Below are 107,357 nucleotides of genomic sequence, written 5' to 3' on the forward strand. Positions count from 1 at the left end.
GCCGCCAGAAATGTTTCTGCGGGCCACCATTGGCCCCGGGGCCGCACTTTGAGAACCAATGATCTATGCTCACCAATATATGGTGTTTGTAGCATTGGAGACATCAGAGAGGTTTGAGGAAGAATTTCAGTGGTACTGTTGATGAGGACACTACAGTACAATACAGAAAAGTACCGTTTATAGTGTGGTACAGTACAGTGTACTAGTATAGTATAGTATAATATAATTAGGGCTGTCAAAAGATTAAAATTTTTAATCAGATTAATCACAGGGTAGCTGTGGATTAATCACGATAAATTACCATTCGTAAATATGCCCAAAAAATATATAATTTTCTCTTTATATTGTTGTAGGAACGGAGAGATAAATAAAGTATGTGAAAATATAAATGTAAAGAACAATAAAATACTGAAAATAACTTGTAAAAACCTATACAAACTTAGTAAAAAATAAACATTACATTGTAAAAAACCCACATTATAAGACAATATGAATAAATAGAAAAAATAAAATGCTGTAAATAACTTTAAAAAAAACTATACATTGCACTGTAAATAACTCACATTATTAACAAAATATAAAGTATAGAAGTTAAATAGTTTTCTTACTAAACCCACAGCAGGAAATTCCTCATCAGCACCTTTGAAGCACTGCTTCTACTAGTTAGCGTTAGCATTAGCGTTAGCTAGCATTCTGACGCTAATGTTAGCTGCTGTCTGTGTCCCCGTTAGTTACACAATGACTGTTAATGTTATGATTATATCATTATCTGCGCCAGCAGCGCCACTTACAACTGTGTGTCTTTCTTTCTTTTTTCTTCCTCCTCTCTTTTTTCTTCCTCTTCTAACTTCCTGATTGATAACTCCTCTTCATTTTCCTTCAGCTTCACACAGGTTAACGTGAGGTGACGTGGGGCCCCAAGCGGTTGCCCGCCGCCTTGCCTGTTCATAAACCGCATGTCGACTCATAGGGCGATGAAAGTGAGAAAGTGCGTTAATGCATAAAAAAATAAAATTTACACGTTAATTCCACAAATTAATCATCCTGCCTTAACGCATTAATTTTGACAGCCCTAATAATAAAATAATAAGGGCTGTCAAAATTAACTAACGCGTTAACGCAGAATGCTAGCTAACGCTAACTAGTAGAAGCAGTGCTTCAAAGTGCTGATGAGGAATTTCCTGCTGTGGGTTTAGTAAGAAAACTATTTAACTTCTATACTTTATATTTTGTTTATAATGTGAGTTATTTACAGTGCAATGTATAGGTTTTTTTTAAAGTTATTTACAGCATTTTATTTTTTCTATTTATTTATATTGTCTTATGTGGGTTTTTTACAATGTAATGTTTATTTTTTACTAAGTTTGTATAGGTTTTTACAAGTATATTATAGTATTATAGTATATTATTTACAGTATTTTATTGTTCTTTACATTTATATTTTCACATACTTTATTTATCTCTCCGTTCCTACAACAATATAAAGAGAAAATTATCATTTTTTTGGCATATTTACGAATGGTAATTAATTGTGATTAATCCACAGCTACCCTGTGATTAATCTGATTAAAAATTGTAATCTTTTGACAGCCCTAAATATAATATAATATAATATAATATAATATAGTAGTACTCAAACTTTTAGACTTTCTCAGGTATTGAGCCAGTTATCTAGTTCACATCTCTGTGCTTCCCAAACGGTTTCTCTGCAGATAAATAAACCTTGCTCACTGGTTTCTCTTCTTATTACCTACGAATATTATGTGCAAAAAGCATCCATTTTGGCAGTTCAAACCCAGCAACACCTGCATCACATGCAAACTCCTCCACCTCCCATCACAGCTGTCTCTATGATGAAGTCACCTCTTCTGCTTGGCTGCAGCCCAGGCATAAAAAGAGAGTGTTATCAGCATCACAATGAGCAAGAAAGAGTGTACCCGCCTGAGAGGCAGCTGCTGTGTCCTTGTACTTTCAGTCTCTTATGCCACTCACCGCCTCCCTCTGTGACACACGCCTTACCACAGCTCAATGCTCACTCAATGCTGGCCAACAGTGTCACTTCCTGGTTTCCAATAAGTCAGCCCAAGAATTTTCAGTAAGTCGTCAGTAAAAGATGCAGATGTTACCAAGAGTATTCAGCGAGGAATTCTACCATTTAGTGCTAGTGAGGTGCACAGAGAGCTGCTGTCTAACAATTATTTTCGTAACCGATTCATCCGTCATCTGATTATTTTCTCGATTAATCGATGAATCGGTTGGTCCAGAAAATGCCCGAAAAATTAATGTAAAAAAAAAAAAAGTTGATCGGTGTTTGTCAAACCTGGAAATGACGACGTTCTCGAACGTCTTTGTTTTGTCCACAAAAAACAAAAATGATTCAGTTTGAATGATTACTTTGTTTATGTGGAGCAAAGAAACCAAGAAAATATTCAGATTTAAAGGTGAAGTAAGTAGTTTATGGTGCCATCTAGAGGAGAGGCTGCAATTTACAACAAAGAACTGCTCCTCTGCTCACCCCCTCCCTTCCCTGAGCGCTACGGTGTCCTCAGCCGGTCAAATGTCGTCCTCGTCGTCTTTCTCCGTGTCAGCAGATGAGGTTCGTGAGGTGAGGGAGAGGGCGGAGCTACCGCGGCCGTAGCAGACGAAGCGGAGAGAGTGGAGGCGGGACTTCCGCTACAAGTAAAGAGACGCTTGATTTGTTCGCGTTTGTCAGATTTCAAACAAAATTCACCTTTACTTGTCACAAAGGCTGGTTCGGTACACAATGATCAGTCAGTCCAGGCAAACAAATCCAAAAGGGTAAGACAAAGGTGGCAAACTGGCAATAATAATAATTAAAAAACGGAAAAGGAAAAGAGATCATGAGGAATAACTAGACAGCTGAGGTACAAAGACAAACACAGAGGTGGAGGGAGACACAGGTGGATCTAATGAGGGCGGGGCAGACCATCAAGATTGGAAGGAAAACACTCAGGGACAGGAAGTGAAGCGGTCTGAAACGAGAGGAGAGTTGAGTTTCACAATAAAACATGACACATAAACACAAAAGAAACAAAAAAAACACGTCATTAAGAGGAATGCTGAGATGTATCAGTGACAGTCACTGAAACACAAACATAATGTATTATATTAATTCATAACTCCACCTTAAAAATTATAATCCACCCCAAAATGTATTTGTTAATACTCACGCAGAGAATAACTTTCAAAGCGACATCATGTCAGATTTTTAACCTTCAAATAAACATTCTTTTTGATGATGCACCAACTTTACAACAGGTTAACTGGCACTGCTGTCAAAGCCTGAACAGATCAGACAAAGAAGCATGACGTATGATGGCAAGAGCAATCTCTTAGGGTAAACCAGCTGTTTAAATCAAATTAAACTGAGCGTTTGGAACAGGCAGGTTTGACAACATTGTTAACATCAGCAAAAAAAACACGTTACACAGTTCTTTGCATCCCAGTATGTACAGTATATCTCTACTAGTGGATGGTGGAACAATAGAGTGGATGCAATAATTGATTCAATGCATTAAGGGTATACAACATATGATGCCATATCATGATCATTTTATTACTTATATAATAATATGCTGAAAAGCATAATATAATATCATTCTATAATTCTTTTTTTTTCATATTTTTTCATATTTCCACCTTCTTACTCTGCCCTTCCTGACGTAACCCTCCCGTTTTTCCAGGATTGGGACCAGGATTACACTGGTCTAGACAAGATCGGGGACCTGATCTATTACAGTTGTGTCATTTTGAGAGTCACCTCTGAACAATAACATCCTCATTCCGTCAGCTGGAGAAGGGAATTTTTAATGAATGATATTGTTCTCCTTGGCCATGAACATGAATCTAGGAGTCCACTCACCTGCCGTCAGGGTATTTATGGACAATCTGACAATCACCACAGCCTCAGTGGCAGGCTGCAGATGGATCACTAAAAGGCCTTGAACATCCCATTTACCATTTGTGAGGAAAAGGAGACAAATGCAGGTTCTTACCCGGGAGGAGTTCAAATCCAATCAATGACCAAGAAGCCAATTAAAAGCCTGTAACAGGTCTTCAAATCCACACTGGGGAAACAGTCACAAACATTCAGAAAAATGTAAGATGTGGATTTTACAGCATGGAATATTAGTACGACTCCTCTAGGCGCTTGATAGAATTATATTTAAAACAAAACTAACCGTGCATCGCATACATTTTTGAGGGACTACTTTCTCTGCTGCTGCTGAGACATAAATCCTTCAAATTGCAAGGTTGGTTTTATTTCAAACATTCTATCAACACAGATATGTACATCGATAGTCTGCCGTTACAATGGATTTGCCTCGGGTGCACTGTGGAGTCGGTATGAGTGTTTCTAATGCCATGCTAGCAGGTACCATTGACTTGCGCTAGCCATAGCACCAGCGAACTCGGCAACTAGAAGAACTGAATGAAATTTCTTGAAAACGTCTCCAGACGTCTCCATCACACCGGCTGAGTTGGAAAATAGGTCTTATGTTAAAAATTCCTTACTATCCCTTTAAAAATATGAAGTCAGTCGCACTCTAGAGCCCCATTATTTATGTGTACTTCCTCATTTCCAAAGGGGGCGTATCATGCCCAGGTCTGCTGTAAGGTGAATTCAAATCAGTACTCTAAAAGCTTGTCAAAAGACACCTTAACACAGTCTTACTTAGTCAAGTACAATTTATGAAGCAAAAATAGAAGAAGCAGTTCATCAAAAAAACCAAAACGATTTATTATCCTAATTGTTATCAGAGGACAGCTATCAATGTTCACTTTTTTACAATATATTACTGTCATTTAACTGTTTTATACTTTGTTTTATACATAATTAACTTCCAAATGAATTTGTACATGCTTTTTTGAGGACTGACGATGCCCGGTCAGAAAAGAGAAAAAAGGCACACGATTGCTCCTGTCCACAGTAAGCAATTCAGTCCAAAGAAACAAAGTTGATGTGTGTGGCGATGCATGTGATTGTGGGTGAAATATCTTCTGACCGATGACAGGCAGCTCCTTTGAAGCCTGTTCCATGACTTGCTGAAGGCAGCGCCACATGTCCAAAAGCAATTTTCCAAATCACAGCCCAAAGTAATCAGTTTGATGTGGCATTTGACAGCAATTACATCTTTTGATTTGCTTAGATGCACTCAGAAAAAAAGAAATAAAAAAAACAACAACAAAGAAACTAAATTCACACTCCCTCTCTCTTTTTATCCACATCTCTAGTTTTACAGTATAAACAGAAGAACCTCCTTTACAGGCTACACTCAGGTGTTTCCTTACCTTATTCTATACAAGTGCCAGAAACACGTGCCGTCTCAAACAGTGCAGCTCAACGTAAGGTGTCTGTGAACACGCGAACATATCATTCGTCCTCTTCTTTAGCACTGTTTGCAGATCTGTGGCCTGAGAACGCATCGTGTGCGGTGAAGTCTGTGGTGTGAAATAACCACACACCAGCAACAGTTCCTTGCTCCGCTCTGAACATTCCCACAGTTTGAGCTCCAAACTTCAAACCCTACCCCAATCTTGTTTCTGTGGCGCTGTCCTCTGGTGTTCTTCAGTGTCTGGGATGCTTAATCCAATTTCGTATCATCCATTTTTGGCCCGAGCATCTCTGGACCACCAGGCGAAGGCCAAAGTTGGCATCTTTGGACATTTCTACCTCCAAGCATCGACCAGTGTCCCTGCTGATGATTGGACCGTTCTGCCGAAGCAACACACGTGAATATTAGGTCATTGGCAAAATAACCTTGGAAAGAAACACATGGTTACAACACAATTAATGTCTTTTGCTTTGACATCAGTAATAAGCCTTTCACAGTGGTCAAAACAAGAATTTTATGGCGATTGGTTTTATTGACATTCACTCTCAGGTGAATTGACCTTTTCCCGATGTGGGTTTCTTTTGGTTTCAGCTTTGATCAGCAATGGTGGAAAGGCAAGGTGAATTCATTTCTTCTTCTTTGTCAGCTTATTTTTCTGCAATTTCTGGTGCAACGCTACGATGCACAGTGACAAAACGACAAAACATGATTTGCAAACAAACATGATTTGCAGTCTGCAAAATATATTTTTTTAATGCAAATATTTTGTCTGTACTGTTGTTGTTGGTGAGTTCAGTTTGTTATATGAACATTATTCCTGAGTCTCTGTGACATGTTAGGAGGATTTTATGGCCAGTTGCTTTAGATTTATTACATAATGCACCTTTAAAGTTGATAGTATGATTTTTTATCAACAATCTCTGCTGCTGCTTGTAGAAACGACATTGTAGTTCTATAAACATGTCATCACTGATTCAGAACTGTCCTGTCTAAACATAAACCTTTCTGTTGTATATCTGCTCCTGGTCTCTTTCTTCTGTCTCTACTTCACCTCCTTCTTGTCCTTTCTCTCCCCCCTTTCTGTTCCCCACCTGTCCAAAATGTTTCCTTTCACCCCAACCTGTCCAGGCAGATGCTGCACATCTTTGAGTCTGGTTCTGTCAGAGATTTCTTCTTCTGTTAAAAGGGAGTTTTTTCTCTCCACTGTAGAGATGCAGAGTGTTTGCTCATTGTGGGAATTGTTGGGTTTCCCTGCTCTCGAAGATATTGTCTACCGGTATGTACGGTGCATTATATAAAAAGTGCAGATTTTTTTTTTACCTGTGTAAAGTCCCATAGCCTTTGGGATCCCCTTGAAACTGCATCGCATTTTTTCAGAGTGGGAGTGCGTCCTCTGCCGTCATCGATGAGGCATTTTGTGTCAGGTAAGAAGGTGGTCGACCCCAGAGGGCCCAGCTGGAGAAGCCCCTCGGTGGAGTAGCGGGCGAGCTGCAACACAGAGATAACTAATGCACATCACTGCTGGACTCAAAGCACCGCAGCAGTAAAGCAAAGCCTTCGCAAACACTTTTTTTTTTTTTAGAAAGCACAACCTTTAAATGTGCTACAGTGTGACCCCTCAGTGTAAAATGCAGTGGTGATGTTTTGACTCACATTGATAAACAACAGGAGTTTAAGTACAGATTAAGAAAAGTGTTCCGTCTGGTCAGCTAACTGCACAACAGACAGAACTGAAACAAACTGAAATGCTTTTAAACTCTATTTCTACATAAATACTTACTAGAGCTGTCCAAGTTATTCCGAGATTAACGAGAGACTGAGAAATAGTAGTTTCATTTTTTACGAAGCTGAGCGACGGAACCGGCGATAAAACAAAAGTTACCTGGGTGTCACGGCACATTTGATTGACAATGACTGGAAGTTGCGATCTTTGGAATCAGAGGACATGTTTCTTGTTGCATTCAGGATGGCAGTCACTTATTTTAAAATGACCTGGTTGGCGCTCGATAGGTCAGGGTCTTTTTGAAACCACAAAATTCTATGTGTAGTTCTGTGTTTAAAATGAAAGATGCAATTAAACAATGGTGTCTAAAATGCACACTGTCTAATTACTCATTAATTTAGTCATTAGAATAAAAGCAAAATAACCCTAACCCATGTAGATTTACATTTTTTTATTATTATTTATTGACAGACATGGGAAATGTGTTGCGTCAGCTTCAAAGACCATTTTAATTACTTGCATTACAGACATCACTAACATTAGTATATTTAACAAAATTTAACAATTTAAAGATAGCTTAATCACAGCACCAACAGGTTTAGCAGAGTCATAAAATAGATTTTTGCATTATATTTAAAAGGAAAAACAATAAATGCATCCAGTTTAGTGTTAGCTAAAGGCTAATTTATTCTTACTGCATCTGTGAATCCACTGTGTGCGGTAGTGTCATCCACATTTCTGAGATGTGTTGACATCCTGTACGACTGTATGTGCTCCATTTACAACATATTGCAATGGAATGGAATTTATCTCTGTATGCATTTCTTCTATGATAAAGCACATGCCACAAAGTCAGAATATGAGAAAATATCTGAATTTAAGACAATGTTTCTCATCACATGTTGGTCTGTAGAGTATTTCAGGGTCCTGCTAATCAAAGTCACAGCATTTCTCCTAAACTAAAACTTGATCCCTCACCATTTAATCCTGCACATGAAAAGACTCTGTGATGATACATATCTGTTACGTAAAAGGGTGCAACATTTAATATTAATCAGACAGATTAGAGGCTATGAAGAACGAGATGTGAGACGGAGCGATCCATCTCCAGCTTTGAGGGGGAGCATCACAGAATCAGTAATCAATGTGACAGCCTGCCTTTGTACCCAGACTTGTTGTAAACAATGCATCTTCTGGAGCTTTATTTGATGTGAAAATGTGCCATATTGTTTTCTGTCTCCGTGTGATTGTTTCCTTCCGTCTTAGAACAGAACATGCAGAAAATGTCTTTTAACCCATTATAAAAGCAGGCCCTTTGTAATTGTCATGTATCCAAACTTGTTATGGTGTTATACTGATTTATTTATAATCAGTGTTCGAGTGGGCTGTGACTGATATTTATAACTTCGTGAGGAAGGAGGGTTTTCGAGGTGAAGAAACAAAAACAAAGAGAGAGAGTTTATAATTCAGGGTTGTTTTTTTGAAAACCACTTGGAACAAATAAGAAAATGATGTGCTACTTTGTGTGTCACTCAAGATTCACTGGAAGTGGTTGGGCTGCTCATGAGAATGCTAATCAGGGTTATTCTTTGCACTGAGCTATGGCAGACATTTAGTGTTTAAACATTTTTCTAATTCCCAACCACACATTTTTGGTGATCGTATGCTATTTGTCTCAAGGTGGAAGTCCAAAGGTCACCTCATTTTCAGTTTTGTATTGCTCCAAGATAATGTAAAATGTGTTCATCGTGGTAGCTAACTGGTAACATTCTCATTAATACCTAGTTACAGTTCAGTCAGGCAGCCCTCTAATGCCAATACATTAAAAAAAATGTCACTACAACAAATAATTAAGGCCACGAAAAATAATTCTGCCAAACCAATTAACCTGAGCCTCATGCAGAAACATTAGCCACTCCATTAGTTTCCTGCCATTGTAAAACTTTGTAAAATCCACTGGAGGTCGAGCTACTCACAAGTCTGTTAATTAGCTCATTCATGGTGCAATGTTGTGACAAGTCTTTGTTTTCTACTGCACTGGGTTCCTACCTTCGCAGTGTTACAGTATCTATGGGAGACTTTCAATCAAAACAATAACATCAGGTGCAGTTTGATGATGGATCAGTGCAGGACCTTATCAGTTGTTGTTGTTTCCGAGCACATTTTCAACCATCACAGTGAAAGTAAGATTATTACAATGATGATTTTTTTTTTCTTAAGCTCATCATTTATTCTGCCTTGGCATCTCAGAGTCTGCTATGCATTTGTCACCCATGGCTACATGGGTTGTATATAAAGCCCAAGTCTTTCTCTCTCTTTCTCTCTCGGACGCCATTGCTCACTGTAGCCAGAAGCACAACAACCTTGCACGGACCCCTACTGATCGGGCGGGAACTAACAACACTAACAACTGTTCAACTTGCTTTTCTGAAAACTCAAATGCGTCAGCCAGTTTAAATATAAAGTTAAAATGGAAAAGATATAATAAGTGGATTTTAAATCTTTGGTTTAACCCTTTAACACAGAGCGTATCACCGACGACACGTTTGCACAAGTGCACTTTGCATTGCAGTACTACAGCACATCGGTTTATTACGGTAATTTCACTCATGCTTTTGCAGGAACCCAAGAATCGGCATCTTTGTCAGCAGAGAGAAGAGAGTAGGAAAAAACGCCTGTGCATAGTTTGCATTGTTTTGGCTTGTGTTTACACATAGAGACAAAAACTCAAAAAAATGTATTATTAAATATGTTTTATGCTGTTCAAAATTCTAATTCAACATTCACAATTTGTTTTGTTTTTCTTCCTGTTAAATTGTTAATTCACAAGTTTAATGTGCAGTAAATTGTAAATAACTGCTAAGATATAAGATATTGGAAGTTATTCTGGAAAAATGGGCAAAAGCACTTACTCACAGGTCATTTTCGGCCCCTTTTATGGTTAAAATAAGCATTAAAAAAAGATGTCCAGACATTTTGAGGGTTAGGTGTTATTTCTGGCAAACAACCGAAATCCTGACATTACTTTGATTAAAATGGCGGATTGTGGAAGCTCAAACAACACAGTTAAAGTTTTTAGATATTCTAATGGGAAATAACTAACATCATATTAGTAATATATTAATAAGACATTTTAGAGACTGTTATCAGTCTGCACAACAACACCATGCACACCTGAGTGCACCACACTGGGAGCTGGGAGTAGAGCCAAAAAAGAAATAGTTCAAGTCTTTCTTTAAGCCTGAGTGCCCTATTTATAGTATATTCACCTTCAGCCACCCTTTTACAGTGCTGCACATTCATTAACCAACAAAGAAAATGCAACATTTACTTTAATGCACTTCTGCTTAGTATGTGTGCACATGTAATAGTTTCTAACTCCTACACTGTGCCACGCTTTCACTGCATTATACTGTTGGACAAAGGTGAGACATTAGCCATGACTGACTTCCACGCCCACTGCTGGCTGAGAGAACCTCATTCTTCAGAGGCACAATGAAGATTTATTCAGACCAATTATATTTTTCAATAAGTAAAAGGAGCAGCGGTAAAAAGGAATGCAAAATCACAGTGTGCCATTAAATTGAATTTGGCCTGCTCGCGGTTATATCGGTCATCACTGTAATCTAATAATACAAAGACACAAAATTCATCTCCATTTGTTTATTCTCCCTGGAGTGCAGGATTATAAGAGTCAGTGAAGCTTTAAATTATATCAAAGGCTTACACTAGACGAGAGGCCGTCGATCTTTCTGTGTCCTTGTAATAATACTGCTTCATGCAACAGATAATGAAGAGCAACACAAGCAGAAAGGGTGGCTTATTTCAGAACAATAATCATGCATTAATAGTATTTGCATGTTTTTTTTTTCCTTTCTCTTGAGCAAAAAACAGGACAACTCAGCTCTGACCTGAGAGGACATGCCGTGGCACGGGTAAAGGATGGCTTTATCATCGTCCTCAGAGCCCTGGTCCAGGCAGTATCCACTGGCTTTGCTGTTCCTCACCTGAAAGACGGCAAAGAGACACTGGTACGTCAAACGAGGGAGAGACGAGCTCGGCAATTTGGACATAAAGACAGATTACTGTACGTAAAGTGACCAGGCTGCATAAAACAATGAAAGTGAAGTGCTTAATGATTAAATATACAGTAAACAAACTGTCTGTTACATTCAAAGATCACAGTTAACACTGATTAAGCCTGTGCTGCACACAGGAAGTGATTCATTTTATGTCAATAGCAGAAGGAGGCAAAAAATAATAAAGCTCCAAGTTAATTCCACTGTTCAAAAACCCGATTGACAGGATAAATACTTGTGTCTGTATACAGTCAAACACTCCCTCAGTCAGGTCTGATAGTTTTGCTAGATAGTTTTTGAGGCAGAAGAACAAAACAGAATCACCAAAGGTTACACACTGCAGCTTTAATTACCATGGATCACCGAGGGAGCACTGAGCAATTTCATTGTAGTGGGCTGAGAATAGACCGGAGCAGGGAATAATAATCAGCGGAGCAGTCTGCGATGGTCTGTGTGTGTGTGTGTGAGGTAATAACACTGGGATATATAAAGGTACATCGCCATCAGCCAAAATACACTGAGGTATAATGTTTTAGGTCGTTTCACCGTGTCCAAGTTACTTACAGTAGTTTAACTCTAACTTGCTTATAAAAGCCTTATATCGTCTCAGGGTAATGGTTAGACTTTACATGATTATTAATATTATTATGCAGTGACCAGTCTCAGTTCTGTCTCTTCCTTCCCTCCAGGCCTCCAGATGGTGGTGTGCACTGAGCAAGAGCTTCAGCTCTGTGGGATTTCAACGCTTATGGCTTAATTTCCAGGTTGTGACACATCTGTCATGTGTTGTTGTCAGGGGAGGTTCCACATGGCTGGTCTGGTCAGCACTGATGTTCACTGACAGCTGAGACTCATTTGTAATAAGGTAACTTTTACCCAGTTTGGTCGCCAGATTGGAAATAATGCCAATTATCTGCAAAAAGCCATAACAGGGCGGCTTAACACCTGGTCTTTAATTTTGATGTATTCTGTGTTTTATGTTTTCAATTGTTAAAAAAAAAATAACAAAAAAGAAAAGAGCATTCAGTCTGTCGTAATCCTATTATCTTCTCCCACCGTGCAATGACCAACACAAATAAGATGGAAAAGAAAACGAACAAGTTGTTTTTAATTAAAACTCACTTTGAGGATCCTGTGTTGTGATGCTGCATTGTTAAACAATAATACTAAACTTTATCTTTAAGACAATCCTGATAATTCACAATTCATAAATTAATAGGATTTCCACTAATTCTTTTTACTCTTATCACCAACGGTATCACATTAACACATCTTCTCTCCATTGTAGCTCTGTAATTGAATTGAATTGTAGATGAGAACATAAACCAAATGAACATGCACAGGTATTTCAAGGGATCCTGTTAGCAAGTGTCCTTCTCACCTCGCCGTATGTAATAGTGTTGTTATAGATACGCATCTCGGGGTAGACGTGATCGAGGTACCAGCGGAAACTCCGACACTGCAGCTTCTTCCTCAAGGCCAAACGCTCCGAGACGTCCCCGAAATCAACTCCTGGGTTCTGTTAGCATGTGAGAGCAAACAAGACAAAAAACAACTTCATCAGTGGGAGCTTTACTACAACAGAGATGCACACAGCTGCTGGAGAACACTCAACACACTGCTAGGCACACACCGGGATGTCCATTTTACGAGTTGTGTATTATTCCCACGGCATTTTTTACCATGGGTGCACCTGCGGCACAGATCTGTAATACGTGAGCATTAAGGGTTAAAGGATGCAACAAGAATTAGACAGAAGATAGACATGATTGGTGCTGAGTAAATTCTAATCAACTGCTAAATTATGAGCCCTCACAGTCTGTATGCATTACTGCGGTGGCTTCCCAGATTGTTTGGAAGGAATGTTTAATAGCTGCAATAATGGCTGACCCTTATACACACACACACACATATACAAAGTGACAGAGAGAAAGAGATGCAAGTTCCCAAGGAAGGCTTTGTTATCAGTTTTTCCTTCCTCGTGTAATTTAAAGCCAGCTGTCGAACTTGCTGTAATTGTCTATTTAAAAGACATTTTGTTGGTCAGTGGTGGTGTTTGGGGCAGGGGAGACATCACTAACAAATGCATTTTAATTTCACCGAGATGTTGTTTAGAATTGGATGTGGGGCCGGTCGCTGCGGAGTGTCATGAAGTCTTCGCTCACCAATGTAATTGCTTGCGCTGCGGGAACTTCAATAACAAGAATCTGTGATTGTGTGTATGAGCAGATTGGGGATGGGGGGGTAGATGGAATAATCACTGCGTTAGATCTTTGCACTGTACACAAAATAACTCTCCACTGGCAGACAGCTGTGGCAATAATGGGGCCTTGCTGCTGTGTTTGTAATTACACCAGCGAAGGGATGTGGTCCGACTGGCTATTTTGTCAAACACACACACACACACAAGGTTTCAGCCTTTCCCCAGTTGGCATCTCCGACCTGCACTTACTGTAAAACATCCATTAAATGACGTGACACAACATGGGGACATCAGACCTGTTTATAATTGTGGTGAAAATATCAGTGTGATCTTTTGGATGTTTGCTGTCTCTCGTGACGTCCTTCTCCGACAGTCATCTAATTCTCCTTGGCTGAAGAGGCAATTAGGATTCAACATTAAACTCTTCATTAACAAAAGTGGCTCTTTATTATTTTGCAACTCATCTCAAAAGACTCTTGAAAGCAATTAAGCTCAACCGATGTGTACAGAATTACACTAATTAGACACAAGGCTCCTCTGCTTCACTTCATGTACCTCTCTTATCTATCGGGAGTGAGACTGCACCGCTTCCTTACTTTGCCTTTGCTCTGCTGCCAGTGTGAAGGTCAAGTGAGATGAAATCTGAATTCTCAATTTCTATTGACGAGCGTCTGCGCAGTGCCAGCATACATGTGTGCATGAGAATTGAGCAGGGTAGAGATGTTGTTCCAGAGAGCTCAGGGCATAACCTGAAAACTGAAGACTGAAAACAAAAACTTACATTCATGGGGATATTCCAGGCCATGTAGACGTGGGATTTGTATTCATCCATCCACACCTCAGCGGCCCGCAGGGCATTACGCTTAGCGTAGTAATCTATGTCGTTGTTGTAGGGCTTCTTTGTGCGCTCGATGTGGGCCACTCTGGCACAGGGAAGGACTTCCATACTTCCTCCACACTGCCATACCTAGAGAGCAGGACAATTCAATCAAATGTGAACTAGTTTACAGACGAATGAATGCTAGAAGAAGAGATTTTCACTGTCAGGACACAGTGGCAAACTCTGTGGAGTCTTCATTTAATTATGACAACATTAACATAATATCAACAACATAATATCGTCCTGTTAACACACAAAAGCTTTAGAATCCACAATGTATATTTAGCAGTTTAAATTCACTGAAGACAAAGCAATTGGTTGTTAATTTTAATTTTTTTGTCATGGAAGAAGGTCCCACATTTATTTTATTATTGATGCATATTCACAATTTCATCACATCATTAAAATTAAAAATGAGTTTTGATGGTGGTGAACCCAAAAATGACACAGATAGGAGATAGTTTGAATATTATTCATGAAAACGTACGTTTTAATAATTGCAAATTATTAGTGATAAGAGTGTGATAGTTTATCAGGTAAAGAGTGTTGATCTGGGAAAGGGGACTGAGGGAGAGTGGAGAGGGAAATGAAGTCCTGGAGATGAGTTTTCAAAGCTGTGCTGTGCTGGGTGCAGAGATGAGGCAGGTGGGAGTGACGCCAGGGGACAGTTTGGGAATGTGCAACCAGACTCTACGAGGCTGGCAGAGTGTTGAAGGAAGAACCAAATATTTGTAGGCAGAGCTTAATGAGGATGCATGGCAGCTGGTGACCGGACTCCTGAACACCTGACTCTACTTCTGCAATCACACACAGGAGGAAGTGGGAGAAAGAGAGAGAGGGAGAGAGAGAGAGAGGGAGGGAGGGAGAGAGGGCCTCTGCTCCTCCTGACTTGTCTTTCCATGTTTGCCCCTCTTGCTCCCCCTCTCTGCTGGGGTTCAGCTGCCTGAGGCATTCACTATTCCTTATATGATGCTCACTTGTGGAATGGGCTTTGAGTTGGCCTCTAGGAGTTATCTTCCATAGTCCCACCAAGTTGTTAATGAAGCGCCCTTAGCTTTCTCTTGATATCAGCCCATGCAGTGCACCCTTTGTTGTTCCTGGTCTCACAGTCATTTTTGACTTCCCTGCCAACCAGAAGTTAGTGCTTGGCTCCCCTGGTGTTACTGCCAATTTCCTTTCTGGACTATGCTCTTGTCTTTGAACCATTCACCACTCATCCTAGTGGCAAGGATGTGTTGTGCCAAGGCAGGATATAACAGTCTGGTAGTTGGATGGAACCGAGGGCCCTTCACGATGAGAACTGTCTGTCACTTAGACAAGTGAGAGGAGTCTGTGTTCCTCCAGGATTTAAACTTTATTACGTTCTTATCTCTTGGTTGAGCTGCCCTTGTGCATATGGGTATTGATACTGGGGTTACTGGGGTTTGGTACCAAATACCATGGGAATGATGATGAACTCTCCCCCTAGCTGAAGCATCTTTGTACCACTGGTGAGCTACATCGTACCTCACCGATCTCTAATTGCAATAGTAAGTTCCACTTGGGACATAAGAACTTTGAGTTCGTAGTCGTTTCTTCTTGATGAGTCAGAACCTTTGCATTAAATGTGTCTGCATGACTTTTCTTACTCTAACATCCATTTTCTTTGACCTGTGAGAAGAAGCTGGAGTACCCAAAGAGAGAACCCAACACACAAGAGGAGAACAAGGCCCTTGGTTGAACTGGGTTCTGAACAAGTGACTGTCTTACTGTGAGGCACTGCACCAGCCCTTCTTACTATGTAAATATAAATTGTATGGTTCTTAATACCAGCATACAAATATGATATATTTGCATGTATCCACAAATCTGCTACTACAGAGAGACCTTGGTCCTGATTTGGACCCAGACCAACCTTGGGGCTGGTTATTTAGAGGTCCAGGATATACATACCAGTTACACATGCTGTACATTACCATGTTACAACACTGCATTGTTCAATGTCTTACATCATTTAGGGTCAGGGTACATGAGTGAAAATGCCACACTGATTGGCCAAATGAAGATCAGCATTCAGAATCACCAGCTCTTTTACCCAAACTTCTCCTTTCAGCTAGTCTTTCCTTGACTCCGTGCTACAAAATACAAAAAAATACAAAATAGGTGTTACAGTTCATTGCTTTGTGCTGAGGAAAGTGAGTGTGATAAATTGCTCTGTAAGCCGATGAACCATAAATAAAAAAGACCTCAGACAATTGCAGATGACAGCCAGAAATCTGTGTGTATGGCCAACGACTGAGTCATCTTAAAAAGCACGGTGCATTGACTGATTGTCAGCTGAGGGACGATGTGACACCCAACAAACATACTCAAATAAAACAAAATGACAGGTAGTCGCTTGGTACCAAAACTGTTATTTCTCAGAGTGCAGCAAAACATTTGTATTTTAAAATTGTGGGAAGGGAAACAGCTCATCTGTTGTGGGAAAGTGGCCCAGCAGTTAGACACTTGTGCACTGCCATCAGAATGCCACACAGCATATGGTAATGCTCTTCCAGACGTACAAACTGCAGAGCCTCCACCACCCACAGTCTTGTAATGATGATCACCACAGTGCATAACAGATGTTCCGATCCATTACATTTTCACTGAACCAAAACTGGTAACCCCCCTGCATGGTGTTAAGAGACCAGGCTGCTTCAAATCTATTTTCTCTAGTGTGACAGAGGCGAGGTGAAAACTATTTTTAGTTGACCATGTTTTTGATTTAAGGCACATTCACAAGAGAGTGGTGTACACAAACTTTTAAAGTATCCTCCTGTTTTGTTCTCTTAACCTGATTGCATTAACAGATTCTAAACATATGGATCTCCTCCATTTGTGTAGTTATGTGCAGTCTGTCCAAATATATGTTTTGTATTAGTTTTGGCTTATGACGTAAACGGAACCATATTCCTGTACCAAACAGCAGCAACACATCTAGAATTAAAACAGTATAGTTAATGTGTATGGATGGCTGTGTTTTTTACATTGTGTACTCGGTCTGTTAAATTAGTCAGACTACTTCTACTATAGTAACAAAATGATTATGACATATTCTGTGTGCGTTATTCACCTGCGTGTTAAACAAGCAATGACAGAACCTTGACTGAAATAGCTTTGCGGGATGATAAATCAAAAAACAAACAAAAATCTGGTGATTTTTGTTAAATTACGGTCAAATAAAGCCAAAAAATAAGATGACAGTAAAGTATTATGTTTGTTTTGGCTGATATTGCTTTCTGACTCTCAACTATTCAATTTATTGTTATTTGTATGGTGCCAATTCATAACATATATTATTATATCAAGGTAATGTTAGATGCAAATCAAACAGTTCAGGTAATGCATGTTTAATTTCTATAGCATTTTTAAAAATAATCTCATTAAAATAAGTCAATCTGTTATTAAGTTAGGTTTTAAGTTGAGTAATTGCCTTAACAGATTGGGTGCTGCACTTTCTCAGATAGAATTTAATCGAGTGTTTTAGTTCATAACTTGTGAACCAGTGAGCACTTCCTGGTGCAGGGAGGCATAATGTGGGGATCGCCCTGTCTAAAATTAGACGACTTTGCCCATGATGATCGTAATGAAGGAATAGTGAAACACCTATGCTAACCCTGTGCTGAATCAGTTTGGGATTCCAATGAGCTCTACAGCACACACAAACCTAGGATACATGATACTCCATTATATAAACTAGGCATTTCTCCACATATCATTTTTACTGCATTCTTACTCAGATACATTTTTCATGACTTGAAACGTTATCTAACCCAATAACTAAGTCTTTACACAATAACAGTAGAAAAATAACTCGGTTTCGTCTCAGTGTTGTTATGTGCTGTGGTCAGGCTAAAGCCCAGCATTTGGTGAGAAAAGCCAAATCAAATCACTTGTGTACGCTGTATAAACCTGTGGTGCTGTGGGACAGACAAGATGGTTGAATCAGCACACCTTAGGCTATGTAGCCAAGTGTGGATTATTCATGGAGGGAGACACGATCCACTGTTTGCTCAAGTCCAATTTATCATAATTGCAGAAGTTGCATATTTCTCTAATGCTCACAGGTCTTTAATTGAATGATAATAAAGGCACTTGAGGGTTTCTGTTTCTGTGAAACACTGTGATGTCTCTTCTGTGTCAGTGGTGGAGTCGTTTACCAGTGGATCTAACCTAAACTAGTAACATATTATTCAAAATCAACATTTTAATCATTTAAACCCTTATATTTGAGACTCTGGAGGCCCTGTCAGTCGGCAAAGAAACAAGATGACTCACTCATGTTTCTGTGGTCCTCCTCAGTCTAAGTACAGGAGGTAAAACATGTGATGTTGACTTCCGCACTCACTGGGACGTCACAATGCGCTAAATTCCTGGAATTGTTGTCTGGCGTAACACACGAGAGTGTTGGCGAGGGCGACGGTATCCGAAAACCGGAAGTCCACGAAAAGTTCTATCCTTGGCTCCACAGTGCAGCACAGAGTTCTACACAAACTTCCAGCCTCAGAGGATTTATCCGTCCAGTGGATACATGTTATATATGACGGCAATGTGCCTGCTAGAGCCTGCAAATGATCACTTTTCCAAATGCTAACTGCTGTTAGCTCCCAGTAGCCTCTGTGGCTGAAGTTTCGTTTTACTTTTTTTTTAAGGTGGACCTAATGACATACTACTAAACCGAGCGTTCTGACCAGGGCTGTTTTAACAGGGTGATTGAACTGCTGTGGTGCTTCATCCTTATGGTATTTTTGACCAAAGCATGTCACAGACATGTTCATTAGGACACCAGGGAACTAGGTTTACTTAGGGTAGAGAAACAGAGTATAATATGTCCCCTTTTAGTGGAACAATTCGGTTAGGTACAGTACGGTACAAATATTATTTGTTTTTCTATCAGGAATAGTACCAAAATAACCAGCCACAACAGATCTATTTTTTTGGCACCCTTCCATTAGGATACTAGAGTGAATTGGTACGACAGTGGGCGACAGAAAAACGTCACTCCCTTTTGACCAGTGTTTCTTCATAACCTACAGTCTCTTCTGATACACAGCTTGATCGTAGAGACAAACAGAGCAAGAATAAAAGAGCAGCTGGATTTCGTGCAGTGTTATCTGCCGTGTTGTTGTCTGCTGTGTCACATTAAATGTCATCGTTCAGTCTCATCACACCAGTACGACGTCACACTACGTGTTTCCCTGACGCGGTTGTCGGGCACAGCCCACACCCCTGCCAACCAAATAAATGTACTGTTGAAAAGCATGTCTGACCCAGGGCTTTACTATTCCAAACTGGACAAAACCACTTGCATTTCCCATCAATACAAATAGAGAAAATGGTCTTTCATCACAGTTTTGATATCTAAATCTTTCGCATATGCCACAAACACAACATGAGTTACAGTAAGAGCACTCTACTGTTTCACTTCCCTGAATCCATTCATTTCTTTCAATGAGGCTTTTATCATTAAATATTTCAGGACCAACAGATGCACACATCGTCGCGGAGATCCTGGCAGTTGGTTGAGTATTTAAAAGTATATTACGGCATTATCCAAGACTAACCCTGCAGCAGACACACAACTGAGAGAGTGAGAGACACACACACACACACACGCACACACTCCAGGGAGAGAAGAGGAGGGAGAGGGAGATAAAGCAGGTAAAGTAGATTTTACCAGCTTTGCTGCTGAATGTGCTTTTCCTCAAGAGAAAACCATGGTTGAGGGATTCATTCTAACAGTAATTATTTCGTTGAGAGTTCAACACCTTTTGAAACAAGCTCTTTATAATGCAGCTATTATTTCTTTATTCAGGTACTTGTATTTGTTAACCGTTTAAGATGTTATCATTAAGTTAAGGGCTAAGATTTGAATTGTGGTTAGGTTAAGGTGAGGGTTAGGCATCAACTGCTTATGATTAAGGTCAGGGATGAGGCTTTGGTTGGTTTGTCCAAATTAATGGAGGTCAATACACATCCTTAATAACAGAGGGAACCTGTGTGTGTGTGTGTGTGTGTGTGTGTGTGCGCCTGCGTGTGCATTAGTGTGTTAAGTGCCTGTGGATATCCGCACACAGCACAGCTCATGGATAATTGAAAATGTGAACGTGTGTAATTGAAGTTAGCAGTTTGCCCGGCACTAAAAGCAAATTGAAGATCAATATTTTCTAAAACCACCATTTCCAGAAGGTCAGAAACATAGTGGCTGACTAAGCTTGTGTGAAACAGGCTGCAGTTTCTTTTACACAAGGCTTCATGGTGTGGCTAAACACATGTCTTTTATGGGTAATAACGACTATAACAAAATAGTTAAATCAAGTGTTAAATAGGGCTGAACAACGAAATTAAATTTTATTTCGTGTCAAATGACAATTTTAGATAAAACATTGTCCTGACCTGTACACATCACATTCTAGTGAGTGAAGGAAACATCTTCTGTCGGGCAGTTATCATTTAAAATATGTTATTCAAATGGATATCGCGTTATAGCAGTGATAATGGAACAACAGTAATTGGTGAGGAAGCTGCAATCATCTCAAATGACATGATTTTGTTTGATCATTTGTCACAAATACACGTGTGTTTAAATCATATGATGAGTTGTCCGGACGAAACTGTTGAGGGCTCTTTCCAACAATGACTGATTGCTTTAGTCTCTGCTGCAGGGGTTGACTGTGATGTAGATATTTGTCAGGGGCAGAAAAAAAGGCACATAGTTAGTACGGAGCCCAGGACATGACATGGTCAAAAAATTATTAAAATTTTTTTTTTTTTTGTTTGTTTTTTAACCTGTGGGAGCAGAGCACAACAATCTCTCGGTCTGAAAGCAAACTGCATGTGTTCACCTTAGGCAGTTTACCTTGTATGCCACTATCTGGCCAGCATAGCGTGACTGATTATGTTGCTTTTGTACAATGTGCAAGTGTGCATGCCAGAGACAAAACATCAGGGTAAAATGGACAGGAAGTCATACTTTATCTGCAAAGGAAGTCGAATTTTATCTGCCACAGGTTGACATTACTTGTATAGTTCACTCAGACATCACTTCCAAATATAGAATAATGATTTAGAATGACTGTACTGTCATTGAGAACAATAGAGTGACATCTAAAACAGCTGTTCCTAAAATTTAAAGACCAAATAAGATACAGTAAATACGTTATATTTTCTATCTCGCCACTCACTGGAACTCAGGGCTGCGTTTGACCCTTCATAAAATTGTGACCACATCATGAAGAGGAGACACTTAACACGGAGCACTCTGATGGAGCGGTGATGTAATTGCCGATTCATTTTAATTGTGTACATGCTAGTTAAATGCATGACTGACAAGCGCTTCGAAAAGGACAGATTTCAATCGGCTCGTTTACATCAACTAGGAGGATTTTGACCATAAAAACAACTTAATATATTTAAGTAGACCTCCATAACTCACATATATGTGCAACAGGACCACTCTATGTGACCTTTAATGTGTCACAGTTCAAAGTCCACTTGGCTCGTTTTTATGAACACAAATTATCGAAAAAGGGTCTATTTTGTGACTTCTGCACAATTATTGCTACTTTATATCACTGCTAAAATGACTATGGAGTTGTGTATTAATCCCACGCAAATTTACCAAGGGTGCACCTCCGGCACAGATCTCTGCCATGTGAGCACTAAGGGTTAAGATTTAAATTTTAGATTTACATCAAGCAAGCCTGGACACACTGTGTAGGCAATGGTTCAAATCAAATGACATGTTTTGTCCGCAAAGGGATAAGTTTTCCCAGGTTTCCCTGCTCCAAAACACCTGACAAAACCAAAGCCTGACCCATGTATTTGAATCAGGTGTGTTGGATCTATGAAACATCTAAAACATAGAAGGCAGTGGTGGTCTCCAGGACCAGGATTGAGAAACTCTTGCATGACACAAAATCATTTTTATTCTCGGGAAAGTCGGCTTGTTTCAAATGCAAACCTGTGCCACAGGACATCACGCACATTTGGAAGAAAGCCATCCCCAGACGTGCTGTATCCACTTGAGATAATGAGTTGTGTGAGCATGGTTCCATTAGGGACCTGCACATGGCCATGTTTTTAATTGAAATGCTCTCCTCTCTACTTTCTACACCCGAGGGACGTCTCTCTGCCGGATAATATCCCCAAAAGTCTAACACATTTCAAAGACATTACAGTAAATGCTCATTATGGGTACAGGGCAGGCTAACCATCACGCATGTTTATGTCCTCTCTTATCCCTTTTTAAAGTTTACGGCAAGAAAGACGAGTCATTTCAAATATAAAATAATGTGCTGGACACACTCTGCTGGCAAAACTGTCATTAAACAGACGACAAACGAGGGTGGAAGTGATGTTGCAATGGGGTTCACCACACTCCCTCTGTGATATCAGTGCCTTCCAAGCAAGGTTTGAGAAGCCATCTACTAATTATAAGACATTTTCCTGTGGTAAAGCAACACCGATACATGAAGAGTTAAAATGTGCATCAAGTGATTTATGACTTGTTATTGACCTCCATCAGCAAAAGAGGAAGTGCAACACTGACAGGTTTCTGTCATGAGCCTAACTTGACCTTTAATTAACATTAATAATAAATAGACATTTTACAAAAGGCAGAGACAAGCAAGCTAATTAGGATCAGCATCAATAAATGCTTATTTTATCCAGTGTGCATTGGAGGAGCATGGTGTATTCTAAGTCACATAGTCATGCGTTAATTGGCAGAGCTTAACCCCAAACTCTTAGCGAATGCGTTGGATATTGGACTGATGTGCTGCAGCTTGGATGCTCTTGCAATAGCCTTTGCTAACAGTTGCATGGAGTAAAGGCAGCATTTCTAATATTTGTCATCAGATAGTAGCTATACTTGTTTACTATTATATTACTATAATTATATACTATACTGTGTTGTGTTTATTGGCTTTAATTAAACTGAAGCTTTATTATTACTTCTTATGTGCATCGTTCCCTCAAAAAAACACCACACCTTCGCAGTCAGCACTTTTCCAAAACAACTAAAAAAAATGTTTTATACCATCAGACATTTAGCTGATCTAATTTTTATTATTGTGTTATTATTTTTCCACGAATTACATTCATTGACGCTTGTTTTCAATCCTTGTACTTGATTTTTTAATGCCTTTAATTTGTGTAATTGTTTTTAATGCAAAGCACTTTGTGCTATAGACTGTAATTTAAATAGTACTTTACTTCCAAGGACATCGTTACACAATGTACATAGTAAATCTAAAAATACTTCACACAGTGTCTGAAGGTTATTGCGCAGTAATTGTACTTGTAGCAGCAGTAGATAGTAGTTCAATTCTAAGATATGAGGTGTGTATAGAGTTCAAGGATGGTTGTAGAGAAAAGAACTGATGAAAGCGCTGAGTTTCATCTTTTAAACTGTTGTTGGATCTGCAGCGGCAGTGTATTTTTTTTAAATATCTTCCAGTGGGGCCAAAAGGAGTCTGATGATTTGCTGGAATATTTTCATTATGCTCTCACATACTTATAATATAAGATATTTTCAATTATTCAGTCATTACACTTAGCTAAACATGCTGCGTGTGCATTCATATATGTACAGTACAAAGACTATTTGAAGCCATAGAATCCATAGAAACAGTTGTCATTTACATTCACACCATTATCAAATGAATTCACACAATGCTGATGGAGCCTATTAGCGCCACATTAGCGCCACACAACTCTACTTATCAGTATGGCGGTGGAAGTTATTAAATTCATGTCAAGATAAATTAAAAGCATGTTAAATGAGGTGGCTGCACCCCTGCGCTGCTGCTTCATACAAATACATGCTCTCGCAGATCGCTTCAGATACCATCCACACACTACACGGCCAATATGGCGTGGTCAGAGATACAGATCACTCAATTTCAGGACTGAATGAAAGACCCATGTCAAGTTTTTTTTGGCAATATCCATCTTCCACCATGACCTCTTTTTACTTTTTTTTTTTTTTTTTTTTTTAACTCTAAGTACTATTTTTGGCCCATTTAATATTTTTAACAGATAAGCCACTCCACAGTGTCCTCACTGGAAATGGTACTTTGTATTTACTATGCTTGGGTGATGGTAAGAAGTATGCTTATGTCATGTAATATGTAGTAGTACGTATGTATGTAAAAAAAACGTGCTATATCAAACCAGTATTTTGAAGTATAATGTTATAATAAAATATTTATTTAGAGAACTTCTAATTCCAATTCTGGTCAAGCTAGCTAGCTCCCACCTCCTGCACCGAAAAATCTCTCCTCAGGACTGGGGACAGAGAAACGGCTTAACTTGTCCAATACATTTAGCATAAATACATAGATACTACATCCATCCATCCATCCATTATCTACGGGATTAGGTGAACTGGTCACTCTAAATTGACCGTAGGTGTGAGAGTGAGAGTGAATGGTTGTTTGTCTCTATATGTGGCCCTGTGATGGACTGGCGAACTGTCCAGGGTGAACCCCGCCTATCGCCCAATGTCATTATTTAACAAATAATGTAGCAATGCACAAATTAAGTTATTCAAAATTGTATTGAATCAGTCAGGTCTGATAGTATTGCTTGACAGAGGCTGTTTCAGATGATTGTTGCTCAATAGAGGTAATGTTACATGGTTTGTGTTCATGAAGACCACACACAGGCAGATTAAAAACAAGTACAAACAAAGTGAATGAATACACCAGTTTCCATCAACTCTTACTGCAAATGTTATCACTTAAAAAATAGTGGCTACATTTTATCCATTTGATTAAATTTGCCACGCTCCCCCCCCCCCCCCACCGCCTTTCCCTGACACTCAAGTCCTGCTTGATGATGGGTGATGATTCAAAGTGTTTGGTATCTGAAGACTCCCTCCTTTCATGGAGAGACTGAATATGTGCACTCTCCATGGCCCATCACTTAATTTGATGTTTTCCCCCTGCCTCATGCATCCTTAAAATGGAGGCTGCTGATGGAGAGATAGACAGAGATGCAGAGGGCCTTCTCAATGTGCTTGTCAAAAGTTAATTCCATCCACTTGCTGCCCTTCACCTTTGATATGTCTGCTGATTTGCTGGTGCGTGCTTGTACTATTCAAATACTCTGGCCTTGTCAGATCATTTCAAGTTTTCAACCATTATCCGAGACATTAGGCAGATGCAATTAATGACAAGATTAATATTGCTGAGATAATGAATATGATGGATGTGATTTGGATTGTGCTTGTTACTGTGTTTCCTGCCCACAAACAGAGCAAAATGAATTCGTCTTGAATGGCAGACATTCGCAGATTTCAGTATCTGAAAAGATCTTAATTACCTTGTCAAATACACTTAAATTAAGGCGGGAGTATCTGCAGTCACTCGAAAACCTTGAACAAGTTTATGATTCACAAGAATAATAGGCACGCTGACATGGTCTAATTACTGGACCGTCTGGCCCTGAACATTCATCTCTCTCAGATATATTGACACACAAGGACTCGTGTAATCTTTCCACACCCACCTCAGACAGCACGTTACATGTCATCATTAAACAGTCTGTATATATAAAAAGTGCACTTTCCAAGCACACATCTGTTGAGGAATACAATTCAGATATAGCCTTGATCAACAGTACCCGCGGAAACAACTCGTGTTGCATTATATATGAAGAGAACCCACTGAAAAAACGCAAACCGTGGCTGTGTTTTATAATGTGAGCTGATTGGATGCAAATTCCAGAACTCAATAATGAGTATGTGCATATGTTGGCAGTAAGTCCTAAATCTTGAATACCTGAGTCTCGTACACATAATACTCACAGCTGCTTCTCTGCTCTCTGAGACAGATGCAGGCAGGAATATCCAGTAATGGACTATGGAGTAAGTAAACCTGAGTCCATTAAGTCCTATCCGATTGATTCAGGCACTGAATAATGCAGGCATTTGAGAAGACAAACGCCCTATAGCCAGTGTGAATGTTACCTTTGCTTGGCTTTAGTGATGGAGAGAAGATGGCTCCACTAATGTTATAGCCTGACAGTGTTGTGAGAGGATGAATAAGTCATGTGCCAGGGATGGGTCGAGCACACGGAGCTAAGCTGTTACGGCTACCTACCCCAAATCTCACTTGAACAAAAGAAAAGAACAGTGAGAATGTTCAAAACACACTTGCAGGGACCTCTAAAGAATCAAATAATGATACTATATTGTGATCTTGTTTGGTTATGCACATGGTCCGTACACTGCTACAGCATTCCTCATTGTGGCATTTAGTCAATAATGCTCCCTCTCTATTTGTTTCCATTTACCAAAGTGTAATGTCAAAGCACCTGCAAGAGCTCATCTGAGTAGTGCTAAGATGCGTTCTCATCTTCAGAGTGAGTCAGGTTGTTGGAGAGGACTCGCATATGGTGAGCAACCCAATGTCCAATGCTGTTTGATGGACATGGGCATGCTGCTGATTTCAAAGCTGGCTCAATGGTTGGTGTCCACAGATGGCCGGGGCTGAATGCTGCCTCATAATGATGGTTCTGTCCTTCTTTTCAAGGTGAACTGCTGTCACCATGGAAGGAGGGAAGGAGGAGGTGTCTGAGGCTATCTACATCTATTGTATGTTTAACAATCCTTAAGGTCCCTTACTGTTCTTGAATGTTAAAAATGTTGGACAACCTCATACCAGTCCTCCGTTAATGATGGTAAAAAAAAAAAAAAAGAAGAAGACGACAATATCAAGGTCTGCATTACTGTCATGTTACTGCATTCTTTGACATAATTAACCACAAACCACCTGGTTCTTCAGTATAAACAGATACACTGACAATTAGAGGTATGGATGGTGTAACAAGCTTATTCTGGTATGTGTGTGGCTGTGCATTCCCTTGCCGTTTATCATTACCTAATCCTAACCCTGCTGAAATGACAACTGACTGTGACAAAAATAACAACTGCACTCCAACTTGATAAATAGACAAGCAATCGTATAGTAATATGAGGTCTATAGAGCATGATGAGACTGAAGAAAGCAGTGATAATAAAAAAAAACTGAACCGATAAACATCTGAATTTACTGCAGCCTTATTTTTTCCACATATATATGTATCATACACACAGAATCAACTCTCTTTAACAACATCCGACAATGAGAATGTCACACACGGCATGGCAGCCCACCACCATAATCCATAATCACTGAAATAAAATGGTGCTTGGTTTATTTTAGTTGTGTTGTCCTGCTGAACATGCTGTGACATAATGTAAATGAGCTGAGAGTTATTTAACTGACCGCTCGGGGCGTTTGACCAGCTCTTGCAGCATAGGGTCACAACTTTCCGGCAGCTCGTTAATTGAAAGAAAGTTCCCACCGTTTAATGGTCCCAATATTTCCCTGTGTCCCTGAACGGTTGCAAGTAGCCAGTGTTAGTGTCACATTCACTCAGAAATGTGTGCAGCTTCATGCACCTCCGTCTCCAGCTACTAATCAATGGTGTCATGGAGTTTCCACTGTTCATACCCTACCCTGGCTCCACCATGTAACTGAGAGGACTCATGGAGTTCAATTTTCATTGACTGGTGCCCCCAATCTCTCACTCACTTCACCCAGGCATTATTATTATAGAGGGGTGGCACACAAACTCTGTAGCACAGCATAAATTATAAATCCCAGACTCGTCTTTCCCAGTGGGCCTCCAGCCGCACAGACTCCGGTGCACCTGCTGCACTGGCTATAGTTAACAAACACCATCCCATTTGTGAGAGAAGGGCATCATCTGATGCAATCACCACCAACAGTGCAAGTCACTTTCCTGGACATTGCCCTTGGCTGGAAAATGCGAGTTGATTTTGATCAGAAACTCACACCAGGGATTCTTAGAACTAATCTCAGGCCGGATCTAATCCTGTGGTTACCATCAAAGCAGATCCTACACATTGCTGAATTAATGGTACCATGGAAGGCTGCGGGAGGTGAAAGTCATTAATTCAAATGTCTGAAACACATCCACAGCCACTGAGGTGGAACAATGTGGCTGGCATACTCAGGTGCTCCCTGTAGACGCTGGGTGCAGAGGATTTAAAAACACCTCAAGAACTAGGCTCGTCAAGAGAATGGGTGTTCGAGGACAGGCATTCTGACAAGCTGTCAGGTCACTGTCAGAGGCTGAGGAAGGCAGCAGCAACTGACTCCGGATTAAATGGAAGGACTCCAACTGAGCCACAAGACGTCAGATTTGAGGGGTAAAAGCAGAAGGTAAGGAAGTAAAGAAGGAGGGTGCCCACCTGATGACCCCAATGAAGACATCCCCCCTACCCACTGAGCAAAAAAGACACCATTGCCAAACTTTTTTTTTGTTCTTTTGTTTTGTTTGATGAGCCGTTTCATACATTTAATATTAAGTGTATTGATCATTAGTGTAGCACTGATCAACACTGTAGCTGTAGTATAAAACATAACTAGAAAAGCACTCGGAGAGCGTAGACCTCCGCCAAGGCAGCTCAGCCCCCCACAAATTAGCGAGAAAAATAGTGATGGCGTCTATGGATCACACCCAAAATGTAATCACTTGTTGGTGGTCCCATTGCGGACATTTCCTAAAAATTTCATCCAAATCTGTCTGATTTTCGAGTTATGTTGCTAACAGACAGACAAACAAACAAACACATGGTGAAAACATACACGTCCTTGGCAGAGGTCAAAAATGGAAACTATGGACAGGTGTTTTTTTTTTCACTTTTCCCACAGATTTGCAAACTTCCTGCAACAGCACAGGTGAAATGACTGTAATAACCAAACAATGGCTTTGACATGAAACCTATAATTATGATAGCACAAACGTCACATAATTACAAGTTCGCTTGTGAACCACGTCGTCTGCTATACGCTAGGTGTTAAAGGGTTAATTGTTATCATTTAACAGTTATTTATTATTATTATATTTTATCAGGTGTATGAGTTTTCAAAAGGAAAATTGGCTAAATGTATGGGCCAAGAATATTGGCATCAATTGTTGACCATAGAATAACCCACTATGGTTGACCTCAAGTAGCTACTACCATGAGTGACAGCCTCACATTCAGAATAAGGTGTTCACATCATGACGGCATATCAGTGCTAATGTGATGATAATAGAACGTATTGCGTTGATATTTTTAACAAACTAAATCATCTCGAGTGTGTCAGCTCCCTCTGAATCTATTTGTATCCAAACATCCAGACTGTTTGTGGCAGATGTTGTCAGAGCAAACTGTGAAACATCTAAAGAAATAGCACCTTTTTTTGTTGTCTTTCATTGGAAAACATTTTTATCGACTTGACTCTCTGTCACCATCTGGAAAAAAAGAATAGGCTGTGAATTAAGAAGAGTGGGTGGTAAAATATGCCGTGTAATTAGTCTATTGTCTGCTCATGGCTGGTAACTGATGAATCTCTGTCAAAACAAAGGTTTTAGTAGAAAATTATTGACAATATTTGACAATGAATAACCACCAAAGCCACCAAATGACATTATGAAGTTAGTTGGCACAACTTGTGATCAACAATTCAAATGATTTTATTATCAATTTCTGTTTGCAGGGCAATAAAAGATGAATATCACAGGGTTTCTTTGATGATGACTGAGAAAAATCTGATGAATCGTAGGCTAGGCTAAAGCATGATTTTTCAGCAATAAATTTGTTTGCCAAAAGACATCTGATCACACTCCCGTTTCTCTTCTTTGTCAAGGATTAAGGACAGAGAAAGCTGTACTTTGTTGAGCCCTATAAATCAGTGTCTGATGTGCCTCAGATGGGCTGTCAATAAGGGATGTACTAATGAAACAACATGTAACTGTGACACTAAGCAATTTAGAGGATATTACCTGAGTTGAATTGCAGCTTCTATAGCTTCTATCTTTGACTCCATCAGGTAACAACTACAAAAACTAACATTGTGTTCCCGTCTCTTATACTCCACATATACTTTTGCCTCACATACGCGCACTGTAATTCCATTAAATGTCAGAAAATGATGATTGATGTTTCCCAAAACAAGTGACGATGTTCTAAAAGCCTAAATCATCCAGTGTGAATTAAAGTCTTTGTTTTCTAGAGCAAAGACAGCAGAAAATATTCACATTTAAGAAACTGGAAAATCAAACAGCTTAAAAACAAACAGTGATTATCAAAATAATTAAAGACTAATTTAGTTATCAGTTTATATCGCAGGCGACACGTTTGCATTACCGTAATTACACAACAGTTTGTGCTATTGAAAAAAATCCAGCGCTTTCTAAAAGCTGAGAAGTTGCACAACATGTGGTTATTACGGTAATTTCACTCATGCTGTTGCAGGAAGATGGAGAGAGATTTTTTTGGGGCTGACAATGATTCAAACAAATGTTGTTATAACTATGGGTTTTATTCTGTTCACATTTCTAATTTAACACACATGGGCAAAAGCACTTTACGTTTTAGTTACAGGACATTTTCTGGCACTATTACAGTGGAAAATAAGCAAAGAAAAAAACGCCCAGACGGACATTTTGAGGGTTAGGTGTTACAGGGTGAATATGAAAAGTAAGGAAACATGAATAAAATATGAGCAATACATTAAAGTGACATGTTTTAAATGTGTCACTTTATTGTAATAACCCTGCTTGGGACACAAACGGGACCAAGTGAAGTGTAATTATGTCCCACTGCTGTCTCGCTGCTGCGCTGCTTGAATATAATTAGATCAATTCTCTTTGCTGCAGAGAGATGATGACCAGGAGCCCCAGGGTCCTTCCCAGGTGGTTAGTGAGACAGGACTTCAAAGAAACTAAAAGTCATATTTCTTCTGGGTTCATAGCCTCTGAAGGGAGTTTCTATAGCGGGTGGGATACACGTCAATAAGACAAGACGACCACCCTCCGAGATCACACTCCAGTTTCTTGGAATGAGGGATTGAACTGGAAACAAAGACAGCTTTCATATTGCAGCCGACGCCAAATCAAGTTCATTGGCAGATTATGATGTTTCTAAACCTGAATCAGAACCGTAGGGAACGAATGTGTGTTTGTCAACTGAAGGATATCAGGTTATTTTATGGCTGTAGGGTCAGAATAAAATATTAAAAATCAGTTGCTGCCGAGTGCCAAGTTTTTTGTTTTGTTATTATTTCAACTTTTTTTGTTTGAGTACATTCTGTACCACGTCTGCAGTGGTACCCATACTGTTACTGGGGAATCAATATAGCCTTCCACTCTGGCACAGAAAGAAGATCTCATGCTCTTCCTCCTCAGAACGGAAACCGTTTAACTCCAAACAGTGTTACAAACTCCTCCGATTGCTGTCTAACAAAGCTACGCTTACTGACTGATGCAAGTTTTTCCTTTGGGGTTTAGTGCAGCTGGAACCATTCAGTGGTACAAACCTGCTGTCAGTATGTTTTCGTGCACAGTTAAGTTGAGTTACGCTTGTAGCTCGACTACACTGTTGAATTGGACTACTGTCCTTTCCCCAGTAAGGGAAGGGAATTGATTGGAGTGTGTCCACATTTGCTTACATTAAATAGTGATATGGCACCTTTCAGTGTGATACTATTAGCGGGAAGCTATGTGTTAGCATGTGAAGTGCCATTCCAAGTCACTGAAAAAATTAAAGTATTTGAGCTGGCAGAGCATAATAATAATTAAATTGTTGAGCAATGTCCTGTGAACGTACAGACTTGACCACATGATGTCATTTGGCATGGCACGGCACAGGTTGGTTTTTCACTACAATATAGCACCTACCCAGCATGGGCGGAGGTGTCACTGCATGGCTGCACAAAACTGACATGACTTTGTTTTACATGCAACACACACAAAAGAGTGACTAGTGACTTGTAAAGCAGTTGTTTTCAGTGTAACTGAATCATTTGAATCAGTTAATTAAAACTATTTGGTCAGTACTTCCTCCATGACCGGAGTCTGGACTGCACACAGTGGCACGGTTTGTGATGCCAGTCGTGATCAGCAGTGCTGTCGCTAAATACACCAGACTCCTCTGTTAAATATTGAGATTTTAGACATTTCCCTGGTAATTGTTGGAGATTAACCTACATTTTTAGGATTGTTAAGTCTTTTTAACTGATCTACAGTTCGGCTTGGTTCTTGTGTTGGCGTCTCTTCCTGTGACGACACTCTGACCAATCACTAGCCGGCAATCGGACGACTTCATGCATAGTATCGCCTCAGCTCGCTTGGAACCTCACCAGAGCAGGTACTAAAAAAAGTACCTGGTACCAGGTACTATGCGAGTGGAAACGCAACTTAACCGTGCCGTGCTGAGGCAAGGTGAGCCGGTGGAAACACGCCAAAAGGCTCCTGAAGCAAAGGACCCGGTGTCTTCCCTCTCTCTCTGCTTACTGACAGCTGTGATGCAACGTGCACATGATATTTGGTGGATTGTTGTAAACTTACTGGAAAAATGATACGCCAGAAAAATAATAAACATTTCAACAAAAGTATAAATACAGAGTAAAACAATCAGAGAGAAATGTGCACACTGCAAAATGGAAATGAAAGGTAAAGTCTTGGTCTCCTGAGAGGCGTGGGAGACACATTACAAAGTAAACTCATATTGATATGTCTGGCAGAACTCATCAGTTGTGTCTCTAACCATTTTTCTGTTTGCTAACCTTGTGGTAAGCAGAGTGTTCCCGCACCCACAGTCATTGCTATAAGCAGCAACAACATTTCAAGCTCACACTTAATTCAGATGTCAAACTAAGGGCCTGTGTGTCATTTAATGCCTGTAGGTGATGTATCGACCCTTCACTCCATCACACTGGGAGCATCGTTTACATATCAATTGTCTCCGTCTCTGCGGTTTTATTCCCTCCCTGTTCATTTCCTTTCATTTGCAAAGCCCAACCTTGTAAATTATTTCACACCTGAACAAACAGCAAGGATATCTATGATTTATTTTTCTTTCCCTTGCTTTTAGACTTGTGCTTTTCTCCTCCTAGAAACAACACCACGCAGAGCTTAATAATCAGTCGTGCACATCAGTCTACTTCCCACTGATAAAGTGGCCAAATCTCTGGATCCTGGCAGCCTTTTTAACCACAGTAAGTAAAAGAAGACTGTGCATTATGAATATGCCATAACCTTTCTGTGTGAACCCTGTCTTTCATCAGCCTCCTGCAGTCAGATGGTACAGGACAGCCTCAGCTGCTCTGGCTAATTGTTTAACATGTTCTTGTCAGTCAAGCTTATCCCAAATGGCAACTCCTTAGCCAGCAGTACAATGAGCTGCCTGAGCCACGGTAGCCTGAGAGGAGTAACTGTCATCCATTCACCAAAGGCCTATTTCCATTCCATTAGCAGCTGTGCAGTGTGAACAGTTGAAGCTGGCTGTTGACTGCAGACCTAGTCAAGCTTGTACATGTTCTGAAATAGCCCTTATTCTGAGGTATTTGTTTCATTTTCACACAGACAGAGGTAATTGCGTTTGTGTTCAGCTCCTCAGCGAGGCGGATTCTCTTCACTTCATCAATCAAAGAGATGCAGTAAATATTCACGAGCGACAGCGGCGATAAGGACTGTTGTGCTTTATCACACATTTTTGGTTCAATAGAGTTGTTGTAACTTTATTTAGCTGCTGCAGCCAGATTGATCTCCACTGCAAACCCTGTCTAACTCAGTTGCATGGTTTGTTAGATACATAAGAGGCAACTCAACAGGATGAGAAAGCACCGTGTAACCTTGGGCGAGGCCATTGGCAGCTGAAACAAAATACATAGTGCTGATTTATCACTCTTTCGTAATAGCAAAACAATAAGTTAGATAAAAAAAAACACAAAAAGCTACACAATAAGTGTCCTTTTTATCGACAGCGGAAGACAGAAATAGGCAATTGGTTTAGGGAAAAACAATCTCTGTGGTGTAATGAGGGGGCTGTGAAATGTTCATCAACAACTCCAAATGTTCTCTGGGTTTAATACAACACCACAGCAATCTGTAAAGTAAGATCAATTTCTCTGGCCTTTGTTCAAGTGCCTTTTCAAAGGCGACCGACACTTCAGATGAAGCCATTTTGAGATTGTGAAATGGAAGTAGGGACGTCATTAAATGAAGGAGCGGGATCTGTCAAGCATTTCTCATTCCAATAAGCCCAAGGAGTGCGTTTGGGTTCAGAACGGTTCCACTCGGCTGGAGAGAAACATTTTCTGAATTTAAACGCTAACCAGTTCTTCAGCAAGCCCTACGCTCACATGAAGCGTTAAATTCAACTCAAAGCAGCAGCAAAAGAGATTTACATTTTCCATATAGAGGCTGTGGAGCCTTTTGGTTAGCAGAAGATTTTACATTAAGGGGATTTTTTTTCTTCCTTCCCCCACTACCATCTATGAAACTTAGCAAAGTTTAATCACAGCCTCTGTTTACGGCCTGGGTTTTGTCTCTTAAGCTCCATTCCTCCAGCTGGAAAACATTAGAACATTTCCTCATCAGTCAAGAATGTTCATGTGAATATTAATCGCTTAAATATGGGATTTGTAAACATGGCCTCTCTAGTGTTCACCTACACGACTCCTTAGCCTCAACTTAAAGCAGTTCTGCAAGCAATTTCTTCTCCTGCTTATCGCAGTGACTTTTAATTGTGTTTAAATAATTAAAAATAATAAACTCTGCATTTTCTCCTTATTTAATTTTTCTTTTATCAGCAGCACAGATCGGTGGTCCTTACCCGCATGCCCAGCTCAATGTTTTCCCCTCCGTAGACCTCCATGCCAGGATCGAGCAGACCGATCTCACCAAAGTATTCCCGGTCTACCACAAAGGAGCAGCCAATCATAGCCGGAGTTCTGGACGAAGAGAGAAAAACATAATTTTTATGACAATTCAGATACAAAACATGTATACAAAGACAGAGAAATCAAGCTGTTTTAACCAGTTATTTGACAATGTCGTTAACAACTTCAATAAACTTCATTTAAATGTCCAGATACACATCCAGGTTATAATAGTTTGGGATGACACACAATTCAGTTTCAGTTAGTTATCAGGTTGTTTTAACTGTAGTTTTTATTTTTATTTCAGTTAACCAAAACGTTTTCATTATTTCGTTAGTTTTTCGTTAACTATAAAAACCTTGATATACATTATATTAGGAACTTGCAAGGGTTTCTTTTTACACCAATAATTGAACCATCGTGAATGGAAAACTCAATCACTGGAGTTGAAAGAGTGGTTCATGCATGATGTGCCTCACAGTGGAGAGACTCTGGTCTTTAAATCTTTAAAACGGACTGCTTCTGTCTCACAGCACAGGGTTCAGAGCAGAAATGGTGCAAAGACAAAGAACAACGTTGAGCTGTAGTTTGTGACAATGTGAACATTTTTACAGGGATGAATAATGAAAACAATCTGACTTTATCTTCTGCTCAGCTTAATTTAAAATGCAGCCGCTGTAATTGAGACAGAACTGTTCTTTATCCAAACACAATGAATGGAGAAATGGGGGGGGGGGGCACATTGGATTCATTTCATTGCCATTTCAGGAGTTCCACTAAAGCTATTAAGTAGCACATAACCACCCAATACTCTGCTAAGACAAATGCACTGATGCATATTTAACCATATGTATCTGTTTGGTGCAACAACTCATGTTAACTGACCCTCCATTATGATCCTTTTATTGACCGAGGATGCATGGACGTGGTATAGGATGCTGCCCAGCTTGACAAACTGACATTGATAAGAGGAGATAATTAAATGACAGACATTTCAGTAAGTGACCCATGGGGAATAGACGAGAAGAAAGAAGAATTATGAATGATTCAATTAATTTTTGAGCTTAGTCAAACATTTTAGTGCTACGTTTTGAGTCATAAAACATAAATGAGGTAATACAGTAATTCTTAATAAGTGGGTTATGAGCCAGACTTCTTTTTTTTTACTATAGTAGGTTCAGTATTTATGACACAAAGATACTATAAAAAACAACAACCAAAATACAAATACATACAAAAATATATTCCCCACCCATCCAGAAAAGTGTTTAAAAACTAGAAAACCTCAAAAAAAAAAAAACAGCAGCAATGGTTATTTATTTATCTCTCTGCCTTCAAAAAGAAATTGTCCCACTTTAGCTTCTCCCCCCCACCCCCACACACACACCCACCCCCAGGGCTGCTTTTCAGTGCTATTATCTGTCAGGTCCTAAGTGCTCTGGGACAAAGGCTCTCTCAAAAGGCATTACATTCATACACAGTATTGAGCTCTTTTTGAGTGCCTTTATCCTTCTTTCGATAAGGACACACACAGTTGTTTTTGTGGGAGATGCATTGTGAAATTTTTGATTCTGTATTTAAGTAAAAAAATTGCAGTGAGCCAGAACAAGTGTGAGGCTGGACCATAAAAAAAAAAAAAGATTTAGGATCAAAATAAAGCTGAAGCAGAGACTGAATGAAATTCTAAACTTTGCGCGATTTGGCACTCAGTGTTGCATCAATTAAAGCGGACCTAGACCGGAAGTTCCAATTAACGCTGTTTTTTAGTGTGTATCTGCGTCATTACCTTGTTTGCGAAGCCCTGAAGGTTAAAAACAAACAGTTCAGCCACTGCTGAGAACGATGTGTTGTATTGTAATCTCGGTCCGGTTACGTAAACAGCAGATCCTACTGCTCCGGGCACTAGTCCGGACACATCCGGTTGCGTACATTGAACCGCAGAAGAAGAAGAACGTCCGTTGTGGAGGTGTTTCACCAGCGACAGTGTCTTCTGACTCTGGGTCTGACTCCGGGTCAAAGTCATAAAAGGGACTGCGCCTTGGAGTCGTGACGAAGCTATTTTTAAACACTGTTAAAACAATGTTTTGATAATGAGGAGCAGTGCATCCACTGTTCCAGAGGGGGGAGCTGTGCTTCTGAGAGCGGGTGTGCAAATATGTCACTTCCGGGTACTGGCCAATCACAAGACAGTTGGGAAGGCTCTACGCTGGCTGGCCAATCACAACACAGTCTGTCTTCTGGGGGCGAGATTTCTGTCTGAAACAGCGCGGCTGAGGAGAGCGTCAGTAAGAACAGATTTCTATCGGCTCGTTTACAGCAACTAGGAGGTTTTTGACCATAAAAACAAGTTAATGTATGCAAGTAGACCTCCATAACTAACATATATGTGCAACAGCACCACTCTATGTGAGCTTTAGGATGCATCAAGATTCAGCCGGCCAGAGTTTGCTTTCTTTGGTGCGGATCAGAGTTAACTAGGATTCGATTTATAAGGAGCTGGTGTGAACACACCCTAAATTGCCTCTGTTCCACATTGAAAACTAGTTTACATTTACCCACGCTTGCTTGCTTACATAAACCTTTCTTTGCCTGATGTAGCATCTAACTGTCCTGTTTAAAGTATAAGCTGATGTCAGGGGAAACTTTCACGTGCCGTTATTTGCTGTGGAGATATAAAAGACAGACGCAGCACACACTCAGCCCCTTTTCACCCATCCTTTCTTCTTTCCTGACAAGTGACCTACCTTTCTTGCCTCAAATAACTCTTAAAAGATGACGTACCAAACTGTTTTTGTGCTGAAGTACAATACTTGAGTCAGATGCACGTGATGATGAAGCTAAAACCTCTCGCTCACCTCATCCGTTATCGCAGTGCTTTTCGACACAGGATCAATGATATAAGGCTGCAAAAGTAACAGTGTCGCAGTGCTGGTTGTAATAGTTAGTTGAGTTATGTTTGGGTAATGTTTGGTGGGAGAAAAGTCAATTACACCATGAAGGAATGAAAAAGTAATTACCCACTGAAGCCAATTAACTGAGGCCAATTAGATTAATAATAGCAGCCAGATGTTCATCAGTAAAACGTTGTGTTTTAAGATTAAAGACGAAATAACGATTCAATTCACGACTTGCACTTGCAGCAGTGATCAATTACACGCATTATGTGCGTGAGGATACGGAAAGAAATGCGTGTCCGTATTGGGCGACAGAAACTGAAATGCCAAAGTTCAGACAGGAAGACGAGAAGTAACGAGGACAGTTCCCACTATCTCTAAACTCCACCGGCTGGTTTACGTCCAATCATGACACAACATGGAAAAATGCTCTGCCTGTGCCAATCACTGCTGTCGGGTTTTAAAGTGGGCTCTCACTTTCAGTACAGTCAGCTGTCATTTCAGAAACCTTTGGTGATTTTTTTTTCAAATTCATGTTCAAAAAAACATGTTTTTTCTTGTACATTTTGTGATGTTAGAATATATATATATATTTAATATTACACAAAATGAAAATACCACTGATGACAAACTCAAACAAATTCTGAAAACATCAAAATAATATCATTATATTGTTTGGAGTTTTTAGAAATTCCTACTCTGCTTTCAATGGTTTTGGCTGTGGTTACATCGATTCAAAGATTGTTACAAGGCTAACTGCTGTCGGATTGTGATGTTTGTGTGCACTTTTGTTCCCGTATCAATCTGTTGTTGCAGAATTATGTCCAAAATAGTCAGAAAAGGCTTGGAGACGGAGCTTCTGTGGATGATAGGCAGAAACCTTGAGGAAATAAGTGGGAGAATGATTTCCAGTAGCAATCTACACAGTCAACACACTTCAGCCGGCCCTTTAGGCGATCTGTCCGTTTGCAGCAAACTGTCAATGGGAAAATAAAACGACTGTGCAGTGACTGAGGCTGTCCTCTTATCATTCTCCAACTCAAGTCTTGCTGTGGGCGATCAATAATTCATGAATTTTTCCAGTAGCTTTTGAAAAAAAAAACATGCAGAATTCAGGACTGTCACCACATTATTCCTTTGCTGCTAACAACGCCTTAGCTGAGTGATCCAAATCAACAAATCTATACTTCAATCCGACCGCACCAACGGTTCAATTTGGAATTGGAGTTGCTGCATATTGTTTTTTGAAGATTGAACTCATTTCAAATTATATCTGCCCTTTGAATACTCATCACCCATTGTGCAGCCACAGGCCATGAATCAGACTCAGAGCCCTTAAAGCCACATCTTTGGGGCTCATACTTTCTGTCTGCTCGGGTCTGCGTGGTGTAAATTTCGCCATCTGACCAATTCTACGTTGGTTTATATACTGTAGACCCTACATGGACAAATCTGTGCACACTTCCAGTTTGATTCTACACGCATCTACCCTGGAGCAAAACACAATCCAGTCTAATTGGTGGTGTGCTCTTTTTATTTAAGGGGCGATGAGGATGACGGTAACCATGGAAACTTGCTTGAGGTTATATGAAGTCCACGGGTAGTGACATATGCACAACACAGAAAACAGGAAACATAAATGAGGGCGATTCCCTGGTTTAAAACGAACAAACAAACAAACAAAGAACTCTTAAAATGGAATTTGATATTAATTAAAGGAATCTCAAAACTGTGAACAGTGATTACACAAGTCTGATTCAGCCATAGGACTGAAGCTGACCGTGCTAAAGGCTCTTTAGCGTAGAGCAGAGCATGTACTTTTGATTTTGCTTTTCTCTTTTTACGATTGTCCCTGAGCTTGTGGTTTGAATTGTAATTATCAATGTGACACGTTTTATTGCTCTGAAGTTTAAATATGTCTGAGTCAGAGGGTTAATAAAGCTCATTCAAAGCTTTTTCCTCGCAATTAAGGGACCTTTCGCTAACTGTGAGAGTGATTGAGTCTTTCCTTTAACGGTCAGTTTCAAAGACCAAAACCATGTTCATCTCTATCACACAATAAGAACGCTAGGTCAGATAAATATTGTTTTTTTTTTCAGTTTCAAAAGACAATCTTAAATGAAGCCTTTCACATGCCTGGATTTATTTATTATTTTTTTATTTATCTTTGGGTCTAAATGGATTTTTAATTAATTTTTTAAAATGCTGAGCAGATATTTAAAAATGCAATTTGTTTATATATAATTCTCTAAATGGAGCTTTAATTCAATAATCACTGTGAAACTGATTTTTAAAAAGAGTGATTAAGTAAGGACAACAGTTTAAAGATATGAATGGTTTCCACCATGTGTATGTTGTATTTTATGGGTTGATTTAAACTGGGTTCGAGCCCCAGTTGGATCAAGGGTCTGGAGTTTGCATGTTCTCCATCTTCGGCTTCCTCCCACAGTCCAAAAAACATGCAATATGGGGATTCTGTAAATCGGACACTCTAAATTGACCATAGGTGTGAGAGTGAATGGTTGTTTGTCTGTGTATGTGGCCCTGCGATGGACTGGCACTCTGTCCAGGGTGTGACCCACACGATAAAGCAGTAGAAAATAGATGGATGGATGGGATATTTGGAGTACTTGTGGATGGCAGTAGAGAAACACCAAGCTCACAGCGTTTGTAACCCATAGCAGTGCCATGAATATAGACAAAATGAAAATGATATCTGAGCTACTTCACGCTGTCTTTGGCTTGACCTCGTAACTCTTGGCTCCTGCACTGACTTTGGCTTCAGAGAGAAAAGCAGGACAGAAAGGAGCTATAATAACTGTTATTCAGTCTACAGCAACATTTGCAAAATGCTCTGACCACAATACAATTCAGTCGTGATAATTCACACGTTTTGGCAATGCCATACGTTTCCTTGCACTGAGACAGATGAATTAATGCATCTCATCAGGGGGACGATCAGAGCTCAGGGTCAGTCAGAGTAGGCAGTTACCATGTTTTACTAGAGGACATTTTAATTGGTGTAGCCAGTGACCGCATTTGCTATGCGCATACTTCCCCTCAAATGTATTCTACGCTGCAGCCAAGGCAAAGATATAGTGAAACATGAGGAATATGAATAAAAGACAGCGCATGAATTTTTACAGCTACACCTCCTCTTGCTGGTTTTAACACTTCTTACACTTACTGCCATCTCCGCCCCCCGTCTCACCTTTATGTACCTGGAAACCAGGGACCATTTGATTAATAGATGTATTTAATGCTTTTACTTTATGGAAACTGTAGTGAAACCTGACGACAAAATGACATCATCGCGGCCTGCACGTCATTAATCACAGCTCTTCTTCTCCACCTCTGAATTTCTGTTAATATGCTTTCGCTGAGTGTGTGCGCGCAATGAATGTATCGGAGGGAGCACTGACAGAGCAGATTTGCATTTACAAGCAGCTCTACAGGACCACAGAGAGGCTCACGTGGTGCTGCATTTGTCATGGCTTTGGCAAGTTTCTTTCCCTGTGTTTTTGTCCTGTCCTCTCGCTCTCTGATGGGTCTGGCTTCTTGGTCTCCTCCTCCTGCCGCTGCTGCTGCTTCTTCACCTGGGTTCAACACTCCATGTGATACCGACACATCGGATCTGTCTTATACACTCTTAGAAATAAAAGTGCTAATCCTTTATTCAGGAAAGGGATTTTAAAGGGTTCTCTGGACCATTAGTGTTACCAAGAACCCTTGAAAAAGCCTTTCTTTGAGAAAGGGTTTATCAGAAGCAAATTGTTCCAGGTAGAACCTCAGCCCTTGTAGAATGACCCTTTTGGGACCCTTATTTCTAAGAGTGTATCAGTATTTATCTCATGAGGTGTTTTTTGAGTCATTGAGACCAGCTTGATTTTTGTTGAAGCCTCTGTCCTGCTTACGCCCTCGCTCAGCCTCAAATTTGTCTTCCTATGGAGATTATTTCCTATCAATATTTAAGATCTTGGCCTTTCAATTTGAGAGCAGGATTTATTGATTTCGAATTCAGATTTTGTCACACTTTCCCTCAAACTCATCACAAAATCTGAATTTGAAATCAATAAATCCTGCTCCATTGATGGATTGGAAATGGATTGGGTTTTTGTTATTTAAAAAAAGAGAAAAAGAAATGAGTCCAATGTTCGGTAAACATTGAACAACAATTTCTTTATGAAGCAGCTTTAAATAAAACTCCACCTTTATTTTTTAGATGATATACTGACAGCCCATTTCTTTTAGCAAAATTACAAGTGCTGCACTGCAGTTCTGCACCAGTGCCTTAACAATAAAGACTGTATATCTTTATTCTATTGTAACCACTATATGCTTCTGAACAGAACAGAATATTAGTAGTAGACTTCCTGTTCATCCAAAGACTTTGCTTCTACGTGCGCTGCCTTGCACTTGAGCACCAGAGGATCATAAGGCGTGTGCTCTCTGCAGAAGTTCACACTGCGTTACTATACATGACTATAAACAAGGCTTTCTTCCATCCACTCACTTTATGGACTCAAGAACTGTGATGATTAGACTATAAAATCATTTTTACTCACTGAAATGCTCAAATGCTCTTTTCCAAGTCCAAGGTTTTTATTCAGACTTTTTATGTTTTCATAAACGACCCTAATCGTATTTTAATAAGAAGCACATTTTCTTCCTTTTTTAAAAATCCGTTAGCTGCTGTGGCTTCAGTCGACAGTCAATCTGTTGTCAAAATAAATCCACTATCAATTATTATGTGCAGTCAGTTTGTCTTAGAGTCATAGAACTCAACTCTTTCGTTACACACAGTATATTTCACATTTATCTGGCAGAAATCATGGAGACGATAGCTCAACAGCAGTCATAAATAGTAGGACAGAAAAGGATTTTTGGGCAAAAACTTTTGGGCCACTGTTTTATCAACAGCAGACATCTGTAACAAGCAGGTCCAAGTACACTGCACGTTGTTTTGTTTTCGTCTCAGTCCCAGGAGAATTGATAAGAGGTTCCGCGCTCTGACAAAGAGTTCAACTAATCAAAGATAAAACTTTCCATACGAGGACTCCGTATTTAGCATTTCTGCAGCTGCCCGATAGGCAGAAAAATAAGATGATTTACATACAACAAAATACTATTAGAATCGAATATGATTTCACCAAGGACACAGACATCCAATTCAGTGATTATACGGAAACATGATAAAAGCCCCGTGCTCTTCTCCCAAGAGCAGGGAGAACAAACTCACAGTCAACGCAAGATAACACACACACGGCTGTGGCCTTGTGATCCAGCAGCAAAATGGAGATAGTCATCATCGCCATGGTAATTTGGCAGCTTTCTACAGAAGAGGAGGCTTTATTTGCGTGTTTGGGTGGCACACTGGACCACAGAGCAACCTTAGTTTGATGTTTCCCCCACATCAATAAGTCATATCCCGAGGTTCATTCATATTTCATCAAAAATCCTCATCTATAATGAAAACACTGTTCACCCACCCAGGGCCTCACCTGATTGGGGCCGTCTCGTCCCCTTTGTCCAACCACTCCTGCGGAGGGATGATGTACATGCACCACAAGCCCCAGTTGTAGCCGTGGGCAGCGTTGGCGTACTGCTGCACCTCAAACGTGTTGAACTTGATGTTGTCAATCGCGGGCAGGATGATGCGGGTGTGGTCCTCCTTAATCCGGGAGAGGATAGGTTCCGCCCTGCACATTTGAAAAGAAGACAGAATTTTTACGCCTTTCAAAATCTAAATACGCAGAGGCTTTCACAGCAGAGAGAAATGTGAGAAGTGGATCGAGATGTTTCATTCTGTGAATTTGTGAAATATTAGCATTGCAGCAATGCAAAGTGGCAGAATGTGGGAAGGAAATCAATGCAAGTATTTAAAAATATATTGGAGAGAATTGATATTTACTGAAAGTCTAGATTTCACAAAACCACACGAGCACAGCAGCAGCAGCAGCAGCTCCAGATGACTGTGCACATCGTCTCAACTTTCATCCTCGCGTAACATTTACATGGGCTTGTCACTACTGATGCACTGTGTCAAATCTGCATTTACCCAATGACAGCGAGGATTGGCTCCCTTTTGCCAAATAAATGTTCAGCGCGACTCATACTTCATCTCTCGTTCTCATGAAAATGAAAATGTCAAAATGTGACACTTTCCCAGCAGTGAGACTTGATAACACATCAGGTGAAAAGGAAGGCTGCTGCACTGGGGGAAGCAACTGAATATCCAATCTTTTTTTTTTTTTTTCCCAGCCTTTATCTCATGGCTACTTCTCAGAATCAGCACATATTCTTATGGAACACATCAAATGGAGAGCAGAAGACATTTTCACGAAACATCGTAAAACGCTAAGAGAGGCTATAAACAGGCCTGGTCTGTTTAGGAGAACCTCATCAGAATTATGGGCTCGCCCGTCCTACATTCATGCTTCAGTAAAACATTTTTTTTGGCCTGAGGAAGTGGGGCATTTTAGCTGCAGCGCTTGAAAGTGACAAGCAGAGCTTAACTGATGTGACTCATCCTAAGTCATTCAAAAAAAAGTAAGTCAATAGTTTTGAGAGATTAAAAAATGTTATTAACCTTTTGAAAATAATTGCATAAAATCGTGTTTCAGTACGTTGATGAGAGCAAAAATACATAAACATATGTATCGACACACCACAGCACATTCGTTCATCTACATCAGCCGGCATTGAGGTCATCACAGGTCGATGATCACACTGATAATGCAGTCGATTTTCAGTCAGCTTTTAACAGTCAAGACTGATTTCTTTCACATAACCAGTGAAGTCTGTATATTATGTAATCCATAAACATACATTAATGTAAAAGCAACTCGTTTTTGCTTTTATAGGATGTTAGTTTCTATCACTGAGACTCTGCATGAATATGGTAGGTTTTATCATGATCTCATTTAGCTTTAACAAAACCAAACTACTTTAAAAAAGTGGATTTTGGGTCATATAAACCCATAAATACTACACAGTGTCCCTTTAACTCATAGTGTAACTTCTGTCCCCTGCCCCGCCCCATTTGACAATGCTTTTGAATGTAACCAACATTTATTTATATTTAAAAGTTATGACCACAGCTTTGATTTCTCACAGTAACCACTGCTCTCAGCAGTTTTCTTCAAGAATCTTCTGAGGCAACACTGTTTGTGTGCCAGGAGGGACGACTTCACTGGTAAGACAAGGGACTACAGGTTTGTTTTGTGGCTGGCGATGGCGCTCACAGAAAGCTCTCTGTGCTATTTAAAGCCTTGGGAACATGGTGTAGAGATCTTCACGGTAGAGGATGAAGCAGCAGCACTGCTGGCATCTGCTGCATTTGGATAATCTTCCTCATGCCGAGAGATGATCTCCACCCTATCTTCAAAGCAAACCTTCACACTCTCAATTCCTTATTTGATATACTTCTAAATTTAAAAGAGGCTGCAATTATAAAATTATGAACATATCTCTCAATACTCCCACGCTTTTCCGTCTATCTTTTTAAACCATTGATACTCCCTCTCTCTCTCCGTGTGTCTTCATTCTGATTGATGTCTCTCTCTCCTGTTAATCTCATTTCCTCTCCTCATCTACTGCTCTTCAAAAAGTGAAAACCATTTATCTTCCAAAAGCAAAACTACTACTCATCACATGAAGGTGCGTAGGCGCAACAAAGTGCAGAGGAAACTGATCCAAATCGAACGACGTGAGATGATGTCACTAAAAAAAAATTAGGCAGTACTTTCAAAAAAGCATCAATTGATAACGTGGGATGGGACGGTGAAAGTGCTCCAGTCGCAGTTATGAGAGTCAGGCAGATGGTACTTTTACAAAGCCATATCAGGGGGAAATTCTAAAAACGCTTAACATGAAAAACCTTAACGTAGATCGATGTCCGAAAAACCGCTGGGAAGCCCAGTTATTTATGCTATAACGGTGTTGTTTTTATTTACAATGTATACGTACAAATGAAAACGGGCTATATTGCTGAGCAAATAACACAACACAACAACCAGCTATTTCCCCTCCCCTCAAAAAATCCACACAGGACTGAGACAGTTCCTTTAGTCATCATGCAGAAGCCCAGCGTCCGCACCTGCCTGTAATGGAAGCTGAGCTTCCCTGGCAGTGACCCCCTTGATTTTTTATTTATTCATTTGTGACTTTATGTTAATGTTGATGACTGGCAGTGAGTTCTCATCAATAAAACTGCACATTCCATGTGGAAAGTTTCCACAGTCTTTTGTATTATGTTTTTATTTTTCTGAAAAATGCTTGGTTTTCACCGAACCTGTGGTCATATCGTATCGATATCAAAATATCTGGCATGAATATTGATGATTTTGTCCACATCGTTCAGCCCTATTAGACAGTGGAGGGGACAGAAGGACCGGACCATGTACACATTAGCACAGTCTGTGCGCAAACGTTACAGGACACATGTCTGTTGCTGTGGTGCTGTACTGTCTCCTCAGCAAGAAACCGTTCACTCCTGCATTCACATCAGGCACATGCACACTTTAAAGGAAATGAGAAGCAAAAATCTATGATCGGTTTACTTGATGTTATGCCCAAAACACAACTATGAATAATTGACACACTAAACACGACCCCTTTGCTCCGCGCGCCTCACACTTCGCCGAGATTACACAGGGTGTAAACGGCTGAACTGGAGTTGGACACTTCCTAATGCACTTGGGCTACACACTTTAGATCATTTAAATCAGGCCCCTGAACGGCTACAGAAACACCTTTGAAAGCTTTCTTGTGTTATTTATGGATGTGGTGATGAAAGCTATGGCGTAACCTCCTTTAAGGTCCATGTAAACATTTATATCAATCAACACAACTCTGTGCTGAAGCCAGATGTAAAAATAAGTGTAAAGTGGTTTTTAAATATAAATGGATAATTAGATATGTTTAGATATTTCTGATATTTTACTGTCAGAAACGTGTAATAATTATTAAATGTAAACCTGTTCATTTATAACCATGAGCCAGCGAGTAATGATGCCTTTCAGGTCACATAATTATAGAGGGTGATTTCAGCCTTCATGTATTTAATGGCAGTGACAACCAGGACATGTCCACAAGGACAGCCGCCTGCTTCATCTCAAAAGGATGCTGAAAATCTAGCCCTTGACAGCAGTGCAGTGATTCTTTATTGTCAGGATGTCCCAATAACCCAAAAGTGCAACAGGAACTAGAAAAAAAAGGGGATCATATTTCTCCTCTCTTCATTGGCTTCCTGTAAAAACCTAGACTACAGCTTAAAATACTTCTCCTCACCCATCTCTCCTCATGACAGAGTTCCAGTTTGACTTATGAAGCCCATAATACAGTATTATCTCGAAAAGATCAATTCATTCTCAAAACACGGGCTTACTAGCGATGATACATTGAGAATTCCTTCTCTCATGTATTGATATCGCACTATTTTGTCTTCTCTCTCACTGTAGTTTTTTCGTTTTTGCTTTTCCTCTCTGGTGTCCTCTCTTATTTACTAGCAGTTTTTTTTTTTTACTATTATTAATGAATGCAGTCATCATGCAGCTTTTATTACTGATTAAATCATTTTGCTAAATATTGTTATTGCCGTCTTAACAACCAGTCTTAAGGTCTATGTTTTGTGTTTTTCACAATTTTATTTGGCCTATGCCGATAATGGCTTCTGCATCGGCTGATTTTGTATTCTTAGAAGGTAGATAAATGCTGTGAAGTAGACAAAGGCCAGTTATTGTCAAGTTAGTAAGTGGCCCCCGAGGCTTTGCTTAAAGGCCCTTGCATACTTCCACGCACAGCGTGTCCCAGTGACACAGATAGTGTCATCAATGTGCAGGCTGCGCGTGCAGCCCAGATTTTGGAATTGCACGCAAAGAGTGTGTTGGGTGCAGAATTGAATTTCCTGATCTTCTTAGGTAGGAAAGCGTCCTTTTCCCTGTGTCAAGACTTGTACCGCCACGCGACGGCGAAGCGAGATTCTACAGGACCCTGACATATGAGTATACCAGGGTCTGTGATATGCAACACACAATGCAATGAGCACTTTTCCGCACACTGCATGAGTGTGCAAGTATACCAGGACCTTAAGGGTATCAGAATCTCATACTGAGTCATGTCTACTGCTACATGCCTTACTTGAACAAATTCCATTTTTAGCCGATTTGTTGAAAACCTGTAGTTCTAGAATACACCTTTAGGGGCTGCTAGAACACATCAACAGACACCCTCACCTGGGCAACCCAGCCGGAGGTGATCAGTCCCCAAACTTGTGCCCAAGCCCCTTGAAGCTCCCTCCACATCCACATCTACCACGAGGCCTCTTCTGCTGCCTCCAGGATGTTTTTTTGCGGCTCTTCTCTTTTGCAGTCCTCTCATCCCAAGGACTGTGAGTGGCTGCAGCCAGCAAAGCCCCGGCAGCCAACTTCATATGGCTCACAAAGGGCTCTCCAGCCATTCTTTTGGCTCCTAGTAAATAACTTCTCAATATATTGTATAACGTATTGTCTGTTACACACACATTGTTGTGTGTTGTGTGTTGTGTGTGTCTATCAGCTCCACACGACTCTTTGTGTTCCTCAATATAGCAGCAGTGATGACACAGAATTGTGCATTACAGTAGTGATGGAGGGAAGGCAGAAGAATAACAGCTCCACGACTAAAGTGAGACGACAGCAAACTTTAGAAATTATCACTCTATGAAACATGAGTCAGGCGTCGTCCTTTCAGGAGAGACGGTGACGCAAGCAGTGTCCTGGCAATGGAAGTCACACAATGGAGCTTTAATATTAAGATGAACTGTTTGATTTACTATTCAGTGAACTGTAGTGCAGACATAAAATGTAAATTGTAAAGACAGACCATAGTTCATTTTTGAGTAAAATAGTTTTTTTTTTAACCTGTTAAATGTATTTACAATGTTTTTACCACTCTGTTGACAAAATGTATTCAAGTTAATTTTTCACATCTAAACTAATAACTCAAGGTCAGTTAAAAATCTTCTTGTCTGAATTGTCGATCAGATTCCAACGACCTTTTCCTCATTATGTGAGAAATTTCACAAGTTGAAAATCATTCATCATTGTATATAAATGTGTCCCAGTTCATGTATCATTGAAAATGACTGACTGTTTACTGTAATTTCTAATGCCATACTGTATATTACTGTGATTTAGCAGCATCTACCTGTGTAAATACTGCATTTAACTGCGCAAAAGAAATCACACACTACAATTATTTCAGCACTACTTTTCTGTCGTTGTTACACCTATTGTAAGTTCACAATAAAACACACAAATGTGGTTTTATTTTGTGAAAGGTCAGTCAGTTAAATTCTGCGAAATCTTGGTGTATACACAGTCAAGAGTGTGATAATCAAAATAGCCAGTGTTTCTGTGCTAAAGAAAGATTTACCTTTTTTTCACATTGTGCTGTCCCTACATTACTTCCTACACAGATACTTTAAGGTTTCCCTGCAACCCCCAGTCCAGCCGCTACTCCGTGCGTCTTAATTAATTTCCCTGCATTCTAGACACCGCAGAAAAGAGGCCACATCTGTTTTTTGACAAAAAGGCTTGAGTCATGCATCTCTTCCTTTTCTGCCACTTCATCTCCACCAACAGTGGAAGAGTTATTCATCCACATCATTTCAAATCCTACCCAGCACCAATATTGGATGACTCATCCAGTATTGTGAGTGTATGCTAATAAACCTTCATTGCTGCTGGATTCACAAAGCCATTTCCTGTAGCGCTTCATACTGAAGCAGGTGCTCTTTTGATTGATTTACTCTTTATGCTTCAGTCAATGTCCTTCACATTAGAAGTGATCACATTTGACAGAATGTTGTATCACTAATAAGCACAACAATCGCTGTACAATCTCCATTTACATCAGTGGATTTGTCTTCATCTGGCATAAACCTTTGTCCTTTGCTGATATAAAAACCCTGAAGCTCTTGTATTTGACATTTCATTTTTTATTTAAAACTCTCAGATGACTGGATTTCAAATGGGGAAAGAATCTGGAGCAGGGAACTATCAGATAATGGGCTCAAACTGCTTTCAGACTTGTGCCTTGAAGGCAGCAGGGCCCTTAATTCGGGATTGGACTTAACTTGGTAGAATGTTTCCGCATGTAGGGAAGAATACAAATATATGTGTGAGGTATTGACGAATGCTCCATCCTCTGTGAGAGACGGCACAGGGAGGGAGCAAAAAAAATTCAACTGACAGAACCAGTGATGTCTTTCTCAGACCTCACATTTGTGCGTTTGACGTGAAACAAACATCACAATCTTGAATTTCTACCGATGCAAACACCAGTCCAACAGAGTCCTTTACCTCTTTTAACACAATCTACGTAACTGAGGTTCATGTCACATGATGCTGGAGGTGTAAAGCGTTTCAGTAAAGTGAGTTTAGCCAGTATGGAACCAACACCAATCCTAAATAATATATTGAGTCATCCCTGATTATAACATGATGCCTGCAGTTCAGTTGAAGACGTTGTGCTGGGGGATGCAAATGAATCATTGAGCTTTGAGTAGTTATGTGGAGCCAACACTGCTTATCCATCTACGCCTCCAGATAATATTCATTTTCAGACTCGCAGTCTTCAGACCCAGCAGACTTGAGTCACTACATCATCACTATAAAAGGATTAAAAGAATAAAGTTTCACACGAGTATGCAGTAGTACTCCAATAGCTGAAATAGTTATTCAAAAAAAGGTAAACGAACTGCTGCTTTGCATTTAAGAAATAAATCTCTGGATGTGTCCATGTGCTCTGCTGTGTAGCTCAAACATGAAAATCAAAACAAACTATTAGTGACTACGTCTCTCACAAAGAATGAGGAGCAATTATATCACTATTTTGACAGTTATGTGTCAAACAAATGCTGCACGCGTCTTCTCGCCTCCTCACTGTCCACTATCTGTCTCGTTTCCCCCCTTGCGACTCTCATGTCAGCTCATTATTCTTTTTTGGAATGGAAATACAGCAGTAACAAAACAGAAACATGTCATTCACATGGATTAGACCCGCGATAGCGCCAAACGATTAGCTATTCCGATCAGTCGTGTCCATGTAAATAAAAAAGCTAACTTTATGCAGAAGCCTGAACTGGAGATGGTTCTTACGGTGCAATGATAGATTCTCCACTATTCCTAAATCCATTACTCAGGATGTGGTTGAAATGCACTCAGTGTTTCTGCAGCCACAGCTTCTGCTAAACACAGTGATACAAGAAATTATTAACTTCTACTTTTTAAAAACACTTCCTCAACTTCCAAATACTGAAATTTAATCAAATGCCACTGACCTACGGTGTTTAATGAACACAGACATAGCTCCATGATATTAACAGAGGATATGATATCAAATATGAATGTGGGAAAGCATCACATATTTCATCACGGCGAAGGGCTACATTTTTTCCATGTTTCATTCTTTTATAGATTTCACCAGATTGTCTTGTTCTCAGATAAACCAACCAGGTCACATGACATCCAGCATTAATCAAAGTGTTGCTTTCTGAGGCATGTATTTCATTACAGCCTCCCTGCAACGACAATCTTATCTCCAGCTCACACTCGGCAGAGAGAGGGGCTGCCGCGCGCCGCTGTTCATTAATCGTTATTATAACCTGAGATTGCGACTGTGTAGGGGCTTCAATAACAAAATAAATATCCATTTTCCTGTGCCTCCCATCTGCAGTACGGTGGCTCAAGTGAGGCATACACACAGAGTGCTAATTACAATTTCCTGCCATTAATCCTGTTTATTTACAGAGCATGTAGTAGGAAACAGGTCGCCTAATCCTCTGTCTCAGTGATTGATGGATATAAAGCCTTAGAGGAGTTGATTGTAAAGATTAAGCCAATGCAATGGCGTATTAATGACAGGCAACAATGTCACACGCCCTCATATCATAGCAGCGAGCACAGCCATGAAAATCAGATTCCACCACTCCTCTGGTGAGAATCTGATCCTCTTAACTCCTCATAAACCATTATGGTGTGAGGGAATGAGGAACAGTCGTCAGGTGCACTATACAGTGTGATACAATTACGTATGCTTTAGCGGGAATGCCAACCAGCAATACATTTCAGCTGCGAATGCACAGCACCCCTGTGGGGAACATAGGGCTGGGCGCTATGACCAAAAATATATATCACAGTATTTTTCAAAATTCGAACGGTTTCATTTTTTTTTCATGCATAATCAGGTGTTCACAGCATTTTCTACTGGTAAAGAACAGAGTTACTGCAGTAGATTAACTTAGGATGGTCTATGTTACTGTCATGAATACTGTAGAATAACTCCACACTAGTACAGGTTCACATTTCCCCAGAAAATGATGCTGTTTACAAAGAAGAGCTTGTGATTCTAATGAAGTGAGGAATCAGAATGCAAAGACAATTTACAGAACTTTGACTGTGCAAATCAACATCTTTTATAAAAAATCCCTGCGTTACCTGCTGATGTGAAGGGTGCTGACTTAACTTCATGCATTCTCGATATTCCAAGACATTGACATGCTTACTAGGGCTGTCAAAATTGCTCAAAAATTATATTCCCTCTAAAAAAACACAGATATTCGAATATATTCACATAGTATTTGCATCACGCATCTGGGGTGCGTTGCATCCGCTGCATCTGGAGGCTTTCAAGCAGCCAGACTGTCAGGCTATGACAGCGTGACGTCAATAACAGGACGAACTAATACAACGAGACAAAACTACCTGTAGATGTCGTTTTTAAGTTTAAACATATTTCACAACATATTACCTACACAAAAATAAGTAAATGAACCAATGACCAAGAGCGCACGGAAAAAAAAACGGTATTCGGTATGAACCGGTATACCGCCCAGCCCTAACAGCACCCCTGTGGGGAACACAGTGCCAATGAATCACAGCCCTGCTGCTGCTGCTGCAGCTGAGAGCTGGCAGCACCGTCTCTGCTTCAGTATGCACAGGCAAGTGTGTGCAAGGTCATTGAGGGAGACTCACCACAACATCAACGGGAACCATCCATCTCACTTATCACTTTGTATGTGGCACGGTGAATAATCATATTATGATAGATAGGGAGCTGCATCCACTCCAGCAAACAGATAGTATAGATACCACAAGTGCATCTATCTGAATAAAGGTGCAGCACAGCAGGAGGAATAATTCTACATGCAGTCGCTGATAAATTCACACACACTCATAAAGAAATCCAAGCAACGTGAGCAAGCGTCTTGAAGATGCCTGTCGTCGCCTCTATCTCTACATGCCCTAAACCGAGCATCTGCTTGAAGAAAAATCACAGGCTCTACTTTTTATCCACTCCTGTAAATAAAACCTTGTACAAGAGCATATCTATGAAGGGAGCAGGTTATCAAAGGGTGATGGAAGCAGGGACTTGTGTGGGAAGAGAAAAGACAGGTTGTACAACAGCAGCGGGAGATCCCACTCAAAGAATATGCTTGCACAGCTGCGACGTGTTCAATGGCAGAGCTGGTGAGGTGAGGCGTTTACGGTATGAGGAAGTGCCGAGATGCAAACAGGTGACGTGGGGGCTTGAAAGGCAACTTTCTGTTTTAAAATAAATGGGGAAACGGGAGAGAACTCGCACAGGGATTCCTGCATCTGGGCAGTGACCCTTGTTGCTGCAGGCTCAAGTGTGCCAGGATCAGGAGGCAACAATGAGGATTCATGAAATCATGCCATTGTCACAGTTACTATTCCAACCGAACGCACACCATGACGTTTTGTCAATTCATGTCACATTAGCATAAGCTGCAGTGCATAACTTTTGATTTTCTTTTGTTGCGGTGTTATTATTAATCTGCCTCTGTTTGGTCTTTGTGAGCAGACCGTGAGACCATGTAACATCAGATGACAGACGGACAGAGCATTTCTTTGAGAAGCAAGATTAACTTCTGAGGCTTCTCAGGGACGCTTTGTTTTGTGTTTTCATTCGTACTCTGATCTGTTTGCTGTTGCTTGCGTCTGTCTTAACGTAAAACAAAGCACTTCTTGCATGCAGATCTAGACACAGCTACACAGAGACACAGTCATTCAGCATTGTGAAGAATATAAAAGCTATGCTAAGAAAAGACATAGTCATCTTTTTATAACGTGCTAAATGTCAGTCTACCCGTTTATTGCACACATTAATTGTGTTGGTATTGTATTTATATTTAGGCTTCAGTCATTTTTACTCCTTATATGTGCATAAATCAGGGTTCGTACACTTTTTTAGCAATAGTTTTCCATGACTTTTCAATGACTTCTGCATAACCTTTCAGACCGAAAATCGGCGCCATCCCACAGTCTTACATAAATGTCTGTTTGTTTTGACTGCAAATCTTTGTTAAGACTTTCGTCAAATGAAAAAAAACATATGCAGTTTGTTGCGCCACGTCTTTCATTATCAGCATTTTGCTCGTCCGTGGTCTGCGTCTTTCAGTAGCCAAAGTTTAAAGCCACTCTGTCATAACTTTCTTTCATACTTATTGATTTGAATTGTTATTTGAGTAATGCTTTAAGTAATGGTTAAAAGAGAGGAAGTGGTTGAATTCTGTAAGAGCTTTTTTGTTGTTTTGGTTCACGCCTGCAGTATACACTTGCAGCCACTGTGTGGCATCGTTTGCATGTGAATTGTTGTCCCCTATAGGCGACCTCCGAGTAAGAACGCCCCGGAAGTGTGTGTTGCCTTGTGTTTTTAGCTTCTCCGTTAGCTTTTGTTAGCTGGTGAAACCCACGCGCCAGGACTGAATGATGGTCTCTCTACGCCTCATTTGCATAGACGCAGTTAAATCACATCACACGCGTTCAAACTACACTTTCCTGGCATTTTGTCGTTGAATAGAGCTCAAAATCCATGTGAGGACTGGAGCGTCGCTAAGCACGGCGATCATTTTCTTTATGTTTTACGCATCCAAAATATTATCCATGCAATATTTCCAAAACTTTACAGGACATTTTGGTTTTTCGTGAACTTTTCAAGGACCTAGAAAATGCATTTTCAATTTCCAAAACTTTTCCAGGTTTTTCATGACCGTACGAACCCTGATAAATAGATTACTAACGTAGTCGATTTACCCTGTATGTGTGTAAATTATGTAAAAATGGACAACAATATGGACAGCAAGTTCATATAGAATATAACCAATATTAAATAATAAATGCCTGGATACTGAGTTAGGGAACCATGTCTCCGTGTAGTCTAGCTGATTAAAATGCATTATGACATGTACAGTATGTGTGTTTCACTTCCAGTTATGACCATAGAGAGATGTGCTGTGGCAAATTGTGTTAACCAGGTGTTCATATCTGTTTACACCCCACATATCAGGTGTTATTGTTTATAGCTCTACACTGTAGTATAGATGTTTACAACTCGAGTCCATAGTTGGCCACAAATGCCGAATTGCTTTCTGTGACACACTTTATAACCAATGATTCGTTCTTATCTCCTCCCCCATCCCCTCTCTATTCCATCCATCCCTCTTTGTTCTCCTTCCCTGTGCTATCTGGCAGTTTCCCAGGGAACAGAAGCTACACCTCATCTTCAAACAACGACAGCACGACGAGCTCAAATTAGCTGCCAATTACTTACATGTCACTGTCTTGTTTATTGGTGAACTTGAAGACACAGAAGTAATTTCACTTCAAACAATAACCCTGCGAGAAAATAGTGTTCATTTGAGTGACCTCTTTTAATTACACTCTCTCATCTTTTGTCATGAGTGTGTAAGGGCCGGGCAAGCAGTGTCATTTAATTAGGATTTTGTTTTATTTGGTGCTAACAAAAGCCCATTACTAACTACTTTAAAAGGAAAAAAGAAAATAAACAAATCCTAAATAATAATGAGGGTCCTATTAGTGAAAAGTGCTATTTCAGGTACAACAGAAAATCAAAATGCTTCGGGCAGACTAAACTGCAAGTGTCACTGATGGTAATATTACATGACATGCCTTTGTACTAAAAACATGTAAAGCAAAGCACAAAGGCAAAGGTGAGAGAAGAAAGAGAAAGAGAGAGAGAGAGACAGCGGAGACCTCCTCATGTTAAACATGACGACCTCTTACCAGCCAGTGTTGAACTCGACGTGGGCATCAAAGAATCCGACCGCAGGAGCCGTGGCCGCATTCCAGCCGTGTATTCTGGCTCGGATCAGTCCCTCCCGCTTGCTGTTCCTCACAATCTTCACCAGGCCTGGGTAGCGTTTGTTCACGTACTGGTCCAAGTTGAATTTCAACTCCACTGAAAGAGGGAAAGAGATTAGAGAAAATCCTTCGTCGATAACATCCAAATGTCTGCTGGAGATCATTAACCAGGCAAATGTAGTAAATGATGAAGTGTTCCTGAGATAATCCAGGCCTAATGTCGGATGGCTTTGGTTTTTGCAAGGACTGTAATGAATTTTATTTTTTTAAGGAGTGCACACTTGGTGATTTTTATGATGATGATGTTATTATTCTACCTCAGCGTGATCTTCATGAACAGAAATGAGTAACCTTTTTGTATGCTGCTTCATGGTTCTGCTTTCAAGCAGCAGGTACACAGAGGCGGCTCAGGGTCAGGGACGAGCATTTATCCCTGAGACTTCAGTAAGGTTTTCTGAGCAGTAGAATTCACTTCTGAAACCAAACGGGAATTTGAAGTTTTTGAATTTAGACCACTTCATTTGACCACCTAACGTCCTAATGTTTTGTGTGTATTTGTGTTTTAAAGGTGCATTATGTAATAAATCTATAGCAACTGGCCATAAAATCCTCCTAATATGTCACAGAGACTCAGGAATAATGTTCATATAACAAACTGAACTCACCAACAACAACAGTACAGACAAAATATTTGCATTGAAAAAAAATATTTTGCAGACTGCAAATCATGTTTATGTTTTGAAATCATGCACTTCCTGTGCACATAAGAAACACAAGATCTAAACACAGCCGAACAAAGATATACAGAGAGTCGTGTGAAGATGATGAACTGAAAAGCTGTTTGAATGTAAAGGTGTTTTGTTCAATTTAAATACAACTCATAGTTTTAAGTTTTGAGCCAGTGTTGAGTCATTATGAAAATATAACCAATCACTTATAAGACATGAAAGAGGCAATTTGAGGGTTTTTTTAAACTTGGGGTGTATGGAACACAATCAGTATGCACAGTGTTACATTTGAAATCTAACTGACATCAAACTTCCCCAGGCAAACACAGCATGTAAAGCTACTAGTTTGAGGAAAAAAAGTATATACATTGTTATTATCACACTTGTCAAGTGACAAGAACTGGAGACAAAGTTTATTTCATTTTCAACAAGACGCTGTTTGAACGTCTCCTGCAGATAGTTCAACTTTCTGAAGGAAAAATAATAAATATGCTCGTGGCACACTGAACACCAGCATCTGATATTGGCACACAACATAAATCAAGCGACTGCAAGAATATACTGTCTTTGTCAGGTTTTTCATGCTTCAGGTCTTGATATTGAGTGGTGACTGCAGCTGAGGAAAGTGGATGAGTTTGGAAGCGGTGACCCTCTATGTACACCGACGTTAGCCTTTGACATCAAATAAAAGAAGCCACTGAGTCATGGGAACTTGGTTGTTTGTCTTTTTCTCTCTGTGGATGTGTTCTTTTCTATTTCTGTTCTAAACTATTACAAAATGCCATATCCAGCTGTCAGTCGATCGCAGGGCCAAGCTCTTAACTCTCCACACAGAGAGCTGGGGTTAAGTGAAATATTTCCTTTTTTTGCTTCTTTTGGTTTAAGTGTCTCAGAATTGTGGGTACAAATGAGCAAGCCGTTAACCTTTAGTACTTGTGTCATGTAAAATGATTTAAGAAATCAGAGCTATCAGAATGTTATTGAATTTCAATGTGGAAAGACTGTTAAAGACTGCATTCTGCCGCTATGAGGGATAAAGACCTGTGCAGCCTCACTCTATTTGCACTTTTCGAACCAGAGCAAAAGGGATTCCATCATCAGCGTTCCCTGCAGCGACAATATGATGAAAGCTATTAAGAGTGTAATAATTACAAGGCTTTCCTAGGAGGTAGAAAAGTTATGGGCCTCGCTAATTCGAAACAAGTAAACTGTTGAACTAAATCCATGGAAGGAGAATGAAGGAGGAGGGGTAACATTTTGGAGGGACTGGCAGTGCAACGTAAGATAAACAACTACCATGAATAAGTAATAGACTACACAAGGAGCACCATGAAATCCTCTGGTGACATGCGAGATTACGGGAGCTGCTGTGGTGGAGTGAGATGGAAGAAGAGTGATTGAACCTGCTTTTAATTAAACTCCAGCAAAGCCTGGGAATTCATTTACAGGCTGCAAAGCTTGAATGACGCTCTAGCACATAATGCATCCTTTATGCTTATTAAATGTCAGGAATGGTGATGATGAATCTTTGATTATTGTTTTGACTATAAAAATGGAATCGTTTTATGTGACATTTTATGATTATAATAAAAAGATAGAAAACTTGTTTTTTTTTTTCAATCAATGATTTGCAGATGTGATTTTTTTTGAAAAGGTTTCTTGAATGCATCTCATAGCCACTCTTCTACACTCAACATGCTGTTAACCTGATATTACTTTCACTAGCTCTCATGTGCTTGCATTGATAGTTGACAAAATTAGTTTAAAGTGTTGCATCGGTGTGAGTGTAGCAAAGCTTATTTGCACACTAATGAATATTCAACAGATAATCTTGTTCAGTAGAGTACTTTTATTAAATAGCCCATCCTTATTAAGTCTATATTGTTATTAAAAGACTTCTCGAAGGTCCCATATTATACAAAAAAAGATGATACACTCGTGTTTTTGCGCTTCTTGGGTCACGTCACAAGACGCTAAATTCCTGTAATTGTTGTCTCGCAGAACTCCGCTTTGTCCAAAGCATGTCACAGACATGTTCATTAGGACACCAGGGAACTAGTTTAACTTGGAGAAATAGGGTATAATATGGGACCTTTAACAGTTCACCTGTAAAGTTGTCAGGAGGATCAGCTGTGTTTTGTTGTTAAAAAGAAGAAAATCGACTTTTCTCAGTCAGACGACACAGGAGCAGGTCTGAATTGATTGTTTTGATCAATCAGAAGCAGACTAGAGCGGGAATCTATCTAGTAAAGTGGCTTGACGCAAGTAAAAAGGAGAAAGACTCACCTACAGTAAACTGTTATGCCATGTACTGAATAGCAAGCCATTAGCTGTAAGTGGAAAAAAAGTTTGCCAGTAGAAAATAATCATCACGGATGTAATCTGTGCAGTGGCAGGTCAGCAATATAGAGGTTGCCCACTTCTCACACGTTTATTGGAAATGGCACGATGGGAAATTAGCTTCTCAACCTTTAACCCTTAAATCTTAACACAGTTAAATGCACTTCATTTAAAATTCTGCCCTGGCAACACACACTGACTGATCAATTACTAACACAATTAAAGAGATAAACTCTCAAACCTAAATTAGACCCCACTTTTCTCTGCTCTCTGCCTTCTCATGGAACATTTAGGTTGTTTTTAATGTATTAATTCAAAATGCAACATGGTTGTCTGTCTGTCTGTCTGACCTGAGATAAAATGAAGCACTTCCTGTGTGCAGCACCAGGCAGCACAAGATCTATACACCACTATACTTTATATTTAAAAGTTATGCACTACATCTTTAAGTCAAAAAACAATAAAACTAAACTGGACCAAACAGAGGATGAATGTGTGTTTCTTTCAAATTCCCTGCGCTGTCCTGCTGAGTATATTTAAAACTCAAATTAAAGCGGATATATAGTGCACATATCAAGGTTTATATTTTAAATTAAGGTCACTACTTCACTTCACTTCACAGTCGATGAAAAGAAAATCCAGAAAAAGCATAATGTGTCCCATTTAATCTGATTTGATATATGCAATGTTTAAAGTGATAAGCTCTCCCAAAAAGTAATATTACAAGTTCCACTGAGCTGGTCCTTAGTTTATATCCTGTTTTCATTACATGAATCATTAAGTGATCAATTTACTGGTGGCTTTTGCTGGAATTCAATCCTTTAGGGCTCATTAAGTTTTTCGTTGCCACCAACACGGCAAACAACAGTGAGCTGGAGTCGTTGCACGGCCTAAAGCTCATCAATGGGAATGTGATTTTTGTTCAGACTGCTGGAACCAGTGGCTGTGAATAAACCTCTCCGTCACCGGATAACGTCTGCGGCTGCATCATCGAAGGAAATGCGTTGCGGCAGCACCGGCAAACATGCTTTCTGTGGGTTATTCATCATGCCAGGAGTGAGCGTGGCCGCACCAGTGAGACGGGACAGACAGTGCCATCCGGAAAAGGTCACAGAGCCCGGCGTGCATGTTAATTGTCTGATGTCAGAGTGGCGCGACTCCTGAGGAAGAGCTCACACGTCGGCACAAATTATCTTTCTGTAAACGCAGAGAAAGACGCGCTGACAGACGTGTCAGTTTGCAGATCGTGACCTGAAGCTGACCTTTCATTAAAAGATCGCCGATGTGAGTGGACACAGAAAACACCAGCGGCCAGCCGTCATGTACCGCAATGTCAGTGAAGCGCACACGGCGCACTGATGCTAACTGTCAGGCCGTGATGCCTTACATGAAAGGTTACGACAGAAGCTACAGCAGCAGTGACAGGAATTCACATTTATATTTAGCTTCGAAAAAAACATCCTCTACATCACTTTCAGTGCGTCACCTGTTTTGGGTTGGGCTGAGACAACTTCATTTACCTTGTGATGATGATGATGATGAGCTTCACTTCCCCCCCGACGTGTTTTTGTGGCAAATTGGATTTGTGACTCTCCTGGGTTTAATTAACAGGCTGGCTTCACTTTGTGATTTAAATGTCAGGATTTCAGATATTCATGATGTCTGTTGATTGAGATGCTGTCTTATCACTCACTCGCTCAAGAGGTGCATACAAATTAAACACGTTGTCAGATTTTCTTTCGGTCAGGCTTGTTATTAATAAATGTATTATTATTATTATTATTTAAAGCTCACATAGAGTGGTCCTGTTTCACATATATGTTAGTTATGGAGGTCTACTTACATACATTAACTTGTTTTTATGGTCAAAAACCTCCTAGTTGCTGCAAACGAGCCGATAGAAATCCTCTTTTCTGACGCTGTTCCCCAGCCGCGATATTTCAGAAATAAATCTCACCCCCAGAAGACAGAGTCTTGTGATTGGCCAGTACCCGGAAGTGACATATTCAGCACACCCGCTCTCAGAAGCACAGCTCCCCCCTCTGGAACGGTGGATGTACTGCTACTCAAAACATTGTTTTAACAGTGTTTAAAAATAGCTTCTTCACGACTCCCCGCCGCAGTCCCTTTTATGACTTTGACCCGGAGACAGAAGACACTGTCGCTCGTGAAACACCTCCTCAACGGACTTCTTCTGCGGTTCAATGTACGCAACCGGATGTGCCCGGACTAGTGCCCGATGCAGGACGATCTGCTGTTCCGGAGAACCAGTGTTTATGTAACCGGACCGGGTTTTTTCAGAGATCTCGCTGAGCCCAAGATTACAATAAAACACAGCATTCTCAGCAGTGGCTGAACTGTTTGTTTAGAACCTTCAGGGCTTCTTAAACAAGGTAATGACGCAGATACACACTAAAAAACAGCGTTAATTGGAACTTCCGGTCTAGGTCCACTTTAAATAATAGCTTGACTTTGCCTTTTGTTTACTTTTTGGCAACTCAGAGAAAGTAAATCATCATTAGCTTACAGTGTACTAATCATTTTGTGGTGTGCTTTCAGACCAGCACTCAAATTTAAGTTCAACATTTATTTTTTCTTTCACTCGTGTTTTAGTTTCTGCAAAATTTCAGACTAACACTCTGCTCATAGGATGCTCTGATTTTAACAACTCTGGTCGCTGACCTCGTCTGTGGGAACAACCCTGATGAGAAGTACAAGTGTGAAAGAAAATATATTAAACTGTGAGCCAATTTACCATAACATTGAATTGGAAACTGCTAAAATAGAATAAAAGAATTGAGGAAAACTGAACTGTAAAACATTAACAATGTTATTCATCTGGTAGCACTCATATTAAATCATTTAGGTGTTACTAAATGTGCTGAGCCAGAGGGTTACTTTGTGTTTATTTATTGTATTCACTCATTTGTTTATTGTTGCACCTACCACATGAGAGTTTTGTGTTTTATTGTTTTCACAACAATATTTTATAGGCCAAAACAATGCCATTTTGGCAGGAAGCAAGCAGCCCTGTTCCCATCCAAAGACGTACAGTAAATAACCAGCAGCATACAGTTCAAACAGGAAATATTATGTCAGTCAATTGGTCTCTTCACCGGATGTTTTCATAAAAAGTGAAGATGTGGATAGCTGTTATGTGCCAAGATCCTGGGGGAAAGTCTGGGACAGAGGCCAGTGTTTCACAAGATCACCAAAGATACCGAGGACAAGCAGAGGTGCTGAATCACGACGCTGAAGTCGGCATCAAGATTTGCAGCTTCCCAGGCAGTTAAAGGGAAACTTAAGGATAACTTACAACTAAAGTGGATGTTACTTATGTCAAAGCAATGTCAAGGCACACATTTACGAAATAGTTATTCTATTTGACAAAATCAGGAACACGATCGTTTTAATTTAAAGTTAAAATGACTGTCAAGTGTAAGCGTTCTCTGGAGTAGAATAAGGTAAAGTTTATCAGAAAGTTGAAGATGTAATGCTGCATGGTGTTTCCCAACTTGTACAAAGCATGCAGAGGTATTGCCGTGATCAGAAGTATGCAGTCTGTCTGGTTTTGTGATATTGCTCGATCTCTGTGGATTTAAAGTGAACTCTTAAGGCTTGAAATTAGCCTTACAGCCAATTCCCAGAAACTGTTCTTGCCAACACGCGACATCCAGAGCTCTATTACAGCCTATATAGTGACAATAAGGTTGTACTTGAGAAATCTATTTCAGGACAACACTAATAAAAATGTGCGACATAATGACATGATGAGGAGGAGTCGCCTGTTCACGGGTTTGTAACAGGTCCCTGTTTCGTAGTATGCAGTTAGAGTCTCAGCGGGGAATGTGTGCCAGTGGTGACTCCTTCCCGGCTTTTTTCAGTATGTTATTTATGCACCCTGTTCCTCTGCCAGCCTGAGGGAGGCAGGCCTATTATTCTGTGCCAAGTAAAGGAGGTTCCAAGTGTCGTCTGGAATCTAGTTCACTGTCCCTCCTCCTGCAAACAGGGAAGCTTTTGGGATGCGGAGAGCATCATCAGCTGCCGTGGGTGTCTTAGTGTGGAGGCATATTAAGCCCTGTGCCCACATCACCATGGAGACAGTAGTACACACAGCAATTCACATGCAACAAAAAATAAACCTCCCTTCTCTATTTCCTTAATCTAATTTGAAGCCAGATCTTCAAGAGTCCAGCCTGCGAGGTTCATAATCCTTTTACAAGCCTAACACACACGCACAAGATAACTTAGTAAGATGGACTACTTTGGCAGGAGTCCAAAAACATCACACTAAATCATCTTTGCATGAATCTTCAGTTCACCTTCTGCCAGGGAAGACAATGATGAAATATGATAAATAGGGCGACTGTCTCAGCTGTATAAGCAAACCTACAGGATTAGACAACGAGAACCTGCAGGCGCTTACAGGTTTTTTTATGATTTAGAGAGGATGAGTCAGAGAAACTGATGAATGTGGTAGAACAAGGAAGCACTTATTATTAACACTGTGGGTCTCCGAGTGAGTCTTATTATTAAATGCTGAAACGTTATCGCGTCTCACCGCTGTCACTGTTGTCGTCCACCAGGATGATCTCTTTGAGCAGGTGTGCCGGTGTGTGGTTGACCACGCTGTGGACGGATCGCAGGATCACCGAGAGGGCTTCGTTCACGAAGATGAAGACCACAGAGATCTGCGGGAGGTCCTCGATGTAGGTCAGCAGCTTACACCTGTCAACATACACGACATTGTCAGATTATTACACCGTGGTAACAGAATCTGCACTATACAATAGCCTGTATATAAAAAGGACATAGCTTTCCGGTTTGCACAATGAAGCCGAGGAAGTAGGATGAAAATAGCAATTAGCCACCAGGTGGCGACCTCTATGGTTGCAAAAATAACTCTGTTTGAATGGAAGTCCCACGTTCTTCTAAAGAGTTAATCTTGGCGCCTGGTTGTAGGTCTGACAAGGTGCCAGAACGTTTCAAATCTCAAGGGTTGCAAGACAATGTACATCTTTACATACAGTTAATGTGCAGCAGTCAGGAGACGGATCTCAGCTTTGCATAAGGACTGAAAACAATACAAACTGGCTCGCCTCCCTCTCCCTTTCCTGGCTGTACCTTCTTATGTATCCTGCAGAAAGGAGATATGTTATTGATCCTCTTATATAACTCTCTGCAAGGAGCAAATAATTCTCCCCCGACACACACACACACACACCCTCCAAGATGTAGAGCCAAACCCCCTCTACGAAAATACTAGTTATATCGATTTCAGTTAGGAATGAAAGTGATAAAAGGTATGAGGAAAAGCAAACCAAAGGAGTGTAAGAGCACACACAGTATGGCAAACAGACACAGGCAGATTGGTCCCACACTTTGGTTCCCTGAAGAAAGCCTGAAGTTGTTTAATGAAACCCTTTTAACCATGGAACCCCTAAATGGAGCCAGAAATCCCCATCTGTATTTTTATAGCATATCCTTGAGGACGTCCGTCACCATTCACGATGACAGCAACAACAGCTCCGTCTCCGAGAACTGCCTGCAATAACTGCGATGCAGACATGATCAATGTGAGCCATTATGGCTTTTGAAGGTCTGAATATTCATCCTAGAAAGGTTTAGCATAGTTTTCTCCTGATAAGTTTCCTATTGATGGCCCTGGTTCTATTTAATTGTGGCGCTGCAGCTGTCAGACCTGGATGTTCTCCAGGAATGTGATGAAACCATAGAGAGCTAAAAGCACATTCCTCTAACGCGTAATAGATCATATGAACCTCTAGTAGCACTTTTTATTTTATTATGAGCACTGACTTATTTGATATTTAAAGAAATAATTAATTAACTTTTAAAAAACCCTATTTTTGTGAGAAAATTGTGAGAATGCATTTTTGGGTATACATTAGAATGTCTTGAGTGTATTGTGTACATTTTGTATGACATCTCTCATTTGTCTACAGTCCTGCATTCCTTGGGATCAGAAACGTAGATATGATCTTGTCATGGCAGTGAGAAAATGAGATGCTATCTACCTGGTGTAGTCTTGCAGAAACCTGGATTCTCTGTGGTCTCTGAAGACTTTATCCAGGTCTGTTCTTTGCCTGCTGTGTGCACAGCTGCGTCATCAGCTACATCCAAATAACAGTTCAACGTAGTTCAAGCTCAGTATTGCAAAGTATAAGCCATAGTAAGTAACATGCATGTGCTCTTATAGCCTCCATATTTGTTATGGCTGACGAGTGTTCCCACAAAACTGTCCTCATTTCTTCTATCCTGACATTTTAAATGAAATACCAGTGCTTGAGTCCAACAAATATAGTGCAAATATGAATGAAATTATAATTAGAACTTAATCATAACACTTTTAAATGTGGTTAAATCATCCGAAATAATACTAATCCAAATCATAATCAATCATAAACTGAAACTACTATAAAGCGCCTTTCACAACACTCGAGGACACATAAAATAAAACAAGGGATAAAACATCAATTTAAAACGTTCAATAAAAACAACATTCAGACAATCAAATACAAAAAGAAAACATACAGTAAACAACAGTTAACATACAGTGCACCGATAAAACAACATAGAGGTAGGTATGATTACGGTTAAGAGTGGAGTAAATTGTTTACAGGTGGGTTCGTCATTATGATGATTGTAATACTGTCATGAATTTCGTAAATCCACATTTTAAATGTTCTTACTATAGGTGCCATATGAACACTTAATATATTTTATAGTAGTTTCAGTTTTTAATCACAATTAATTACCATTTGTAAATATGACAGAAAAATTAAAATTCTCTCTTTACATTGTTGTAGGGATGAAAAGATAAATAAAGTATGTGAAAATATAAATGTAAAAAACTGAATATAAAATAAAATACTGTAAATAACTTTTAAACTATATAAACTTAGTAAAAAAAACATTACATTGCAAAGAACCCACATTATAAGACAATATAAGTGTATAGGAAAATAAAATACTGTATACACCGCAGGCAACTCCTCATCAGCACCTCTGAAGCACCGCTACTACTAGTTAGCGATAGCGTTAGCGTCAGCTAGCGTAACGTACGCTAATGTTAGCTGCTGTATCGTAAGTCCCGTTAGTTAGACAAAGTAGCAGGTCAATAACAGCAGTCATTTACTGCTAATGTTATGAGTTTATCACTGCGCCAACAGCGCCACTTACAACCGTCTTTCTTTTTTTCTTCACCCTCTTCTCACTGACTGTTTGCTAACTCCTCTTCACATGCAGAACGATAACTTACACACACAGGTGAACGTGATGTGGGATCATGGGATTGACGTCGTTGTTTAAGGGGGCGGGGCATGGGGCGGGGATGCGGCTGGTCACTGCACATTTTGCGGGTTACAGCTTTTGTTTGCGTATACCGCCACCTACTGTACAGGAGCGTGTACAGGGACTGGATGGGATAGACTCACATTCTCACTTTTGTAAGGAGGAAATAGATAATTAAAAATAATAAAAATAATAATAATAATAATAATAATAATAATAATAATAATAATAATAATAATAATAAAAATAAATAAATAAATAAATTAAAAAAATAAGTAAAAAATAATAAATAAATAAGTACGATAATAATAATAATAATACATAAATAAATAAATACATAATTTATTTATTTATTAATGTATTCAAACTATTGTAAAAAAAAAAAAAAAAAAAAAAAAAAGTGAGCAAATAATAGCCAGTGACTTGTAATTTTATGCTGCAAAGCAAGGCACCGATCCGGCGCCATCACAGCCAGAGTCTGCTGATACTGATAAGTTGTAAAAATGCCCTATTGGAGCCGATAAGTCAACCATAACGACAAATCCTTTGGCCTGTATGTGAAAGCGGTCTGTGCATAAAATTACAGAAGGCAGCGGGTGGAGAAATCCAATCCATACATGCCTTTGTCGACATAGAGGCCATGATAATATCCGAATGACGTGCAGCGATGTGAATATTACCCATGCTCCTTGCCTCCATCTCTCACTCTCATACACAGACTCCATGGTAACCTGCTCTCTATGTGTGTGTGTGATTTGAATCCTGTTTCAGGTTGTGCAAATTAAAACATATAAATGTGTAACTGAACACTCGTTAGGTGCGATACCACAGTGTCGCTTTTTCCCCCCCGAATCTTGCGACTCTGCAGCTGATAATTTCAAGTCTGTTAAAGTTGTCACTTCCAGTAGAAAAATACCGTATTTTTCCCACAGACACGCTGTGGCTTTGAAGTCGGAAAATAACTGTTGACTGAGCAGAGGAACTTGGCCAATTCCTATGGCAACTGTGACACACTGCTGCAATTATGGATGTGAATGCAGCGGTTGACAAACACACTTTCCCTGTGCCTTTGTTTCCCCGCGTTTTTCACATATCTTATTCATCAACGCTGAGTCAAATGCGCGGGGGGATAATGAGGTGCTTAGGATAACCGTTGTGGTTGAATTATTTACCACGGATTTTGACTGTGATGAAACACTTGTAATAGCAGTCTGTATGAGCGCACCGAATCCACATAAATCATCTGTAGGGTAAACAAATCTATAAGTTGCGCGCTGCTTCAGTGAATCATCAGTGAATCATGTTATCAAGTCGGAAAAATAAAGGTATGGCACAACGTCGACGACACTCAGAGGCGATTCTAGAGTCTGTAGGGGCCCTAGGCAAAAAATCCCAGGGGCCCTTCCTTCCAACCAGTGTTCATCACCATTATGTTACAATATGAAAATGTATGACTTCAAATTATTTATTTTTTTCAAAATAACATGAAAAAACCTTGTAATTAAAAAGTATGTGTAAACAAATACATTACACTGTAAATAACCCACATTATAAAACAATATAAATATATAGAACAATAAAATACTGTAAATAACTGGAAAAAAAACATATATAAACTGAATAAAAAAGATATGCATTACACTGTAAATAATCCTCTTCATTTTCAAACTTGCAGGACGATAACTTCACACAGGTCAAAGTGAGGTGGGGCCCCTTTAGGGGGGGTTTCCCACTGAGATGTTATTGCAAATCGCCCATTGTTTTTAATGGGGACGGGGAGGCGGCTGCTCACTGCACATTTCAGTAAAAAAAACAGCCCTCAGGCTCCGAGTGTCGGGGGGCCCCCTATCGGCTCGGGGCCCCAAGCAGTTGCCCGCCTTGCCTGTTCACAAGCTGCGCCCCTGACGACGCTGAAATGTCCAGTTTCATCACTCCATTCGTGTAATGCTTTAATGAAGATGAAATTCAGTCTTGACGGATGTTATTTAAAAAACACAAACCGCGTCATTAATTAACCTGAATCGCACATTAGAGCAACTGCAGGAATATAATCTCCAACTCCACAGGGAGAGATTACCAAATACATCTGATGAGGATATTTTTCAAAAGGACACTGCAGATTTATCACTCTACAGTCATAAATATTGATAAGGGTCCGTATAAAAGTCAGTATTCAGGTGTGGGAACACTAACTTGAACATGTTCAAACACAGCACGTTAGGCACTCCCCCACTCTTTGCTGTGAGCCATCTGAACTCTGCTGGTACTCTGATACTCCAGTGAACTGGGAAAGCCAGCTTCACTGATCAGCATCTATGAGGTCAGGCCGCAGGAGAATGGCCCGTTTGGCAGATGGAGCCCAGTGTGGCGCTAACGTTACATCCGCCTCTCTTCACGCATTTGGAACCCACTTCATACACCACAGCTACTGGTGTGTGTGTGTGTGTGTGAGGTTATTTTTACGGAGTGAGGACATTTTGGCCGGTCCTCACTTTGTTTTCATAGAAATCACTTCCTTAGGTTGCTATAACACACTATTCTAAATTTGACAAAAAAAACAAACAAAAAAAAAAAAATTATAAAAAAAAATTTGGATGACAGTATGACGTTTTTGTCAAATTTTTGACCAAAAATTTTGGGTAAATTTTTTTTTAAAATTTCGGACGACATATTATAATATGACGTTTTTGTCAAATATTTGCATTTACTTTAAGTAAAACAGAAGAGGAGCTCTGACTCTTTAGTTTGGCCTGAGTTTTTCTGCTATTCCATTAGTGTTTACAGTGTATGAATGCATACAAGTTCCATCTGTGGTTGACAGCTGAGAATCTATGTTCAAACGTATTGATTAATTAATATAACCTTCAGTTTTTTCCATGATAACATCGGATTTGTTGCGACTAATCACTTAAATCTGCAATCTAATTCTGCAATGAATCTATTGATTAATTGCACAGTAATAACACAAATGAACAGTGAGTGGACAGATAACGCGCTTTTTTGTTTAAAGCTTGTTTAAACAGTTTTTCTAAGCCCGTTGACATCATTAAAAATGTACAGAAACTCTAGAGGGAATTTGACATTTTTCTCCAAAGCCAATTTAAGAATACCATTAATTAAATACAGGCCTGAAGTTGTGGTCTTCAAACAGACTTTGACGATATGAACCAGGTACCAACTTGTAGTACTCGTCTATTACTTTATTACTTATTTAATTCTTATCAAAGACTCTTGCAGCGTTTGAAGTGATGTTGAAACAAAGGTCACACAAACGCACTCTTAAGCAAAACGATCTGGCTCATTTAGCAGCTAAATGCTGCAAAGGTGGAAACAGCCGCCTGCTGCAGTCGTACTCTCCATTATCTCCATGTATTCGTGTGAAAGAAAAACAGAAGAGGCAAAGCGCGGGAGACCAAAACAATGCGCTGGATTAGCATTTCTTGCTGTTTGACAACGACATTGATTTAAAAATAACAGCTGTTATTAACGAGCTACTCCCTAACTATGTTAATTTATTCATATATTCATTCATTCTTTTCACAAATATATGTTTTTTCCTAGAGTCGAGCGTCACATAAAGACACAGCTGAAGGTGCACACCAGGTGCAGGCACAGGTTACATTCTGAGGAGCGACCAGGTTTGTTTGACGTAATTCCTCAGCACGATAGTTATTTAAAGGTGCATTATGTAATAAATCTAAAGCAACTGGCCATAAAATCCTACTAATATGTCACAGAGACTCAGGAATAATGTTCATATAACAAACTGAACTCACCAACAACAACAGTACAGACAAAATATTTGCATTAAAAAAAATATTTTGCAGACTGCAAATCATGTTTATGTTTTGAAATCTTGTGGCGCCACCTACCGCCGTCTACCAATCATTGCAGTCAGAAGAGTCTCAGATGCCGAGCAACCACGGGTTGCCAGTTACGTCAGAAAACGAAACCTAAAAGACCTCGGTGTTTTTAGTTTGAATGTAGTAACCGTTTTTGGCCACATTCTTACATATGGCACCTTTAATGGCAACTATTCCTGCCTGAAGTTACTCTCTCTCTCTCTCTCTCTCCGTGCAGCATTGCTATTCTGGACTGGGAGTGCGTAATTCCATGCACTGCAATCAGTCACTTCCATTACCGCGGCCCCGCATGCAATTTGACAGTAGAGGTAACGAAAGGAAAAACCAAACCAATGAGAGAGAGAGAGAGAGAGAGAGAGAGAGAGAGAGGGAGAGCTGCATACATCTTGTACACTATATTCTTAAGAGTAAATGCACAAGTGTGTTGATTGATAACCCGTCCTGTATCATTGCAGTCCTTCCCGGTGCGTTTATGCTCTCTCCCTCAGCAACTCCTTTGTTCCCTCTCACAGCTTTCTCTATTGCCTCTCTCAATCAGCCAGGTCTATAAATACAATGACAAATCTGGCAGTGAGTTTGAGGGAAGATTTTATTTATTTATTTATTTTTTGCACTCTTTTTGCTGATGCGATGTGGCCACGGTGCAAAAACAAGGTAATGTAGATTTCACCGCCGCTCAGTTACACGACTCCTGGAGAGGCTAATGAACACTAACCCAAGTAATATCTTGAAAACGTCAGAGGGGGGCGCCGCGGCGGCCTCGTGACTTCTAGTTGAGACGTGTGGTGGTAGGAGGAGGGCTGTATCTCAGTGTCAGGATCGTAAAGTGAAATTGTAGTTCCATTGCCCTAGTTACCGCATCCAATTTAGGGCATCGCTCACCCTTAAATTTGCTCCTGTCTGCAGTAGCTCGGAAGCCTTGTAGAAGCGTAACAGGATGAGCGATCGACTCATCCGTTTGTAATGGGACTGAGCTCACGCTGGCCAGTGCTCATAATTTGACCTGGAACAAGCATTGACAGAAACAGAGTGCTGGATTAAGATATATTTCTACCACTCCTCCCTCTTTCTCCTCCTCCTCCTCCTCCTCCAGGCTGCAGCTGCTCCCTCCCTCCCTCCCCGCCATCCACCCCTCCACTTGCCACTCTTATTTTCTGTGAAATTTTTCCCATTAACCTGCCGTAATCCACAGAGGCCAGGCAACACCAAAGCAAATTTCCAGTCCACGAGCGCCGGTCCTTTCACAGAGATAATTGTTTGCCCTGTTATTTCATCCGACACCTTCGGCAGATAAACTCTACGGCAACAGCGGGAAAGAGCAACAATTTTTTTTTTCCCTTCCCTATTTTTTTTTCCCTGCACCGCAGAGACTTTATGATCCCATTCTGCAGGATCAGACTCTGAGGAGATGAGGTAAGCCGTGGTTCTTCCACCGCCCCCCTCTCCAGTAATCACCCTCACACACACACACACACAGATAACACCGAAAAACAGAGCATTGAGTAGTTTCGGGGTTTAACAACTATTTTGACAAAAATATAAATCAAACCTTTTGCAAGGTAACATTGAGAGATGGAGGTCAGATTAGGAGTAATTGAATAAGAATCCGCTTTCAGGAGCAGGAGCTGGAGGGTGAAGAGTCAGTTCGATGCCTTGAATTGCGTTTTTTAAATGATTTTCCTTTTCTTTTCTGAGCATCTGTATTCTCACCAGCTTATCCGCCTTATCTCCCGTTTCTCTCTTTACAACCCGATGAACTTTTATAATACCGACTGATGACCGTCGGTGTCTCTGTGAGGAAATCTACTTTAAGAGGTGAAAGAGCATGGAAAAAGAAACGCAGACTCTTCGGTGAGCGCTGCTGAATGAGGATTATAGGTTTTTGTGCTAGGGGGACAATTTCAGCTGCAGAAAAAGGGTTTTAAAAAAGGAGAGAGACTGTAGATTGTGCCGATCACTTATGAGCGGCAAAGGATTTGCTTGTATGCGGGCAAATATTTCTCTGCTCAGTGAGAACCCAGTGGAAAATAAAGGTGTCTGGACCTACACCGGAAGTTCCTATTAACGCTGTTTTTTAGTGTGTATCTGCGTCATTACCTTGTTTAAGAAGGTAAACAAACAGTTGCTGAGAACACTGTGTTTTATTATAATCTCGGGCTCAGCGAGATCTCTGAAAAAACCCGGTCCGGTTACGTAAACACCGTTTCTCCTGAACAGCAGATCCTCCTGCTCCGGGCACTAGTCCGGGCACATCCGGTTGCGTACATTGAACCGCAGAAGAAGAATAACGTCCGTTGTGGAGGTGTTTCACGAGTGACTTCTGACTCTGGGTCTGACTCCGGGTCAAAGGTCGTCAAAGGGACTGCGACGGGGAGTCGTGAAGAAGCTATTTTTAAACACTGTTAAAACAATGTTTTGATAATGAGGAGCAGTGCATCCACCGTTCCAGAGGGGGGAGCTGTGCTTCTGAGGGGGGGTGTGCTGAATATATCACTTCCGGGTACTGGCCAATCACAACACAGTCTGTCTTCTGGGTGAGAGAGTTGAGTCTCAAATCTCGCGGCTGGGAAACAGCGTCATAAAAGAGGATTTCTATCGGCTCGTTTACATCAACTAGGAGGTTTTTGAGCATAAAAACAAGTTAATGCATGTAAGTAGACCTCTATAACTAACATATATGTGCAACAGGACCACTCTATGTGAGCTTTAAGCTGTAACTCACAAAACCAGAAATTGAAGCAATGTTATGTGATGTTATTGGAAAACTCTCATTTGCATATAAAACAACTATCCAGAAAAGTTTTCTTATAAAACATACAAAACGTGAAAAACTAAAGAATGCTTAAAAATTGATTTGACGACAGCAACTCTTTCCTTCAGGATGTTGAAGTCAGTTAAAACCTTCCAGTCCAATTGTGACAGGGACCAGAAAGACAGACCATATCGCTCTGGTATTAGCTTCTCTCCACTGGCTTCCTGTACAGAGTTTCATTTAAAATCCTCCTCCTCAAGTCGAAAACACTTGATCTTGATGATCAGGCCACATCATCATCATCATGCTCCCAGCAGAGCCCTCACTTACCAGGCTCCTCTCCAGTGGAACCAGCTCCCAGAGGCAGACTCCCTCTCTGTATTTAAAGTTAGACTTAAAGCCTTAGTCTCAGGGACGGTGAACCAATTGTTCCTTTTCTCTCTAAAGTATATCACATTATGACTTGACACGTACTTTATTCTTTCTCTCCCATAGGGTGTGTTTTCCTCTCTGTAAGACTCTGGGACAGCAGGATCAAGATCTGATGCTATTATTCATTATTATCATTCTCTTTCTTTTCTATAGGATCTCTCTCTTCCTATGTAGTACCTTATTATACTGTATAATGTGAACTGGTGCTTTTGGCCACATTCTTACATATGGCGCCTTTAAAATAAGATTTAACTATTTTCTTCTCCACTACACAAACTTATACTACACATGCTTCTTTGACCTTTTTGTAAGTCATGTTATTTAAATGTAACTATCACTATTTACTTAAATACTAATATATGAAGTTTGTTTATAACACATTCAAGGTATTGCAAACAAGCTTATGTTCTGTGACATTGCAAAGAACTCAAGAAATAGCTGTTAACATCATAATTGTAGCTGAAAGTGAAATAAAACCTATATTAATAACATATCTTTAGGTGATGTGAGTGGGGATGGTTGCCATCATTTCCCTTTGGTTCAGTTAAATTGAGGAGGAACTGCAAAAAAACCTTTTGATTTTTCACGTATCACCATAGTAACCAAACAATTTATTGAATTCCTGCTGATATAACATACACGCTCCTCAGAGATTGTGTTGTGCAGCTGTAAACATACCTATTTTCTCTTGTGGACAATTCTGTCCTTTGTAAAGAGCAGTGCTTTGATGTTTCTCTCGTCTTTTTAAAAAAAAAAACGCTGCTTCAGAGGTGTAAACAGAAAAAATACAAAGAGAAATATTTTCCACTGTGTTGTATTGTATTGATTTCTACTGAGCTTCACGACAAACATGTTCAGAGTTTTTAATCAGACACTGCAAATACTGGATATCCACCGTAAAGCCGCGCGTTGCCTTGTTTGACAAAGACGTCTTTGTACTTTATATGGTTACAAAAAAAAGAAAGAAATATTCTGTTTCTGGGAATCTGAGGTGACAGATTTACAGCCAGAGACACAGATCAAGACAAAGGAGTAATTCTTCCAGTCTGCACAATGAAAAACAACAACAATGTCCTTAAGAGCCAATAAAATCCAGAAACAATAACCACCACACAGTCACTTTCCTTTTGTCTAGTGTCACATTTGTGTTGATTAAAAAAATGAATTTTCTAAAATACTTCAATGTCAATGCCTCTCTACACAGACTTTATTAATTAGCAAGCTCCTCCTCCTCCTCCTCCTCCTCCTCCTCCTCCTCCTCCTTCACTCTATTTTTTTATGATTGTGACAAAAAAGCCCAGAACAAAGCAGATTGGATGAAATGACTTGTTGTACCCGGTAAAGCCCTCAGAAAGCTCTAGATCTGAAACGATTAATCAATGAATCGATTATTAATGGATTACTAAATTAATCGTCAACTATTTTGATAATCGATAATCGGTTTGAAGCTTTTTTTTCATGATTAAAACAAGGCTCCTGATTGTTTTAGCTTCTTAAATGTGAATATTCGCTTGGTTTCTTTGCTCCAACAAAGAAGTCATTAAAACTGAATCATTTTGGTTTGTGGACAAAAAAAGACATTCGATAACATCATAATTTCCTGCTTTGACAAACATTGATCAACGTTTTTTTTTAATTTTCTGACATTTTATGAACTAAACGATTCATCGAGAAAATAATCGACAGATTAATCGACTACCAAAATAATCGTTAGTTGCAGCTCTAGAAAGCTCCCTCGGCTGCTGAGTGAAGATTATGTGGAGTTATGGAAGAAGACAGATGAAGAAAAGATGTAAAGCATCAAGCAGGAAGTGAGGACGTGATTGTAAAGAGAGGAATAGGGACCGTCACCTGCAGGGAAAACATCACGGATTCAACACACACACATACTAGATATAGACACCTGAGTCTGAAAAATGACAACTTTGCACATTTCACATTTGAATAGAAATGCTGGGAAACAAATGCTGCTCTACTTAACACAGAGGGGTCACACACAGTTTATCCTCAGTCATCAGCCAATGGCCGTGCAAATCCTGACGCTATTAACACATTAAACAAATGTTGTTTAATGTGCTCATTTAAAATGTGTCCCGCACAACATAAAGCCATTCACAGTTGACTGCTCTCCTGAGCAGCTTTACTACCACGCCATGTGTCACTGGGAAACCGAGGGCGACCATTACAAACGTTAATGTCTTAAAGCACAAGGTGTACAGGAATGTCCCCACAAACTGGCAGCCATTAAATTTAGAAGGTAGACAGTCAGCGTCCACGGTGCACATGCAAAAACAGGAGGATGTTTGGTCACAGTGCTGCCTAGGGATCCAGAGACGCGCATCCACCCAACCTGTCACTGACATCTGCACAACACACTAACAGCCGTTTCTGAATCACAGCCATTTACAACACATTTTTGTCCGAAAGCCAATTAAAATCCAAGAAAAGTTCCAGTGTTTGGAGGAAGGGCCACACACAGTGGTCAGCGCTCTCTTGCCTTTGCAGCAAGAAGAACCAGGGCCTTTCTGCATGGAGTTTGCATGTCAATACAAATTGGAAGATGAAGAAGGTTAAAGGTCACATAGAGTGGTCCTGTTGCACATATATGTTAGTTATGGAGGTCTACTTACATACTTTAACTTGTTTTTATGGTCAAAAACCTCCTAGTTTCTGTAAACGAGGCGATAGAAATCTCTCCTGAATGAGGCTCTCCTCAGCCGCGATATTTCAGACATAAATCTCACCCCCAGAAGACAGAGTGTGTTGTGATTGGCCAGCCAGCGTAGAGCCTTCCCAACTGTCTTGTGATTGGTCAGTACCCAGAAGTGACATAATCAGCACACCCGCTCTCAGAAGTGCAGCTCCCCCCTCTGGAACGGTGGATGCACTGCTCCTCATGGTCAAAACATTGTTTAACAGTGTTTAAAAATAGCTTCTTCACGACTCCCCGCCGCAGTCCCTTTGACGACCTTTGACCCGGAGTCAGACCCAGAGTCAGAAGACACTGTCGCTCGTGAAACACCTCCACAACGGACGTTATTCTTCTTCTGCGGTTCAATGTACACAACCGGATGTGCCCGGACTAGTGCCCGGAGCAGGACGATCTGCTGTTCAGGAGAACCGATGTTTACGTAACCGGACCGGGTTTTTTCAGAGATCTCGCTGAGCCCGAGATTACAATAAAACACAGCGTCCTCAGCAGTGGCTGAACTGTTTGTTTAGAACCTTCAGGGCTTCATAAAACAAGGTAATGACACAGATACACACTAAAAAACAGCGTTAATTGGAAGCGCGTAGCAAAAAAAAAAAATGAGAATAAACATGAGGCAGACTTACTTTTTGGGCCTGTAGTCGGGGATACTCCTGTCCAAGGAGATGCGGTCACTGAGCTGAGCGTTGTAGCCGTACTCTTCGTACTTCCCTTCGGCATCACGGCTGTCCTCTCCCAGAGTGGCAGCAGCTCCCCCCTGGCCAAGTCCGCCAGGTCCCTCCACCAGCCCCATGGGCTTCGCCAAACCTGTCAAAAAAAAAAAAGATATACAGTCAAACAGATGTACAGGGCCTCACATAGAGGCAAAACACACTCACACAGAAAACGGACAGCGACAGGTGAGGAGAGTGAACTCATGCAGAGGCGAGGCTGATTGACATTCTGTAAGAATTGTGAGGAGGCCGGTGTACGGCAGCTCAGAGAGCCAGCGGGGCTCATCCAGGGGGCATCATTACACTGTCTGTCAGTGAAAACACCCACACGGACGTAGACGTCACACAGATAAGCAGAGCAGAACAGAAGCTGGGAGACGCAGCGGTACAGGCGCCAACAATAGAGAGAGTCGCATACACAAGCACAGGTCTGAAACAGTCAGAGGGGTAATCAGGCCTGAAAGAGGAGCCATGGTGGGAAGAAGTATGCTTAAAGGTGAAGTAAGTAGTTTATAGTGACATCTAGAGGAGAGGCTGAAACTTACAACAAAGAACTGCTCCTCTGCTCACCCCCTCCCTTCCCTGAGCGCTACGGTGTCCTCAGCCGGTCAAATGTCGTCCTCGTCGTCTTTCTCCGTGTCAGCAGATGAGGTTCGTGAGGCGAGGGAGAGGGCGGAGCTACCGCGGCCGTAGCAGACGAAGCGGAGAGAGTGGAGGCGGGACTTCAGCTACAAGTAAAGAGACGCTTGATTTGTTCTCTCGCGTTTGTCCTTACAGGCTCCCGTAGAAACATGGCGTCTCACTGCTAACAGTGGCAATGCAACCGCGGCCCGCGACCATGTTATTTTACATGACTTTTTCAAACACGCGCGAAAATGTAACAAAGAATATTATACAGCGACTAGACAATGCAGGAGCACATAATATGTATAAAAAAGTGGATTTTGGGTCATATAAACCCATAAATACTACACAGTGTCCCTTTAAATCTGTTTAATGTATTTCTGCTGGGTTTGGGCTGTGATGGAAGACTATATTTAAAGAGATGTGCAACAGCACAAAAATGGTGTTAGGGAAACAGAAAAACATCTAAATAATACTATTATAGTGTATACACAAAGAGCAACAATATGCTCACTGTACAAGAAAAAGAATAATATATTATATAATATAGAATATTAATTGTTCCCTCAATACCATTTATTTTCAAACTTATTATCGAGCTGCTGTGTCAGATTCATTGAAGAGAGAGTTTAGATGTTAGGGTGTCTTAGTCCACAGCTGAGTCATGGTTTATCCAGGTGAACATAGATGGCTTCCTTCACTCTCCTTTCAAACAAATCGATCTTCCCCCCGGGGCCAGAATGTGAACGTTCTCGTCCTCAAAAGAGTGTCCTTTGTCCTTCAGATGCAGGTGGACATCTGAGTCCTGTCCAGAGGAGTCGGCTCTTCTGTCTTTGTCTTCACTCTGGAGGTCAGGACCACATTGTCCTGTTGGAGGTGTGTCTTTCCCCCTTTGATATTATATGAGGTTTTGTTGAAGCTGTGGGTATGTTAGTGGCCCAGTGGTGCAAGGCTCTGGTGACACCAAGTTTGTGCACTGCACAATCCATGAAGGCCAGGTCTAAGACGATTGCTTAACAGAGCCAATTTTCAGAAAAAGGACATTGTGGAGATCATTAATCTTCAGGAGGACCAAAGGGAGACAGAATAATAATATCAGCAACAGCTAAAAGCAGAAGATACATACTGCAGTTGTACTTTTATATTCCATTGAAAACTCAATGAAAATATTTCAGTATGGTGAAATTTTTACTTTCAATAGTACTTGCAGCGATTCCATTAAAATACATTTATTCATTATCTGGAAATGGATTATTTCTGTCACGCAAAATACTTTCACTGACTCGTACGCTTATTTTCTAACCTTGAATCACCCTGAAACGGAATTAACGCTTGAAATGTGATATAAATGGAACCAGTTTCGACAGACATCTTCAGAAGCGTTGCTGCCTGTTGTTTTACGTCAGTTTTATTTAGTGGATTTTAAAGTCACTGATGTTTACAGAGACGTTTAGTCCAACAAGGAGCCGCCAGATGTTAGTCTAAGCTCCTGAAGGCTCTGTACGTCTAATTATAGAAGCAGAGAGTCGACTTCATTCAAACAGGTCCTTGGCCTGCCCGGTCATACCGGTACTCTGTGGTCTAATGTAACATAAATTAAACACATGGGTCAGATAAAAAAAACGGATTTATGATTGTGATTAACAGTCCATCACTTACTTTGTCAGAGACAACCTTCAAAAAGCAAATTAACTGGGCACCGTCGAAAGAAAGAAAAGTTCCAGCAAAAAAAAGACCATTTCAGAGAATATTAATATTAACTTGTGAACTCTCTCTTGACTTACAAAAATAAAACATTTAACACCAGTCTTCAATATGTAAATAGATTTTTTTTTAATCAGAAAATGAACAGGAGCCAGAGCAGTGGTGCTGAACACAAATGTGTGATTTCATTACTCTCATTCCAGTGTATTTGAGGCTCCAGCTTCTACATTAATAATTACACTGTTTTCATTTTGAATGCTGTTGTACTGAGGCTTTGATGTTGGGATTTAAAGTACAGACAATACAACTATAGGCTACTGCTGCTGCAGTGAAAACAGAACCCTTTAACACCAAAGCCAGTTTGGTTATTTTGACAATAATAGGGCCAGAAAATGACCTGTCAGTAAGTTCTTTTGTCCATTTTTCCAGAATAACTTTCAATATCAGGGAGATATTTAGTTTGCTGCATGCTAAAATAGTGTATTAACAATTTAAAGGATTTTGAGGAAAAAACACTGTCGTTGTACACAAACACCAGATTTAGAAATTTGAAATTTGAATAGTAAAAAACTACGGAGCCCCCAAAGTGACATGAGAAAGAAAAAAAAAAAAAAAAAAAAAAAAATTTGAAATCTTGAGTTTCAAAGACATTAAAACTCGAGATCTTGAAAAAAAAATGTTTACATGCGAGTGAAATTACCGTAATAACCACATGTCGTGCAACTTCTCAGCTTTCAGAAACCGCCATTTTTCCGATAGCACAAACCGTCGTGTAAGTACTGTAACGCAATGTGTTAAAGGGTTAAATTTTAGTGGACCACATTACAATTAATCACAGATTTTATATTAGATAAACACCTGCTTTTTCAAACAATTACAATCCACTGCTCCATTATTCTCATATAAGCACATAATGTGGTGATCCATCAACTACTCCTTATCAATTACAAGAGAAAGGTGTTGTTCAACTTGGTCCACAGACCAGGAATATAAAAAGATAAACATACCTTTGTTTGATTGTTTCTCATCGCCTTGTTAAATTGATCAGAATTATTTTATAATTAATTGCTTCATTACAAAACTGGGAGAAAAATACATTTAATTCATTTTTATGACCACTCATTGTCCACCTGCAGTACCTGCCTGAGCCACCAGGGGTCTGGACTGTGTCGACTGACACAGAGACATCGCTATTGACGTGGCACTGACAAAATCACGTAATTTAGTCCTTCAGCCATAAACCTGCATCCCTGCACAATTGCATCCGTTTCGCATTTTAAGTTATGCTCAACAGACTTGGTGGTAAACATTGTAATATGAAGACAGATGCACGTGTAGATAACTTTGTCCCAGAGAGAGAAACAACTGCTGCCAAGATTCTCTGATTTTGCAACCATGTGTACATCGTCCAATACGTGCTACGAAATTGGGGATTGTAAAAAAATCTCCATCTGTTGCTGACGTGCAAAATAAATAGGTTTGATTTATGTGTTGTATGTGTATGTGAGCCAGGCTTAATGGCAGCTCTGTGTTTCCATGAGCTCACATTTTGACAACCACACTGTGCGGTGTTTTGAATTGGGATGGCAGGAACCTTTTGAATAGTGAAGGGTGCTGTTGTTCATATTTTACATTCAAAGACCCTTCAGCAAATAGAGGGAAAAAAAATAACACTTTTTGAATGAGCATTCTTCACATCCTCTAGAATTTTAATTACTGCAAAGGTTTCGTCTCTGCCAGCCCTCAACAGCTTGTTTGACGATGAACGTGACCATGAAACCACGGGGTGATGATGTCAGAGTTCCACGTCCACCGTGCCAGTTTTCCCACAACAGCAGATGGACACGCGCGGACCGCGAGGAAACGGCTCAGTCCAGGAGCGACTGCGGAGTAATCTCCGTATCCATGACGTCCTCAAATCTTCCAGTGACACACAGAAGATTTGTAACTGGAGCTGAACGACAGCAGACCGGCGGGATTTGTCGTGCTCTCTCTACGCGAGCCGCTGTTGTGGCGTTTTGTGACAAACATGGGAGCGCGGTTCACGTCACGGACTCTCGTGACGCAGACGCACAGATCCCCGACTCAAATCTGGAGGGCCTCTCTGTCCGTCTGTGCGTGAGTCAGCCATTTTTTGCTTGTGTTTGCCTCACAACCTGATTGAAATTCCATTGTGGGACGCTCACAGACAAAAGGCCCGAGGGCGTGATCCACTGCTGTTTCGCGACATGAATTTAAAGATCCTAATCAAGCAGTTTCACGACGACGACGACGACGACGACGAGCGCGCATTATTTAATTTGTCAAATTAAAACAGTGCAGTGCAGCAGATTTATGCTCTTTTCCAAACTTAGGTCGTGGCGATGTTTTGCACGGTTCTATTATGATGCTGCTGAAAAAAAACAAAAAAACATTTTGATTATATCTGCAAGGCAATTTGAGGAGTTTCATTACTGTGTCTCTGTGGCTCTGCTTCATCTTTTATGTTTTCTCCACTTCTTGTTTGTTAACCCTTAGAACACGGAGCCTTTCAGCTGCTTTTTTCCGTTGTTATGTTCAAAAGTACAGTATAGACGTGTAATATATTTTTTATATAGTCTTATATCCTGTTTGTTTCAGCACAACCTAGGCAATCTGATGAAAAATGTCTTTCAAAAAGTACTCAGAATGTTTAAAATCGGATTGAATTTGCGTAATTGCCACAGTTCAAAGTTCATTTAGCCCGTTTTTATGAACAAAAATAAAGGAAAAACAGTCTTTTATGCACAAGTATTGCTGCTTTATATCACTACTAAAAATGCAACATAAAATGAATCGTAACTTTGACTCAACAACACATAAGAAGACTGAATATGTGACCTATAAAGAAACACACACCCCCAGGATGTCCATATAAGGAGTTGTGTATTATTCCCACAGCAATTTACCGTGGTTGCACCTGCGGCACAGATCACATGAGCACTAAGGGTTAAAAGGGGGACAAAAAGGAATAATTGGACCGTGTGCATCTCTGGATAAGAACCTAGTGCTCATACATGGGTAAAAAGCTCAATTTCTATACAGACAGCATGAGTTAAAAATGTATGTAGACATGAAGCTAATGTGAGGCACTTTGTATAAAAGCTTTCAGTGAGTGAACTTTTATATTCCGTGACAACGAAACAGCGGCCGCTCAATAATATAAAGACAAAATGAAGCATTCCATAAAAAAAGTCGCATCTGCGGACATTTCAAATGGGTTTCTTACGTTATTACTTTTCAGCGTGCTGTTTAGAGAAGCACGTTCACACTGCAAACACCTTTATCTCGCTGCAAAGCAATTACAGCACAACATCTGTTTCATGCACTCAGGCCGCGCCGCATTCTAATCCACACACCGTCGCCAGAAGTGGATTCTTGCAAACGTCAGGCAGCAATTTAAATCTCATTGTGTCCGAGTGTGCGTCTGTCTCTGTGCTCCTTTTGTCCACATTCCCTGGACATGACACGTTCAAGCCATAATAGCCCTACAGTATATTATACAGTAACCTGCACAATGTGTGTAATCCAGTCTTTTAACAACACGGTGTACTAAATTCAAATATGTGACCCCCCCCTCTTTACTAATGAATGATTTAAGAGCAAGAGTGGATTTCTGCGTGTCCAAAGTGGTGCAGCAGAGCTCTAAATATTGATGTGAGGAGAGAATCGGGGATTGAAAAATCTCTTCAAGAGGAGGAAAAATAACACGTTCTTGAGAGGTTTAAAGCCCTCGAAGGTCAAGAAAACAAATCTGTGAAACAGTGAGCGCTGCGTTAATTCAAGCAGCGGCCACGTCGGGAGGAAGGAACCTCGAAATGATCCTTTTCAAACATTTAGGTCATCCAAGACATTGGTTTGCCAACAAATACACAGACAAGACACTCATCTCTAAGCAGTGATCACACAATATTCATTTAATGTTCATCCACTTTTCCACACGACTGAAACTGTCCCTTTAAAAGACCCTGTTTTGAAAGGAAGGAAGTGTCATTCTCTGTGAGAATCCCACCATCATTCCAATTTAAAGGCGCCATATGTAAGAATGTGGCCAAAAACGGTTACTACATCCAAATTCAAAATACCGACGTCTTTTAGGTTTCGTTTTGAGTTTGAATGTAGTAACCGTTTTTGGCCACATTCTTACATATGGCACCTTTAAAGATCCTACTGGGATAAAAACGATGACGGTGCCTGGAACTGCCTCCACCGCTTACCAGCCTTTTTAAGACGATCCCTAACTGCAGCTGTTGCAAAATCACTCATGTTTCTCCACCACTACTTAACCATTAATGATAATTATGTGTTAATGTGGCTTCACTTAACAGTCGATGTGCAAACAATCACTTGGATCCTCTTTAGTATTAACACATAAATGTAAATTCTTACATTTACCTCCGAGAATCCCCATTCTGCTCGTCCATCTGTTCATTTCTCAGCGGTTTGTTTGTGTCTCAAAAAACAACAAAACAAAAACACTTGATTGATTCAGTCAAAATTAACACATCAATATAAATCAGACTCAGAAAATACACCTTTAATTGTCCGGCCTGATAAAACTGACCTTTTACTCCCTCCTTCATCATTAAGCGATGATAATGTAGTCACTGCATGACTCTTGACCAACAATGTGAATTAGAGCGAAGGCGCCGGCTTCATCTGTGTCTGACTGCTGATTGTCAGGTGAGCAGCTGAATTCATTATCGTCATTCCGAAAGGCTGAGCTGCATTGATTTTTATCCATTTCTGAAAAATGCTCCGTCGACCGCATAGGCCTAATCTGCGTTTCGTTATTAGAATAATATTTCGTGTGATTGGGGCGGGATCACTGAGACGTCTATCACTGAGATACAGTCAAAAGCATCGAGTGTTCGTGTGGAAAAGAGAGATTGTGACATTTCTCGTTTCTCATCTAGCTCTTGCTCCAGCAGGTTTTAGCATATAAACAGCATTGGTTTCTTTCGCCACAATTGGACATTTGAGATAAGAAGCATATCTGGTGCAGCAGCTGGGCCTGTGAGGCTGCCATTGCATCCGCACCTATGTACCAGGGGAGGACCAGGAGTGACGTGCATGGCTAATGACAAGGGGCCCAACTTGCAAAAAGCAATATCTGTTTCCCGGTGAAAGCACTTGCATGAGTCGTCATTTCTGCTGGCAAAAAATCAAAGGATGTCAGGCTGAAAAAAAAGAAAAAAAAAGGCAGCTCTCGAAATCAAGGAACCACGAGCTGAACTGAACAGAAACAATTCATTCATCTCATAGCTGAGCTCTGTTGTGACTCCAGTTTGACCTGCACCCTGCAGAAATACAGTATGTGCCTGTTTCGGTCCCAAATGGTTAGATATGTGGAGCCACTTCCACGCATCTCCGATTAACGTCTGGATCCGTCTCTCTGAACCTACGTCGCTGTTGTTGTTCTGAGTGACCGAGGGCGTTCAGATTGAAGCGGTTCTGCAAATAAACCACCTCCTTGTGTGTTGTGTGTATTTCCACACTGCCAACAAAAACAAGATAGATACAATCTAGATATGCTTAAAAATCAGATTTGGACTCACTCAGCATTGGCAGGTAAGGAGGTATTTTCTGGTCCCAATGCAGTACACTCTTAGAAATAAAAGTGCTAAGTAGAACCATATAAGGTTCTTCGGCTTCTTCGACCCTATTGGAGGGTTCCACCAAGAACCCTTTTAAAACCCTTTATTCAGGAAAGGGGTTTTAAAGGGTTGTAAAATGGTTCTTACTGGAACCATTAGTGTTACCAAGAACCCTTGAAAAACCCCTTCTTCAGGAAAGGGATTTTTCAGAAGCAAATGGTTCCAGGTAGAACCTCAGCCCTTTTGGAACCCTTGTTTCTAAAGTTGTACCTGAGGTCAAAACACTGCTACATACTCTCATATAAACAAGCTTCAAACTCCTCATCGGATCACGATGTGCAATCCACATCATCATTATGATAACCTTCACGTTACTCACCGCTGCACCGAGCGAGATGCTAATAAAGCTTCAGCGTCGTTTCCGAGAGCCGAGAGTCCAGTGACCATGCATCAGTCGACCGTAAAAGTCGAATTCCCCAAACTGTTTATGTCCTTCCAATCTAATTGGACCTTGCTTTAGGTCCCATAGCAGACCATTGGTAGGCAATAAACAACAGAAGAAATGGGCAATTACTTCATATCACTGCCGGACATGGTAATAGTTATTGGCACACTGAGTCCTCTCCTCACCACAGCGATTCCCAGTGGCCATAGAACACAATTTGTGCTCTGTGCACGGCTTAGAAAAAGGGGGGACAGCAACCTGGGATGTGAGGATGTGAATAAATGTCCCATTAAAAAGCTCAAGACAAATCATCATGAGATGATGACAGCCAGCAAATATGGTCGGGCCTATGTGGACGTCTGGGTACTCAAACCCAGGGTTAAGAGTCATTATGTCACTGCAAATAATCCTTTTTTTTATGTTTCCACACAAGGCGTGTCTCAATCTAAACAATAACAGTTGATCTGTGTCGTGGAGAAGGAGCGCCTCACCTGCAGAACACACCGCCAGGAGTCGTACTAGGGGTGGGGGGGAAATCGATTCACATAGGAATCGAGATTCTAATCATCCACGATTCTGAATCGATTCATAAACTTCAAAAATCTATTCAAAAAAGTTTCTATTTGAAAAAAAATTGCGTTATTTGTGTACAGTTTATTTTTGTAATTTCTGGGAGAAAAGGGCAGCTTTTGTTTATGCAAGTTATTTTTTTGTACAGTAAGTTTTTATTTGTTTTGAATGAATAATTGTTAACGTTTGTCTTAAGTTTGCCTTTGTGTGATCACATTATCTTATACAAACTGTATTATTTTGATGCCATAATTTGCCTTAACACACTATGCATTGAATACATTTTTGAATCGAGAATCGTTTGAATCGAGAATCGTTTGAATCGAGAATCGTATGAATCGAGAATCGTATGAATCGAATCGTTTGAATTGAGAATCGTTTGAATCGAGAATCGTATGAATCGAATCGGTTGAATGGAGAATAGTTTGAATGGAGAATAGTTTGAATGGAGAATAGTTTGAATCGAGAATCGTATGAATCGAATCGTATGAATCGAGAATCGTATGAATCGAATCGTTTGAATTGAGAATCGTTTGAATCGAGAATCGTATGAATCGAATCGGTTGAATGGAGAATAGTTTGAATGGAGAATAGTTTGAATGGAGAATAGTTTGAATCGAGAATCGTATGAATCGAATCGTTTGAATCGAGAATCGTATGAATCGAATCGGTTGAATCGAGAATCGTTTGAATCGAGAATCGTTTAAATCAAGAATCGTTTGAATCGAGAATTGTATGAATCGAATCGTTTGACTCGAGAATCGTATGAATCGAATCATTTGAATCGAGAATCGTATGAATCGAATCGGTTGAATCGAGAATCGATTTTGAATGGACCCTAAGAATCAGAATCAAATCGAATCGTGAGCCACCCAAAGATTCACATCCCTAAGTCGCAGTGATCTATTTGTGACAAATACATAAATTGACTCTCTGCACCAAATATTTTCTTCCGCCGATGTTTCATAGGGGTTTGAACCTGAAGATAAAGCAAATGAGGTCATTACAATGACATACACATTTATATGGATTGTTGAAAATGTTTTAGCTAATGTAAGTACACTACCCTTGATATTTTAATGGAGAAATGTTAATGATATCGTTAATTTGGCACCCGTTGTATTGTTTGTGGATTATAAATGATCTGCCACAAACACCGTCTGACATCTTCCTTTCATAAATACAGTTCTGGAAATTCCTGCTCGAGAAGACCAGCTGGTAGAAGAACCTCATAAATGTGCAGGAGAATAACCACTTCCCTTGTCTGTCACGACTTTTTTTGCACACAGTGTGTTTCTGTACCAAAGCAGTAACACTGCATGGGGCCGACTGACTCGACTGTATTGTTTCTATATAAATGCTAAAAGGCTGAAAGGATGCATTGTATGTTTGAGAGGGAAAAAAAGGCTCGCTGGCTGGATGCCGGATGCCGAGCATAGCGAAAAGTGACAGAGAGTGACCCTGAAATAGCCGCTGAAGCTCAGGCATAATAGCAAAAATATGCACGGGGGGAAAAAAACTCCATAGCTGCACTATATATTTTTTTTTTGGATATATATAATGGATGAGGGTCAATCTACTGATTCTTCCTAACAATACAGTCACAGTAGAATCATCCTCATGGCTGAAATGTATTTTCCATACCTGTTTAAGCTGCGCTCAGAGCAGTGTCAAGATCTCTATAGCGAAGAAATAACAACAACAGCACAGCACAATCGCTCACAGTCAGCCTTCATCCCGAGCTACAATCACGAGCCTGCAATTTACGGGAATGACAAAGTCGCAAAGTTCCCCCCGGGAGAGAAACAGTAAGCGGGTAAACAGCTGACATCACTGATGGATTAAAAAGCAGTCAGCGTAACGTCAGAGGTAACAGTGACGTATAATGAAACAGCAGCGGTTAGTGGTTACTCATTACTCAGCTGTGAAGAGTGTTTTTGTATTTTCATCTATTACCAAACAAAGCAGTCGATCAAAAGTGATATGAAAAGAATTGATATCTGCGATGCTACTTAGCCTCATGATGTTGTCATTTAAAGGGACACAGTGTAGTATTTATGGGTTTATATGACCCAAAATCCACTTTTTTATACATATTATGTGCTCCTGCATTGTCTAGTCACTGTATAATAGTTTTTGTTTCATTTTCGTAGTGTTTCAAAAAGTAATGTAAAATAATATGGTCGCGGTGCCGCTGTTGCATTCCCACTGTTAGCAGCGAGACGCCATGTTTCTACGGGAGCCTGTAAGGACAAACGCGAGAGAACAAATCAAGCGTCTCTTTACCTGTAGCGGAAGACCCGCCGAGGACGACGTTTGACCGGCTGAGGACACCGTAGCGCTCAGGGAAGGGAGGCGGTGAGCAGAGGAGCAGTTCTTTGTTGTTCATTTCAGCCTCTCCTCTAGATGGCACTATAAACTACTTACTTCACCTTTAAGAAATGCGTTTCTTTAAATAAATGCAGCCGTCGCAGGAGTCATTTTTTGCCTTCTGTCAGGAACCATTCTTATATCTTATATTCAGATATGAATACGACTGTTATTCAACCTTTACATCTCCCACAGCAAGAGACAGAAACTGTACGTGCTGTATCTTGTGGAGGAGCTTTTTAATTGACTTCATACAGAGTTGAAAGATCAATTACTTGTTCTATAAGAAGGTAAATAACGGACATAATTAATTGTTGGTTATTGTAGACGTGAATAATTAATTGTAAAACTGTTGCCAGCCTCCAGATTTGAGGATTTAAACAAGGCTTTTCCTGTAACAAACAGATTGTTCCATAAATAAAATAGTCCTATGTCGTATCCATAAATGTTCAATATTATCACGGGAGTATAATTTTAATGCTTTCTGAGGACATAAAAGCTTTGTTTACATCACTGGAGTCTTTTTTTTTTTAATTACTGCTACTGCTGATAAAAATATTCCATTGTATGTGTGGCCAGGGGAGTGTGGGGATTTATTCAAATTAAAAACACAGAGTCATACCGAACGCAACTCGATTTCAAAGATCGCTGCTCTGCTGTGGAGGAAATCTGCCTCACACACACACACACACACACACACACACACACACACTAATGGCCATGTAATGAAATACAAGTCTGTCATTCTTGATGGAGCCGTTACATTAGGACTCTCCTTCAAAAAGCTCAGACAGCTTGTTAAATCTGATACGTTTCACCAGTCGTCTACGGTGGCCCTGAGGTGCAAAACACAAACGCAAATCAAAAAACACAAACGCAAATAAAAAAACAAAAACGCAAATGCAGAAAACACAAAAACATTAACTCACAACGCAAACACAAAACCTATGGATGTTAAAAACACGGACTGTGCAATGAGCGACGACACTGGTCGATCGCGGGAAACAACGTTGTGAGTTAATATTTTTGTGTTTTCTGCTTTTGTGTTTGCGTTGTGTGATTTGTGTTTGCGTTGTGAGTTAATGTTTTTGTGTTTTCTGCATTTGTGTTTGCGTTTAGTTAATGTTTTTTTCGTGTTTTCTGCTTTTGTGTTTGTGTTGTGTGATTTGTGTTTCCGTTTTGAGTTAATGTTTTTGTGTTTTTGATTTGCGTTTGTGTTTTTTGATTTGTGTTTTTTGATTTGCGTTTATGTTTTTGATTTTTGTTGAGTTTTGTGATTTGTGTTTGCGCCTCAGGGCCACCGTAGTCGTCCCAACGGTGAAAGGACAGGAAAAGCTGCTGCTGCAGGGATGGACACAGGGATTCAGCAGAGCTCGAGCTCACACACACTCACACACACACACACACACACACACACACACACACACACACATCGATAACCTCAAGCATAACTTTATGTGAAGTTTACAACGAGTCAATTATGGGTTAAGGGTGTTGCAGCCCGATAGGCTGTTAAAGTAACGGCCCTGTAAAGTCAGTCCACACAAAAGGTATGGAGGCACATGGTGGCAACTATTGCACAGTAATACATCAGCGTGCTTCATTAGCTTCTTAAAAGGCAGGTTGCTGCTTAAGAGGCAGCAGGTATTCAGCATCACGTCTGACTTTGCCTCATGCATAAAATGAAGTTGGTGTTTCCAGAGGAAAAAAAAAAAACGAAACGAGGCTACAAGGTGACCCGGGGAAATGTGCACTGCTCATCGAGAGCACATGACTGAATCTCAATCTCTAAAACACTGTGTGTGTGATTATGCCACAAAACGCTGAGCTACATTCATCATGGTATAACATAGGTTCAACATGTACCGATGGCGATGTTCAAGCACTACTTTAAATGTTATTGTCACAACCACAATTTACCAGTTTATTCGACTTTCCCTCAAGACCAAACATGTGTCTTTAGTCAGCTGACATTTATCGATATTGGCTGATTTGACAATGTTTTATCACAATACATTTTTGGCCATTTGGTCCAGCCTCATTTGCTCAATTTATCGAAGTTTCATGTTCTCCTAAATAAACCTACAAGACAGTTTTTAATGACTTTTGGAGTGACTGTAACACAGACTCGCATCTCACCATTTAACTGGTTGTAGACCACATCCTCCAGCCTCTCCAGTCGCTGCAGAACAGACTGCCTGTCCACCAAGTTGGAAACTTTGCCGCTCCTGGCTCGCAGCCTCTGGTCAGAGATACGCCCCAGCTGGACGAGCTCCTCGGACCGGTCCTGGATCCTGCAGTACACCGAGAACAGGATAATCCCCACGAACACCAGGATGTTGACGGTCAGCAAAGTTTTGATTTTGCGTGCCACGGCCATGAAAGACGGATGTTGTCTGGCTGACTCGAGTCAAGCCCTGCTGCTGCTGCTGCTGCTGCTGTCCATGCGCGGTGGCCTGCTTGGTCACCTTGGCTGCGTTTGTTGGAGCAGGAGAACCGATTCCCCGATTCAGTCGATCACCTTCAGCACCACGGACAGCTCCGGCGGTGCTGCGCTCTTTGCGCCGCGCCGGGATTTCCGCGCAATGTGAGCAAAGTTCAAGGTGGACAAAAGGTCGCTGACGTGCCGGTGCGCGCGGCTCGCGGTCTGCGCGACCGGTGTTCGGTCTGTGGCTGAGGCGGCTTTGCACGCGCTCCGCTCGCATTCCAGCTACATATTACGGTGGAGAAGCGGCGTTCACCCTCTTCGACGGCACATTATGGCAAAGCATCTCCCCAAATCCGCACCGCGACGAGCCAACAGTTCCCTATTAACCCCGATATGCCTCGTCCATCTTACAGGGGACGCGCTGCAATAACCGATTGTAGAGAAGCACCATCATCATCATCCTCCTCCTCCTCCCGCTCCTATCACTACTGTGCTGGGGCATCGCTTTGCTCACATGCGTATTGTGTGGTCACTCCGTCATCCGTCCCGTTCTACAGATACGATCCCGTGTAAAGAGCTTATGCATTCACTAAATTGCTTCAAAAAAAACAAGGCGGTGTTTTTCTTTTTCTACCGCGCTCTCTCTCTCTCTCTCCCTCCGTCAGTCCATTGTTTCTCGCCTCCTCGGTGCTGCAGAGCAGGGTGAGTTGTTGGGAACAGATTCGCCCTCAGATGTTGTCAAACGATGCTCGGTGTCGACAGAAAAGATGTGACCGGGTTCTGGCATGCTCCCTCTCTCTCCCTCTCTCTCTCTCTCTCTCCTCCTCCTCCTCCTCCTCCCGTGTGAGAGGGAGGAAGAGCCGCTCGCTGCGTCCTGACGTTCACAGACACTATCATGAATATTCACGAGCTCGCAGGATGAAATAAACAGCAACCGCCTGCGAAGGCGCCAACACTTCCACTTTGGTGGAGGAGCAGCCTCTTCTCCCCGTTATCAATTAGTGGACTGTGAAGAATGAGTGCAAAAAGATGTGTCTTTGCCATCTGATCCGTGGGGTTAACAGCTTCCACCTCACCTCTGATGCGGCTGCCAGGGGCGACACTAAAGCTTTTTAGTGCTCAACATCATCTGTGTTTGCCCGCTGTAGGCGATTACATGTGCGTGTTGTGTAACTGACCCTTGCATAATAAACATCAGGTCACAAATCAAAACACTTGGTCAGAGATTACAGTTCATCAAATGTGAATTTTATACTGTTTATAAAGGGAAAATACATCACAGCATTTCATCAGAATGTTGACATGTGCAGAGTCCAGTCGCAGGAAAAAGCATCTTGATCTCCAGCAGCATTGTAATCAAATGCCACTGTTGTTTCTCCCCGTGCTGTGCACCAGTGAATATATTTCCTTCCTTTCTCCAGTCTGTGACCTTCATTTCTGTTTTTGTTTCATTTCAGTCTTTTCAGAAATGGACCCGCTTCATGGTCTTCATACTATATTTGAGTTTCTTCTGTAATGACGCTCCGAGTAGGAAAGGACATTTTCATCATTTTCAGCGTTCCTTTAAGGACAGGATGTTTCTCATTTTCACAATGTTCCGCAGGTGGAAGAAGGCTGTTCTGATAATTAGTTTTATGGGTGAATCAAATGACATGTCCTGGTAAAAAAAATAACTCCAAGGTTCCTCAGATTGGAACTGGAAGCAATGGTGATGTCATCTAAAGTGACAATGTGTGTGGTCAGAGAGTTGGTTATACTCGATGCCTCTTAAGTATAATAACCTCAGTTTTTTCTGTGTTTAAAAGTAGAAAGTTACAGGTCATTCTGGACTTAATGTCTCTGAGACATTCCTGGAATTGAACATGATTTATTTCATCTGCATAACCATGGAAGTGTATGTTGTGCTTTCTAATAATGTTCCCTAAAGGAAGTATAAAGTTAAGAGAATAGGCCCAAGCATGGAGCCCTGTGGAACTCCACAATTAACTTTTGTTTGTAATGAGTCATTATCATTAAAGGTGCATTATGTAATAAATGATAAAATCCTCCTAATATGTCACAGAGACTCAGGAATAATGTTCATATAACAAACTGAACTCACCAACAAACAACAGAACAGACAAAATATTTGCATTAAAAAAAATCTTTTGCAGACTGCAAATCATGTTTATGTTTTGAAATCATGTTTTGGCATGTGGCGCCACCTACCGCCGTCTACCAATCATTGCAGTCAGTAGAGTCTCAGCTGCCGAGCAACCACAGGTTGCCAGTTACGTCAGATCTTTAAAGGTGCCATATGTAAGAATGTGGCCAAAAACGGTTACTACATTCAAACTCAAAACGAAACCTAAAAGACCTCGGTATTTTGAATTTGAATGTAGTAAGCGTTTTTGGCCACATTCTTACATATGGCACCTTTAACATGAACAAACTGGAATCTATCGGATAAGTATGATTTAAACCAGCAGAGGGCAGCACCTGTGATCCCAGGTGTCTGCTCCAGTAAAGGGACTAGACCATTATCTGAGGCCAAGAGAAGGTCTTTACTAACTTTAACTAGTGCTGTTTCTGTGCTATGATGTAACAAACAGGCCATTAATGCGCAAATATTCACATAATTGTTTGGCGACTGCCTTTTCTAAGATTTTAGAAACGAAGGGAAGATTAGATATAGGTCTGTAATTAGCTAAAACATCTGGGTCAAGGGTCGCTTTTTTAAAGAGTTCACGAAATTCTGATTAAACCTATTAGCTCTACAGAACTCACTCTCTCTCTGTGTGGTTCTCAGTTTGGTTCTTTTACACACTGACACACTGACACACCCATGCTTCACACAGGGAGTGTCAAGACAGACGGAGCTAACACCTGCAGAGCACTAGCAAAGTGAGACAAGGGAAAACAGGTTGGAGTTTAACTGACAAAAACACAAAGAAATGCCCCGTGAAAAGATTCAGAAGATTCTACAGCTCAAAGATAAATGCTTCTAGTTCCCTGCAAACCCCTGCACTGCTGCTGTATATACACACATGCTCCCTCAGTCTGGTCTGACAGCATTGCCCATTTTCAAATAAAGGACAATGTATGCTGTACTTTCAATGCTACGTCATTTCTGTTCACTAAGCCAAGAAGAAGCAGAATAATATCAACAACCCAAAAAACTGCAATACTACTACTATATTATACTGTACTACTATTTCCTCCTCACAGCCTGAAAGTCTGTAACCTCCCTTTTGCTCTTCAGCTCCACTTCCAATAAATCAATCACATACAAAGGGACTCAGTCTCACTGTGTACTTTCACTTGATTAAACAAACCCAGACATGGCACAGGCTGCCCAAAGCACTTTGAAGCATAATTTATGCCCACCAGAGGATTTCAGATTAATACAGATTTATATTCTTGACTTTGTTTTTTGCTGTTTCACTTTAATCAGGTGGCAGCAGGAAATGTGTTCTCACGTGTGTTTAATTATTTTTAATTTTTAAACACCTATAAAACATAAAACAACTCTGGTTTTCTGGGAGAAAATGCAAAGGCATTTTTTTTTTTTTATTATTATCTTGAATCCTCTCATAAATCAGTGTCAGAGCTGGAGAACAGTGGGGGCACTGTGGTGTCGAGTGTGCTCTTCAGAAACTATGACCTCATCATTTCTATCATGACTGAGCAAGTTTGGTGGTCCAAAGTCCACGTAGGCCCGACCTAAAATGTGTTTAGCTGTGGTTCTGACATTCAAACCCGTCAAGTGTCATTAGTCATTGTGACGTTATTACAGTGAGTGCTCATTTTAGCCTGCGTCACCTTCAAAGTCATTTCGATCCCAACTGTGCACCTGTGAAATTGTGTGTGCACCTTTTTGATGTTGTCACTGAGTAGATCAGCCCCATTGTCCATGTTTAGATTGTCAGGTTTAAGAAACTCTTAAAGCTCCCATAGAACAGAAGTACCAATTCTGAAAAAAAGTGACCCTTGACCCAGATGTTTTAGCTAATTACAGACCTATATCTAATCTTCCCTTCGTTTCTAAAATCCTAGAAAAGGCATTCGCCAAACAATTATGTGAATATTTGCGCATTAATGGCCTGTTTGTTACATCGTAGCACAGAAACAGCACTAGTTAAAGTCAGTAACAATCTTCTCTTGGCCTCAGATAATGGTCTAGTCCCTTTACTCCAGCAGGCTCTTGGGATCACAGGTGCTGCCCTCTGCTGGTTTAAATCATACTTATCCGATAGATTCCAGTTTGTTTATGTTAACGATAATGACTCATTAAATACAAAAGTTAATTGTGGAGTTCCACAGGGCTCCGTGCTTGGGCCTATATTTTTTACTTTATATATGCTTCCTTTAAAGCGGACCTAGACCGGAAGTTCCAATTAACGCTATTTTTTAGTGTGTATCTGCGTCATTACCTCGTTTAGGAAGCCCTGAAGTTTCTAAACAAACAGTTCAGCCACTGCTGAGAACGCTGTGTTTTATTGTAATCTTGGGCTCAGCGAGATCTCAGAAAAAATCTGGTCCGGTTTACGTAAAAACATCGGTTCTCCTGAACAGCAGATCGTCCTGCTCCGGGCACTAGTCCGGGTACATCCGGTTGCGTACATTGAACCACAGAAGAAGAATAACGTCCGTTGTGGAGGTGTTTCACGAGCGGCAGTGTCTTCTGACTCTGGGTCTGACTCCGGGTCAAAGGTCGTCAAAGGGACTGCGGCGGGGAGTCGTGAAGAAGCTATTTTTAAACACTGTTAAAACAATGTTTTGATAATGAGTAGCAGTGCATCCACCGTTCCAGAGGGGGGAGCTGCGCTTCTGAGAGCTGGTGTGCTAATTAGGTCACTTCCAGGTACCTGGCCAATCACAAGACAGTTGGGGAAGCTCACGCTGGCTGGCCAATCACAACACACTCTGTCTTCTGGGAGTGAGATTTCAGTCTGAAACAGCGCAGCTGAGGAGAGCTTCAGTGAGGAGAGATTTCTATCGGCTCGTTTACAGCAACAAGGAGGTTTTTGACCATAAAGTTAACTAGGTTAACTTGGTTTTGATAGAAATAGGATATAATATGACTCCTTTCAGAGATGCACAGGTCCAATAAAAACTAGTATCTGGCTTTCAGTGTTTAAACAGGGCTGGTGTGAATCAGCAAATGTAAACAACATATGAAAAAGTCGTTCTGTTCTGTCCAAAATGAGGCAAAAAGTAACAGCAGCTGTTTCACCTTTTGGTAAATAAAGATTTTCCCAAAAAAACAAGAATGCAGCTGTGCCCGTCTGCTGTGTCAAACGACGTTCATGCGGTCGGTCGATGGAGAAGAAATCAAACAAAGATGCGACATATTTTCCGAGCTTCTACGCGAGGCATTGGATTTGCTTTAGACACACAAACACCTGCCAAAGAGCTCGAAGCCACCGCCTGCGACAATCAAGTATCTCCTGCTCCACATTTAACCATAATGACAAACACCCACAGAAGAGAAACACCGTCCCTGCTGCCATGGCTGGTAATTACACGAAATCAGACACACACACAACCGCAGCGATCATAGACTTTCCTGTGTCACGATGATACATTGATCACTCCTTTGTGTTATAACAACACTCGCCGTTTTTGCGTCTCCTCCAGCTCTCGTGCTCCTCAGCTCCCCATGACAAGTACATTTCAAGTAATTGGCTTGGTATGCATTTTTTAATTAGGATTCCTGCTGCACACGAGTCCCATTACAAAAATGTGCTGATTTGATTCAAGGTCTGCAAAAAACAAACCGACTGTGGGGAAATCACTGTTACATGCAGACCTCAGCACGGCGCTTTTACGGGACGTTACATGCACTGAGGTAACACTGCCACGTACAACCGCCGCCATGGACCAGCCTCTGAAGACGTGCAGGTTATCTGCATTCAGCTCCCTGTGTGTCTCTGATAGTACACGCTGGCCCTCAGGTGTTTTAAACCATATTAACTTGGGTTACTGCCAGTTGCACCAAAGTCAACCCACTCACTGTTTCTACATAAGCCTCATGAACACACTGAGTGTGAGTGTGTGTGTGCATGTAACGCTGCTGCAAGACAGCCAGGAATAGCGTGCACAACTCAGGTCTGTGTTCAGAGGAAACTTCCACAGTAAATATGACGTAAATATTGTGACAAATTGTGAATATGAATCAATCAGATTGGAATATGACTCGAAATATTACTGTGGTCAACCTGTCCATGTTAGAATAGTCCGTTTTCATTGTAACAACATGTCCAAATCAGCAGGAAAACAGCAATTCTATACAAAATTACAGATAATAAGTTTACGATTGAAATAAAGGCAGTTTGAAATACATCTGAAACCCTCCTTGCCCATTAACTCTTTAACGGTTTCCATTTTTTGGCCTGTTTCTGGACATTGAGACTCAAACAAAATGTTATTTTAAATGTGTTATACTGTTCAAATGTCAAGTTTAACCTGCAAAAGGTGGTGTTCTATACAGCTACGGTGTTTTTACTCAATAAAACCTTTTGTTTTTCTTCATTTTACACTATTTCAACATGCAGTCAATTGTAAATAACGGCACAAACGATGACTCGCGGGACATTTTCTGGCCCTTTTACCATTAAAATAAGCAAAAAAAAACAGCCAAATGAGTCCAAAAAGCTCTGAAGATACGATATGACGATATATTTTTTAAGGTGTATTGACGCATAAGAGTAAACAAGTAAGTAAAACATATTTACTTTATATACAGTAGCACCTTTTTTTTAACCAAAGTCACAAGGTATTTAGCAGGTTACAAGACAGGAAGGATAAAATACTACAAATACAGGTGACCATACCATGAGGCACATTGTACACACACATTTAAATCTATATATTATCAATGTTTTTGAAAGCATAATTCAATGGTAAGGAAAAATCATTATTTTATTTACAACCATTTTGGCTGATTAGATGGAAACGTCCAGTCTTTGGTTGTGAGGTTTCTATCAAACGTAGGTTAAGATATGACGGCGGTATCTTGAAATTGATGTGGAATTTCATCGGTAACCGGCGTAGCGAGGGGAGAGCGGCTTTACGTGGGATCCTCCACCAGTTCTTGTTAATTATGTGGCGGCGGCAATTTGAATGCGCTGCAGATGAGTCAGGGCAGCTTGACTAATGTAAGTGAGAAGAGAATTACAATAATCTAGATGGGAAAAGATGAAGGCATAAATAATGTCTTCTAACTGTGGATGTGTTAATAAATGCAATACTCCGGAGCTGGAAAAAAGCAATCGGTTTATTGATATGGTTGTCAAATTTTAATTTAGGGTAGAATATAGCGTTGAGATTTCTGTTATTGGTTCTGACAAGTGGAGCAAGTGGACCACTGGGATAGTGTATGTGCATGAGAGCGTTAAAGGTGAAGTAAGTAGTTTAAAGTGCCATCTAGAGGAGAGGCTGAAATGTACAACAAAGAACTGCTCCTCTGCTCACCCCTCCCTTCCCTGAGCGCTACGGTATCCTCAGCCGGTCAAATGTCGTCCTCGTCGTCTTTCTCCGTGTCAGCAGATGAGGTTCGTGAGGCGAGGGAGAGGGCGAGCTACCGCGGCCGTAGCAGACGAAGCGGAGAGAGTGGAGGCGGGACTTCCGCTACAAGTAAAGAGATGCTTGATTTGTTCTCTCGCGTTTGTCCTTACAGGCTCCCGTAGAAACATGGCGTCTCACTGCTAACAGTGGCTATGCAACAGCGGCCCGCGACCATGTTATTTTACATGACTTTTTGAAACACTACGAAAACGAAACAAAAACTATTATACAGCGACTAGACAATGCAGGAGCACATGATATGTATAAAAAAGTGGATTTTGTCCCTTTAAAATCCGACCACACTGTGTTTGGATCTGATGGAACTCGATGGGTCAATCTGGGTTTGGACAAATATTTAGAAAATTGTAATTATGTGGTCCAGGCACTCAGCTGAAGGAGCCAGCTCCACGGGAGCAGTGCCAGATGAGTTGACTGGCAGAGCGCAGCTGAGGCTTGTGTTCACCCTTTTAAATACAGTAGCCGATGCACTTGACAAAAGGGACCTGCACACGGATTTCTGAGGAAACGGTGATGAGGAGATCAGGGGGATTTTTGAGTAATTGCACTGTGTTGAAGCAGAGATGTGTACCAGAGGAGAACAGGCAGCGGAGTGCACAGCTGTGCTGACTTTGTTTTGCATCCTTTGTGAAATACAAAATAAATCAACATAACTGCAAGCTCTGCCCGTGTGTGTGTGTGTGTGTGTGTGTGTGTGTGTGCTCTGTGCTGAAGGAACACCACTGAGGTAACAGAAGACTTACGGTGGGGTTCTCCGTGTTTGTAGTCTTTCATTCACACTGCGTGTGCCCATAAAACAAGGACAAGGAGCTGAAACACTTACTTGTCATGGACAGGATAAGACAAACTTAGATTAGGCTGACAGAAAAAGTGAAGAAGAAGAAGAAGAAAACAGATCTCCCATCATTATCCACCACTGGAAACACAGGGAACAGGAGGTGAATACTTCTAATTCTGTCCCAGATCATTTGATTTAAAGCAGGGGTTCTCAAAGTTTTGATACCTGAGGGACAATTTAGGAACCCAACATTGGACTGAGGGCCAAAGGAAAAAAACAGAAAGAAATCCCATTTGTAATAATTTAATGACCAGATTGCAGTTCTACAGTTTAGCGTTAAGTTATTTAAGTGTTAATATAATGTAATTTAAGCATTAATATAATAACGCTTATAATTTACTGAGTAATTACCCAGTATTTTGGCCATTGTTACCAAGTAACACATTTCTGTTACCATATATTTACTGGGTAAATAGCTAGTAATTGGGGGCTGTAGCTACCTGCTTATTACCAGCTTATAACCCAATAATACACTAAAATTCACCATATAGAAACCAGGTAAATACCCAGTATTTTTGTTCATTGCGGGCCGCCAGAAATGTTTCTGCAGGCCGCAGTGAGAACCAATGACTTATAGTATCCTAAACTGTTATTATGGTATTATTATTCAGAGTCGATGCTACAATCCTGACACACTGAACAGGTGATACTGAATAGTTTATGCATATTTATGCATTTAGGGTTAAAACACGCTGAGAGGAGGAGCTCAGACATCCGCGAGAGGCTCAAAGTAGAGCCGCTGCTATACTCCACGAGGAGGAGGGCCAGCTGGTGAGGTGGTTTCGGGCATCTGGTCAGGATGAACTCCCTGGGGGTTCTGGGGCAATGGAGAGATTACATCTCTGCTGGTGTCTGGGCTTCTCTCTGCTTAGACTGCTGCCCCCACGACCCATACCCTATAGGCCGGATAAGCAGCTGAAGATGATGATGATGATGATGATGAAGATGGATGGTGTTGTTGCCCTATTGCACTATTGGTGTTAGACTAGACAGTAGCAGTGAATGGGCGTTTATGCCAATGTCCTCTACTTGTCGATCTGATACAATGAGATAATCTTGGGTGTGTTGATAAAATGTAATGAAGGAACGACCTAGCAGTTCCTTTAAAGCTCACATAGAGTGGTCCTATCGCACATAATATGTGCGTTATGGAGGTCTACTTACACACATTAACTAGTTTTTATGGTGAAAAACCTCCTAGTTGCTGGAAACGAGCCGATAGAAATCTCTCCTCACTGAAGCTCTCGTCAGCCGCGCTGTTTCAGGCTGAAATCTCACCCCGAGAAGACAGACTGTGTTGTGATTGGCCAGCCGACGACAGCTTTCCCAACTGTCTTGTGATTGGACAATACCCGGAAGTGACGTCATTAGCACACCAGCTCTCAGAAGCGCAGCTCCCCCCTCTGGAACGGTGGATGCACTGCTACTCATTATCAAAACATTGTTTTAACAATGTTTAAAAATAGCCGCAGTCCCTTTTATGACTTTGACCCAGAGTCAGAAGACACTGTCGCAAGCGAAAACACCTCCACCACGGACGTTATTCTTCTTCTGCGGTTCAATGTACGCAGTCGGATGGGCCCGGACAAGTGCCCGGAGCAGGACCATCTGCTGTTTACGTAACCGGATCTGGTTTTTTCAGAGATCATGCTGAGCCCGAGATTACAATAAAACACAGCGTTCTGCTTGTTTTGAACCTTCAGGGCTTCATAAACGAGGTAATGGCGCAGATACACACCAAAAAAAACAGCGTTAATTGGAACTTCCGTTCTAGGTCTGCTTTAAAAGTAGTTAATATTCCGAATGATGCACACTAATAAATCAGCAAGGACCGAGCACAAAACATGTAATATTTAAAAATCACGAATGCATTAATTGTGGATAATACAAATTTCATGACTTTTTGTATCACGGGAGGAAACACTGTCCTTCACTTGTGTTCTCTGTGCCTAATATGCATAACGTTTTGGCAAAAGTACAAATGATGTCATTTGCCACAAGCTATATTAAGGTCAGTGTGACCATTGTGAAACGCGGGGGAAACAACAGGGAGGATGTGATGCAGCGGGAGCAGCAGAGCAGTTGGTTATCAGTCATCAGCTGAAATGCAGATTTGCTCTGCTGCTTTCAGACAAAGTGGCCACTCAAAGACACTTGTTGGTCACTAATGCAGTGCTGTGTCTCTGACTGCCGGAGCTAAGTTCATATATTATCACTCTGACCCCAAGGCTAACAACTAAGTCCCAGTTCTGTCTGCTTCAACTCAGTTTATTAACATTCCGCCTCCAGCCACCTCCACCCGCTGAGCTGCTGCGGGCGCTGTTCATCTACTGAAGGCCTTTACTAGATGAGAATAATAACCCCCTATGAGAATATGTTTGTTTGTTTGGTTATTAACTACGGAAGCGTATTGCAAAAAAAAAAAACTCCTGTTTTTCTCATTAATTTATTTTCGGTTTTGATTTTTTCTAATAATTTTTTTTCAGTTTTTCTGACTAATATTTTTTCTGTTTTTCTGAGTAATTTTTTTTTCTGTTTTTCTGAGTAATTGTCCAAATTACTCAGAAAATTGCATGTTGCTCTGGATCCCACAGCTGCTTCCTCCAAGAAAACTTGAGGCCACAAACTGTGGAACACACTGCCCTTGAACATTAGAACATTCAGGACCCTGAAATTTATCAAGAGACTTAAAACGTATCTTTTCAATATGGCTTATAATTGGGTTTAACTATCATTCATTCATCTGTTACCGCTGTATCCTCCACATGAGGGTCGCAGTGGTCAACTGACAAAGGGTGGAACGTAGGTACACCCTGGATCTAGTCCATCACAGGGCTGTTGGTCTCATTTTTTAAATAAAAATATATTGTGACCTTTTGCTATTGTAATTTGTATAACTTCTCTCTGTAGCATCTTGTGTTGCATCTTTGCATGATATGAGCTACATAAACAAAAGTTATATCATTCAGATTAGCATTAGTGTTAGTATTAATATTGAAAACAGTGAGTAGACAAGTGGATTTATCAATATGAACATAAGCCTGGCTTCTCAATGTGTTTGTATTAATGGAGCAGGAACTCTCTCGACATCACCAAATGTCTCTTGATTTATGGCAGAAGCAATTACATCGTGCCAGTGTGCTGATGCTTGATGGGCGAATCGGTGCAGGTAATTAGAAAGAATAATGAAACGGGGAGCCGAGGGAATGAATCCCTGCATCAAAAAATCTAATCAAAGATAAATGGACTATCCATATTACCTAGTCATTACGCCGGAAAAGAATATTGTTTTAAATCCCTCTGTGTGCCAGCGATGGACTCTTTCTCAAACAAAAGCCATTACTCCGGTGACACCTCCGACTTGTTTGCAGACTGATTGATATTCCACGGCGTGTGAGCGTTCGTTCAGTTTACGTTTTCAGTTTTTTGGGGCTGAGACAATGGGGTGGGGGTATTTCATAGGGAGGAAAACGGCAAACGGTGAATACGGCGATGTTATTAAAAAACACACATCCAAAAGCAATCATTTAAGCTCAGACAGACACACGCACACACACACACACACAGTTTCTCATTCTTTCAAAGCATATACAAAGTCAAGTGTTTGAGTGGAAGTCTTTGTGTTGGAGGGCAGGAAGCCTTTGGAGACAGAAGTAGTCCACCAGATATACATTTATCACAAGCTGAGAGTGACATAATTAAATGAAGTATTAATAGTTGGTTTATTTAAAAGGGATATATTATGCAAAATCAACGTTTTAATCATTTAAAGGGACACTGTGTAGTATTTATGGGTTTATATGACCCAAAATCCACAATAAAACAGCAGAGAATAACTGTCTCATGGTCTGATGCATTTTAAAGCACAGCCAGGTGGTTATTGCAGCCCTATATGCTTATAATAGCTGAGATATAGGACAATATAGATTGCTTCAGCTGTCTTTTTTTTTTTTAAGCCTTGATCTAAAATATCCTGCTGTCTAATGTCCACATTTGTATCCATAATATACACACATGTGTAAAAATAAGGTGAAAAGAGTCCTCAAAACCTACAGTAGGAGTGCACTGCTGCCCACACTCTCCCCTGACACACACACACACACACACACACACACACACACAGCTAATCCCTGCTGCCAGTGTTTCCTCCAAAAGAACAAAGTCGTTGTTGGCAGCGGGGATCAAAGAACACAGATGGCCGGACTGGAGTTGACTTTTCTGAAGCAGAACAACACATTGGTCATTGTTAAGCTGAAGTGACCCCCCCCCCCCCCCCACCCACAAAAAAAAAACACCCACCACGTCTAAGCTTTCCCAATCTGCTTTTGGACAAATATCCCATGCATTACATCCCATCAATGCCAGAGAGCGTGTGATGATGCGTGGTCAAAAAAAAGGGTAGATGTGTTAGCTTATAGGGAGAAAAGTGTAGGGCCAGGAGCAGACAACATCAAAGCAGCATGTCTGGTCCCTCCTGTTAAAGCCCCCGTTTGCCCGATTGTAATTAAAGATAGAGGCGCTCGGAAGCCGAATGTGTCCCAGAGAAAATAATTATGTGGCTCCGACAGAGAAGAGGGCATGTGGGTGGGTGTCGAGGAGGAGGAGGAGGAGGAGGAGAGCAGTGGTGGTGATGGTGAATGCCTGTGAAGGCGTGCAGAGGCGGAGGTGAGTGTGTGGAGGGAGGGAGGGGATGATGAGCCACAGGGGATTGCAGCAGCCGAGGTCGCAGTGGGCGCAGAGGACTTTGGGTCATTGCTTCTCTTTATACCGTAGTCTATCACGAGTCCCTCAATCCACACACACAGTTCACATAGCGATCCTTTTAAACCAGGGGTTCTCAAAGTTTTGATAGCCGAGGGCCAATTTAGGAACCCAACATTGGACTGAGGGCCGCCAAATGAAAAAAAAAAAAAGAAAAATCCCATTTGTAGTAATTGTAATGACCAGATTGCAGTTCTACAGTTTAGCGTTGATATAATGTCATTTACTGGGTAACTACTCAGTATTTTGGCCATTGTTCTTACCTTCTAGTAACACATTTCTGTTACCATATATTTACCGGGTAAATATCTAGTAATTGGGGGCTGTAGCTACCTGCTTATTACCAGCTTATAACCCAATAATACACTAAAATTCACCATATAGAAACCAGGTAAATACCCAGTATTTTTGTTTACACTTATTGGTCTGTATCCAGTAATGTCCAATAAACATTTAACAAGCTTAGTAAAATGCTCCTGGATTAAAACTATCAACTGTAATTCATTGCGGGGCCGCCATAAATGTTTCTGCGGGCCGCCATTGGCCCCCGGGCCGCACTTTGAGAACCAATGTTTTAAACACTTACATTGATTTCCATTTTCATTCGGACAGCCGATACAAAGCACGATCCATTACCAGTTCATGTCCTAACCCTAACCTTAACCCAACAGCAATTCATATCTTATAGCCCTGAATGTAACCAGTTCCTCAGAAATGAGGTTCTGCCTCATGAGGACCAGGTTTTGGTCTCTGTAAGGACTGAGAGGTAACAAATAGAAGTACACACACACACACACAGAGAGAGAGAGAGAGGGAGTCCCTGATGGCTGATTAAAGGGCACAAAACAAATCTTCATCTTTTAAAGAACTCTTTTCCCAGTGGACTCAGTGTGTTACATTTAAGATGAGGCAAAAACATTCACATACATTGTCCACTCGGGGTAGAAAATAAGCATTTTATTATGCTAATCCAACTTAAAGGGACACTGCATAGTATTTATGGGTTTATATAACCCAAAATCCACTTTTTTATACATATTATGTGCTCCTGCATTGTCTAGTCGCTGTATAATATTTTTTTGTTTCATTTTCGTAGTGTTTCAAAAAGTCATGTAAAATGGTTGTGGGCCGCGGTAGCATTGCCACGAGGTTTGAGGGCTAAGATTAAGATAAAGGGTTGAGCTTGAGGGTTAAGATAGGAATTGGAATTGGCCCAAAGACTCATTCTCGACTTGCTAACAACTCAACCAGAAACTGTCAATGATTCGATTCTCCACTGCGACGCGGACAATCGTCCATACAAATGGTGACGTCAATGCTACACACCATAATTGACTGTGCATGGAAACACAGTGTTTGCGTTTGCACCAGAACCTCAGTCTCATAAAAAATCAATTAGTAAAAACACTCTCTGTGTGTTTGCGGCTTCGATTTGTCATTGATGTTTCCACAGCGTCAAACAGACGACGCTCGATGACAGTCACAGTAATGAGAATGCGGCCTGTTCGTGATCCACGATGGTTACCAGTGAGCCATTAGAGCAGAACGGTGATCCATCATCCAGCCAAGACGGATGAGACGTTGCGCCAATTCTTGTCAAATGATAAGGACGCGGAATTAGGCGCCACATTACAGCAAAAAAAAAAAATAATGATACGACACTGAAAGGAAACGCTGGCTGCACATACATTGTAGAGTGTTGTACAGTATATTGGCTCTGACGCAGCATCATGTTCCACTGAAAGGCTTCGTCTCCCTAATCTACGCATGCAGATTGCTGCCGTGCCAGAAAGATAAGGATGAATCAGTTACACATCCACCACACGTCCACGTGATAATCTTATTGTTATTAATATTATTCCATGCACAGATATGAGAGCAACAGTTCAAAAATGACCACTAAGGTTTTCCATGAAAGCAACATAAACAAGGTTAATGAGTTTTTATGATCACTATTAATGAAATGCACCGCATCCAAAATGGGGCTATTAAAAAGACAAAAGGAATCACAAATACTTTTCTTGGGTATTGATTGGATTAATGTGCCGTCGATTGTCATGGAGATTCCTTGTGAAATGAAATGCAGCTTCACACGAGTCTCTTATCACGTTCAAAAATCGAAGCTCCTCTGTTGTTGCGTCTTTCGACCGCTGTGACGAAACCACGTTTGAACTGCAGATTAGTTGCCGGCTCCATTTTTCAGCAGTGGCATCCACTTTATGTGGAAAGGTAAGAAAGTCAATTGAAAGTTAATTCCAATGCGCTTGATTAATGGACAGTGGAAGACACACTCTAATCTGAGCTCTGCTCGGCCACTTCATTCCAGGCCTAACACAGGTAATTATACTCTGCTTTCTCCTGGAGTAAATGTTTTTGTTGCATCTTCACCTCCACTTACACCAGCTCTCTGGAGCGCTGAGAAGATGCAGGATACGCATTTACTCACTTGGTACTTATACTGTATTCAAATTCATTTTACCTCATAAGGTCCAGCTTCATCTACAGATGGTATGACTGGTAATATAAAACAATGTGTGATAAATGAAAGGCAATCTTTACAACCCAATGATCTGCATTTCGCTTGCTCTGACTCTTTTGTGTTTGCCCTCCAAACTTGTTCTTTTTGCTCCCTGGTTTTATTTTTTCTGTCCATGAGCTGGCTTTAGGAAGCTGTGTGTGTGTGTGTAATATGAGTCACAGAGACTCAGGAATAATGTTCATATAACAAACTGAACTCACCAACAACAACAGTACAGACAAAATATTTGCATTAAAAAAAATATTTTGCAGACTGCAAATCTTGTTTATGTTTATGTTAATCATGTTTTGGCATGTGGCGCCACCTACCGCCGTCTACCAATCATTGCAGTCAGTAGAGTCTCAGCTGCCGAGCAACCACGGGTTGCCAGTTACGTCAGAAAATGAAACCTAAAAGACCTCGGTATTTTGAATTTGAATGTAGTAACCGTTTGTGGCCACATTCTTACATATGGCACCTTTAACTGATTCTAATGATTCAGTTACACTGAAAACAACTGCTTTCAGTGGACCTAAACTGTGCCGAGGCGAGGTGAGTTGGTACCATAGGTGGAAAAGGGGGCTTTTAGTGAGTGTGGCGACATTGGTGTAGCATGAACTAAGTGACCTTGATGAGAGAGCGGCTGTGATTGGATGGTGACTCATCGACTGGCGTCAGCCGATTACAACTGGGCTGTATGAATGACATTGTGTCCTGCATGAAGTAATGCAAGGCTTCATTTAGGGATGATGATGATATATATATATATATAATATATCATACAGATCATAATGCAACCAAAATATCATATATAAGTTAGTGCGTGTGAAGTCACCACTCACTAAAAATCAATACAATGCACTAGAACTACTCTACAGCAGCGGCACTAATTGTAACAGTCTCTCGCACAGCGGCGCTGAAATGGGATAATTCTCGCCCGTGTGAGATGGAGACGGAAACAGCTGCAACTTTAATGTTTGGATATAAAGTTAATTAACCAAGTCATATGCTTTCGCTGT

At 40.7% G+C, this 107,357-nt stretch overlaps 1 protein-coding gene across 1 annotated transcript; it reads right to left on the reverse strand.

Moving 5' to 3' along the window:
- Window positions 1–5,590: 5,590 nt before the first annotated feature.
- On the reverse strand, window positions 5,591–90,607 carry galnt9 (polypeptide N-acetylgalactosaminyltransferase 9; the record flags this gene model as incomplete). Its single annotated transcript, XM_083903006.1, has 11 exons — window positions 5,591–5,737; window positions 6,678–6,845; window positions 10,992–11,087; window positions 12,541–12,678; window positions 14,144–14,329; window positions 34,944–35,061; window positions 43,385–43,582; window positions 55,973–56,147; window positions 63,680–63,846; window positions 76,813–76,993; window positions 90,367–90,607. 11 exons carry the CDS (start codon window positions 90,605–90,607, stop codon window positions 5,591–5,593), a joined length of 1,815 nt encoding a protein of 604 aa, XP_083759132.1.
- Window positions 90,608–107,357: the final 16,750 nt, after the last annotated feature.

Source organism: Microchirus variegatus (genome assembly GCF_963457635.1).
Source record: "Microchirus variegatus genome assembly, chromosome: 16".
Classification (NCBI taxonomy): Eukaryota; Metazoa; Chordata; class Actinopteri; order Pleuronectiformes; family Soleidae; genus Microchirus; species Microchirus variegatus.